This window comes from Chenopodium quinoa, unplaced genomic scaffold (genome assembly GCF_001683475.1).
Source record: "Chenopodium quinoa cultivar QQ74 unplaced genomic scaffold, ASM168347v1, whole genome shotgun sequence".
NCBI classification, from domain to species: domain Eukaryota; kingdom Viridiplantae; phylum Streptophyta; class Magnoliopsida; order Caryophyllales; family Amaranthaceae; genus Chenopodium; species Chenopodium quinoa.
Genome location: NW_018744537.1, coordinates 4,059,467 through 4,179,672, shown reverse-complemented (window position 1 = coordinate 4,179,672; position 120,206 = coordinate 4,059,467). Strand labels below are relative to the sequence as shown.

Sequence of the window (120,206 nt, the reverse complement as noted above, 5' to 3'; positions counted from 1 at the left end):
GCTTCTCTTCTTCTTAGATGTGTACTCATTTCCCACTTCTCTTTTCAAGTTTTCATTCAATAGTTCTGTTCTGTTTGAATTCGTTAATTTGTTGTTCGATCTGTTCGAAATTGGCTAATATGATGACATTGATGTGCTATAATGTTTAAATTGGCGACATTGATGTTTTGTTTGTTCGAATTTGATTTTATTGATTTCCTTTTCTTTATTTATATATATTATGTAACATGTTTATTTTTTTTTATTATTAGATATCGTTGAGCTTGATTGTTTGAAGCTGCCATGTTGAAGAAATGAAGAAGCTGCTGCCTGCCATGTTGATTCTAGCTGCTGTCAATCTACCATATTGATTTTAGTTGATGTTATTATGGTTTTAGCTGCATGTAGACTCATTGTAGACTGTTATTCCATTTTAAGACTTTTATCGTGTTTGTAATTTTATTCTAATGGCTGGACAATTTTTTTTATTATGATTTTCCCTTTATTTGGCAAATTTTTGGCTTAAAGACCAACTATTGTAATTCACCAATTTAGGCCTACAAAAGGGCCAAAACAAACTTCCGATTAAAAGCCCAATTTTAAGGCCCAAATCAACAGCCCAGAAAAATTTGGTTTGGATTGGATCCATTTTTCAAAACCGAATTATTTCGGTTTGGATTGGATTGGATTGAATCCAAATTCGGTTTGGATTCGGTTCCAAGAATCAGAAACCGAAATAATTCGGTTTGGATTCGGTTTGGGGTATAATCCAAACCGAATACCGAACTTTCACCCCTAAAATCAACGCAGCATCCTCATCATCAATTTTAACATCTAAATTACGCAAATCAAGTAAAATAGAGTTAAGTTTTTCTAGATGTTCTCGTAAGGGTGTACCTGACTGCATTCGGAGGCTAAATAACCGCTGCTTCAGCAATAATTTGTTGGTCAACGACTTAGTCATATACAATGACTCCAGCTTCATCCACAATTCAGCCGTCGTTCCCTGATCAGCAACCTCCGTGATGATGTGATCATCAAGGCTAAGTAATATGGTAGAGTGAGCCTTCTCTTCCATAACTTCCAATTGCAAGTCAGACAATCCGTCTCCTGACCCCAAAGCAGTACTCTTTGGAGCCAACGGACGCCAGATCTGCTGTTGTTTTAACAGAGCCTTCATCTTAATTTGCCATAGCCCAAAACTGTTCTTCCCGGTAAACTTCTCAATTCTTATTGTTGAATCTCCGGCCATTGTTTCCCTCAAAGAACTTTCCAAGGTCAAAACCTAAGCTCTGATACCAATTGTTGTGCGACAGCGGAAGCAAAGATTGAAAAATAATAACGAAAACAATAAATAAATTCAATGCAAACAATAAGAACACACACCAAGAATTTACGTGGTTCACTATCAATGTGATAGCTACGTCCACGGGCACCGAAATCAACGTTTCCACTATAAACTGCAAAGATTACAAAGATGATTCTTGTCTCTCAAGAACGACTCTTCTCTCTCCCCTCTTCTATCTCTCTTGTTACCCTAATACTAGTATTGGGAGTTTTTATATTAATCCCTAAAATAAAAGATACTTGGGCAAAAAGATAAATAAAAGATAATTTTTCATCGTAAAAATACGCGCATGGTACTTTCCTTCTCCGCCCGGTCAGACCGTGCAAGGTCTGCCCGACCGGGCGCGAGAAGCAACTTCTCAAACGAAGCTCCTGCACTGCCTTCCCCTCACTGCCCGGTCCGACCGGACAACGACCGCCCGATCGAGCAGTGGGGGTCTCTAGATTACGTACATACTGCCAAGCCAAGCTCCTAACTGCCCGGTCCGACCGGGCAGGGTTCGCTCGATCGGGCAGTAAGGGTCTTCTTGCCTTCATACAAGCTGCCTTCCTATCTTCACCGCCCGGTCCGACCGGGCAAGGGCCGCCCGATAGGGCGGTGAAGAAAACCTTCGATTTCTACGAAATTTGAGTCACTTTCTTCAACACCATACATCTCTAATAGCTCTGCAATCGAACAGGGCATGCCTCATAGTTTCAGGTTCATTCGGGCTCATCGTCAGTCATGTGGCGGAACTTTTTAGGTAATTTCGAATAGCAAGCGTGCCAGTACACGCCCTCCACATGAAGTGACGCACTTTGGGAGTGACATTAAGATTCCAAATGACCACCCAAGCCTTGTGAAATGCATCCAAGTTACAAGATTTCCTTAAGAAAGCAGTTTTGATAGAATACTCACCACTATTCGAAGATGTAATAGGCTCCCTCGTTATTGGTTTTAACGACGATGTTCGTCGTTAAATAATAAAGATGAAATAGCAATCTGTCGTTAACTGCTAACGATGACTAAAGAACTCATTGTTGGTAGATATTCTTTTAACAATGAATTACTTGGCAATTACGACCAAATAATCCCTCGTAAATACAAATCCAATATTAGAAAACTTTTTTTTAATGAGGATATTAACAACCAAATATTTAATCATTAACGGTAAATGATTATAACAAGAACCTCTTAATATTCAACGTAACTATTATATATTCACTTAGATTAAAAAAAATTCACCATAAATGAAATTAAACACAAATCATACGAATGACTGAACGCGGGGAAATTAGGTCGTTGACTAACCTCCTAACAGTTAAATTTTAAATCCTAAAATAAACCCTAAACAAGTCTAGTGGTAAGTTCGGAGTCGAACCACAAGGAACGGTAATGCCAGATTGTTCTTAATCTAATGCTTAAGCTACGCTGAAGTCGATTTATGGATAGAGGACACTACAATTACACTAAAACACATATAAAGAACAAGGTATGATAAAATATACTAGGGGAAAGGATCCACTTTGAACAATTAATAAGTTAATGAGAATCCATTTGATAATCAATCATGCAAAGAAAGAATTAAAATGGGAATTAACTACACTCAAAAGTAATCTCTCAAATTCCTAGCCTAGATCCCTCATTGACTAGGTGCATAGAAGAAATTTACCCAAAATGCAATCAAATATATCAATTCTAATTCACAATCCCTTGTCAAACTAGAACCAATATGCAATTAAGTTTGTTATCATAGGAGATCAATCCAATCTAAAACAAACAGCATTCCAGCATCAATTCAATCAATTTAATCGCACAATTATCATCCAATTTATCTCACATAACTCAATTAATCATTACAAAGCTTCACTCAACACCTAGTAGACGGGAAACTACTCAAACATGATGAAAGCAATTAAATAAATCATAAAGAGAAGAGAGAGTAAGAAATGCTCATTGATATAAAATGGAGATCTTCAAATCATCAAATTCCTCCTTTGATTATCCAAAATCCATGAAAACCATTGTGTTTCTCACTTTCTCTCTCCAAAATTTGAGAGTTTCTCTCTCTAAAAACCTAAAACTATCTTTAAAAAACTACTGAAAAAATGAAAAATCTTCCTCTAAAATGAGCAAAAAATCTATTTATACCCCTTATTAAATTGCCTATGAAGCTCCGTAAAAAGTCGAGCAGCACGTATAAGAGCGGGCGCTCCAAAGTCAGTGCACGGGCGCTCCTAGGTGCAACAGTGATAAGCAGAATCATTCCACAAAGTTTGGAGCGGGCGCTCCTCTTAGACTACGCACCTGCTCCTTCGCGCTGGACAAAACTGCTCAGCTTCAAAAGAACATAACTCTCTCATTTTACATCGGAATTGAGAATATGACCTGTCATTGGAAAGCTCTTGAGATAAGATTTCATATCCAATTTGAATCACTCAGAAATGTTTTGTAGATCAAAAGATATAGGTGTTTGAAAATTGATCTTTGCAAATCAAGTGCACATTTCTTCGTTACTTGTTCTTTTATGTTTTATATTTCTTCAATTTTGAGCAATGAACTTATCCAAGTGTTCCTAAAGATAAGAATAAACCAATAAAGTTTAATCTAATGCAAGAAGCAACCAAAGATATGCAAGAAAAGCCAAAATTGACCAACAATGACATTTCACATGCAAACACGACAAATGAAATAAAACCTTATTAAAACCAAGTAAAAAGAAATCAAAACAATGAAAATCTAACAAGAAACTGCTAAAAAAATAGTGACATAAATGACACTTATCAATAACAAACTTTGAATTAATAATTTCCAAGTTTGGTGAGTGATATAAATGAAATTGACTTTATCATACTACTATATGAAACCTTATATACAATATATCATCAATGACCTCACTTCTTAACAAAAGATCTATGAAATTTTATGTAAATATAAATCCACTAGTTTCTTCTTTTGCTTCAAAGACTCATCCAACTCAATACTTTTGTCAAATCATGCCGTTTCCTTTTCTTGTACCAGGCTCCTCTTTCTTCGCTGGAAAAAAAATAGAAAGTAGTCTCATATCTTGTTATTCACTTATTATTTGTATTGCTTGTAGAGCCTTACCTTCTCTACTTATAAAGGAAATGATATCTTGTTAAGAACAAAAATCAAGAAACAATGACTAAAAAGTAACAACTATGTAATTAAGTAATTGAACTACCAAGTTCATCCGCCACCCAAGCATCACCCCAAATATTAATGCTTTCACCATCTCCTACCTTCCAGAAAAGTCCATCCCTAAGAATAGACTTAGAAGACCAGATGCTGGACCAAGAATAGCTCCCAACCTGACTAAGGTAAGAGCCCAAAAAATCAAAATTGGGATGATACTTTTGCGCCATGACCCTAGCAAATAGCGACGTTGGGTGCTTAAACACTACTAGAAAACAGGCAAATTCCGACGGACTGGTTCCGATGGACACAAAATTCCGTCGGAAAAAGCAAAATTTCCGACGGATTTATGTTCCGTCGGATATTTCCGACGAATTCAACATATATGTCTGAAAATTCCGACGGAATTTTACTTCATCAGAATATATGTGCTTTCCGACGGAAAATATTCCGGCGGAATTTACAATTTCCGACAGATTTATAGTCCGTCGAAATATAATTAAAAAAAATTCTTTTAAAACCCTAAAATCCGGACCCTTATATTTCTCCCCAGCTCTTCTCTTTCCCTCTCCGCCTCTTCCCTTCCCTGTCTCTCTCCTTTTTTTCCCTTCTCTTTCTCTCTCCTCTTCTCTTTCCCTCTCCGCCTCTTCTCACTTTCTCAGTTACCGGATTTTTCTTTTTTTCCCTTTCTCTTTCTCTCTCCTCTTCTCTTTCCCCTCTCTCTTCTTCTCTTCTCTTTTTGGATCACCACCATCATTGCTTCACCTCCAGCCATGCGTCACACCTCCAACAACCAGTCGCCGCTCAACAACAACATCAACAACCAGCCGATGCGTCACCTCCAGCCAACAACAACATTAACACGGTTTTAAATAATTCTTAGATTGTAGATCTAGCTTTTTTTTCCTTTTTAATTCTGATTTTAGTTAACTATTGATGTCATTGTAATGTTAATGTATAGATTTTGTTATATAATTGTATATTTATATATTTCTTTGAATTGTTTTGGGTAATTTTCGTTGTTTTTTATAATGATTTTCGTCTTTTTTTTTGGAAATTTTTTTCTTTTTGGTTAAATTCTGGTGGTGGTTTCGGTTTGGTGTGGGTGGGGTTTTGGTTGGGGTGGTTTCGGTTTGGTGTTGGTGGGGTTTTAGTTGGGGTGGTTTCGGTTTGGTGAGAGTGGGGTTTTGGTCGGGGGTGGTTTTGGTTTGGTATGGGTGGGGTTTTGGTTGGGGTGGTGGGTGAATTGCGGTGTTGGTGGTGTTTCGGTGATAAGGGTTGGGATTTGGTTTAGGTGGTTGGTGAGGTGGGTTACGGTTGGTGGGGTTTGGTGGGTTAGGGTTAGGTGGGTTAAGGTGGTGGGTCTGTTGGGTTAAGGGTTAGGTGGGTTACGGTGGTGGGTCTGGTGGGTTAGGGTAGGTGGGTTAGGTGGTGGGTTAAGGTGGTAGGTTACGATAGTGGGTCTGGTGGGTTAGGGTGAGGTGGTTCTTTTTTTAATTTTTTTTCAGCATTTTCCGACGGACTTTTCCGGTGCCGGAAAACCTCTTGCGACGACTAAATTCCGTCGAAAAAGTGTTTCCGACAGAATTTCCGTCGGAAAGGGTCGTTTTTCCTACAAAACGTTTTCCGACAACCAGTTTTGACGGAAAACAGGGTGTTTTCAACGGAATTTTTTCGTCGAAAATGAGCTATTTTCTAGTAGTGAAATAATCTCCTAGCTCGCTTCCTGAGAGGGCCAAATTAAAAACCCCCATGTCTCGAAACCCCATACCACCCAAACACTTCAGAGAACACAAAGCATCCCAGTTGATCTAGTGCACACACCGATTTCTATCAAAACTACCCCACCAAAATTTCGCCATCATGAAATGAATGTCTTGAATCACCGAGGTTGGTAATTTATAGACACCCATAAGATATGAAAGGATAGCTTGGATGACCGATTTAATAAAAAATTACCTCCTTGCCGGCTCTCGAAAGAAGTTTCTCCTTCCACCCTTTTAGCTTTTTCCAAAGCTTGTCTTTTAGAGCATTGAACACTACCTGTTTCGACCTCCCAAGGATAGTAGGAACCCTCAATATTTCGCATGCATATCTACTTTCTTCATACCAAGAATATCAATCAAATCCATTTTCTACGACTTACACACGCCTTTGCTAAAAGAAACCTCCAATTTCTCATAATTAATTTTCTGTCCGGAAGCTGCTTCGTATGTGTTGAGAATTTCAACAATCTTTGAGCATTCTTGTCGATTGGCTCTTGCAAAAAGAAAAATGTCATCCACAAAGAGGAGATGAGAGATTATTGGCCCATTCCGGCTAGCCTTGGCCCTATGAAGCTCATTATTAGCCACCGTTCTCCAAATAAGCCCAGAAAAAGCGTCAGCTACAAGGATGAACAAATAAGGTGACAGTGGGTCACCCTGTGACGAGGGTTAAATCGGTCGCTACAATATAACTCTCAATCAAACAATACTTATACGAACACCCTATAACCAAGTACAATGGCAAATAAAGGTTCGGTCCACGAGGAACAAGAGTAATTGCAAATCAATCTTAAACCTAATCTAGTTCGAAATCAATGGAAAATGGTGTTCTAAAATACTACTAATAAGATGGAATAAACCAGATAAACTAAGACACTAGGGAAGACGAGAATTCACCAAACCATTGGTAACTACGCAACAAGGAATCACAGAGACAAACGGGATATGCAAAGACTATATGTCTGATCAATATCATGAGGTAGGAAGACAACGGGCAATATTAAGCTTGGATTTCTCATGCACTTAACATTACTCGATACATAATCAAACCACATTCAACAATGAAATACTCAATTCACAATCTCTTGTTCAAATCAAGGATATCATGCAATCAAATTCAAGATTATAGGTTAGCTACTCCTATTATAATGAATTAACATGAAATCGCATGTAATCAATTTAATCACAATCCGTTTATCAAAATCAATCCTCAATTACATAGGTTACCTAGGCCGGGTTTCATCCCGAAACCCTAGCTAGGAGACTACTCACACATATTCATAATCAAAGCAATAATGAATTCCAAAAGCATAATAGATATAAACATGAATTCTGATTAAGGAATAATAAAGCTTGATTAATAAACAAGAATGAATAATACCAATTGTATTGATGCGAATCAATGGAAAAGTTCAGAACTTTGATATCCGTCGTCAATGAATAATACAAAGAATCTTCACAAATCTTGCTTCAAATCAATCCAAGAAAACTAAAATCGCTAGAATAATCTCTAAGAAAACTAATGAATCTCTAATACTAAGAACGTTCTCCAATAACTCTCTACAAAGGCTCTCAAAAACTATCTCTAAAATTGTCTCTAAATCTCCCTCTTAACCCTCACAATAGGGTTATATATATATATGTTTTAATTTAGAAAGCAATTGCGCAGGCTGCCCTTCGTAAATCAGCACGGCCGTGCTAGAAGTGGCACGGCCGTGCAAGCATGGCAGTAGCTGATCCGCAATATATTCAATTTTGGCACGGCCGTGCTAATGCCTGGCACGACCGTGCTAATGCCTGGCACGGCCGTGCTAATGCCTGGCACGGCCGTGCTGAATCTGGAAAATGGCACGGCCGTGCTGAATTTGGCACGGCCGTGCTAATGCCTGGCACGGCCGTGCAAGCATAGGCAGGAAGGTTGCAGGAACTTTGGTCTTCTTAAAATAGTCACAACTTCTTATATAGAGCTCCGTTTGAGGCGTGAAATATATCTTTGGAAAGATCTTCAAGTCTACTTTCCAATGCAATTGGATCACTCCAATATCATTTGTATACCGAAAGTTATGAGCAAAATAGTGAACAGGTGTCATATTTGTGAACTGTTCTGCCTTGCCTGCTACTTAACTTGCCTTTCAAGGCCTTGAGAACCGCAGCAAAGTCTTAGCTTGGTGGACTAGGATCGATAATAGCCTGATTACGCACCAATGGTTCGGGACTTGACATAACTTGGTCAACTATACCTGTTAACACACCAAAAACAGACCGAAACCCGTGAAGCACGTAATATGAAGGAAACGAGTGTAACAAGGCAATAAACGACCAAAACGGGCCTAAATACATCCAAAATCACCCATTTATATGCCTTAAAGCGCGCCCTAATGTGCGCTTGTCAAAATCCCCCAAGCTATACTTTTGCTAGTCCTCGAGCAAAACTAAGGGATACACACACACACACAGGATCAAATAAACTATTGCCATTACATATAAATCCAATTTAGCATGGAATGAAGTCAATGGATCCTACTTAGAACAACCATGCACGGAATGAAAACTCACTCAAACAAGCAACGAGACACACAATCCAAGGTATCGTTGATCAAAATGCAAACAAAACCTAAACCAAGCATAGAGAACAAATAAGTCATGCTTCCCTCTAAACCCAACCAAACCGGCCACGTCCTCCCCTTTTGCTTCAAATCACCACCCTAATTGGCCCCTCGTGATCCCTCGAAGGAACCAGAAAAAGTGATATTTTGAGGAAATAACAAAGGTATCCCGACATCTCGATTACGCATAATCTTTCCATAGGGTTGAAAGGTATCTCCCTCCACCGTTTTAAAACCGAACACCTCTAAAGTCTAAGGGTCTTACAAGGTTGTAATGTATTGGCAATGGGTAAGGTGGTGAAAACAATTCAAAAAGTGGAGTTAAATCCTAAATGAAGCGCAAGAATCACGATTCTCAAAAACAAAGCTCAAGAGATGCAATTCACATTCCACAATAAACATTGATCACACTTTTACACATCCCAAACTCTCTATGTTATACACACTCAAATCACCTTTTTCAAACTTCAAAGCTTTTATTCATATGTCTTCGCCTTTTTCACAATTCGGACAGCTTTTCTCCTTTTTTTTATTTTGATTTTCTTTTCTTTTTTTTCTTTTTTTTTTTTAAAAAAATAAATTTTCATATTACATCTTTACAATTAAGCTCACTTTCAAACTTGCTCAAACCAACTATCGATCATTATTCTTGATTTATACACAATAAGCTCAAACAAACCTTGCGAGGTAAACGCTTCACAACTAAGGGTTGGTAAAACATCGGCCATCAGGTTTGTAACATGGGTAACCAAGAATGGAATTAAAGGCTCAACATGGTTAGCAAGTAAGATGATGTAAAAAGAAAATTAATTTGTAACAAAACAAAAGGAACAAGAATAAGAAAAATGAAAAAGGTGCCCTCTTCCTCCCTTAAAAGTGTCAAGTCGGTCTTGGGAGCTACAAGTCAACACAAAGATCGAAACATGCGTAATCAAGGATCCTAATATGCCACTCAAGAAGAATGATGAAGGCTAGAACAATAAAACCTCACGGGATTCAAAAACAAAGCAACTACCAATTAAAGGGATCAAATCCACAAATGGGAAGAGACTCCATCTTACCACAGCCCAAAGGCATAGAGTTTCACATGACAAAAGTGTTCTAACCAACTACCTTCGCCTAGACTCGTCTACGTTGATCAACAATAGACTCAAACTGTGTATTCATCACTGGCTTAAGTAGAAATAGATATTCCACACACATTCATTCACGTTTCGAATCCAAATATGAGCATTATTCCAAAAGTTTATGCAATTAGACAAGTTTATCACGATCCAAAAATATAGGAAAAGACTATGAGGCAAATCATATAAACTAGACTACACATTCTCATAACTGAAGCTTTTCCTATATTGCACACATATATAAACAACTAAGTAATCTAAACAAGCTAAATGGCTCATAAAGAGGCATGAAAATCACATAATAATCCCAATCGACAAACAAGAGATCAATTGATATCAACATCAATGATCCCAGGTTCTTTAGAACCGATCAAACATCCTCGAACCATTCAAATTCTTCCTAAACTAAACTATCCTAAGCACACAAAAACAAAAAAAAACTAAAGGAAAAAGGGAAAGATTTCACAAAATGCTTCTTGAAAACACACTAAGACAACATGAGATGCGTCGAAGCTCCTAATTCTACCTCCATGAGTCTTCATATCTGCACAGGTTAGATAGAAACAAACCAAAACGAAACCAAAAGAAACTCGTTTTTTTATTTTTTTTATAGGAATATGAAGAAAAACAAGGAAAAATCAACAAGGAAAAATCAACAAGGAAACCATTCACCCCCCCCAAGCTAGTATAGACATTGTCCTCAATGTCAGGCATCGAGAGACTACCTAGAAGGCAAAAAGGGAAAGAGAAAAGTACCTCATTGACTGGGTCTCGGGTTGCCTCCCGGAAGCGCTTCTTTAACGTCATTAGCTTGACACAACACATGGATTACAGGTTACCCATAATCAATACTTGCCATTGCAGTGGAGATAAGCTCACCATTCTTATTCTTGACAATAGTCACCGCCCCTTTCTTAGGTACTACAAACACAGGGGAAACCCTTCCTTGATGTGTTGGAAGGGGTTTAAGATTTACCTTTGGTGCTTCATTAGCCTCCTTTGCAGTGGCCACATCTAATGCATCTAGAAATTGCTCCTCCATGTCCCTGTTTTCCTTGTTCTTATTCAACTCAAAATCATGATTAGTATAGAATAATTCGTTACGCATATCAGAGACAATGGAATCAACAGTGTCAACCATCATGCAATTATCAGAATTAGAACAAGGATATTTCATAGTTTTATTTAAATCAAAATCTAAAACCTCCTTTCCTACTTTCAATGAAATCTTGGCACCCTTTACATCAATAAGGGCCCCCGAAGTAGCTAGGAAAGGACGTCCTAGAATTATAGGTATATGAACATCCTCATCCATATCTAGGACCACAAAGTCAACAGGTATGACAAACTTCCCCACCCTTAGGGGAACATCTTCCACTTTACCCTTTGGAAATTTGATCGATCGATCGGCTAATTGAAGGGATATGTTAGTGGGAAGAAGTTCTCCTATATTTAATCGTTGATAAACAGAATATGGCATGAGACTAACACTAGCTCCAAGATCACACAAAGCATTATCAATATTCATTTTGTTTATAGCACAAGGGATTGAAAAGCTACCCGGATCTCCTAACTTAGGAGGCATTTTGTTCATTATTATAGCACTACAGTGTTCAGTGAGGTTAACAGTTTCTACCCCTTCACAGTTTCTTCTACCACTCAATATATCTTTTAAAAACCTAGCATAGTTAGGCATTCGCTTGATAGCATCAGTGAATGGTATAGAAAGGTGGACTTCTCTTAAGGTCTCTAAAAACTTCCCGAATTGGGCATCTAGCTTATGTCTCACATATTTTTGGGGGTAGGGGAGTCTATGTAATAGGTCGGGTTCATTGGTTTGTGCTCCCACCTGTTCCTTTAGGCCCTCATTAATTTTATCTTTTTCTCTGGTCCTCTCATCCTCACTTCCTACAACATTATCAGTGATAGGTGGAGTCACAGGTTGACTCCTAGGGGGTACTACTTCATCGCTCCCCCTCAATGTCTTTCCACTCCTAGTGGTGATAGCATTTACAGAGTTTTTAGGGTCAATACCCTTGAGGCGGTAGTTTTGAAACTCCAACCCCATCTTTTATAGCACTAGCCAACTGAGAAATCTGGGTTTTAAGCATCTTATTATGTGTCATCACTTCACTAAACTTTTTATCAGTGGTGGACATAAAAGTGTTGAACATTTTGGCCTGGGACTCCATCATTTCCTCCAAGCTAGATCTCTGTGGTGGTCCTTGAGCATAATAATTATCATTTGTAGCTCGGGAACCACGCACATTAGATTGTTGGGGATTTTGATTAGAGAACCCCTTATTATTATTCCAGATTCCCCTATTATTAATGTCGTTTCCCCCTTGATTGAATTGCCCTTGGGAATTATGATTCATTTGATTACCCTGTTGGTATTGGTTTTGATTTCCAAAACCACCATGTTGATTATAGGGTCCTTGGGAATTTTGGTCCCTTTGGCCCCTATTTCCCCACTGGTTTTGATAATCAAAATCATTACCTCCCTGATTATAATTGTTCCCTCTTTGATTAGGTGGCAGATATCTATTATTGTCATTCCTAGGTCCGTTATCATAAGACATAGCATTGACCTATTCATTATTATATCTATTACCATCATTATTATTAGGATCATATGAGGGATCAAAATTACAAGCATTAGTATAATGATCATAAGACCCACAGTTTTCACAGAAAATACATCCTACAGGCATATTAGAAACGGAAGGATTAGGATTCATACCTCTCCCCTTAGATTGGGAGGGAAGATCTTGCAATGGCACGGAATCGAGCTTGGCTTTAATCACTGACATCTCCTTCCCGAGGTTCGTAATTTGTGATGTCAGGTTGCTAATGGCATTGAGGTGGTCCACTGAATAGACCGCTCCTCCACCCTTGTTCACGGCATCTCGCTCGCCGTCTTGCCAATCCATGTGGTGTCGTACCACATCTTCGATAATATGTATGACTTGCTCTTCAGTTTTGTTCATTATTGGGCCACCTGCTCCCGCATCCAAACTGGTTTTCCCTTGAGGACTTAATCCTCCATAGAATATCTGTAGCACCTGGTATGTTGGAATTCCGTGATGCGGACACTCTCTCTGGTACTCCTTGTACCTTTCCCATGCTTCATAGATCGACTCCCCACTCCATTGCCGAAACCCTTGAATCAAGGCTCTAGCATCGGCCGTCTTCTTTTGAGAATAGAATCTTCCCAAAAATGCTGTCGTGACATCATCCCAAGTGTGTAGAGTATTTGGTTTTACCTCCTTCTCTAACCATTCAAGGGATCTCCCGATGAGTGAAAATGGGAAAAGATTTAATCTCACGAACTCCTGAGTCACCCCATTGACTTTAATAGTGTTGCAGTACTTCTCATACTCGTTCAGATGAGCCAAAGGGCTCTCATTCTTGGCACCGCTAAACTGTCTTCGTTCGATAAGGGTGATCATGGCCGGCCGGATCTCAAAGTCATTGGCTTGAGTGGTGGGTGGAGCAATCCCACTTGAAGCTCTATACGCCCCAGGAGTTCCCAACTCCTTAAGGGGTCATGGTGCTGGCCGATTAGGTTGGCGCGGTATGTCTGTCATTGGAACCTGTTGTGTGTTGTGTTCCTTTCCTTGAGAGTTTGATGACGTCAATCGAGATTTACGATTGCTCTTCAAAGTTCTTTCGATTTCTGGATCGAAGGGTATTAATTCTCTCTGTTTAGACCTGCGCATACACACTAACCAAACCAATTAAATAGCAGGGCTACAAGTGTAGCCAAAAGGGAAAAATCTTTTTGTGCTTTTTTTTTTATGATGAACTAGACTCAAGAAATCAAAAAGAAATTAACAAACACCGCTCCCCGGCAACAGCGCCATTTTGACGAGGGTTAAATCGGTCGCTACAATCTAACTCTCAATCAAACAATACTTATACGAACACCCTATAACCAAGTACAATGGCAAATAAAGGTTCGGTCCACGAGGAACGAGAGTAATTACAAATCAATCTTAAACCTAAGCTAGTTCGAAATCAATGGAAAATGGTGTTCTAAAATACTACTAATAAGATGGAATAAACCAGATAAACTAAGACACTAGGGAAGACGGGAATTCACCAAACCATTGGTAACTACGCAACAAGGAATCACAGAGACAAACGGGATATGCAAAGACTATATGTCTGATCAATATCATGAGGTAGGAAGACAACTGGCAATATTAAGCTTGGATTTCTCATGCACTTAACATTACTCGATACATAATCAAACCACATTCAACAATGAAATACTCAATTCACAATCTCTCGTTCAAATCAAGGATATCATGCAATCAAATTCAAGATTATAGGTTAGCTACTCCTATTATAATGAATTAACATGCAATCGCATGTAATCAATTTAATCACAATCCGTTTATCAAAATCAATCCTCAATTACATAGGTTACCTAGGCCGGGTTTCATCCCGAAACCCTAGCTAGGAGACTACTCACACATATTCATAATCAAAGCAATAATGAATTCCAAAAGCATAATAGATATAAACATGAATTCTGATTAAGGAATAATAAAGCTTGATTAATAAACAAGAATGAATAATACCAATTGTATTGATGCGAATCAATGGAAAAGTTCAGAACTTTGATATCCATCGTCAATGAATAATACAAAGAATCTTCACAAATCTTGCTTCAAATCAATCCAAGAAAACTAAAGTCGCTAGAATAATCTCTAAGAAAACTAATGAATCTCTAATACTAAGAACGTTCTCCAATAACTCTCTACAAAGGCTCTCAAAAACTATCTCTAAAATTGTCTCTAAATCTCCCTCTTAACCCTCACAATAGGGTTATATATATATATATATGTTTTAATTTAGAAAGCAATTGCGCAGGCTGCCCTTCGTAAATCAGCACGGCCGTGCTAGAAGTGGCACGGCCGTGCAAGCATGGCAGTAGCTGATCTGCAATATATTCAATTTTGGCACGGCCGTGCTGAATTTGGCACGGACGTGCTAATGCCTGGCACGGCCGTGCTAATTCCTGGCACGGCCGTGCTGAATTTGGCACGGCCGTGCTAATGCCTGGCACGGCCGTGCTAATTCCTGGCACGGCCGTGCAAGCATAGGCAGGAAGGTTGCAGGCACTTTGGTCTTCTTAAAATAGTCACAACTTCTTATCTAGAGCTCCGTTTGAGGCGTGCAATATATCGTTGGAAAGCTCTTCAAGTCTACTTTCTAATGCAATTGGATTCACTCCAATATCATTTGTATACCGAAAGTTATGAGCAAAATAGTGAACAGGTGTCATATTTGTGAACTGTTCTGCCTTGCCTGCTACTTAACTTGCCTTTCAAGGCCTTGAGAACCGCAGCAAAGTCTTAGCTTGGTGGACTAGGATCGATAATAGCCTGATTACGCACCAATGGTTTGGGACTTGACATAACTTGGTCAACTATACCTGTTAACACACCAAAAACAGACCGAAACCCGTGAAGCACGTAATATGAAGGAAACGAGTGTAACAAGGCAATAAACGACCAAAACGGGCCTAAATACATCCAAAATCACCCATTTATATGCCTTAAGGCGCGCCCTAATGTGCGCTTGTCACCCTGCCTAAGACCACAAGTTGGAACAACATTACCACAAGGGAAGCCGTTAATAATGAATGAGTATGAGATGGTTGACACACACCCCATAACCAACCGAATCCAACTGTTAGCAAACCCAAGTCTGGCAAGAAGGTCCCTCAAGAAAGACCACTCAACTCTGTCATACGCCTTGCTCATATCTAACTTGAGCCCGATAGTGTCTACTTCCTACCCTTGCTTCTCTTTTTCAGCATATGGAATAACTCTAAAGCTATTAAAGCGTTGTCAGTAATAAGTCTGCCCAGAACAAAAGCACTCTGGTTCTCATAAACAATTCCAGGGAGAACACTTTTCAGACGCATAACAATAGCCTTCAAAGCAGTCTTATATAACACATTACACAAAGAGATAGGCAGAATTTCTGAAATTAGCTCAGGGTCCTTGACTTTCGGAATTAAAGTCATATTGGAACGATTGATGCTATTCGAAGAAATGGAACCATGTAAAATGTCACAAACGTACCGGGAAATATCACCACCAATAATATGCCAAAACCTCTGATAGAAGATATCATGCATCACATCTGGACCCGGTGCTTTGCAAGGTTGCATCTGATAAAGAGCAGCTAAAATCTCATCCTTAGAATATTGCCGAGTGATCTCCTCATTAATCTCGTCAGTAATGGTTGGCTTAATGGAACTCAAAACAATCGCTTTGTCCGATTCATGAGGGGATGCGAAAGTGAAATGGTTGTTGTAGAAGTCCACCACAATACTCTCAATAATATCATCATCATCCTGCCAAGTTCCACTATCATCTTTTATCTTGTTAATGGAATTCTTTGCCTTCCTTTGAGAAGCCTTGTGATAGAATTATTTGGTGTTCCTATCCCCGTCTTTCACCCTCGAACGAATAAACCAATAAACCTCTTGATGATCATGGAGTTCATCCAATTCCTTCTCGATACTCATACATTCCTTCACCAAGAATTCCGTAACCCCTTCAACCTGAGCTGATTTCAAACGTTTCTCTGCATCTAAAATTTTATTCTCGAGATCGTCGAACTTTCCCCTACCCCAGCTCGACAAAGAGGCGGTCGTGGAGCCAAGTATGGCGGTAACTCCTTCACTGGTTGTCAGCTGCCAAGTCTCTCGGACCACCTTTTCATACTCAGAGTCTAGAAACCATCTGGATTCAAATCGAAACTCCCTTTTCTTTTTCTTGCGTTATTTCTTGCGCTGCTTTCTGAAATCAAGAAGGATTGGATTATGGTCGGACTTATATCTCAATAAATGTTGAACAAGAAATTGAGGAAAAACATCAAACCACGCAGAGTTCCCAATAAATCGATCAAGCCTTTCTCGGACTCGAATCTCAACAGACACACCTCTCTCCCACGTGTACCATTGGCCAACATAGCCAAGATCGTGAAGATTATAATCTTGCAGAAGGTCACAAAAACATCCCATAGCAGGTCTACCACAATCAGAAGAGCTAATAACATCCCCACAAATGTGGTTATTCAAGTAAGATAGAATCGAGAAAGATGTGCTAGCCTTACTCCAAAAAATACACAACCCACTTGAACGACTTGTACTACTCACACTAAAAGAATTTGTAAAACCCAATCTCCTCTTCAAATTTTCCGCCACCACCTTATTCACTTTAGTTTCCGACACAAAAACAACCTCCGAGGCAAAAGAGACACATAATCTCTTCAAGAGTTGCCCATCCCTTGGCAGTTCCAGCAAAGAGTACTCATTGGGAAGGGCAAGGTTGGGTCTCATCAACCTCCGCCAAAGAAGAAAATTCAGAATCAGCCTTAGGGAAAATTTTCACACGTTTACCCAAAAGACACTTCATCCTATTCTGAGGATTCACTGAGATCGGAAGCCTGTCTTTTTAAAGACCCATTATTCACACACTGAGCAAGATTAACACACATGGGATCCCTGGTCAATTTCTTCCATTTTTTAGCAGTACGAGGGGGGTCCACAAGTTGGTTATTTATCAATACAACAAACATATCAGAACTAGGATTATCAAAGTCAATAAAGGTGTCATCATATTCCATCTCAATAGTCACCAGAGGCAGGGAAGTGCATGTGACACCATTACCCGACACTTCATTGCAATTATTAAGCACAACTTTTTCAGAATCATCATTAATCAATAAAGGGGAAGCTAACATACCCTTCAGATGGGGGCATTAGGGTGGTTACAATCCTCCTTCGGGGGAACATTAGCTTTCTAGCAACACCAGGGGGGCCAACCAAACAACATCAAGATCACTGTATGACGGTCTCCAAGACATATTTTTGAATGCCAGGTTATCCTTCCACCTTAGGGTCTTCTCCTTCTCATCCAACGACATCTTAGGTCTTTTCCGAGGTGAGGCTCTCGAGAAAGGACCGTACTGATAAACTATCGTACTACCTTCATTATCTTTCGTTGCAATGCGTTGATAGTCACAGTCAGTGTGACCACGACATCCACAAAAGAAGCAAAAATCTCCAAGCCTTTCATACTTATATCGAGCCATTTAGTATTGTTTTTATTCAAAGCAATGGTACAACCTCTCCTCAATGGCTTACCAATGTCAAGATCAATTTAAATCCTCATAGAAGCATCCCACCCTAAAGGATCAGAATCATCATATTCAAGAAAACCACCAAGATTTTCACCTATCTCATATGCGAAAGAACGATTTCTCCTGCTAAAGGGAACATCCAAGAGGTGAATCCAGAAAGGACAGCGATCAAATTCAACTTCAGAGGATTGTTTGTCTCCTTCCATGTGTTTCAAGAGTAAGATTTGATTGTCAAAGGTCAACTGCCGCCTTTCCAACACACGTTCCTTATCCTCTTCATAATAAAGTTGGAAAACAAAAAGGTTTATTTCCACAACCCTAACAGCCATACCATCCTTCAATCGCCAAATCGACCTCAAAGTTCTCTTCAGACCTTCAAGATTGAATGGTCTACTAGTCAAAATCCTACCAATCAGAGACAAAGAGATCTTAGCTTGTGCATTATCATCACGCACATCCTCAAAATCGCCTGATGAATTATATATATGTACGATTTATAAGCACATTTATGCTAGTTTTATAGTTGTTTTTTAGGACTTTTTGTCGCTTCTTAGGTCGTAATTGTATAAGTTAACCGTTTTGTGCTCTATTACGCTTCGTTTGTGTTTTTCTTAGGTTTTAGGTGATTTTATAGTCATTTGGACGCTTTCGAAGTGTTTAGAATTTATTCGGATGATTTTTGGATGGAAGTTGATGAATTGAGTTTATTAATCGAAGACCCATGATCATGGATGTTGATTTTGATTATATTATGGATGGAAAATGAACATAGCATTCACAAGGGTCACTATGTGCCTTTCCGAATTGAATTTGAATTGAAAACGAAGTTAAACGATGATGAACGATATGTCAAAACTGACCTTTGTTCACTCTTTTGATCATAACTTGAGTTCTAAGAATCGGATTGAAGTGATTCAAGTTGAACTGGAAGCTAGACTTGAAGATATTTCCAACGGTATGTCACACGCCTATATACAACTTATGAATCAGAAGTTACAAGCCTGTGACGTTGACGCTACGCCCATGCCAGCAGCGAGTGAGCGAGAGCTCGCGAGCTAGCTCGCATATGTCGAAAGCAACAGCAGCCCTGAGCAAGAGCACACTCGCCAGCGAGCTATAGCTCGCCCCTGCACTCCTTCATGCAAGCACCGAGCGATAGCTCATATATGCAGCAATGCCTTATTGAAGTCCAATGTGCCAACATATCACCATCATATGGTTGCTCGTTAAGGCTTGGTTCTTAGGTCGGTTGGCCGTCTTCATCGAGCATCTTCGTGCCACATCATCTTTTATCGTCCAATCATTTGACAACTTGTATAATTTATATTTTCTTATTTCTTTTCTTTATTTATTTTTAGATTAGAATTTGAGAGAATTATAAATACTCAAGGAGATTTATTTTCTTCTTATGCTTTTTATTATTGTTTTACATACGTTCGTTTTAGTTTTCTCCCTAGACATAGTTTCTCTTGGGCAATTCCATGGATTCCTCCATGGATTGCTCTTGAGTTTGTTACATTAATTCATTAAGGTATTTTATTTCTTTCATTTACTTATGCTTTCTTTATTATTAGATTTAGTTTTAATTATTTATTTCATGTTTAAGTAGTTTATTTCTAGGGTTTGAGAATCCATGTTTATACTATGAATCTTGATTGATGTTATTGATATTTTGATTATTGATTTCTCTAATTGATAGCGTTTTATTGTTAATGTTGCAACCTGATCAATTGTTTGACTAATTATTGTTAATAAGAGTTTGAATCGAAAGATCTTACTTTTAGAGGCTTACCTACAATTGGCAATTCTAATTATTTTAGCTACCGAACTACATATGTTGAATTGAGAGCGTTAAGACCCGACCGTAGGCTTAGCAATGGCTCTAGATACTTGATTGATTGAATTGTTATTAATATTTTGATAGATTTAGAACTATAAGTATGGTGAACCATAACCCTAGGTTTTTTTTATTGATTTTTATTCATATTTTCATTAGTTTAGACTTTCTATCCCAATTTCGTGACATAATTTAATTTCTCCAAATTCTTAGAGGTTAGATTAAATAGTCTTCTCTCTGTGGATTCGACCCTCCTTACCCTACTACATTGTTAGTTGGTTTTGTTAGAAATTTATCTTTGACATGTGTACGACAACCTATTATCGCCTCCAAGCACTGTAGTTTCCTCTTCAGTGAGCAAGAGTTTCCTCCACTCTTCAATCAGGCCTTCCTCCATACAAGGCAGAAGGATTAAAGCAATGGAAATCAAGGGGAAAGAAGATTGAGGTACACGACAAAAGAACTAACGAACTTTACAAACCCTAGCTTAAGGACTCGCACAAACCCTAAGCAAGGGACTTATTGGACGTAATTTGTTAAGAAAGTGGTAAAATACAAATTCTTTTTGTTTGAATGGTAAAAAAAAAAAAAACAATTCGAGTTATTTTTCAGGTTGCAAAAAATAAAAATTCCTAAATATTATAACTTGTGTCATTGTTAAATGTAAGGATTTCTTCCTAAAAAAATAAGTGAGCATTTCGCACGGCGGCTTTTAGTTTCTTACTAGGTTAGGTCTCATGCCATACATGGTAATAACATGAACGTGCAAAATACAACTATAACACACTTTGTATTTATTTTCTTTTTATTTTGTGTATATTTTTAAATTAAACATGTATGTAATGAAATAGTTGATTAGACTATAAGTATAGTATAATATAACTATATATTAGACCATATTAGTGTTTAAAAAATTCAATGATAAATGATTTGTGTTAATATTTTGTGTATAAAATTATAGTAACTGACATTGAATAAAAAAAAAGAAAAAAAGAAGAAGAAGAAGAAGAAGAAGAAGAAGAAGATACAGGGTAGTTTTAGGGAGAATTGAAAAAACAGCACCATGAATTGACATGTGTCATTCCTGGTGCCTATTTTAGTATATACTAGGTTAGAACCCGTGCGATGTACGTTTATATAAAATTTATTTTTATAATTTGTACATTTTTAAAAAATGGATAAGTATAAATAAGAATTATGCACCTTGTACAAAAATATCTGTACTTTTAAAATTTTATTTTCATCAAAATTATGATATAATACTTGTTCAACGTCACCTAATACATATTTCAATGTAGGAGTCTATTTATTAGTGTGCTACTTTTTTTTTTAGAAAGCATTAGTGTGCTACTTAAAGTTATGTCATTTTTTTAAGGATAAATATAGGTTGTACTTGTAATGTAAAGCTTCTAATATTCAAATTTCAAAATTATTAAATATGATAGCTCCAATAAAAAAAAATGACATCATCCTTCCATTTAGGAGGGAAATTTTTTTTTTTATGAGAGTAACATGTGGACAGTGATTACGTCAGCAACGTTTTGTTTTAGTAATAGTTAATAGATATTAATTTTTCACGAGATCTTTACCCTGAAATCAGAAATAGATTGAGTGACCTTTTCCCCTAAAAAAGAAAAACAAATATATATATATATATATAAATATATATATATATATGTGTGTGTGTGTGTATATATGAACGGTACGGCTAATTCCAAAAAATACCTTAGTTGATATGAGTACTTAAGGGGTTTTTAATGCATAACTAGTGTTTAGCCCGGACGATATTTCGAGTCATACATTAAATATTATTGTATTATAGTTTTCATGTATTTTATTTTAGGAAATTTTCATTTTTACCACCTTCAAATAATGACTTTGTCGAATTTACCACCTCCAAAAAAAAAAACATTTACTTTACCACCTCATAAAAAAATTAAACATCAGTTTTACCACCTCATCTGAGCTCAGGTGACGGAAAACGCTTGTGGGGCCCAGCATAACGGCTAGTTTTTTATTTTTTCCCAAATTTCTCTCGATTTCCCTTTTATTTAAACCTAGTTCTTCATTTGTACACCAAATTCTTGCAGATTGGAGATTAATTTTTGCGATTTTCTTCACAAATCAGTATTTTTGGGCAACCTTAACAATCCCAAACCCTCTAATTATCAAACAATCAATTGAACTCCTCGACAACAAGCATCAAAAAGGTAAGCCATTGTCGTTAATTCTCTAGCAATTTTCGTGATTTCTGTTGTAATTTTTTGGCAATTCGTTGCGTGATTATGTTGCATTTGCTAAGAGTAATTGAAATTGGGCGTTTTGTGAGGTCAATTAAACCCCAATTTCAATTAAAATACTTAGGTTTCATGTAAGATTAAATTAGATTGGGGTTTTTGTTATGTGAATTGGCTACTGAAATTAGGGTTATATTATGGTGATTGTGTTCAAATACAATTAATTTCATTCTTGTTCTTACTGAATTTCAGAAGGGAATGTCTTCAGTTAGCATGTCACCCTCAAAGGAGAAAAAATGCCAATGTGGAGTTCCAATGTCTAGGCTGACTGCTTGGACTAGGGAGAACCCAGGACGCAAGTTTAGGACCTGCAAATTCTATGATCCTGTGACTGAGTCAAGGGGGTGTAAAGCTTTTGAGTGGGTGGATCAACCAGATGGAACACCTTGGCAAACAGAGGTGATTAACAACTTGCTGCTGGACAAGAAACTAATGAAGGGAGAGCTGAATGACATGAAGAGGGAAGTTGATGATGTTAGTGGACAAAGGAGGTGCTTGCTCAATGAGATTGACAGCTTGAAGATGAAATGCAAAGCTCTTAGCTCAGACAGGAAGAAGATGATCAAGGAAGTGCATGGCAGCAATGCAACAACAAAGAAAATGCTCACAGTACATGTTATTGTTGTGTTTTGTTGTTTTGGTTTGGTACTGGCTATGTATTTTAGATCTTAGGTTCATTTAGGAATGCTTAGAAACAAAAAAAATCCCCAACTTATGTTGTGTTTTGTTGAATTATTATGTGTGGATGTTGGGATGACATTTGTTGTACTACTTTTAACAAAATCAATGAGAAATGGAACTTTTTGGTAGAAACATATCACATTTCGTATTAGTACTTGCAACACAATGTTTTTAATTGTTTTACATTGGCTGAGACAAAAGTTAAGGCACCTTTGTGCAAAATCATTGTTCAACTACCAAATAAACTTGGTTGTCTATTACAAAATACTAATGAGTAGACCTAGGGTCACAGTTGATTGAGATCCTTGTCCTTCTTGCTTGTCATTACATGAAGCTTGGACCTGGTCTGTATTTTGACTTTGGGAGGAGTAGTTGTTGGCACTCTTGTGGGCTGACTGAGGCTCCTGTTGCTCCTGGTAACAGGCTGAGTTGGCAAAGGCTCTGTTCTTGTTGCAGGCTGGCTTGACACAGCAGTTGCAGGTGCAGCATTACTTGACCCAGCCTGTGCTGTTGTTGGAGGCTGATATTGTGGCAACTTCAGTGCAGCCTGCAATCACAGTATGACAAGACTCAGAAACAAAGCCACTAAATACACTCAAGTCACAAAATACACAAAATACCTGTCTTGCTGCTTTCTCTTCACTTTTCTTTCTCTGTTCCTTAGGCCAAGGAGTCTGCATCTGTGGCCTCCCACCCTTTGGATTTGTTGCAGGTGGGTTAGGCTGTTCTGGTGCTGCTTCAGCCTTGCATGTTTTGGCAAAGTGGCCAAACCCACCACAGTTCTTGCATTGTTTCTTCACCTTTGGCTTCTTGCCCTCAGGTGCTGCAGAAGTGCCCTCCCCTGGTTCAAGCTTTCTCTTTTTTGTCTTAGGTCTTCCTGGCTGCACTTTCAGCATAGGTGGAAAAGGCTGTCTGAGCTTGACCTTTTCCCAATTCTTAGGGCCAGGCATTGGCTGTATTGGGTTCTCATATGCAGCCAAGTATGTCACCCTATAGTAATGTGGGTGCACATACAACTCAGGATCATCCCTTTTGTCCATTATGCAAGCAAATGCATGGACACAAGGTATTCCTGTCAACTCCCATCTATAACAAGTGCATTTTCTCTCTTGCAGATCCACAATGCACTGATCATCCTTGTATTTCACCTCATAAATTTCATCCCTTGAAGCTGTAACCTCACATGTCATGGCATACTTCTCCAACCCATCAAAGACTTTGTTGACAAATGGGGTTAGTAAACCTTCCCAAGACTTTGCTGCCTCCCATTTGTCATTACTCCTCTTCATCATATATCTTCTAAGCCATTCCATTTGAGTTAGAATAGGCTTGTCTCTGGCATCTCTAATCACTGCATTAAATGTCTCACACATGTTGTTTAACAACATGTTAGACTTGCAGTTTGTAGAGAAAGCATGCCTTGACCAGTGCTGGGGGTCAATGTTTGACAACCACTAGTATGCTTCTTCATCCAAAAAATTGATACTTTCCATAGCAACTTCAAACTCAAACTGATACAACCACACACATGACAACCATTCAATACAACATAGACACATGGCATACAGTTTTCACAAAATAGAAAGACATGCAAATATGTGCAAAACTAAATGTTCCTAGCATACATTATAGTTCACCATAAAACTGACATAAAAGAACCTAAATAGAAGCTTACCAGAGTGCTTGCCGTAGCAGCAGCCCAGAACAATTCCTTGAAAGTTGCACCATGAAATTTCAGTTTGAAATTTGACCAAATATGCCTCACACAAAATCTGAGCTCAGCTTTGGGGGCCACATCTGCAAATGCTTCTATGAGACTCTACACACAAGGCAAAACTAACAAGTTAGTGTACAGAAAATTCAAATAAAGCAAAGTAATTTAAACACAAACACAACCCACTTACTTTCTGTCTGTCAGACATAAAAGTCAAGCCATCTCCTTGGTCATACACACAAAGTGCCTTGAGCAAGCTCTCCAGAAACCAGCACCAGCTGTCCTTGTTCTCAATCTCTGCAGTTGCCCAAGCAATTGGGAAGATGGAATTATTGCCATCTTTTCCAACTGCAACCAAGATCTGCCCAGGGTATGCCCCTTTTAGATGGCACCCATCCACCCCAATTACTGGTCTGCAACCAGAAATGAATCCATCCCTAAGTGCAGCTAAGCACACAAACATCCTCATAAAAATTGGTCTTTCAATTTGATTAATATCATCCACCACCACATTACACTCACTCCCTGGGTTCCATTTCAGCAGTGCCTTCCCATAGTCCCAAACCTTTGAGTATTGCTCTGATGAAGAGCCATATATTATAAGCTTTGCCCTGCTTCTAGCCAACCAAGCCTTGGAGTATGTAATTTTGATCCCCAAGTCATTCAAGGCTCTGTCCTGAATCTGTTTAATCTTCCATCTGGGGTTGCCCCTGAACTCCTCCAAGTACCTGTCAGCAAGGAACTCTGCTGTCACCTTGTTGTTCATTTTACTCCTAACACACCTATGCTTCAGCCTTAGTGTCTTAATTTGCCAAGCCTCTGATTTCACAAGCCTTGTTGCATAAAACTTGAACCTACACCTAACACCCTTACTACATGTACACTTCACTATCCTACAACTGTTCTTGTTATACACACACTTGCATTTCCTTTTGCAATATGCTGTTAGCCTCTTTGAATCATTGTGAATAAGGTAATACTCATACCTATTTTCAATTGCATGTTGTTTCAAAGCTTTTCTCATTGTTTTCACATCACTGAACCTTTGACCAACTACAAATTTGATAGCCCTTTCAAAGTCTGTCTCAGGGTTAAACCAAGTAACACTACCCTGATCATCATCTGAATCACCTTCCACACTCTTTAGCTCATCAGAATCACAAGTTGCCTCCTCTTCAACCCTCACTTCAATTTTCTGTAGATTTCTTTCTATGTCAAACCCTGTGTCCTCATCATCACTTTGATCCCCTCCTTCAGTAACTCCCCTCAAACTGCCTTTCACCTCACTGTTAATATGGTCTAAATTTTTCTTCAACCACTGTTCATCTTCATCAGAGTATAAGTCCTCCTCTCCCTCATCAACTTCTAACTCAAAATCACTCAACTCAGAATCAGAAGGCTCTGTATCACCATCCTCATCACTAAACACATCACTGTCATCCCTTAAGCTCCTCACTCTTTCTTTTATTTTTCTCACTAAATTAGCAAAATTTCCAGTCTAATCCCCAACCTTAGCCTTACCCTTATCTGCAGCAGTGAGTTTACCCTTCCCTTTATGTGTATTAGCATTCACTTTCTCTGCCCTAGGAAGCCTCTCCTCAGCCTCTCTGTCATGTATAACAATGTCTTTTAACCTAGGGCTTCTCCTAAATGGCTCTTCTTCAGTGGGCTTACTAAGTTCTGGGTTGGGTTTATATACTTTAGGCCCACCAAACCTCTTTTTCAGTTCCTTCCTTTGTGCAGGGGTTAGCTCATTCCCAGCTATACATTTGAAGGGTGTTTTGTTAGTCCCTTCAATTGGCTCATGACTGGTAACATACATCTCACATGCCCCCTCTTTGTTCACAGACTCTAGGAAATCATTCACCTCACCATCAACAAGCTCCCTTTTACCATTCACCCAAGACTTGCCCTTTTGTTTATACCAGCAACTAAACCCCCTAGGAACCTTCACATTCACATACACAAACCCATGTATAGCTGCTTGCCTCAAAAACTGTACATCTATCTTATTTTTTTCCACTTTTCTCATCCAATAAACCCACCCACCATCCCAAGTTAACACCCTTCTATTTTTACCAGCTAAAGAAGGTATAAAGGCACCCCCTACTATAATTTTTAAGTCCACTGTGTCCTATCTGTAACAACACCAACAAAAGCACACACAACAATAACCAATTTCAGTAATTACAGTAAACAACAACAACCAATTCACCAATTACAGCAAGTAAAAGCAATTCACATTGACTATGCACTAAATTAACAGTAAACAAGTAAATCTAATTAACTAATTATTTAACAAATGCACACTCTAATTCAGTCAAAGATTCGCATAATTAGGGTTTATAATACTTTAATTCACAGATTCCCAAAAAAGGCATACTTTACCCCAATTGACAACCATAAATCCAACGAAATGTACTAATAAAGGGTTTAAAGTACCTCTTGTAGTCAGGAATCTCGATTTCTGTCAGCAAATTACCAAGCTTTTGGTCCCCTCATACTGTGGAAGATGACAAGAGAAGCTGATGTGTTGCAATTTTGTGGTTCCAGCTCGATTTCAACCACCCAAATTGATCTAGGGTTTCAGTTTTTACAGAGAGAAAGAGAAAAATCAAAGGAGAGAGAAGCAGTTACAGTGAGAATCAAGAAAAATCAAAGGAGAGAGAGACGAAAATTGATGAGGAAGTGAGAAATTTGGTGAGACATTGATTATGGAAGGTGGAAGGTGAGAAAAGGAGGAGACAGAGGGAAATCGATTTTAAAAGAATTAAATTGGAGGGAAGTGACAGTTAACTGGGCCCCACAAGCGTTTTCCGTCACCTGAGCTCAGATGAGGTGGTAAAACTGATGTTTAATTTTTTTATGAGGTGGTAAAGTAAATGTTTTTTTTTTTGAGGTGGTAAATTCGACAAAGTCATTATTTGAAGGTGGTAAAAATGAAAATACCCTTTATTTTATGTAGATGAATTTGACTTTTACATTTTTTTTTTTTTAATGTACATAATAATCTTAAATACTTTTATTTTAGATTTAGTCTAAGAAAATAATATGTCTTCTAGTCAATATCTAGTATAGAGTATTACTTAAATAATAGCAAATGTAAAAGTACAAAGAAAAACACTCTCATACAATGGTCTACCATTTTACATTAACTATATTTAAGAAGAATAAATATGCTAAATTATTATATAGCAAAGATGGTATGACTTCTTATTTATTTTCTAATGAACTCAAGTTCAATTCTAACCTATACATTTTTTAATTGATGTGGTCAGCTCATTGTCTAATATTGACGTGTTTAGTTCATTGTCTAATTGATCTGAGTAACGTGGCATCCCCTTGGTTTAAGAGATGGGTGACACGTGGCATCCTCTTAGTGGAAGAGATGGGTGACACGTGACGTATATCCTTGATTATGACGCTAAATGCATGGTGTATTATGCAAATCCTTCTTATCATCATAGCTATTTTTATCACTTGTTTTAAACACATTATAATTGGATAGGATCAACTATGAGAGAAACAATTTTCTTCTTTATTAGCTCGGGCGATCCATGACCGTCTCCATGTTGGTACGCGCATTGAGCTGTACGAGCAAGATTCATGGCTGCTTCTATGAAATCAACCGAAAATGGAGTCTCATTCAATACTTGAATTTCATTTAGGTTTTTCCAGCTTTCGTCGATCAACTTGCTTAAGTGTTTACGTGCATCTTTCATAGTTACACCTTCTTCCTTAGCGTAACATGATATTGCATTTGCTGTTTCTCCTCTTTCTATTTCAGCCTACGTACACCAAAGATAAGCAAACATGCAAAAAAGTTAGACAAAAACTTCTGTATATATCCGATATACAGTAATATATTACTGTATATCGAGGTAACTTTTATTGAATTTAGGGTAACTTTTAAACTTTTTTGGGTACTTTTATCAATAAAGCATAAAAAAACTTTTATTTATATCAGTGTAACTTATATACGAAGTATAATGAGCAACTTTCATTCATTACAAGGTAACATTTGATCATTTTAAGGTAATAACTTTATAGCGCATGTAAAATATTTATTATACATCCGATTTTTTAAATGTTTAAATGTTGAAATGTTAGAGTCTTAGGTGAGACGGACTTAAAATATATACTAGCTAAGAAGCTGATTTTGATTTATTTTGTATGTCAAAATTACATATATATCATTTATCTAATTTTTAAAATTCATTTATTAATTTTAAAATAATTTTTTGAATTTTTTTAATAATTTTCCTAATTACTTTACAAAATTCAGTTTTTATTATTACAAAAATAAAAAAATAATTTATAAATTTTTTTTTTTTGAAACATTCATAAATTAATTATGAACATATTAAAAAATGAATAAATAAATTTTAAAAATAAGAAAAAACATTTATAATTAATTTTGACATAAAAATAAATCAAAAACCAGCCAATAAAAAATTTAGTATACTGATAGTCATTTTAAGGAAGACTACCATAGAACTTTCATAAACTATTATGTACGTACCTCAGAAGTGGCAAGGTCATTGGAAAGTCGAAAGACCATGGAAGGTAAACGTAAAATGTCATGGTTGTTTCTTAAGCAATGAAGCGCCTCAGGAGTAATTTCTGGACTCACGAAGAAAAATACATGGGTTAATGCTACAACTCCTGAGACTGAAACCCATCCATTGTTGAGATATTCTTCAAATGTTGGAATTTGGTTATTTTGGAGCCATTTTGCTTCCACCAAAAATGCCTTTATCATATCTTCCCACTGCATATCAAGAGTACGTACGTAATTTACTTTAATTTAGTCCACACCAACCATTTATATGTTTAGTTGATTAATCTGATCCGACTAATTTTAATTTGACTTTATTTATACACTAATCGTTAAGAAAAAATTCTCAAATGAAATGTCGTTAGATTAATATAAATAAACACAAAATATAAGATATGATCTGATATAGTATGGTTTGATTTAATCTTGATCAAATCTGAAATAAACAAATATTTGTTTAAATTAGCTTAACTTAATTAAACATGTCCCATATTATTATGGAGCGTGATATCGAATAATAAGTAATTTAAAAGTAAAGAAATACTACTGCGTAGTATACGAGTAATGTATTTGCACATTATAAGTTGATAAAAATTGTTTACTAATTAATTTTTTTTTTTGAAGAAAAAGAAGAAAGTTTACTAATTAATTTAGGCTATTGAATTCAAGAGATTTACTTGTCATATGATGCAAAATACTTACTGTTTTTTTAAGGTAAGGGATGCAATTAAAACCCTTTTGCTTGAGAATTTCATATCCGATCTCATTAACAGTGTTGTACAAAGCTAGGAAGGTTAGTTTCATGTAGTCTGGTAACTCGTCGATAGCGTTAATATTCCACCTACATCATACACAAATCACATATAAACAAGCAATAACAATAAATAACTTTAAAATTTAGTAAATAGTTTAGGAAGCTTTAAAATTTTACTTATGTGCGTGCATATAGATCTAGTACAGTATAATCGCAAACCTCTCAATGGCATTGGTAAAGAGCTCAAGTTCATCAATGGTCCCATAAACATCATAGATGTCATCTATAATAGTGATGAATTTAAAGACTTTAGTTAAAGCCTTTCGACCGGAGCTAAGTTCAGGCTTAGGTAATGTGCCTATGCCCCAAAAAAAGCACTCCATTAGTCTATCCCTCGCAAAGCTCAACTTCTCGGATAGCTCAAGATCCTTCCACCACCTAAAAAAAATAATCCACACAGTAATTAAGTAGGAAGTCCCAATTTATCACATTTATCAAATGGCAAAATCGTAAATTAATTAACAAATATGCTCAGTCAACATGACATTTTGGTAATTATACATTATGTTAGGGCCCATTTATAATAAAAAGTTTTTTTTATTTATTTACAATTTTGCCACTCAAAATCTATTTATCAAGGTGATAAACTTGTATTTTCTCGTAATTAGGTAGTTGTGTAATGATTTAGGGTATCATCCTAATAAAATTGTGAAGAGCTTACCTAGCCAACTCTTGGAGGTCTTGTTGATGCGTCAATTGTGCCATGTTGTAGTCGAGCATGGCAAGTTCGAGCAAGGCCGTTTCATCATCGTTAGGATGAGTCTCGATGTAGTGTCTAGCTTCAAGTTTTGGCATTCTACATCGCAGTGGAAGCCCTAATGTGTGATTCACATCATCATCATCATCAATAGTTTGTTTATCCTCAAGTTTGTAACGATTAGTTAAGTGCTCTTTGGTGAAAGCTTTGGCCTCATCTGATAGATGTTCCCCTTCAAATCCAAGGTGTGAGGCTTCATACAAGCTTTTCATTCCTTCGTTGTCGTTGCATAAAGAGGGCTTAAAGTTGCCGTTTTCGTCCATGAATTGCTTAAATACGTCTGTTTCTCATACCAAATAAATCCAAGAAAATCATATTAATTACAAGGGAAAATAGGCACATTAATTGGTTAATTTGTATATTCAACAACAATAATAGGCTGAGAAGAGAAAATAACTAATACAAACGCGGTAAATTATAGCGTATGTAGTTCCATTAATACTAGGAAATTGGAGATAACAATTTTCAAACTTCGGTTTAGTCTAGTCCAAAACCCTTTATAAATCAATATTAGGTAGTACAAATATATGCATAAAATCCTCTCTAGTACGATTAATTTTCTCTTTTCAATATGTCGGGTAGATCTTTATTCTATGATCTCTATCATCTCTTATATATTAAGTTTTGATTTCCAATCTGACCTAGTTTATTTTGTTCTTGGCCTAATAAACAACACGTTGTAAGTATGTATACAAATAGTTGATTATGGTGACAACACAATTGGACACTTTATGATAACCGATGTTTTTAAATATCAACAAAGAAAGTAATATCAACACTTGTTTTTATTTTATTTTTACGGAACATGCACTTATTCGTACTTAAAACTGAATAAAATTGAAATTTGCACTTATTTAAAAGGAAACATACCTTGAGACATAAAAATTCCATTTTGCCTGAGAAGTCTGAACCCAAGAGCAGTAGCATGAAGATCAAGTTTTAAATCACCAAATTTGCATGTCAATCTACGTAGTGCACTCTCTATATCTTCGCCAAAATGATTTCCAAGACCTAGTCTTTGAATTTCATCGATTATCTTGAAAACCATTAATGGTTTCAATTCTTCATTAACCATCAAATTCTTCACCTCACATTTTAGCCTCTTTACAACGTTTTCATAATCATCCTAGATTAGTTAAGCATATAACAAATAATTAGCCTAAATTGGTAATACAATATCACATAATAAACACGTATTGTATATACTAGTATAAATGCACATACTATACAATTGTATAGACGTATAGTATATGATGGCAATTAAGATAGCGATTAATTTGATATAATGCACTTATGATAAAAGAAATGAAACCCGCATATATCTACTACTTGGACCATGAAAATAGAAATGACTATTACACAAGTATAATTGAGAATTATCAATTAGTTTAGGATAGAAACTAATCTCGCAATACTTGTGTGATAAAATTTATTATTATTTACATGCGAGGTTTATATCTATAATATATATTATAAGAATTAAAAATTGAAGATGAAGTATAGTAAACTGAATTATAACCAACATGTATGGCCTATTGATATACTTGTATAATTTTGTACCAATATGGCGAATTTTCCCACATACTAGATCTACTGACGTATTCACCCCTTGATCGATGACATGACAATTATGTTAATCTATACCTTACCACTAGGCATACCACATCAAGCAATCTTCACTATTTTTACCACAAAAATCACAAAAATTACCTGTTGATCGGCAGAATAATCTCTTTTCAAAGACTTAAGAAAATCAAGATTCCAAATATTAGGTTTATATCCTGCTGAACGTCTATCTGTTGTTGTTGAAGAGCTCATGGTTTTTGATTTAATGGTTGTACAACTAATGGACAATAACTAGAACTTCTTTGCGTAAACACGTATGAGTTCATTGAACAAAAATGTTGTTTGTGCTTTCCCTTAATTTATAGCTTCCTTCTTTTTTCTTTTGTTTTTTATTTTTTAGTGAACTATATAATTTAATTTATTGCTTTTCTAGCTGTATTTTACAACATTAATTTATTAATGACAGAAGTTAATATGATGATATGTTCCATCTTTGTCATTAAAATAACAAATAAATGTTTCTTATGTTTTCCTAGCTATTTCAAACACATTAATTATTGAAATTGAAAATTATTATTAAAAACCTACAGAAACTTGTGGATTAAAATTTCTGTGTGAGTCCGATTATCACTTTCTTACAAACAATTTTTACAAGTATACATGAATTTGATGACGACTAACAAAATGCAAAAAATTTCATATCTTAATTATAATTGCCTAGCCACCTAGGTACTAAATATCTATTGTTAATAAAAAATGATGGTTTTAATATGACTGATAAATTACTAAAGATGTTGATTGATAACGATTACGGAGTATAGATGGATATAAATAAAATCATACAACTAATCAAATCAAGAATTATTTAGTATTTCTTTTGTATAAATTGATATCAATCTCTAAAATAAAATAGAAACTGAAATTTAAGGCAAAGCAAACTTACCATTATATAAATATTGATCATTATTAATTTAAATTTGTACAACTGTTTTTTCATTATTGATAAGTTATTTTTGTTGTAAGAAAAAATGATTAAAAAAAATATATAGCGTTCACCTTCTTAATCAACATAACTCTCAGTCCCTTCAACTCCCTTAAATCATGGGTAAAATTATAAACAGATAGTTATATTGTATACTTCATACTTTGTATGTTTCTTAAAGGCTTTCCCACTTTTAGTTTTGAGCGTCGTTCCTCTTTTTTATTTTTTTTATTTTTTTTTTTCGATTTTGATTTATTTAATTTCTTGTTATATGTTTTTTCACATTAATTTTTAGATACCCTCTATTGCACCTATTACTTGTTAGACCTACTATCACACAGTCACATTTTCTCTCCTATCGAAGAAGAATGAAAAAAAAAAAAAAAAAAAACCACTTTCGCGCTATATATTATCCGTATTTCCTTGGACCGCGCATCTACATTAATTGAGCAAAATATACTACGTATGAAACTACGGTATATGGTAACATGTCTTAGATACTCTGGTGTCAAAAAAAAAAAAACTACATGTCTAAGATAGTCTAGCTAGGAATCATTAGTTAATGCACATACAACATGGTCTTAAGTCCATCTAAGGCCCAACGACCATCTCCCTTAATCTAATTTATCATTTTAGTAAACTTGTAAACTCTAATTAAGCTAGCCAAATATTCTAAAAACCTACTCCGTAGCTCTTCGCTCTCCTCTCTCTGTATGGTTTTAATTTTCTTGGCCATTTAGGTTAAAAATAGTCTAATTTTTTCGGAAATTAGACTATTTTTGACCCTTTTTCTTTGATTTAATTCGCTTATTTGTTATTTGATTTGTTTTGTTTTGTTTTCTTCATTTGTGAGAGTCTGTCTCAATTTTTTTTGGGTTTTTTCCAATTTTCTGGGATTTTGATTCTCATCTATGGATGAGAATTTTAGTTTTAGGGTTTTAATAATGATTGAGAAGGTGATTTGGATTCATAAGGGTTTAAGGTTCGGCATCAACTTTACGATCAAAACATCAGCGTAGATTGCGAAAGTCTCTACTTGAAAAGATGCAAAGACATCGAAAATCACTGCTCGCGTCAAGTTTGAAGCGGTGGAGTGTCAGCTATGCCTGATATGCAAAATAGTTATGATTTTGATTGTAAAAGTTATGTTATTATTGCAAATGTCGTATGGCAATTTATTAATGATAATATTCTTCTTCCTGTCAAAAAAAAATAAGCTAGCCAAATAAGATAATGACAAATTTTAAAAAAGGTCGGTGTATAATATATTACTGTATGGCGCGACCCATTTGAGGATTTATGACCCTCTTTACACATGTTTGGTTTGGATTTTTTTTCTCCATTTTTATTTTTTTTTTCTCTCCCCTCCTTTAACTCCTGATTTTTTCTCTCTCCTTTCTTTTCTCTGTCTATACTAGTAAGGTCTTTTTTCTTTCAATTTATCTATTCTCTCTCCTCTTTGTCAAATCTCATCTCCCCTCTTCATTTTTTTTCCTCTATCTCATTCTGAAGCTAGTGAGGTTTGTGTTCATCTTGATTTTATAATATCTTTGATCTAATATAAATGTTAAATTACTACATTTTTCTTCTTTCATTTTTTTAGTAGAATTAACTCAGGTGGTGGTTGTGAAAGCTTCGAGGAAGAAAAAAGTTGAATCGAAATTGTGTGCAATTGAAAATTATACGGATTTTTTACATTGTGAAATTGAATTTTGGTGTTCTGATTTTAAGAGTAACTTTTGTGTGTATAAAGGTAACTTTTGCGTGTTTAAGGGTAATTTTTTCAAAAATATGTGTAGCTTTTGTAAAAAAAATGGGTCACTTTTGAGAAAATATGGGTAATTTTTGAAAAAAAAAAAGACTACCAGGTAAAATTATTGTTCACACGTGCAAAATGCTCGATGTATTACTGTAAATCGGGGGCATGCAAAAGTTTTCCTAAGATAATTAATTTGATTTCGTACTTTGGGTGTGGCCTAACAGATTTAGTCTAGAGTATGTTGTAAGCCTAGTCTTTTTTTTGTTTTTTTTTTTTTTGGAAGAACATTGTAAGCCTCTGGTCTTATTATTGATCAAAATCGACATTCATCAACTAGACATTCATCATCAAAGGGACCTTCTAACGGGGCCATTTGGGGCTTGGCCCTTCGTAAATTATTATCATTAATTAGTTAATGAATTAAAATAACCTATATTTTACTTATAAAATATTATAACATAGTCATAGTGATTAGTTTTGAGCAAGAGGTTAAATATTTAAATTCTGGCCCCTCTAATATTTTCGGCTAAGATCCGCTGTCATCATCATTGGATCTTTTGATATTCTTCGTTAATTCATTTGAAACAAGTATTTGATTTATGCCCATTAATTGGCTGATAGAAACTTCTTCTTTGGCTTTAGCCAACAAATGGATGTTAGAATTGTAGGTTTTTGAATGTTTTAAAAAAAAAATGTTTATTTTGGAGTGCAAAGGCTGGTAGGAGTTAATATCAAAATTACGCATAATTAGCTACACTAGGTATCAGTGGCGAATCCACGAAGGCACAAGAGGTAGCAAGAAAAAAAATAAAGAAAAAAAAAAGTTCAAAGAGACCTGTTATCTTAAATAACCGGTCTCTTTGAGGCTGCTATAACAAATGTCAACAAATTCGCTGCTTTGAGTGCTTTTGATGTTAAAAAAAAATAGACATGTTACATATAAAACAGGTCTCTTAGGTTCTAATTTTATTTTTTATTGAAACAAATTGCTTTTACTTATATTTGTACAGAATTAATTTTTTTTTTTTTAAAAGACTCTCATTTAAGTTATAAGAAATTATAAGTAGTAGAATTTATCTACCAAAATGAATTTTTAAAATTTAAAGGCTAATTATTAAACGATAATACTAGTATATAATAATATAGAACTTTTTTCTAATTTTTGTTTTTTTTTTCTTATTATTCTATGCTACCCCTAGTTAGAATTCCTGGATCCGCCACTGCTTGGTATGCAATAATTGAGGTTCGAATAAAGAGTGATATTTTTTTTTGTTAATTATATTTCATCTATTTGCACTCCTTTTAAAATAAAATCATATCATGATTTTTCTCAACTCTCAATAACATTACATAAATGTTCCAATAAAATTCCTTTTTAATTAGGTCATATTGTGATAGTTCATGGGGCGGATAGATCTGTCAATCTAGGTCAACGAGTCGGGTTTGGGTCATATTTCATTTCGTTTAGGTTGTTTGGTTTTAGTGGCTTGGATCATTTGGGTCATTATAAAATATGATAAATGGGTCAAATCGGATCGCTTGGGTTGGGTTTGGCTTCTCTCTTAGTAACTCAAGTTTGGAATCGGGTCGGGTTAGGAATTCACAAGTCAGGCGTAGTGCATTTTCACACTCCCCCTTTACATGGACCCATTCAATTTGGCCCAAAATACATTACAACCATTAAAGATCCCTACCATGGGCTCAGTATCGATTTATATACTTTATAATGCCCCCTTACATGAGAGTCCGTTGAGCTTAAAGGGATGCAGCTTAGACCCATCTCATACCTAGTGCCAAATAAATTCCACTTGAAAGGAAATGAGGTTTGAACCCGTGAACTCTTTCACCAGAGATCTTGATATAATTTTAAAAAACCAATTTAACCAAAAACTAAGTTGATGGTTAAAGCCTAACATCAGTTTATATTATATCACGCCTCCTAACATGAGAGCTCGTTGGGCTTGAAATGTAGATGCAACGTGGGTCATCTTCATACCCAACACTTAATATTCCAATTTGAATGACGAGGTGGATGAGATTCACATGAGCTTTGTGCATGTCGTACATGAGATGTGATATATATGGTTTATTATTAATGTTATTCTTTTACCTATTTTTTTTTAAAAAAAAAAAATACAAAAGAAACCGCTCTATATTGAGATTATTCAACAAGTATCCATGTGATTATGTTGCGGAATAACCGAATAAATCTTATATATAAAGCATAATCACTTTTCAAAGCGCTGTACTAATTAATAGTGCAAAAGTCTAGAGCATTATTTTGGAACAGAAGGCGTTATAAAGCGAACTAAATATTATAGCTGGAAAAGGCTGACATGACACAACACATTTAATTAAACAAGTTGGGTTAGTGTTTAGATTTCCAACACGAATCAAACCGCTTAAGAAAAATAGACTATAATTTATGGATTTTATGATAAATATCTTGAATAAGACTGACATTTTTATTTATAACATGACAACACGATACGAACCAGACACGAAATAAAATGAAAGTGTCAAAGGTTTCCGACACAATTAATTAAACTGGTCAACATAATACAACACATTCATCAAATGGGTTGAAAAATGGGTTGGGGTAGTGCTAAGATCCTTAATCATTATTTTTCTGAATTGCTATTTGACGAAATAAAAATACTCAAGCCGACAATATTAATTACCTTCATACCCTTACTTTCAAATGTTATTACATCATCACCCATACTTACCTTCAAACCACAAATTCGTACCACCACACCACAACACCTACACTACCACCACCACTAATACCCCGGCCACCGTCACCACCACTGCACCACCACCACAACCAACACACCGCCACATTAATGAACGCATAATCATGCAAAATTAAACCAAATTAAGGACGACACATATTAGATGCAAAATTATTAATTTTGACTAATTATGAAAAATCGAATTAGATGCAACATTAATTTTGAATAATTAACTGATTAATTTCAAAATATTTTTTTTAAAAAAAAACGATCAATTTTTTTTTAAAAAAAAATATATCGGTGGAGGACATCTCCGACAAATGTCTCCACCGTGGAAGGGGCATCTCCGACAGGTGTCTCCACCACGTTGAGACATCTCCGACAGACGTTCGTAACCAACAAAAAAAATAAAAAATAAACTTACCGGTGGCTGACGTTTTACCCCGTAGTTGCTTCTCTTGACGAGGCATGACTGTGGTGGCGGCTATCTTGCGCTTGCCCTGGTCGACGGAGTCTCGCCGGTGTTGCGTGGTGGGCTACTACCGTCGTGAAAAGGTTGTTGTCGTTTAGGCCCTGGTTGACGGAGCTCGGCCGGTGTTGCGTGGTGGGCTGCTGCCGTCGTGAAGAGGTTGTTGTCGTTTAGGTTGGTGTTGTGGGGGTGGTGGCTTGGTGAGCAGTGTGAAGGAGATGGTGATGTATGAGGTAGATTGAATTAGGGGGAAGGGATTATTTATAAGGGTATATAGGTCATTTATAATGTTACCCTTAGTTGGCCGAGTATTTTTATAGTGGGTGTAACAGAATAATACGGTGCACCTTAGTACACCCCATCAATGCTTCTTCAAGCATTGAGTTCCAGTGTCTAACCCTAGCGTCACTACTCACCCCCATTTTTCCTCTCTTTCTCTCTCCTCTGCTCGCTCTCTCCATCACTCCGCCGCCCATCGCCGCCCATCGCCGCCGAATTCCCTCGACACTCGCACCGCCGCAGATTCCTCTATTTGTAAGGTCCTTTATATATGAACTTTTCTTCTTTATTCCGCTTCTCATTTTTATGTGATTTTTACTCGCTTGTTTTAATTAGCTATTTTTATAAACTGAGATCCATTTTTTGAATTTTTATTTGGGATTTTATTGATAATTTTTGCCCGTTTATTGAATTGTTTAGGATAGTTGGGAGATTCGATGTTAAAACTTGCGCTAGTTTAATTATTTGTAATTTTCTGCTTGATTTTTTGTAATATATTTTGTGGGGTTTGATGGCTGATAGGAGTTTTTATTGAAATTTAATTAAAGTGACATAAAATTGAAATTATTCGTGAAATTTTGGGGGTTTTGTGGGTGTTTGTTATTACAATTTCATTGTTAGTGTTGCTGAGAATTGGGTGAATTTTTATTATTTTCAAAATTAAATTAACCTACTTTGTTCTTTATGCGATTCGATTGGTTATTAAAAAAAAATTTGAAAATATAATAAGTATGCTTGTAGTTAATATAGTTTTGATGTCATCTTGTTCTTTTGGTTCTTTGATTATGATATTTACCGTACCATCTATCCATTGTTTATATGAGATTCTGATGGATTGTTTTCTGAATTCATATTCAAGTTTTGTTTATCACCCATTGCCTCACCCTTTTAATCTACTGACTTTCGTGTGGTGGTTGGAAATAAAGCATGCACACATTACACTATTTTGCAGCGCCGCGCATTAATGATATAGTGAATTGGTACTTTGTAATAGGGAAAGTCTAATTATTAAGTTGTTATGTATGGCAAGAAAGATATATAAAAAAATTTTCGTCCCCCCTTCAATTGAATATGGAGTAGTTAAATGTTTGCTATTGAGATTCTGAATCCAGTCAACTTGAAAGGTCGTCTCAGAATCTAATGTGAAACTTATTAATTTTCTTTTCTAATTTGTATTGAATATAATGTGTGGATGTTATTAATTTTTTTTTTATTTTTTTTGTTTGTAAGATCATGATTTTATTACTTCAATTAATAATTTATTTGAACTAAAATAGATGGTTAAAATTTTAACAAACGTATGAATTAGAGTGGGCTGAAGAAAGATAAAAACAATTCACCCACTCCCACTCCAATTCCGACCTGCTCAAAACTTAGGTTAGCTAGCTACAGAGTATTGCACTAAGTTAATTTGTTCTATGGTTGTTTAAACATAGAACAAATTAATTCTCCTGAGGTTAGCTAGCTACAGAGTATTGCACTAAGTTATCAAAGCTTAGGTTATACTTGGTATATATGTGGTTGGTTCATGGCCTTATTACTGAAATATGTGAAGGATGGACTTTGAATTGTTTGTGCTGGTATATATATCTTGGGTCTAAGCATTCCATGGGTTGCTAATAGTTTTAGCTTAAAGTTTGGTGCTGGACTAGATTTAGTTTCTCTAGTGTGCTTTTCTTAATTCGCTGATATAATTAAGTAGTTGATAAGTTGATTACATCTCAAGGATTTGGTATATGGTTATGGCTTATGTTTGATGAAGGAAACATTGACATTCTCCGGTTTTTGAAGTTTATTACTAAAATGTTATGGTGATGTGAGTTTGGGGTTTAAAGGTTGAAATTAGGAATTTGTTATCACTAACAAAATTCCCTTCCCTTTGCTTAGTTTGTGATGGGAATAAGCTGAAAATTTATAGCTAGCTTACCAAAATTTCATTTTACCACCCTTCTCCCTATTACCAATTTACCACCCTCCTCCTTAGTAATTAAATCTTGGGAATAAGGCTTTTTGATTCCCAACCCCCCCCCCCCCCGCTCTTTCTCTCTCCTCTGCTCGCTCTCTCCATCACTCCGCCGCCCATCGCCGCCCATCGCCGCCGAATTCCCTCGACACTCGCACCGCCGCAGATTCCTCTATTTGTAAGGTCCTTTATATATGAACTTTTCTTCTTTATTCCGCTTCTCATTTTTATGTGATTTTTACTCGCTTGTTTTAATTAGCTATTTTTATAAACTGAGATCCATTTTTTGAATTTTTATTTGGGATTTTATTGATAATTTTTGCCTGTTTATTGAATTGTTTAGGATAGTTGGGAGATTCGATGTTAAAACTTGCGCTAGTTTAATTATTTGTAATTTTCTGCTTGATTTTTTGTAATATATTTTGTGGGGTTTGATGGCTGATAGGAGTTTTTATTGAAATTTAATTAAAGTGACATAAAATTGAAATTATTCGTGAAATTTTGGGGGTTTTGTGGGTGTTTGTTATTACAATTTCATTGTTAGTGTTGCTGAGAATTGGGTGAATTTTTATTATTTTCAAAATTAAATTAACCTACTTTGTTCTTTATGCGATTCGATTGGTTATTAAAAAAAAATTTGAAAATATAATAAGTATGCTTGTAGTTAATATAGTTTTGATGTCATCTTGTTCTTTTGGTTCTTTGATTATGATATTTACCGTACCATCTATCCATTGTTTATATGAGATTCTGATGGATTGTTTTCTGAATTCATATTCAAGTTTTGTTTATCACCCATTGCCTCACCCTTTTAATCTACTGACTTTCGTGTGGTGGTTGGAAATAAAGCATGCACACATTACACTATTTTGCAGCGCCGCGCATTAATGATATAGTGAATTGGTACTTTGTAATAGGGAAAGTCTAATTATTAAGTTGTTATGTATGGCAAGAAAGATATATAAAAAAATTTTCGTCCCCCCTTCAATTGAATATGGAGTAGTTAAATGTTTGCTATTGAGATTCTGAATCCAGTCAACTTGAAAAGGTCGTCTCAGAATCTAATGTGAAACTTATTAATTTTCTTTTCTAATTTGTATTGAATATAATGTGTGGATGTTATTAATTTTTTTTTTATTTTTTTTGTTTGTAAGATCATGATTTTATTACTTCAATTAATAATTTATTTGAACTAAAATAGATGGTTAAAATTTTAACAAACGTATGAATTAGAGTGGGCTGAAGAAAGATAAAAACAATTCACCCACTCCCACTCCAATTCCGACCTGCTCAAAACTTAGGTTAGCTAGCTACAGAGTATTGCACTAAGTTAATTTGTTCTATGGTTGTTTAAACATAGAACAAATTAATTCTCCTGAGGTTAGCTAGCTACAGAGTATTGCACTAAGTTATCAAAGCTTAGGTTATACTTGGTATATATGTGGTTGGTTCATGGCCTTATTACTGAAATATGTGAAGGATGGACTTTGAATTGTTTGTGCTGGTATATATATCTTGGGTCTAAGCATTCCATGGGTTGCTAATAGTTTTAGCTTAAAGTTTGGTGCTGGACTAGATTTAGTTTCTCTAGTGTGCTTTTCTTAATTCGCTGATATAATTAAGTAGTTGATAAGTTGATTACATCTCAAGGATTTGGTATATGGTTATGGCTTATGTTTGATGAAGGAAACATTGACATTCTCCGGTTTTTGAAGTTTATTACTAAAATGTTATGGTGATGTGAGTTTGGGGTTTAAAGGTTGAAATTAGGAATTTGTTATCACTAACAAAATTCCCTTCCCTTTGCTTAGTTTGTGATGGAAATAAGCTGAAAATTTATAGCTAGCTTACCAAAATTTCATTTTACCACCCTTCTCCCTATTACCAATTTACCACCCTCCTCCTTAGTAATTAAATCTTGGGAATAAGGCTTTTTGATTCCCAACCCCCCCCCCCCCCCCCCCGCCCGCCAGCCCGTAAATTTCCTTTTTTTTCATCCAATCATGTCAATTCTGATTCTTATTCATCTAATCCTATTCGCTATCCTGTGATTGCTTGTAACATACAGTCATACACCCTTGTTTTATTGTGGTGTTCGAAAGCTACATTGGATCTTGTGTGTCCAACACCCTATGGGTTCACATGGTGCTTACATATCCCTCTTCAATGGGTTCTTCTTCATTAGTGCATCATATGTGGGCCTATTTAAACCCTAAAATATGCAACATTATTAGTTGAGTTATTCAGTTCAATAGATATGTTCTGTAGGGGGTGTTTCTTGTGGATGGATCAATTGATGGGTATTATATGACTAGTTTTAAAGGGATAAGGTTAGACTAGTTTTTTTAATGTTATGCCTTTTGTAGTCTCAAGTTTCTTGAGCAGTCTTTGTCTTGTTCATGCAGTGATATTTGACTCCTTTCTTGAATATCTTTTCAGCAGTCTTTGCCCCCTTGTTGGTAGCTCTTTTATCTCCAATGGGTGATGATAATCAGCCTTCTAAGAAAAGAGCTGCTGGTAGAGAATTATCTCGAGACAATCCTGGTCTTGATGATGAGGAAGAATACGAAGAACCAGCAGGAACTTTCAAGAAAGCAGCTGAGGATGTATTGGCCACAAGAAGAATAGTGAAAGTTCGTCGTCAGCAAACTTCTACAGCACCCTCTGCTCCCTCATCAAATCCTTTCGCCGGAATTCGATTGGTCCCCCCGGCTCCTGCTACTGCAGAAGCACAGACTGCTGAAGACAAAACAGGTGCAGATACCAAAGATGATGCTAACTCAGAATCAGAAACTCAAGTGAAACAAGTAGAACCAAAAGAGACACCTAATGAGGCTACAACAGAATCTAATGCAGATAAGGAGAAAGAAGCACCCACAGAGCAAATAAATGTTGTCAGTCAACCTGATCAAGCTGCTGATGTTACTGCTGCTGAGCCCAAGCCAAGTGATGAGAGAGAAGCTGATGACAGTGCTGTAAAAACAAGTGAAGCTGGTGAAATACAAGCTGATTGTACCAAAGGTGAGAATGATGGCACAAATGACAATGAAAAACCTGATGCAAGTGGGAATGGTGGTGCTGCTTTGAGTTCATTTCAACAACTTTCAAACAGCCAAAATGCATTCACTGGCCTTATGGGCACTGGATTTTCAACCTCTACTTTCTCTTTTGGCTCTCTTCAAAAAGATGGGTCTCCTTCACAGGCATCTCTTCCTACCTTCAGTTTTGGCGCCCCGACTAATGGTAGTACCCCCCTTTTTGGTTCAGTGATGACAGGGACATCCATTGGGACCAAGACTGAAAGTTCCACATTTCGTTCTATGCCAGAGGTACCGACAGAAACAGGGGAAGAGAACGAAGAAACAGTTTTTAATGCTGATTCTGCTCTTTTCGAGTTTCTTGATGGTGGATGGAAAGAACGTGGTAAAGGAGAGGTTAAATTGAACGTCCTAAAAGGGGAAACTCAGAAAGCTCGGTTGGTGATGCGAGCTAAAGGGAATTTGAGATTGATTCTGAATGCAAGTCTTTTTCCTGATATGAAGCTCACAAAGATGGACAAAAAAGGCATCACTTTTGCTTGTGTGAATATCGCTACAGAAGGCAAGGATGGGCTGTCAACATTTGCTCTGAAGTTCAAAGATGGCTCGATTATGGAAGAATTTTTTTCAGCAGTTTCAGCTCACAAGGATAAACCTGCTACGACTGCACTGAAGACTCCAGATAACTCTCCAAAGGCCTCAGATGATTAAAAAGTATATTTGCAAATATCTGCTGGTGTTATTGCATGAGAAGCTGTAACCCTGTAAAACTGATGCTGTTGTCACCAGATACAGGGAAGTGAGGAGGTTGTTCAAGATTTTTGTATGCCAAAGCCCTTTTCTGGGGCGAAAGTGATAAGAAGACAATTACCGCCCCATTTTGTTGTGCGCCTGCACTGTAACATGTCATCAATGAGGTATTTGTCAACTTAGTAACTACTTGTAATCCGGGATGTTGAATAATATGTTAGCATGTTTGTTACTGAATTTGGATCTGGGATATATGGAGCTATGTTATTGCGAATTACATCAGTTATTACTCCTTATTAGGTTTTACTTTGCTGCTTTATTCCATTGATCATCTATGGTTGTTGCTTTGTGTCTGAAGACTGTAGGACTTGACCTAGATTTTTCTTATCTCTTGTCACAATCACAGTGTTTCCACTTTTTAGTTGTTAGTTTTTAAAATTATCATGATTTAATAAGTTTGACTAATTTTTAATGCATCTCATGGACATATATCATATGATTTTGGAAAAGAAAAAAAAAAAACCAGAAAACCACATTGGCACCAATTGAACGATTCCCTATATCCTTTTGTTTCTTTTTTGTTTTTAAAATAAACTTGATTAGGCTAGGTATTAATTGTTGTATTAAAAGTCTGTAGAAACAAATCTCTCAAAAAAAAAGGACTACCCCCCCCCCCCCCCTTTTTAGGTTAAATTTAATCAATGGAACATAATTAGTAGTTCAACTAATGACCTATCAAGTAATGGGTTTCATTACAAATAAATGGATTTGACCCAATTTTGTTGTTTGGGGATAGAAAACATTTGGAAGTGAATTTACTCAATACTATACACTTGTGCAAAATACTCGTAGCCCATAACTTGGATTTGGAAATGCATCATAAAGTATCCTTAATTTCAATTCCATCACCTTGTATTTTCTAGGGTAAATTAAATTATTAAGGAAAAATCATACGACATTTACAAGAGAAATTAAAACAGTAAATACAATTTTATAACAATAAGTGAATAGTATGGGATCAAGGAAGTAATTTTGTATTAACTTAGTTTAGTCTAATCCATTCATTTCACTTAAATTCATATTAATTTCAACTCTATAAAAACCTTTATTATTATTCGTCCCAAAATAGAAGCAATGCTTTCAGTGAATTGGCATAGAATTTTAGGCACTTTAAATGACTTTTTATTTTATTGGGTGAGAGACCGAGAGTTGGATATTGGAGTATATTTTGTAGTATAGTTAGAGCAACTCCAATGGCAAGCTAATTGTCAAATTAGTTTGTTATGCCACACACAAGCTTTCTAGCTAGTTTGAGCCCAGTGGCTAGCTATTAGCTTACTACTTAAATTATTAAATTACTAGATGGAAGCCCGTGCAATGCACAGTTTTTTAATCTTAAGATTTTTAATTATTTGATTTATTGTATTTAATAATTTCAGACAAAATTACAAAAGTTTAATATTTTTTTTTACTATAATTTATAATGAATTTATTAAATATAAATAAATTGTAAATATGATATTTTTTTCCGTTATATAAAATCTTTAATGTGAAATGATAAATTTTTAATAATTTAAATCCTAAATCATTATTCATTGTTTTACCATATCTTTTATTTCAATAGCATCACCAACCTCGTCCACAACCAACCTACTACATCAATGGATAAATTGAACCGTGAAATGTTAGCCAAATTAAACTGAAATTGATATAAATTAAATCTTTACATTTATATAAAATAAATCAATATATTTACCAATAAATTAAAAATTATTGCGATATATAAAAACAAATCTATGCATTGGAATTTTTTCATCATCTCCAAAAATAACCAAAGCCATCCATATATTAAGTATACAACATCTAACCGAATGCCATTACATAAACAAATAATCGTTAAGTATCCTAAATAAATACAATGTAACTAATAATAACAAATATAAATTTAAACATAAGATTTTAAAAATTACCCGGACATTGATGAAATAAAGCTAACACAAAATTACTAACACGAAATTCGCTTGATGGGGTTTTGTATTGATACGAAATTTTATTTGTGTCGTATGATGTGTTAGATCTGCATGTAAAAAAACATTTAGTAAATAAAACATAAACACATAATCGTTGAGTATCCCAAATTAATACAATGCAAATAATAATTAGTAATACTAATTTAAACATAGGAATTTAAAAATTAAACTAAAAATTACCCGGCCACTGATGACCAAAAATTAACACAAAATTACTAACCCAAAATTCGCTTGATGGGGTTTTTTATTGATACGAAATTTTGTTTGTTTCGTATGATGTGTCAATTTATAATGGTAGGTATAACAAAGTTTAATTTAATTATAATTAACGAATAATTTGTATTTCTTATCATAAATACTATCAAAAGTTTTCTTATAATGATAGGTATCAAACTTTATTATAAGCGTTTATCATTTATATATTTTTTAGTATATTTTTTTTGGTTTCTTATACTCGTAGTATTGAATTAATATATTTATCTTTTCCTATATTTTTACTTTATTTTTTTTCATTAAAATAATTTAATTCGTGGATTATAATCTATGTGGCATTAAAATTTTAGATATATCAAATCTAATTCGTTACAATAATCTAGGTGGCGACATAATTTTTTATTTTAAAACTAAAATACAAATCTTTCTTCTTATTGGTCGAAATAAGTATATTTCTTACGTGGCGCTCCGAATGCTCTCCAAAAATGCCTACTTTTTTATTTATATATATATATATTAGATTATTTTCATATTAATTACTAATTTACATTTAGCATTTTCTTTTTGGCAAGTTATTTTCAAGCAAAGGCTAATTTGAATATTTGAGCTTCAATAGTCAAGCTAGTAGTTAGAAACTATTTAAAACTGTAATCAACTCCCTAGCTACAACTAATGGACTGATTTCTTTTTAAGAATTTTAGTTTAAAAGTGTGTCATTACTTTTTAAGAAAGTGAGTGATTTTAGGCAAGTAATGACACACTTTTAAACTATTTAAAATTGCAAGCAAGTCCCCATCTACAAACATTGACAAAGAATTTTAGGCACTTAAAAGTGTGCCATTGCTTTTTAGGAAAAATTACCCGTAATAATCCCACCTTTGCCTCATTCGCCCAAAATAATCCCACCTTTTGATTATTTTTAAATAATCCGACCTTTGATGTCAATTTGCTGAAAATGGTCCCAACCGGTCATGTAACTTATTATAACAAGTTATGTGACACGTGGCGGCTTGTGATTGGTCAAAAAAATAAAAATTTAATAAAATAAAATAATTTTTTTAAATAAAAGTTAAATTTTTTAAGAAAAAATAAATTCAAAATCCACCAGCCCAAACCACCCTCCCCGCTGCTTGACTCCCCTATCCCGCGACTCCAGAGCCGGCGCTTGCGCTGCGGCCGACCCCCTCCCCTCCCTCCCTCACAGAAAACCACGAAAATCATCCCCCACCCTCAAAAACCCCTTCTCCATCCCGATTTCGGCCCCTCTCCCCTTCCCCCATCCCGATTCCGACCTCCCTCCCCTTCCCCCACCTCGAGTTCGGCCTACCTCACCTTCCCGTGCCCCGATTTTGGCCTCTCTTTTCAGAGCAACCACCCACAATAGCGACAACATTGCGGTGGCTGGGGCTGCAATTCGTCAGTGGTGTCTGGGGCTTCAAATCGACAGTGGCTAGGGCTTCAAATCGGTAGTGTCTGGGGCTTCAAATTGGCGGTGGCTGGCTGCAATTCGGCGACGGTGGCTGAGGCTTCAAATCGGTAGGGCCTGGGTCTGGGAGAGGGTGGTTGGGGCTGCTTGGTTTTTTTTTTATTTTTTTATTTTTAAATTCATTTTTTTTAATTTAAAAATTTAGACAAATCGTGTGGTGACACGTATGCTTTAAACCAAAAATAAATAAATTACCTATTTAACAGGTAACCGGTCACTTAGGACCATTTTCAGCGAATTGACATTAAAGGTCGGATTATTAAAAAATAATCGAAAGTAGGGCTGAGCAAAACCGGGTACCCAGTTAAAAAACTAAGGACCCGGTCCCGGAACCGGTTACTACCGGGTCTAAGATTTTGGAACCGGACCCGGAACTGGTAACAACCGGGTCCGACCATTTGAGATCTGGAACCAAAACCGCTGGGAACCGGTTCCATAACCTGGTACCCGATTTTTGAAATTAAATTTTCTGAACCTAAGGAGCAATCACATAGCAGTAGCAGCAGATATTGAAGGGGTAATGAAACGACAAAAATCACAGATTCACATTTCATAACATTGTTCAGCAATCACAGATTCTGAGCATTGTGAAACGAAAATGGAACGAAAACCGCATTACCCTAAATGAAAACCCCAACAAAATTTGTACTTAAAATTTAAAAAAATAAAATAAAATAAAAGCAGAATTGAAGTGTAACAAAAAAGAAGAACCAAAAAGTGAGAAAAATGGCTTAGATAGTCGGATCTAGAAAGAGAAAGAACAATGGCGAGGCGGTGAAGAAGAAGATAAATCAACCAGCGATGAAGCTTCTGCTTCAGTGCCATTCTAGTATTCCCTCTCATCTTCAAGATGGATCTTCTTTTGCTTCAGATTTCCAGTATTCTAAATCTTCTGACGAATGGTGATGTGGTGAAAAAATAAGATTAAGAAATGCTTGAGAACGAAACAGAGAAGAGAACGAGACCGAGATACTCTTTGAATTGCTGATGAATGGTGAAGGACTGAAGGTGGAGGCCGGCAATGATTCAAAAAAAAAAAACCCTAAATAAAGTGAAGTGTAGTGAAGACTGAAGAGCTAAAGACTGAAGAATGAAGATGAAGAACCGTGAAAACTGAAAACATAAAATTGGACTTTGGGCCTTATTTCATATGGGTAATGGACTAATGTCTAACGGGTATTGGGTCTTAAAAAAACTTAAAATTTATAACCGAACCGAGTACCCAGTGGGTACTGGGTCCGAAAATTCAGGACCCGGTCCCGGAACCGGTGAGACCAGTTCCGGATTCGGACCCGGCGGGTCCTAACCGGTTCCGGGTCCGGTACCGAATACCCTGAGTCTTTGCTCACCCCTAATCGAAAGATAGGATTATTTTGGGCAAATGAGGCAAAGGTCAGATTATTGTGGACAATTTTTCCTACTTTTTAGAAATGTGGGTGATTTCTTTTAAGTTTCTACAGTATATAAAATAATAAGTAAAGTGGTCCCAAAAGTAAGAGAAATATGGAGTAATAAAGAAGTTAGGAGCAACTCTAATGGTTAGCTAATTGTCAAAATTAGCTTGCCACACCACATAAGTTTTTAAACTAATTGTTATTTCAGCTAATTTGAGCTCCAATGGCTAGCTATTAGCTTACTAAAAAAAATGAACCCCACCTTCTTCATTAACTTTTTATATTTCATTTTATTTATCTATTTTGGCAAGTTTCATTTTAATTATCTATTAACTTTGCTTGGCCAAGCTAGTTGCATTTTCTAGCTCCAATGGTCAAGCTAGTAGCTAGGAATTATTTAAAATTGTAAGTAAGAGCCTAGGTACAGTTCTATGACCATTGAAGGTAGCTACTAGCTAGGGACTTGCTTGTAATTTAGAAAATTTTCTAGCTACTAGCTTGACCATTAGATCTAAAAAATAAGATTAGCAGCCAAGCTAATTTGCTTGAGAAAAAAACTTGTCAAAAAAAGGCGTTGATATTTTAATAAAAAAATTTAAAAAGCTAATTAAAAAATTAAGTGTCATTTAAATCACAAGCTAGTATCACAAAACTAGCTACAAAAGAAATTAGCTTATATTAAAATCTTATGTGGCATAACAAGTTAATTTGCTAATTAATTTATCATTAGAGTGGCTCTTAATGGATCATGCCTTTTACATAGGTGTTGCAACTATTTGGGATAATTTTATGAAGAAAAAGACGAGCATAATTCAAAATTGAGGGATTATATCATCGTTTTATGAAGACAAAATCAAATCACTTATTTTTGTGAAAAAAAATTATGTTTCATTTAGAAACTTTATTATTTTATTCATCCCTCCGCCCCAAATTATTATAATGACCTTGCATTTCATCTTTTTTTCTTAATTTGTTATCTCCTTAGTCATTATTGTTTGTTCATGTTATTTTATAATCACTTTTTGCAAACACATATACAAGAAACAAAAAAATTAATCAAAGGGTTTAATTTTTCAAAACCACTACACCCAAATTCATCAATTATCTTCAAGAGGAGTCTAGTACATCTCTCAAAATGTACCAAATCTCACATTAACTCATTAAGGGCGTTTGGTTCATAAAGTAGTATGAGTTTGAAATTAGGAATAAAATAGGGTGGTATGAGGTTAGAACTTGATTTTTATTACCTTGCATTTGGTTGTTGTTAATTTTTTTTCTTTCTATATACCTAGAGGTAAAGGAAGCACCCATTAATCAATTAGGTTGAAATTAGCCACTTTTTTTTCTGTAATTTTATTTTATTTATTTATTTTTTTTTAAAAAAAAAAAATGGGAAGAGAAGTTGATGAATTGACAAACTACGCAATTTATTAGATGAAATATCATAGTACCATTTTGTATATCAGACTTATAAACTTGAATTTTCTCTATAGAGGTATGATATGAACCATATCTACCAACTTTACTCTGAGTATCTAAACGACTAAACCTCATACCCCGAGGTAAGGGTTTAGAAATTAAAATTTCTTTAACAAACATTAGGTTTGGTTTTTGCTCATTCCGAACTCATATCTCATACCTAAAACCTATAAACGCAACGTTCTTTAGGTATAATTTCACTCTTTTGTATACTCAACCTATAAGTTCGAAAGAAAAAGTTTACGAGAGTGATATGCATATATCGAGGATAATCGGACTTGCCGACAAAGCCCTTGTAGAAGAATTAAGATAAACCCGGTGCTCTTCATCTCCCTCTCCTTTAAAAAAAAAAGGCTTTTAAAACCAATCAAAAACCTTCTCAAAACTTCCACTCTCTCTCTCCTGTTGTCACGCAGGAAGAAGACCCAAATTTCTTTTACCCGATTTATAAAGTCTTCTCTTTATTTTCTCAATTATTTGCTGACGAAATTTTCCTTATTAATCTTCCTAATTCTTCGTTAATGTTCTCTCTCCTACGAATGAAAATCTAGGGTTTCGATTTCGGGAGAAATTCATCACAAATTCCATCGATTTGGTCCGAAAAGAGGGGGAAATTATTAGGGTTTTAGAATGGAGAAGATGGCGGGAGAAGGAGAAGAAGAGATTGAGTACGAGAGTGATCCAGAGGAAGCGAAGATGTCGTTGAAGATGCGAAGGAGAGAAGCGAGCGATGATGAGGAGGAAGAAGATGAGGAAGAGGAGGAGGAGGAGAGAGAGAGGGAGGTTGAGAGGCGGAGGAGAGAGGCGGCGTTGCCGAGGTCGGGGATCGTTGATTCCGAGGGTGAATCTGATGGGCAAGGTGCTGCGGCGGACTACGATGATGATGAGGAGGAGGAGGATGAGGAGGAGGATGGAGAGGAGTATTATGATGAGCAGGAGTATGAAGTGGAGGGAGTTGTTGTTTTTGATGCGTATGATGGGGGAGAAGTTGGTGGGCAGGGTGTGGGTGTGGGAGGTGAGGTTTCGGAGGCGGGGAAGGCGGTGGGGGAAGCCGATGAGAGTGGGAAGACGGGCGAGGGCGGTGAGGGGGAAGGTGAGGGTGAGGGTGAGGGTGGGCAAGGTGAAGGGGAGAAGAAGGAGAATGAGCCATTTGCTGTACCTACTACCGGGGCGTTTTATATGCATGATGATCGGTTTAAGGATAATGCTGGTGGTCGTCACAGGTATTGCTTTTAAGTTATGCCCGGTATTTTCGAATTTTGTATTGTATATTATTTGTATCTATTTCGTTTACTGATTACAATTGGGTTTATTGTTGTTATATTCATAATTTTATGTGGGAAATAGAGAGAGGACAATTGGAATAATCTTGTGTTTCTGAGTGGTAGTGTAAAGAATTTATGGATAATAAAGTTGAGGGTATATAGTGTGGAATCTAAATGATTGATGATTGATGTCGATACTTGGGATTAAAGAGATACTGAGATGGATAAGGCAGGATCTCTAGAAAATAAATAAAGGTTGTAATAGTGATGTATAGAATTTGAGGGAGTTGCATAGCATTTGGATGTCGAGTAAAGAGGATTGTAGCCCTTTTATTTGACATGTATTGCTATGAATTGGATACTTCCTTTTGCCTTTATTCGTGTGAATAATACATGAATGTAATGTTATGTTTGGAGAACCTCCTCCTTGTACCTGGATACAGCCAGGTGTACCCAAAGGTATATTTACTGCTCATTGGAAATTTGGGGCTGTGTTTCGCTCATCGAATCAAACAAATGAGTAACAAATTAACCTTGGGTACACCTAGATAAGAATTTTTACTGTGTTTGAAACTATCTCAAGGAAAAGCTCCATTCGTCTTAGTTCATCATTTCAACAGAAAAAAGTGTCATGTATGTTACTCTCCCTGTGTTCGTATCTAAAAGAAATAAAAGGCAATCAAATATGAAACATGTTTTCAGTGTCTGCATCAGCTTATTGGTTACTTTTTTGTAACTTCTCATGAACTGGATAATGTTATTGAGCACTGTTTCTTTTGAATAATATATACAGTTAAGGAGATGGGAGTTATTGTATACTATAACTTAAGAACATAATTAGTGTGGTATGAAGAACATGTTTGCAGGATTATTTTAAGCATCCAGTAGGATACCTGTTCCCAAAGCAAGACTTTCAATTTTCTGTGACAAATAACTTTCTGAGTGTATGTTATTAGGCAAGAACAACACTAACATTACCCTTAAACCTTTTTTCTTCAAAAATTGGGGTTGGTTGCATGTTGCAAGAAATTGCTTAATTAGAATTTTTTTTTTTTTTTTTTTATCAGACAATGTCATCTATGGTTTTCGCCATTTTGGAGATGTAATTGTGTTAATTGTTGTTTCCTCTTTTCTTCATTTTTCTTCATTTACTTTTAAGGTGTCTAAATGTCCCTTTCGGCACATTATATATGTTGTGTGTGTAAAATGTTTTGCTGCCAGAATAGTGTCATACTCTTTTGTAACACTTCTTTGGTCACTTTGACTGAGTTGACTCGCATCATAAACTAGAGGAATGGAAGTTTTAACTTAGGGGACCCGTTCGACATCACTGTAGTTTTCAGGTTTTTGGTTTTGTATTTTTGAAAGAATTAGAAATGAGGTTATTCGCAAGAAAGTAGGTGTGACAGGCATTGCTGACAAACTAAGGGAAAATCGCCTTTGTTGGTTTGGGCATGTAAGACGGAGACTTGAGGGTGCACCGGTACGAAGAATGGAAGAGTGGGACCATGGAGGGGTTAAACGAGAGAGAGAGAGAGAGAGATCGAAAATGACTTGGTTGGAAGGAGTTAGGAAGGATATGAAGTATATGGATTTACATGAGGATGAGGCATTGGATCGTAAGGGATGGAGAAGGAAGATTTTGGTCGATGATTACACGGAATAATCAAATTTGGTTCAGGTAGCCGACCTCACTTATGGGATTAAGGCTTTGATTAATTGTTTGATATATTATATGTGTTATATAAATACTAAAACATTACTCAAACCTATTGAAATCATGATTGTTTAGAAAACTAACTACTAGAAACTGGAAACCACTTTTCCTGTTTTTTTTTTTTTTTTTTTTTTTTTTTTTTTTTTTTTTTGGTTTTTTGTTTTAAAAATAACAGAATACTAAAAAAAGAAACCATTACGAACAAGCCCTTAGTTCTTTTGTTTCTATTGCTAGTATCATATATATATTTCTCTCAGTAGGTGTTTGGCTGTTTGCTATGTAATTGTTATTGCTCATTAGTGCAATTGTAATGAAAGCTTGATATATAACTAGGAAAGAAGGCCTGATTTTTCCTCGTGGTGGTGTTCTGTTTCCTTTTACTTTCTCAAGGGAGGTGGAAAGGATACCATGCCTTTTGAATTATGGAGAAAAAGTTTCTATACAGTGTAATTTGTTAAAATTTTGCTCAGTTTTCTTAGGGAGGAGAAGTTTATTATGCCTTGTTTATATTTGCTTAGGATTTCTCTTAGTTCTGTCTAGTTTTCTGTGCTGACTTTGATACCGGTTATGTGAGGCCTTGTAGCCCATACTCAGATTTTTACTTATAACAAGAAAAAATTCAGAGGTCTTGTGTCAGGCTGTGTACAGTTGTCTTTCCCTTAATTCTTTATTGTCGACGGCTTTGCATTGCTGATTTAGTGCTCTTATCTCTGTTTTAAATAAATTTATTCAACTTCTGCTCTTATTAGGCGAACCTTTGGTGGTAGAAAGTTGTGGGAATCCAAAGATGAGAGGAAATGGGGGCATGATAAATTTGAGGAAATGAACACGTCAGACAGGCATTTTGAGGAGGTAAATGTTCTTTGTTGCTATTTTTCTTGTGCTTTTTTTTATCGTCATTTGCAAAATTGTACTGGCTCATGCACAGCTACATCATTATTTTTATGTAGCTCAATGGAAGTCTATCGATTTTGATGAATTTGCTTCTACATATTTTTTGTTATTCATTATATTTGATTATTATCAGGGAAGAAGGTCTTCTAGAGGATCTTCTCGAGGCCGTGGGAAAGCTAGAGGTCCAGATCGTGGGTTTGCTCGCGGGAGCAGAATGAGAGGATATGATGGTAACAACAATCAAAGTGCTCCCCCGAGGGATGTGAGAGGAAGAGGACCTAGAAGATATCAACCCTCGATGAAGAATAGGAGTGAAACATTCCAACCACATAACAAACAGTGAGGACTCTGAAATTTCTACTCCATGGTTGTGCATTTTTTTCTTTTTTTCTTTCTATTTTTTAAAAAATATTTATTACTTCTCAGATTGGCCAAGTCGCTGGACAAAAAATCGCATGCTGGTTCTGGCAGAGCAGCTGCTTCAACAGCTAGCCTTGATATGGAGCATGAATCAGTTCCGGCTAAGAAAGTCGCATCCAATTTAAACTCTGCTTCCCCTCCTTTTTATCCGTCAGCCACATCCAATAAAGATGTTGCATTGCCTCAAAAAAAAGAAGCTCAAGCTGGAAATCATAGCAGGAATATTCGCCCTTCTGCTGTAGACCATAATTTTTCTGTGCCACATTCAACTTCAATGTTGCGAGGGAAGAATGTAATTGATTCTATGGGTATGGACAAGCTGCACATTAATGATCCAGTTCCTCCAGCCAAGCCATTGAATAATGTGCATATGCAATCTTCTGCTTCTCCATCAGTTGGTGCTGCTCAGATGACTCCGTCTAGAGCACAGGGAAGGGGAGTATCGCCATCTGGACCCTCCATATTTCAACCTCAAACCAATAACCAATTTAAGAAAGTTTCACCACCAGCACCTCAAGTTTCCCAGCAGACTCCTGTGCAAAGCCGAGGTCAGACTTCTCAGCAGACTTCAGGTCAGCAACTTGTCCAACGCCCTCCTGGTGGCTCTCAAAGTTCTCCTCCAAAAACAGGTTTGTCGAAAAATACATTTGAACCTGGAAACTTTGATTCCCCATTAGAATCTGGTAAATCTAAGATTGTTGTGGCTGGAAAAGGAAAAGGAAATGCCCAGGGAACTGGTAGGGGTGCGCTTGTGTATGGTGGTGGTGGACCAGGTGGTAACATGGGTTCTGGTGATCCAAACCTTCCAGCTTTCTTCCCAGCTAACTGTAAGTTTTCTTTTCTTGCTGGATATATATTTTTTGTTTGCGTGTTTGACCTTCTGAAAATTGATTACTTTGAATTCAGTGGACTAACTTTGGTTAACTGAATTTAGGCTTCTGCTTTGGTGAAACCGGAGTTAGTGCACCAAAGTAGAAGTCACCTGGTGGTTGTAGTTCTTTTTATTTTTTAATGTTTTTCTACTTGAATCAACACATATTGTTAAACTAAAATGTTTTTGTTCCAGATTAAGCCTGTTGGTTTTATGGGCTGCTTGACCCAATCCTGAGAATTCTCCTATGATCTGGTTTAATCAATAGTACATTGGCTAATTTATGTAATATAACTAATGGATTTATCTCGGAATCCATATAAATGTTGAATTGTCAATTAAACAACAGTTTTATGTACAAGTCAGTTTTGGTCGAAAGTTTAATTATTTAGATAGTAAGAAAGTGCGCATAATTGAATGTTCATTATCTAACTAACCTTTTCAAAAATTATATCTGCTATTTGGTATACTTCGTCCGTTTTTTTCTTTTTTTTAGTTGCATCACTTTGCAAATTGTAGAATCCTAGGCAATTTTTGGAGATGAGACATGAGAGATAGAGAGAATAACAAAATGGACCCATGTGATAGGAGAGAGATAGGGAGTGTTTATTAAATAAAAAGGAAAGTGGTGCAACTAAAAAAACGGAGGAAGTATGAGAAATGAGAATCATCAGATACCATCTTTTTTTGTTTCATTGATTTTTTTAATAAAATATTCTTTCCCTCTTATATCACAAGGCTTACTGCAGAATGTATTTGTTTTCCTTTTTACCCCCTTGTTTGTGAGAAATATGTTATAACATTACTTGTTGGGCTTTATGCAGTTATGCAATTTGGGGGCCAGCATCCTGGAGGTATTGGAGTTCCTGCCGTTGGAATGGCATTTCCTGGATATGTTGCTCAGCCAAATGGTCTTGGAAATTCTGAAATGACATGGTATGTACACTTGTTTGTTGCTGTTTCCTTCCAGAAAGATGCTCGGTCAGAAATAGGCAATGCCAATTTGCTATTCTGTATACTTGACATTTTTAGAATAACAGTGCTATTTTAGAATTTGTGCATTAGCTTAAATAAAAGACGGTCATTAAAGTGATTTTACAATGGAGAGTAAGCCATGAAGATTAAAGGATTGAACTGGTGCATTTTGGCTGTAGAATGCTTTAATTATAATGTTTTACGGAGTATATGTTTTTTGATCAACCATATTCAGTGTGTGCTAATGTGTATAATTCGGAACCACAATTTTATTTTTACTTACTCCAGTCAAGTCACCTGATTGAGCAATGTGTCTTTGTATGTATTGCTCCAGTTCTACCTCTTGTTCTATATGTTGCAGTTAAAAATCTTTGGAATTCATCTTTGGTTTTTGTCTTTGTGGTGTTTAATTTGTTGTTAAAGTTCTGTCTTTGATTCATGGCTACTCAGTCTTGATTGGTCTTTTCAATCTGTTGGATTTCAGTTGTCTTCCTGTTATCATGTGCAGAATCAAAGATTTGTGGAGTTGCGTCATAGACTCATTGTTTTGATTGTTTTCGCTTATTCATTTGGTTTACTTTTGGCCCAATCCACTTTCATGTGTACACAGAAATACATAATAACAGATACATGAGCCTTTTTTTTTATTTGAAGTATTACAGGTCTTTGAGAATTTAAGAAAACTTTATTTTCCTGGAAGCCTAATAATGTGTTAACTTGATAGAGATTTATGATTAGAATTACCTTTAAATTTGAATGTATTTATGCTCTTGTTACTCCACCATTGATTCTCTGCATGTTGAGCTCTATATGTTTGGACTTTGGAGTATCACTTGTTTTCAATATCTTTGTTGCGTGAAGTCTGATTCACCTTGTAATTCATTATATGACTTTATACTTAATAGTGTTGCTTTTTGGATGTGTTCAGGTTACCTGTTCTAGCAAGTGCAGCAGGTGCTCTGGGAGCCTCATATTGTAACCCTTATATGGCTGTTGATGGTTCTTACAATCCTCGACCAACAGGGCAACCATCAGCCTTGCCTGCTTCTAGGTCCGTACTATACTCGAAACTTTGTTGTGTATTAATAAAACTGTTACAGTGTACCTTATTTAACTCTTGAATATAGCATGTATAGATATCATTCAAGTTGTCTGCACTTTGATATAGTTGAACCTATTCAAATAAGCAGTCAGAGGAAGATGTTCAATTTTTTACATCCCTTCTTTGTTGTTTACCGTTGTGAACAATTCTTAATTGCTTCGAAGACTGTAGGTAGATAAGGCTTGCAATCTTTTTTATATGTGCTCCTTTTTGATAACATTGATGCCTTATCGCTGCCTTGTGTGGTGTTATTATTATTATTGTTATTATTTTTTTTGTTGTGCCAACTGAGCTAAAGAAACAGATTATGGTTTGTACTAAAATGTGTGTTACGTCATGATTCGTGAAATTTGTGTCAAAGGATGTTTGGTCAGATTTTATTCTGTCATTTGTATCTCTTCTGAATCCTTTGATCATTAGAAATGCACACTCACAGAATGTTCTGTGTATCCAACTCATCCCCCTTAAACTATATACGTGTAATGATCGTACTATGACTGGTGTTTGTAATTAGAATCATTGAAAGGGCAAGGTATGCTTTGATTTTAAGCCTATGCTTCTTTCCGCTTTCAGCTCATTGCCTGTTATATTTGCGTTTGCTGGCCACCTTAACTCTAAAGCTCAAATATTGTGTTGGCAATATGTTTCCCTTTGGCCTTTGTCTCAGAGCTTAACAATCTTCTTTCTTTTGCAGCAAGGAGAATAATAATCTTAGCAAACCTAGCAGTGAATTAAAACTTCCACAAATATCTGGTAAATATACAAATATTATAGCTTTTAAATGGTACTGTCTGTCACTGTTATCTTTTTATTAATCTGATTCTGTTTGGTTGCAGATGTGGCTAATGATGAGTTTAGTCAGAGACAAAATAAGCCTCGCAGGTGGATAGAACTCAGAGATGTCCTTATATAAACGTTGCTTTTGTCCTCTTTTCTTACTGATTAGTTGTTCCCTTTTCCATTTTACAGATACTCAGAGATGAATTTTAGCCAGTGAAGTACATATTGAAGTTTCTGCCTGTTCAAATAAGATTTTGGAAGTTGTTTCCTTGAAATTGAAAATAGGTCGTTGTGGTTGGCTTAAGAACTCCGGTTTATTCTCATCATAAGGCTCTCTTTCTGACTCCCATTTGTGTTCTTGCGCCCTTGCGCTAGACCACATTGGGCTTTCTGTGTCTCAGAGATAGGTAAGGAATTTTCCCAATGATTGGCGTGAAATTCTTGAAAGTTCCATTTATGCACATTACTGTTACTTTCAAGTGGCGGCATTGGAAATGTAATTGATTGCAACAATTTTCTAGGATTCACAGTTATATTTTATAACTTTCAGCTGTGCTTATGGGTATTTATGAGGCTATCTTTTTCTTTGTATGGCTTGCAGTTAATATGGTATGCGTCTGCTCAAGCTGTTCTCAGTTTAGGAAGATTGTTGCCGTGAAATGGGTTGGTTTGTAGCTTGCTGTTTGATATGCGGTATGGATCATGGACCAAATTATTCTTTTCATTGATTCATTGATTGGGTTTGTTGCCTTGGCTGATAGCAATATAAGTGTGTTGGTGTTCCGTGCTTCTATGGTTTTAGGTTTTCTGGTGGCTTGGTTTTCATGAAGGCTCGTTCAGTACACATGGCTTTTTTGAGGAAGTGTTTGCAGAAGATGTTCGAAAAGCCAGACTTAATGTGCTATATACATATCTAGCTATTTTTTTTTTCTTGTTGATGTCGTGAATGGGCTTTTTAGCTTGTGCTGTTTACCTTTCTATTCTATTCTATTCCTGTTTATGAGTTAATGTTGGCCGCATTGTTTATTATTTCTTTGTTATTTTTCGTTTGGGGGTTAAACCTGCTTATTATCAATGTTTTTTTTTTGGACTGCTTTGATTATTGAGTGTTTTCATCACTAGATTTTTGCTTGGATGAACGAACATTTGCTAAATTAGATTAAGCTTTTGTTTTGTGAGGAGTAACGACTTGTTTGATAGGTGGTGATAATTGATGCTATGGGAATATGAACTCTACTTATTCTTTCTTTTTTAATGGCTAGTTTGGTCTCTCACCTTGTAAGGTTTTTGCGTATTGCTAGTATTTGTGATCCTGATTATTTTATTCAACTTGGCCTTAGAAGGTTTTATCGGAGCAACCAAGCCAAGGTCATAAATATGTTTGTATTTTGCATAATACTCCCTTCGTTTTTAATTACTTGTTCCACTTTTCATTTTCGGCCGTTTTTAATTACTTCCTCTATTTTCTTATTTAGAAAGCTTTTATAATATTTAATTCATTTATCTCAACTAGTGGTTCTAACATAAATTATATTTTATTAATTTTATATTTTCTCTCCTCCAATTCTCTCAACTATTTTTGCTTTTTACAATTTTTATTCTTTCACCAACCTCACTACCTCTATATTTTATTACTTCTCTAATTTCTTCTAAAACTCCACGCATGGAAAAATGGAGCAAGTAATTAAAAGCGAAGTGAGTACTCTTATGAAATACTCATTTTTTACGGGTTAACCATTATTGCTTACGAAGTATTATTATCCTTCCCATCCCTATCGTAAAAACATTGTTACCCCTGTTCCTGATTTCCCTTAGTTACCCCTCCTCAATTCCCGATTTGTAAAATTGTAACTGAGGTTCCATTATTTTTTTTTTCGATTGAGTAACTGTTATTGCTCATTTATGCTTCACTGAATCAAATTAACCATGAAGTTCAACTCTATCTATTATTTGGTCAAGGACAACAGTATTTTTTTCAAGGGTCACCAACTTGTACTTGAAAATACAAGGAACTTGTAATTTTGTGTGGCAAACTTAATCTTGAAGGTATATTTGAATGCGTGATGCAGAATAATTAATTTTTTTTATGTTTAATTCAGTTTATTTATTGCAAATTGTCAGATTTGATGATCAAGTTGGGTTATTTAGAAATCAGTGTTACTCCATAAACAATGATATAATTTGTAATGGTATATCTTTAGTACAAGTTTGCACCATGTATAATTTCACTATACATTTTTTTTTATGTGATGTTCAAGTTTCGTGTAAATATAATAAAAAACAATCGATACAATAATCTTAAGAGTTAGCAATCCTCACATTGTGATTGACATCCATGAAAGATATTAAAGAGTCAGCGCAGCGGTCTTCACATTGTGATATAATAAATTAAAAGTTAGCGATTTTCATATTGTGATATAAGTAAGAAATTAAAAGTTTGTGATCCTCACATTGTGATTGACCAATGTAATCTAAGAAACTATTATAACCTGCAATCCTCTTTGGCTTCATTAATGAATCTCCACTTAATCACAAACTACCTAAAAGTTGATACGAGTAAAACTAAAAAGAATTTTGCTAACAAACGCCTCGAGGTATTGGATAACCCTTTAAAATATTTAATAATATGAGAATATATGCCAAAATTACGTGTCGATCGATGGAATTAATATTTATTACAAGGATCGACTGTTCGTTAGCTTTTGTCAACTAAAAAACCACAGTTTTTAATTTCTGGTCTGAAAGAGAAAGAAAATGAAAAACGTGCTATGTCAAAGTGTCAAACTCCCAAAACCCAAAAAAAAAAAAAAAAAAAAAATCATTATTTGAGACACTTTCTCTCTCCTCCGACAGTGGGATCTCCCACTCGTCAATCATCATTTGACTTAATTCTTCCTTCTCTCTTGAAATTTCTTCTTCACTGTAAAAATAATAATAAAAATAATAATGAATATAAAAAAAATACAGCTGAAAATTGAGCTGATTTTGCTGCTGCTACTACATCTTACTCAGCTTCAACAGCTTCTCTGAATCTTTGAACATTCGATAGAAAATTCCCAGAAAGGAAAGCTATTGGTGCATTCAATGGTATTGATTTTGTCACTTTCTTTTTTGTTTGTGAATTTTATTTTTAAATAAAAATGAAGGAGATTAGTTTATTTCTGGGTTTTTTTTTCTATTGAGGGAAATTATTCGTAGTTCTGCTTTTATGGGTTTTCTTTCCTTTTATATCTTGCTTATTCTATTTCCATTATTTTTCATAGAGTTTACTGTTATTTATGATATACTTCGCATTATATTTTGTTTGTGTAAAATACCCATTATTTTTTTTCTTTTTTTTTTCTTTTTTGAATGAGTGGAATCAATGTTGGATTATGTAGGTTTTGCTAGATTGTATTGCATTGTGTAATTGTCTTGTTTCTTGAATTTGCATTGCTATGAATTGCTTTTAGTAATGTTATTTAAGCAACTTTTTTGGATTGATATATTTTGGGGTGTTAATTATCTATACGAACAGCAGATTTTGATGTTTTGAGTAGGAAGATGTGGTAATCAATTGTTTAGGAGAATGTGTATGAATTCAGTAGATTAATTTCTGTTACCTTGAAAATTGTAATTTGCAGAATCTGATATTAAGAAGCTGTTAAAGGATTTGTTTGTAAAGCATTTTGAATCTTTTACCCATTTCGAGGGGCCTTCTTTATTTTCGATTATATGGGTTGTGCTACTTGATACGATTTCCTCATTTTGTGAGATAATAACATTACACTGGACTATTCTTTATTTTCGATTAGTTTGAGTAGGGAGTTGTAAATGGAGGACAATCATAACGACGAGGATTTGCTGGGAAATGTGATTAGGCCATCGGCATTGAGGACCTTAAAGCCTACATTGTCCGGAAGATCGACCCCTAGGTCTTCTCCCACGTTTCGAAGGCTTCCTTCTACTCGAACACCTAGGCGAGATGGTAGATCTGGTGGGGGTAGGTTTCAGTGGTTTAAGAATAGTCCGGTGGTGTACTGGCTACTTTTGATTACTCTGTGGACTTATGGTGGATTCTACATCCAGTCTAGGTGGGCTCATGGGGATAATGAAGGTAACCAAGTTGGGTTTGGGAGTAATTCCAGGAATGAGTATGTTAATTCAGGGCAGAATCAGCATCGTGAATTGAAATCAGATGATGAAATTTTTAATGTGAAGAATCGGTCTAGTCGTAGTCTTGTAGGAAATGGGATCAAATTTAATAGTAGCATAGATTTATCTTTGACTGAAGAAGATGTTATTTTACCTCCTAGAATTCGACCTTCCCGGACTGTACCTTCTAAAAAGAGGAGTAAGAAAGGAAGGCGTGGCTCACAAAGTAAATCACGTGGTAGACGAAAGATTGGGGAAGATTTTAGAACAAGAGATGCGGATGATGTGCTGGAAGAGCAGATTCCAATGAGTAATTCTACCTATCGGTTGCTAGTTGGTCCATTTGCCTCTACTGAGGATAGAATTCTGGAATGGAGTCCTGAGAAACGAACAGGAACATGTGATAGGAATGAACTCTTTGCACGTCTAGTTTGGTCTAGAAACTTTGTCTTGATATTTCATGAACTGTCAATGACTGGAGCTCCCCTTTCCATGCTGGAGCTAGCAACTGAGCTACTAAGTTGTGGGGCAACAGTTCATGCTGTAGTCCTAAGCAGACGAGGTGGTTTAATGTCAGAGCTCACAAAGAGAAGGATCAAGATCATTGATGACAAGGCAGAACACAGCTTCAAAGCTGCCATGAAAGCTGATCTTGTCATTGCTGGATCAGCAGTCTGTGCACAGTGGATAGGTATGACATCACTCTTTGAAATGATACTAACAATTTACACTTCAGATGTTATTTTCTCAGCTTGCCCTAGATGCCTTAACAATGACTAAAGTTTTCCTTTTGTTGGTTTAAGTGAAGAAATAGCATCATGTATTCAGAAAGAGAAATATAATCTAGCCTATATATAGATGTAGTTCCCTAATTCAACTATCCAGTAAGAGCTTCTAATGTTTTAACACTGTTGAAAGGAATAAATTTTTAAATGATTGGCATCTATATTATTGAAATGCATATAGTGTGTCAGTGCTCTCCAGTAGGAAGAGGGTATCAACTTATCCATATGATTCTGGATCCTTGGAGGCTTGATGGTGCTATGTGCTACTTCCTTCATCTGTTTTTAGTTGATACATTTTGACTTTGGCACTATTCACACATTCTCCTTTGACCGTGTTTTGTGATTTATACGTGATTATAATTATATTCATGTGGGCTCTTCATAGATTCGTCTCTATTTATAATTTCAAAAAATCAACTTTTTATAATTTTTTCTTAGTGACAACTAAAGATATTAATCATTGAATTTGTGCATTGGCAAGTGTGAATAAAGAAACGTGTCAACTAAAAACAAACGGAGGAAATATTACAAGATAAAATCACAAGTATTTTGTCCATCTAGAAATTCTTGTTAGATGATTTTGGATTAATATAAAATGGATACTACATACTACTATGGAAGAAAATTAATATTATATTGGACATATAATGAGGTGCTTTCTAATTATACGAGTATCTAATTGTTCTGATTACTATGTAATATCATGTCTTTATATGAAGTATCCACAATTGATAGTTTGTATTCCGTAATTTCTTGCACTTTTCAGATCATAAGGCAATAATTTTAGGAAGATGGAAAGTTAAAGACTTCCTATTAGTTCATGGACACATTGTTGCTTTTCAAGTGGTGTAAATCTTTGACTCCGGAAAGTTCTTAACTTCTTATACTGCTATAAAGGTGTCTCGCTTGCAGCATTAGTTTTATAAGTTCTATGAGCCACATCCTCCCATCTTTTATTGATACTTCATACCTCAAGCCTTGCTCACCATTTGAATGACATATAAATGTCTGTTGGGCATATAAATTTCAACATTTACTAAAAATGGAAAATGAAAATGTCTTTACATGGGTGTTTCGTCAATCCCATTGAATTTTCTATTTCTGTTGTATAAGTGTCTGTTGGGCATGTTTTCAAAAAAAAAAAAAAAAATCTGTTGGGCATTTTAATTTTGATTTGTAATTATTTCAGATTATTGTTTTTAGAATACACGAAGCAATCTGTATGATGCTCTGTTGTTTCCTCTGCAGAGCAATATCTTGCTTATTTCAATGCCGGCTCTAATCAAATTGCTTGGTGGATCATGGAGAATCGCCGTGAGTACTTTGACCGGTCAAAAGTCTTGCTCAATCGAGTTAAAATGCTTGTATTCCTCTCCGAATTACAGTCTAAGCAGTGGCTTGACTGGTGTAAGGAGGACAACATTACATTGACTACCCAAACAACATTGATTCCCCTTTCTGTCAATGATGAATTGGCCTTCGTAGCTGGCATCCCCTGCTCACTTAATACTCCTTTGACAAACCCAGAGAGAATGTCACAGAAGCGTCAGATGCTACGACAAGCTGTAAGGCAGGAGATGGGGTTGGAAGATCATGATATGCTAGTCATTTCTCTAGGCAGCATAAATTACCCCAAGGGTCAACTCCTTCTTGTTGAATCAGCATACTTGGTAATTGAAGAACAACCTTCTCAAAGTGAAGTTAAATCAATGACTTCACCAGAGACGGAGAAAAAAGCATCCAAATTGGCTAAGAAGTTTCATTTAAGAGGTATCGCGTTGAAGCCAAATAGCACTAGTGGGTCTTCCCAAATCAGCATGTCTGACAGCTTGCCTGGCACAGATCCCACAAGATCTGAAATTGCTCAAAAAATTCCAAGAATCCGTGAAGTTACTGATCGAAAACTTAAGATTCTAATCGGTTCAGTTGGATCCAAGAGCAACAAGGTGATGTATGTGAAAGAAATTCTTGAATTTTCATCAAAACATTCAAATTTGTCAAAGTCCATCCTGTGGACTCCAACAACAACACGTGTTGCTTCACTGTATTCTGCAGCAGATGTTTATGTCACCAATTCCCAGGTAAAGATTTATGTTAAAATTCAGGTACCTGATTTTGCATCTACACTGAACGTGCACTGTAATTTGGCTGACATGTCTAATTTGATTTATATGAATTCATATTATCATCAATATGACACCTTATGTCAAGAATCTCTGAAACCTTTCTGATACATCTACTATGGTTTCCACTTTAAATATTTATCTTATTCTGATGAATTGTTTTTTTCATTACTTGCTTCATCAGATTTAATCTATATTCTGAGCAGTGATCTGTAGTTAATGTAGAGGGTTTGGTTTGGCAGAGTTAAACTGTAACTGAGACATGTAGCATCAGTTTAAGTGATCTCAATCTATTAATAATAATATGCGAACGAGACATGTTGCATCTGTTTAAGTGGCCTCATTCCATTATTTTTAATGTGTTACGATGCTGAGGGGAAACTCATAGCTTCATAGCCTGTTAATGGGTTGAGTCATCAATCTACATGCAATCATGCTTAAAAGAATATCTTTTTTTTTCGGTGACAACATGAGTTATTAGATCTGAACATGGAAAATTGTTTTTCTGAGATAAACTGTTCTTGGAGTATACTTTTGTTTCTGATCTGTATATTGCACTAGGGGCTCGGAGAGACATTTGGAAGAGTGACAATTGAGGCAATGGCATTTGGTCTGCCGGTAAGTCTTGACTTAGCTTGCATCTTCTTGTTTATGGGTTACATATCCTTTATTTCTCTTTTCCTCCTTTACAGGGTATTAGATGATTTAACGCATTGTCATCCTGTAATCCTGTGATATTCTCTAGTCTGCTGTATTCCCCCTTACCCCCAAAAGCACAATGATTTTTTCTTGTTGCAATAAGGCTAAAGCTGGAAAAAATGTTTTAAGAAGTGTACTGTCATGAGCTTATATGATGAGACTTGGTCTCGTGAAAGTAAAAACGGCCCTTTCGGTAGTCTGATAAATAACATAGATGATATAAATGACATAGATGATATTGAGTAAATTTTTAAATTTCTAAGGTATCATGCCTATATGGCTAGTCCAATTATTTTTGTGTGTATGTGTGTCAGTGTGTGTGTGTGTGTTCTCTTAATATTTCACTGCTATCATTGCATTTTTAAAGGAGCTAGCTAGTGAGTGGTACTGTACATATTTGAGAAGCATGTGTTTGGGAATGGGGTTGCATTATGTTAACATTTAGTTGGAACATATCATTTTAAATTAGGGATAAATCATTATGTCAAAAACTAATCTGACTGACCCAACCCGACTTGAAAAAAAAAAAAAAAAATCAAATTCAGATTTCGACTTGTATGGACACAATAATTTAGCATGATTCAAATTTAAAATTGACCAAACCCAACTTCACCGAACCCGACCCACACACCCGAATTGACACCATATGTTACCATCTATCAAATGAACCGTAAGGTCAGCCCTTTGTTCTTAATTGATGTACATGGAATGGAGTATGATAAGCTATGCTTTAATGTATGGGCAGGTGCTTGGAACAGATGCTGGTGGTACGAAAGAAATAGTTGAGCAAAATATTACAGGCCTCCTCCATCCCGTGGGACATCCAGGGACTAAAGTACTAGCTGAAAATCTCAGGTATTTGTTGAAAAACCCATCAATTAGGCAGCAAATGGGACTAAGAGGTAGGGAAAAGGTAGAGAGAATGTACTTGAAGCGGCATATGTACAAGTTATTCTTCGAGGTCTTGTTCAAGTGCATGCGAATCAAATAGAATTTTTATCTTAGATGAATTTTCCATTTATTTTTGATCTGGTAACAGAGTTTTTACTACTAGTATCAGAAAGCATCATGCCACTAAATTAAAGGATATCGTAACATTTCTTATTCAGGGAAGAATACTATTCTTGTATTCTTCCAAAGATCTTCCTGGTATAATACATTAGATGATTTGAATCTTCTTGCCATCCACCATAACTTAATTGTGTGCTTGCTTCTTCGCCATGTCTAGCCATTTAGTACACTTGCACTAAACTGTTCCTGCTACATGATTGTCACATGTAACAGCAGACGCGTCTGTAGGAATTTTAAAGGGCAGCCAGCGGACAAGATACATTAGAGCAGAGAATTCTTGCAGGATATACTGCTGATATAGAAATCTAGGCAAGATATAAAATCATATCAACATATATCTGATTTACATCTACTCCTTCCGTCTCTAAAAGAACAACCCTTTTGGGAAGTTTCACAGGTATTAAGAAACTTAAATGAGAAATGCAAGTGTATGGGAAAGCTAATAAAAAGTACATTGAAAGGGTAAATTTACATGAGATTTGCAAAAAAGTAGAGAGAAAGTAATAAAGTACATGGAAAAGGCAAAATTTACATTGGAAAGCTAATCTTGCACAAATACTATTGTAAATGGGATGAACATTTTTAGGACTAAAATTTGGCCTAAAGGGTCATTTTTTTAGAGACAAAAGGAGTACTTTTTAACTGTCTTGGGAACGATATATCTGTGTTTCATACAACATCAAAGCCTTAATTTGCTGAAGGATTTGGAGGGATTTAGGGTGGCTAACATGAACCGTCATTTGAAACTGCCCTACCTCCTACGTAAAGGAAATTGTTTCTGTTCCGTAGTACAGTATATGTATATCCCTAAGAGGCTAGGCATGCCAATGACCTCTGCTAGCTTCTCCAAGAACTTATTCCTGTTATAATTGACCATCGTCTAATATACATGCACGCTCCAATAATTAAAGCAACCTTTATTTCTAACTTCACGTATGTCAGTCAGTGAAATAATTCCAAAATTTGTTCTTTTGAAGGGTTCTATACACGCAATTAATGTTATATTGAACATAGTGACCCTAATTTTTATATAGTAACCTTATTTTTAATATAGTAACATTTATTAAAACTTGTGTGACCTTTAATGTTATTGTGAACCTAAATTACGAGTTATGTCAACATAGTGACCCTAATTTTAACATAGTGACCTTCATTATTCATATTAACCGATATATTAAAAATTTCATTAAAAAAAAAATTAATCCTCATATAACTTTTATAATGTAACAATGACTTTTATTTCAACATAGTAACCTTTATTTTAATATAGTGATTTTTTTTATTGATAAAACAATCGTAGTGTCCCTAATGTTAGTGGTTCACAATAAATTATTGTGAACCAGGTCTATTTAAGAATTGTACCAAAAAAGAAGTATTACTACCTCTGTTAATTTTAATTGCAACAAAAAAATTCTTTATATCTCATAAATAATCGCCCATTGTTGTAACTAAAAATTAATGGTTTAATGGACGTAGTAGTAGTAATATTAGGATTAACTTGTTTATCTTTATGGCTTTGCTCTAGATAAGATGTATTTCCCAAAAAATGCATGTGTGATGTAGGGGCAACTTGTTTGATGTGAAATTGTGAATTATAACTGTGTTCCTTCATGTCATGATAAGTTGATAACTGTTGAACCAAACTTAAATAGAGGCAAATATCCAACTTTAATATTGTCAATTTACACTCAATCCTACATTATTAATCATGCATGGTACACTGCACACAGTTTTAACAAGTTAAATTACATGCAATTTGGCTCAAATTGTTTGCTCCATAGCTAACACTGACAAGAAAGAAAAAAAAAAAAAAAAAAAACATCTCAGGTATGGTCTTTGATTACTTTTTTCTAGATTTCAGGTTACATTACTCTTAGGGTGCGTTCTATTCATCTAATATTCACTTATTATAATTTAGTAGAACTTATTTTAGTTGTAAATTGAATTGGATAACCATAATTAACCCTTATCAAAACTTATATGACATTATTTTACCTCTCATTATCAAATAAAAAATAAAGTGAATAAAAATAGGTCCTATTTTGTCCAACTCTAATTTATTTTTCGGTGAATCTTTAACGGGTCAAGCATAAACCCAGGCCTTAGAGAGTCAGACCAAGATTCCCCCAGTACACCAATTAGTTATCGGAGGAGTTATTTTCTCAAACATTTTTTCTTTTATAATGTGGAGGCCTTTAACGTTCATCTTTCCGATGTCCGCGCTAAAGAGTAAGATGTGAGGTGTAATTTGCACCCGTCAGTAAGAACAAATTTTGGAAAATGGACAATGGCTAACTCATTACGAAAATAAATGTCTAAAACATTCTCCGTAGTACAAAGATTGTCAGACAATTCTGATAATGCACTACTAGTCTAGCATGAGATAGGCCAAATTAAGGCCCCTTTTTTTTTTTTTTTTTTTTTTTTTTTTGAAATTTTAACCTAACAATTCCTTACTTGACTAGTTCCACAAGGCAAATGCCACTTTTTTTGGGTTAGGATTAGGACTAGTCAAGTGTGAGTGTGTATGTGACTTATCTTCTGGTAGACTTTTAGCTCAATAAATTGTCCTTTTTTGCCTGATTCTATAATAATTTTCTCCCTTTCAATTGTGATCATCTATATACTCACTCCTGATTTTACTCCAATTTGATTTGTCATAATAAATATTCTAAAATAATCAAATTATTGTTATTATCTAATTATCAGATGATGAAAGATGTGGATTAATTTTGTTTTAAATATATTTTTATTTTTTAAAGGGTGCAATAAATTTGTGAAACAGGTGTATAATAATCACCGGTGAATTAATAAGCCTAACATGTTCTTTCAAAAAAAAAAAAAAAAAAAAAAAAAAAAGCCTAACATGTATTTAAATAGTAAGTACAATTGTGTTATGCAGTAGTTAATGAGTAGTGTTTTATGGATGATTTACCACTAACAAATGCAATCTAGGTAAGATTCTCCACAATTTTTATACTCTATACCAACCTAAATTCATTAAACAATGAGTATGATAGTATATCATACTAGTAACAAATTAGACATTCTATCTATTTCAAAAAAAAAAAAAAAAATGATTGTAATGGAAGTACCCTTAAAATAATATAATGAGTCAAATTTAAGAAGACTTATAAAAAAAACAAAATCGTTAGCCCAAGAAACATGATAGAATATAACAAAAACTAGTGGAATTTTTTTTTATGTAAATCAGTATAATATATGATGTAAATCATACCCAAAATTTCATAATTATATGATGTAAATCGGTATAATATATTATCACTTGAAGTATACACAAGCTTCTCCGGAGATTTAGCTACATATTTAGTTATATACATACACTAACCCTACTTAAACTTGTAACAGATACAAGTAGCAAATACTACAACCTTAAAGTTCTAAAATAAAACCACATTGAACATGCCCTGAAAACTTTGTAGGCATATCAAGCTTAGTCCATTTATAGTTCTTCAAATCCAACATATAACCACTATGTGGTTCACCGAATTTAGAAGACCCAATCACTACCAACTTATCCCCACAAGAACCCAACCATTGGGAGCTTCGCACGTCAGCAGGAACCTCCGTGACTACCTGCCACTTGTCACCCTGGTAGACCGCCACATCACTACTTCGCCTTCCTATGCACGAGTACAAGCGCCCGTCAGGACCAGCCACGCACAACCCGGGGCTCGAACCTTCTTCTAGAAACTCCTCGATCACCGGGCCCCACTGCCAAGTGGACCAATCGAACACCTCGGCCGACCTCTCAAAACACCCTTGCATATCCGTTGGGTAACCACTGATGACATGGAACCTGCCACGGAGGAAAACAACTTTACACTCATCACGTGGTCGGCACATGTCAGGCAAAGAGACCCACTTATCTTCTTCCACGTAATACAACATCGCGGAACTCAAGGCGTTTTTGTCCTCGTCATGTCCCCCAGCAACCAAAACCGTCCGACCATCGTCTGACGCGGCGCATCCAAAAAAGGACCGCCGTACACCTGGTATATCCGCACCCTTCCGCCACCCACCATATAAAAAACTATACATAAACACAGCATTCGAGGCCTTCCACGTCACAGGGTCCCACCCTCCAACGATAACAAGATCCGAACCGGACCCAATTAACCCACAAAACATGGGCAATCCCTCGGGATGCCCAGGAATTGGGGGTAATTGGGCCCACATCCCGGCTTCCGGTTCTGATACCGTAAGGCGGTATGTTGGCCTAGATGGATGCTCCTTCACAGCAGGGGCCGATTCAGAATTTTGAATCGGACCTTCATACTGAGCTTGAGCTAACACAATAATCGACCGGACTACTCCGGCCGCCTTTCGATGCCGGATAAACTCCGGCACACTAATTTCATACTTCCAGTTTCTACAAACTGAAGTTGCTGTTGGAAGTTCATAAAAGGGTACCCGAATCAAACACTCTCTACCCAAATCATCAATCAAACCCGGAATAATCGAATCCATATTTTTCAAAACTCAAAGAAATTGAAGTTTAAATAAACTGTAATAGAAGTTGCTATTATTCACTCAGAAAAAGTGGCTATTTTTTAGTAAGACAATGTTTTAGAATGAAGATCAGAATAATACTATGATTTTTTTTTTTTTTTTTTGTGGGAATTTGTATTTATAGACAAAAAAAAGATTCTAGAGAAAAGATGATAAGAACAGGGGAGAAGAGGCTAAGGTTTCTAGAAGCAAACAAAGATGATGAAAAAAAGGCGGTGTAAACAAATTAATTTATACTCTAAGAATTATGTAGTGTGACCATAGGATAAAAATTATTAAATTATGGCTAGTTTTGTCAGATTTTGATGGGTTTAGAATTACTGCTTTACAGTGATATTTTTATTTAAAAAAAAAGGGGGGGGGGGGGGGCAATAATTGAAGTTTGTTAAAGATAAATAATTTTCAGCCATCAATGTGAATAAATAAATGATTTTTGGTTGATAATTTCATGTCCCTTTTAGGCCCATATATGTCACTGTCACACTAACAAATTTCTGTTCTATTTGAATAAGTTTCTAGGAGTATTTCCTTTTCTTTTAACTTAATTTAGTTAAAATAAGTTTTGAAAGAAAATTAAGATTACACAAGACATACAAAAAAATTAATAAAAACTAAGAGTAGGAAAATAATTTTTGATCATGAGATTTTTTATTAGAAATAAATAAATTCAAAGTTCACAAAATATTATATGCACGTCGTATATTCCGTATGAACTATATACAGAAGCTAGACTTTATTTACCTTTTATCTTGGAAAAATATATTCAACTCAAAAAGTTTTTTTTAAGAAAATATCGTATTAAATAAAATAAATACTCAATAAAGGTCATCTCATTTTAATTACAACTAAAATAAGCTCAACTTCATTATCAAGCGACTAAAACACCCTTTTGTTTTAATTAATGTCATGCAGTATTATGTTTCCAACAACTAGACAATTGTTTTTTTTTTCTTTTTTCTTTTTTACAAGTTATTAAGTTTAGATAGACTATATACAAATAATTTTAGAAAATAGTCTCATATTTTGTATAAATTATTGCAATAGGATTTCCTTCTAGGTTTTCTCCTTGGGAGGATTTTTTTGGTTCCCCCTAGAGTTTCTCCCTCAAGAGGATTTTCCTAGCCTCCATTGCTAGGTTTTTTCAATTTTTTTTAAGGTTTTCCTTCTCTCTTCTTCCTTTTCTCTCCATCTCTTTTCCTCTTGGTCTTAATTGTAAATCTTTGTAAGAGCTTCCACTGATTTTCTTACCGGTGGTAAGCCCCAAAAACATTTTAATTGCTTTCAATAAATAGATCTCATTTTCAGATGATGATTTTTCTCTTGAGTTTATTTTCTTTTTATGTTTGTATGGCGAGAATTGAAAATCTAGGGTTTCATAATCTCTACATGAATCTGGAGGACCACATGAGTATTTTCACTCAAACGACTACGCATCAGTGGATCGGATTTCAAGCCGAATAAGTGCGAACTCATAGATTGTATTGATTGCTTCAGATGAAGTTTTTTACGATGTATTTAGTTTTAAAGTGTTATGTAATTGTGTTGGAATTCTTGATTTCTTAGGAATTATATGTAAGTGCCGTTTGACTAATTTTATTAATGAAATCCCTTTTATTTAAAAAAAATGTTTTTTTTTCTTTTCTTTTCCAAAGTAGGACACTAATTGATATGTTGAGATAAGGAAATATTAACATTGGCGGATCTTGGCAAAAAATATTAAAGGAGCCAAAATTTGAATCTCTAATCTCTCACTTAAACGTTATAATTAACCACTATACTGCAACATTTTATAAATAAAATAAGATAATTTTAGTTTAATCACTAATTAATTTAAACAATTTACAGGGGTCGGCCCCGATTAGCCCCAGTGAAAGGTCCCCCCTGAATATTGATGAGCTTAATTGGGAAGATTGCAAAATTAGAGTTTGACCGTTTGCATTGCGTTATGTAATTCAAGTTTTCTAGTGGATTTAAGTAAAGATGATCCATCCACGTAGAAACAACAAAGATGCAACTTGCTTAGTTCATTTTGGAATAAAATAGGAATCCAAGTTTCCTATTGTATGAAGGAAACAATTGGTTTGGCAGTTATATGATAAAGATGGAGGAATACCCAAGCAAGAGGACTTCTTAGTTAGTCATCATGATATAATTAGTTAATAATTTAATATTGTTGTTAGTGCCTTGTACAAGACTTAGTTAGCTAACATGAGTATAGGTTTTTAATTAACTTGTAAATAACTAGGGATTTCATCGCGTGCGGTACGGCTAATCTTTTGAGAAGAATTATTACTAATAGCTTTTATACCCTCTATGCATGTTTGTGTAATGTTTTATTCAAATTATTTGCATGTAGTCAATAAATGTGTTGGATGTTGTGTAGTTGTGCAATGTTCAAAACTTTAATTGAGCTACTTTGATTTAGTGACTTGACGGTAAAAAGATATTGAGTTCGATCTAGAAATATAAAAGTCTAATAAATTTTAAAAAATTAAAATAAAAGGAAATGGGAATAGTAAAAGATGGCTTTAAATATTGAAATAAACATAACCTTTTACTACCCCCATTTCATATTTTTTGCAACTTTAGGGTATTATTTGTGAGATATAAAATATTTCAAAATTGCAAAATATATAAAACCGAGGTAGTAAATCAATTTAGGGAATTTAAGAGACAGTTTTAAGACTTTTAAAATCAAATGGGGGCAAATATGTAAGTGAATTTTTTTTAGGGATATAAATATCCATACACTATTCATAAGAGTTTTGTTAAACTTTTTATAAGGTAGAGAAGTTACGATCATACAAATTGTAAAAAGACATAAACCATTTGAAATTCTTGTGCAATCAAGAGAGCAAAATCTTATTTGAATTAGTAAGATGGACACTATTATTATTGTACAATTAAAGTAATACAACTTATAATAAGTTCATGTAAGGCCTAGTATTGGTTTTTATTAATAAAATCTTTTTATTAATAAAAACTTCTTATTAATGCCAATATATATATTTGTGCCCGGATGATGTCCAGATTGTTGATAAAATTTTAGGATAAATTTTTTGGCTTGAATATTTATTAATATTTTCATGTAATCCCTTTTGATAATGCAGGATATTTAGACATACGATATCCTATCGCTTATTTAATATGTAAAATAGCGTACTTAAATAGCGTTTATAATATGTAAAATAGCGTACTTTTTTGTAATTTTGTTTGTAAATAGATATATATGTTATTATTGACTTGAATTATTGTTATTGAACTTAAATTATTTTTACTGAATTGAAAGTATTTTTACCAAACCAAAATTATTTTTACGGGTTAAAACTTATTTTTTTTTATTCTCTATTATTTTTTTTACTAAATTATATATATTATAAATGGATCTTATTTTAAAGAAATTTTTGAAACAAATTTTATGATGGAAATAAAACCGAGTTATAGGATATTCATTAAAAGTTATGATTAATTTTGTATATATGAAACATTAGAAGCATAGTGATAATAAAACTCTATACAACATTTTTATCTTAAAAAATCTATCCAAAAATCACTTACTTAGCGTCATATGTGTCACAATAATACGTATTTGTCGCCTATGTGGCGCGAGGCGAAAAATTGAAATGCCAAGTGTCGCTGTCTCGTGGTCTGACTGCGAGACCGGGTATTTTTGTGATTTTAAAAATTAGAAAAGAATAATATGTATATACAACTCGTAAATAATGATAAGCTTAAAAATAATAGAATTATTAAGCATTATCAATCACTAACTACAATTTAGCATCGATGGACACATAATTTTAGATTGCAATTCTAAATTAAGATCCTGACCTGAGGGTTTTATTTATTTATTTATTTTATATGTATATGTATATATATAAATCACCTTCTTATTTGGAATAATAAAAAAATAAATAAATAAAAATAAAATAACAAACCTCACTTATGATCCCTAATTTTTTTTACAGTAAGTCTTGTATAAGACACTTACGTTAATTTTATTGTAAAACGGTCAATTTTAAGGGTAATTTAAACAATTTTTTATTGTAAGTTTAACCCCACTAAGGGTAACTTTTAATTCGTATAAGTTTGATTGTATTTTAATGTGTAATTTATAATAAATACATATTTTGAACACTAATATGATTAATCTAATACATTATAAATATTTTTTAAGGGTAAATATTTTGTTATAAGAAAACTTTAATTTTGTAGTTTAAAAAAGGTAATTTTAACCTGTCTTATAATAACTCAATGAAAGTCCACCTTAATAAAAAATTTAATTACGTGTTCTTTTTATTGAAAGCATTTACCCTTAAATTTGAAATTTTAACGAACTTGACTTTTATTACCCGAAAGCCTTAATTTCTACACTTTCCTTTTCCCCTTATCCACACACTTTATTTTCCACTCTTATATTACAACTGCATAACAATTCCGATATATTTTTTTTTACAACGGTCAGAAAAGGGACTAATCCTCAGAGTTCCTGCAAAAACAACAACAAATACAATAAAAATGCGGAAAGAGAGCTCTGATTCTCTTCAAGATGTTTCGGTGTTCCGCTCTTTCGACCATCTTTTCGCTGATGACTTGTGTCAGCATAAGGCTTGGGACTTACTTTAATTTGAATATGAAGGAGACCTTTCTTCCTAGCCACAAGGAGACCACCGTAGATACCTTCAAGAATGTTGTAGCTCCTGTCCATACCATTACCAACAATATGCCCCCTATCCCAACAGGTGTCGCCATCTCTCAGCTCCCATCTGACTCCATTCCGATCTTGGCTCTTTCAAGGAGGTCTGATGCTAATGGCGCTTTGTCTGCACTCCGAGTTACCACTGATAAGGTGTTCCTATTGTAGGTTGAAATATTGTAAAATCAGAAAATAAAGATTGGAATATGGGCTGAACTTCTTAATGTATGTATAACGACGTGACGTGTTAGAAACACTGTCTTAGAAGCAAAATTTGCCCCGACTATGGTGCAATCGGAGATGGCGTTGCCCCCGAAGGTTTAACACAACGATCTCCCTTAATGTGCACTCAAAAGGAGAGATTAGGAACTCACAATATGCTCGGAAAACTGAAAATAATAGAGGAAGAAGAAGAAAGAGTTTCCGTGTATTTCAAAAGCCACGAAAAGATCAGTTTATAAGGTTGAAGAGAACGTAACTGTTGGAGAGAATCAAGCCACGAAATAATAGTGGAGAAAAATCAGCGACAGTTACAAACGTTTAAAAAAACCGAGTCAAACGCTGTTGTGGGCTTCGTAACTGAACAATCTCATAAAAGCTGGAACATCAGTTACGACTTAGCCCAAAAAGGTAAACACACACACACACCGCGCATGTGCCATGAACACGAACCGGCCGGACGGCGGTGGCGGCGCGCGCGTGGGGATGCCCCCTTCTAGCCCGCAACAATAGGGACAACACTTCAAACATCAAAGTATAAACACACATATTTAAACCAAGTAAAATTTACTTCACCCACCAATGTGGGACAAAACCCCTTTTCTTCCAATATATAAATCAAGTAAAGCCTTCCTTATCCCACCAATGTGGGACAAAGAGTTTTCCTACAAAACAAATAAAAACTTCCTTAGCATTATTTCCAACAATCCCCCACATATGCGAAGGAAAAAGATTTTAAGACAAATGAAAGCACCTGTTCTGAGCATTTCAATAGGTTTGATACTTAAGTCCTGGTATCTTTCGATTGAACCAATACATAGTGAAGATTAGGCAACTCCTTTGTTAAGTGAGTGAACGAATCTGGAACTCACTCAACTCAGAAGTTAATTCCTAATAACACATATCTTACCTTAAAACATTGTGAGTTCCGCGATAAAAATCAACCACCAAGATTGGCAATCAAACTTGGGATGCTCATGAGTGCCTTAGAAAGACTGCTTATGTCTTTCATAGAAGGTGGCCAAACCTTCACACCCACGTAGATGATTTCATCAAGTCTATCACATAGACCACCCAGACCTTGGGATATGAAATCATTAAGAGCCTTTGCTCAACCTCACATTATCAAAGCGGTGAATTCATCAAGTCCGTCTCATTAGGACCACCCAAATTCTGGGCTATGAATTCATTAAAAGCTAAAAGCTTAACCTCACCAAATGTACAATTCATAGGAATGGGAAGTGTACAATTATGAGTCTTTCCAATGGCTTCGTTAGTCCACATGAATCCTTGTGTGAACAAGGTATCCACCATGAATTCCTTAACTAACGGGCTTAAGCCCCTTCCCCTTGACTAGGGATGTCAATGGGGCGGGGCGGATTTCGGCCTTCCCATCCCCATCCCCATCTAAAATTTTCATACCCATCCCCATCCCCATCCCCGCGGCGGGTCTAAAATTCATCCCCATCCCCGCCCCGGCGGGTACAATTCCAAATCATCCTTGCCCCAACCCCCACTTGGATATCCACCCCCACCTAATCCCCACCTAAGACCCGCCTGATCCCCGCCTCTCAAATGCACAATCCTTCACAATTAATAAAAATTGCAAAAAGAAAAAAATCATTGTTAATAAAACACATTTTTTTTGTTTATAATATAAGTGTATTACAAAGTATTATAATATACTATTTTATTTTACATAATTTTTTTTTATAAAATAGTATAAAAGTATATAATTTTGTTTTTAAAAATACATGGATGTGGGGATGGGGCGGGTACAAAGTGGGGTGGATGGGGATGGGGCGGGTACGAAGTGGGGCGGGTGGGGGTGGGGCGGGTACGAAGTGGGGCGGGTGGGGCGGGGCGGGGATGGGGCGGGTATAACCTAAAATCCACCCCCGCCCCATCACCCATGGCGGGTATGGTTTTTATCCCCATCCCCGCCCCATCACCCGCCAAACCAAGACCCATCCCCACCTCGTTGGGGCGGGGATGGGGCGGGTCTCCTATTTGACCCGCCCCATTGACATCCCTATCCTTGACGTATCAAGGACAAGTCTCCTATTTAGTCCTTTGGTCAATGGATCTGCTAGATTCCTCTCAGATCTTACATATTCCATAGTGATAACACCACTTACTATCAAAGTCCTCACATACTCATGTCTCACATGAATGTGCCTTTTTTTGCCATTGCAAGCACTTTTTTTGGCAACACAAATAGTAGCTTGTGAATCACAATGTAAAGAAATAGGTGGAGCAGGTCGCCCCCACAATGGGATATCTGCTAATAAGTTCCTTAACCACTCCACCTCTTGCCCGACCAAGTCCAAAGCAATGAATTCAGACTCCATAGTTGACTGGGCAATACAAGTCTGTTTTAAAGACTTCCAAGACACAACTGCTCCACATAAAGTGAAAATATATCCACTAGTGGAGCTTACCTTATCATTATCAGACACCCAGTTTGCATCACAATATCCTTATAACACAACAGGAAAACCAACATAATACAAACCCCAATCCATAGTGCATCGAAGATACCTTAATAGGAGTCTAAGGGCATTCCAATGTTCTCTATTAGGGTTATGGGTATACCGACTAAGTCTACTAACTGCATAAGCTATGTCAGGTCGAGTGTAGTTCATAAGAAATATTAAACTCCAAATTATTTTAGCATACTCAGTTTGTGACACACTATTGCCATTGTTCTTTTTCAAGTGAATGCTAGCATCATAAGGAGTTTTAACTGGCACAACATCATAGCTGTTAAATTTCCTTAACACTTTTTCCACATAATGATATTGAGACAAAGAGAAACCATTACTAGTTTTGGTAACTTTAATACCCAAAATAACATCAGTTTCACCTAAGTCTTTCATCTCAAACTGAGAGGAAAGAAATTCTTTTGTTTCATTAATAACATCAATATGTGTACCAAAAATCAACATATCATCTACATATAAGCAGACAATTACACAATCAGATCCAAACATTTTTTAGTACACACAAGTATCAACACGGTTTGCTACAAACCCAAAACTAAGTATTGTTTTATGAAACTTTTCATACCACTGTTTTGGAGCTTGTTTTAACCCATACAAGGATTTCTTTAACTTACACACTTTTTGTTCCTGTCCGGGAACCACAAAACCTGGAGGTTGAACCATATAAATTTCCTCATCCAAGTCGCCATTTAAAAAAGCAGTTTTTATATCCATTTGATGCACAGATTATAGCTAGAAGCTAATGCAAGTAAAGTACGTATAGTGGCGATCTTAGTCACTAGTGAGTAAGTGTAAAAGAAATCAACACCAAATTTTTGTGTGAACTCTTTAATCACTAGTCTTACCTTATACCTTTCTACAGTACCATCAATTCTAAGTTTTCTTATAAAAAATCCATTTACAACCAATGGCTTTACTACCTTTAGGCAAATCAACTAGTTCCCACGTATGATTAGACATGATGGACTCTATTTCACTATTAACAACTTCCTTCCAAAAACTAGCATCAATTGAACTCATGGCCTCTTCAAATGTTTTAGGCTCATCATCAAACAAATGATAACATACAACAAGTTCATCTATTTCATCAACATCATTGAGTTCAGTTAAGAAAGTAGTCAAAAAGTCAGTTGCAAAGCTAGTCTCGGTTCTACGTCTCTTACTTTTCCTAGGTTGAACAACATCATCATTTTGAACAACAGGAGAAGGAACAGGTATAGATGAGGATGAAAGAGCAGATAAAGTCATCATGTAATTCATTACTTTTCTTCAAAGGGAAAACATGCTCAAAGAATTCAGAATCTCTAGATTCGCACATAGATTTATCATTTAAGCACATGAACCTATAGGCTGCACTATTTGCAGCATAACCAACAAATATAGCATCAAAGGTTTTTTAGATCCAATATTTTCCCTTTTAAAGGAAGGTAAAGCAACTTTAGCAAGACACCCCCACACTTTCAAATATTTAAGGTTAGGCACATAGCCTTTCCACAATTCATAGGGAGTTTTATCGAGTTTTTTATGAGGTACTTTGTTCAACACATAAGTAGCTTAAAGGATTGCCCCCCCTCCTTCCACATATTATCAGGAAAACCAGAACTAATCAACATGGCATTCATCATTTCTTTAAGGTTCTATTTTTCCTTTCAGCAATGCCATTTTGTTCGGGAGTATAATTCCATTTTAGAAAGTTCATGGATAATTCCATTTTTCTCACAAAGTCCTTTTAAAAAAATGGTTCCATACTCTCCCCTCCTATCTGACCTAAGTCTTCTAATCTGACGGTCCAATTAAAAACATGTTTTTTTCCTCATCTTTGGTTCTTAACAGATACACTTTGGTATATCTAGAATGTTCACCAACAAAGGTAATATAATACCGTTTGCCGCCTCTGCTTACAGTATTCTTAAAGTCAGCTAAGTCCGTATGAACCAATTCAAGCAATTCAATTTGTCTACTAATAACAGGTTTGAATGGTTTCTTGGAATGTTTAGCTTCAACACAGATTCCACATTTATGACCATTATAGAGTAAACTAGGAATTAAAGACATGATTTACAAGCGTTTCATGGAACCATAATTTACATGTCCTAATCTAGCATGCGAAAGATCAAAAGTCTCAACAATATAAGCAGAAGTAGAAGCTTTATTAATAAAATCAGCAACAAATACAACTTTTAAAATAAATAGCCCACCCGACAGATATCCCTTCCCCACAAATTCCCCATTACGAGATAACACTAACTTATCACCTTCAAAAACAAGTTTCACACCAGCCTTGTTTACAAGTGCACCAAAAATTAAAATTCTACAAAGGGAAGAGACATACAACACATTTTGCAAGGACAAAGATTTTCCAGAATTCAATTTAAGGAGAATTTTTCCTTTACCGAGAACTTCGGAACTGCTAGAATTGCCCATGAACACCTAATCAGCTTTGGCAAACTCATGGAACTCGATAAAAAGGTCTTTGTCCGAACAGAAATGCTTGGTGGCTCCGGTGTCAACGACCCATTTTGCTTTCTTGTCGACGAGGTTGATTTCAGAAACTACGGCAGCAATGACATCATCAGATTCTTCAGCAATATGGGCTTGATTCTTGTTCTGGTCTGATTTCTGCCCATTGTTAGATGCATCTTTGCGGGTGTGGCATTGCCATGCCTTGTGGCCTTGCTTTCCACAGACATAGCAGCCACCATTACTCTCGGATTTGTGGTTTTTCTTGAAGTTATTGCTCCTTTTGTTTTGATCCAAGCGGTTTCTAATTTTGGTTGTTTTTGGAATTTGCAGCAGCTTTGTTTTGTTTGTTAAACCTGTCATGGAACAAAAAATTCCACAATGTTAGCTTTAACAGAAAGTTCATAAAGGGAAGAATCCTTATCCTTAAGGCGGTTGGCTTCTTCAATCTTCATATGACCGACTAGCTCCTCAAGTGACATATCCTTCTTCTTGTGTTTGAGATGGTTGCAGTAGTTGGACCACGAATCAGGGAGGTTCTCGATCAGAATGTTGGCTTGCATCACCTTGCACATCTTTATACCCTCGGCCAAAACGTCAGCTACCAGGTTCTCGTACTCATGAACTTGTTCCATGATCGGCTTGTCATCAATCATTTGGAATTTCAGCCACTTTCCCGTTGTATACTTCTTCTTTCCTGCATCATCATTCCCATATTTCTTCTCAAGAGTCTCCTAAACAGATTTGGCAGATTTGTTGTTGATGAATAGATCGAACAGTGGGTTGGACATGTGACTCAGAAGCTGACCTCAAACGAACTTGTTATGCTTCTCATATATAGAGATCTATTCGTCTATGGCAGAAGATGAAGCAATAGAGGTATCTCTGGCTTGAGGGCGAACTGGACAATCACGAATAAGAACATAATCGACCTCCAATTGTTCGAAGAAGATTAACTGTTTTTGAGACCAACGTTTGTAGTTAGTCCCATCAAGGGGTTTAAGTTTAGAGAGATCGGGTAGGGTTTTTGTGATTGAAAAATCCATGATATGAAATTACAGTAGAAATTCTGCTTCTAAATTGTAGGTTGAAATAGTGTAAAATCAGAAAATAAAGATTGGAATGTGGGCCGAATTTCTTAATGTATGTATAACGCTGTGATGTGTTAAAAACACTGTCTTAGAAGCAAAATTCGCCCCAACTAAGGTGCAATCGGAGATGGCGTTGCCCCCAACACAGCGATCTCCCTTAATGTGCACTCAAAAAGAGAGATTAGGAACTCACAATATGCTCAGAACAACTTAGCCCAAAAAGGTAGACAAACACCACGCACATGCCATGAACACGAACCAAACCGGACGGCAGCGGCGACACGGTCGTGGGGATGCCCCCTTCTAGCCCACAACAATAGGGACAACACTTCAAACATCAAAGTATAAACACATATATTTAAACCAAGTAAAATTTACTTCTCCCACCAATGTGGGACAAAACCCCTTTTCTTCCAATATATAAATCAAGTAAAGCCTTCCTTATCCCACCAATGTGGGGCAAAGAGTTTTCCTCCAAAACAAATAAAAACTTCCTTAGCATTATTTCCAACACCTATTTATCGCACTATTCCCTGAACATGTTTTCAAAGCTTGGGGGTCCCCTTTCATCTTGCCAGTCCTTTTCTCTAGTCATTGCCGCTGCGTAATCCGTGTTTGTAAACTTGAGAATCCCCTGTGGAGTTGCTCGTGTGCCCCAGAAAACAGCTTCATTTCTTCCAATCCAAATGGCCCATGAAGTGGCAATGAAGTAGGGCAGAAATTGTCGTCCCCTACCCTACGCAGTTTGACGATCTATTTGTCCACCCAGGTCTTGATATCACTATATATCCTATTGGTGTTTAGTGACAATCCCTAATCTTCCCCTATGCCATACCCGACTCACAACCTCGTAGTCTCTTAGCAGGTGGGCGAGTGTTTCCTCCATGTTCTCTTCCCTACACAGGTTACAAGAAGTGGGGAATGGAAGGTTTCTTCTCCTGATCTCATATCCAACCGGGAGGGCCCTACTCCTAATCTTCCATAGGAACACCTTCCATTTGTTGCTGACATCGAATTTCCAAATCCTCTAATCCTCTCGATCTGTGAATTGACTATAACTGGTAGGGTGATCCTCCCTGCTATTGGCAATGAAGTCATATCCACTTCCTACTAAATAGTCATTGTTTTTGCTATGCCTCTAAATGATGTCATCCTCGTTACATTCGATCGGGGAAAAGGCATAGGCCTCTCAGCGCTACGCAAGACTGTGGTGATAGAATAGTATAGCTGCTTTCTCCTCATCCCAAGTTGTTTCATTCGTGATGATATCACAAACTCTGAGGTCTACGGCATGCAATTGGGTTTCTTCCCATGCAGCCATGGGTGGTGGAGCTTAGCTTTCCTTCCATCCCTTATGTGCCATGCACTACCTTTTCTCACAATGTGAAGACCCCACTTTATAGTCTTCCAGCCCCAAGTTCTCCCATTTCCTTTCATCCATCCATCATCAGAAAACGAGTCTTCCTTAATCTTGTATTTCTCTCCCAACTCTTTTGACAGGATATAATCTTCCTTATCTCACAATCCCGATAATTGAATTAATATGTAAATGTTGATTATACATCAACATCTTGAGCTAAAAATTATTTCTTGACTACTAATCAATCAGGTTTCCCTTCTTTGTTGATTGGTGGAGATTGGGAAAGAGTTGTTAACTTTAGAGGTATGGGCTAAATTTATTTCATCAAATATCGATTAATAACTTTTTTCATTCTTTCTATGTTCAGTGAAATAAAAGACTCTTACTTTATCGGAAACCTCTAATAAATATACCAACCCACCACCGTACCATTGGGAATTGGGGGAATTGATCGAAGTAGGGAAGGAGAGCCATCAACAAAATCCCTACCAACTACACCAAGTACTGATTGATCAGAGTAAAATAAATGTAAGATACGTACATACTTCTTAACTAATGGTAGTGTTTTGATCTGAATTCTTGATTTTGAAATTACATTACTTGACCTTATCTAAGCTTATCAGTCACATACTCGTTTATTATTGGACTTAAAATACTTAAATAAACCTTATATGTAACCATTATACATGAATTTACTTAAGAACTGAACTTATTTTATCGAATAATTGCTATAAGTGAAAATAAGGTGGAAAAAATAAAACTTTGAACACAACTTATAAGTTCCCGGTTCATATGATTTGAACTTATTAATCCTAAACTTATCTATCTTATTACTTTATTAGAACTTATTTGTCCGTATTTGTTTTATTTGAAATCAGCAAACTTAAAATAAGTGGATATAAGGTGAAAAGATATAAAAGAAGAAGGGCAAGCCTAAGATCTCTTATACCTTTAAAACCGCGGTTGTATGCAATATGATTTATCCATATTTTAATTAATACATCGTTTTGACTTTTACAGTGTTTAATTATGCACTTGCTAGCATTAAAGGACCCAAGTGATGAGCTAGTCGAGGCTATATAAATAATAGAACAACATCTTTATCTTCTGGACACGTGGTACTAGTCAACATTTCGAGTGATGTTTGTTAGTTTGTAGAATGCAGTTAATAGGTTGAAATTAATTAAGAGATACGCATTATATTGGACACATGAACTCATGAATTATACGTAAGGATCAATGATTCACTGTATTTATTACTGTATCAATTTATGATTAGCACATAAAATTTGTGTACGTGGATATGGTCCTAAAGATAAGGCTTCATCACATGGCTAGGATTCTTGGATCTTTCTTCTTACTTATATAGCCTTCATGTCGTTTTCGACTAACTGTTTCAGATTTTTTGTTCTATTTATTCTTCCTCTATCTCTATCTGTTAATGACTTTGACTCTCTATGTACCAACTTTAATGTGATCTTTGGTACTTATCGTCTTATACTAGTACATAACAATAAAGCTGATATCGGATTAGATTAGTTTCATTATAGCCTAGTTTGATTAGGGAGTTTCCTTATCCCTCTCTTTCACAACTCTTAAAACGTTTAGTCTCTAATTCAGACATGATTGATATTAAAAATAATAGAGAATTCACGATATAGATTATAGACAGTTAAAGACAAATAGTCAAACTAATGGATTTATATATTGTACCTATAGTTAGTTGTTCCTCCCATTTAGACGTGGCCACAAATAGAGTGGTTTTCAAACAATTTGAATATTGTTTGGTTAAAAGTTTGGCTATACATGATTCGTTTATTAATAAACCAAGTTTAATTTGAGCTCAATGTAATAAAAAAATTTAACTGAATTTGTTTCCTAAACTCACAAACTTAAGAATACTTCTAGCTCAACTCTATATGAACCAAACTCAATCTATAGTTTTACATAGCCAAGCTAGTTGATCTAGCTATACAGATCAAGTCAAGATCGAAACTAAGTTCAAATATAGTGAAGTAAAGTTAAAGTGAATTTAGAATAGACTTGCTTATGTTCACCCTATCCCTTATCTCATTCACAAGCTTATCTTAGGTTTGATCATGCTAGCTCACAAAAAGATGTAGGGAGATGGAAGTTGAAGGTTAACCTTGGGAGTGAATTTCGAAAGAGGACATTCCAAGGCCGGATTAATTCAATATAAATAAAAAATACATTGCTCAATTGTAATTTAATTAATTTTTACCTTTCATACGTATGGCCAATGATTTTTCAATTACATTATTCGAAATGTAAAAGAAAAATTAGAATGGATTGAAAATAGTATACAGATAATAATTTTGAATGCAATAATTGAGTATTAATCACGTTGGTCAAACGGAGTGGAAAAAAGTTCCATAATTTTTTGGATAAGATGTAAAAATTGATAGCGCTATTTTGATCGATCGATTGTGATCCCTTTTTACCATATTTCTATCGGTGGGACAGAAATGAATTGAAGGCAAGAAAGTGAGGATGAAAATGATATTTGATTGATTTAATTGTTTTGATAACGTTAACAAGGAAAATTCATTTAAAATATATGGTTGTGAAGAAATATATAATTATGTTTTGATTGTTGATTATTCGTAAGATGTTATATACTTCTCCGTTCCAATAATATTGCAACAAGGATGAAATTACGCGTCTCAAAGCACATTTTATATGTTAAATATCTATTATTGTATAAGAGTAAAAATTATAAAAAGTTGACATTGTGAAAGTATTTTATGAAATGAATCTAATAAGATCCCACATTTTATATTTTACTTAACGTATAAATAATATTATATGGTAAAAAATGAGTGATAAATAGTGCAAAAAAGTCCATTATTGCAATATTATTGGAACGGAGAAAATATCAAATATAGTTGACCACGACTCCACGAGTATTACTCATTTTTTTCAGATAAATTATTTGACCCACATCTAGTTAGTAGTCTTATTGTTAGAACAAACTATTGATGTTTAGATTTAAAAAAATTTGTGATCCGTGAAAAACTACCTTATACTTAGATTTTGTGAAAACTAGCTTATACGTACAACGTAAAAAAAATTGTTATAAGATTCTACTTTATAAAACACTAAATGTTGTAAGAAACTACCCTATGTTGAATTCTAGCATTGGCTAAGAAACGTTTAATGACCCATTTTCCACCCTTTTTTTCTCTTATCTCGCTAGCTAGTTTCCCATAGTCCCCTTACAATCCCCAGTTTCCCTTCCCTTTCATCGTTATATTAGGCACGGGGGGTAGTAGCTTACAACATATACGAAGTAGTGGTTATCTAAGGTAGCTTCATACATCATTTTTTTGTAAGGTTGTTTTTCAAAAAATCTAAAATGTATAAGGTAGTTTTTCTCAAAAAAAATCCTTACTTTTGCCGAAATTGCAAGTTTCAAATCTTCTATAACTATTACTAAAATAACAACCGCTGACATCATTTCTTTTTCTAATTGTACACATGTCAAACCGTGGTAGAAAATTTTCCCGTCTAAAATATATGTGATGTCGTCACTTTGTTTTTTATTTTTTAGTTAAAACTAGTTTAGTCCCGTGCGTTGCACGGATTAAATAGCTATTATTTGTTTAAATGGTTATCAATATTCTTTATTTGAAAAAAGTGTATTCATAATCTCATTAATTAATTTTGAAAAAAGTACTATATTTATTTGGAAAAAATTAACAGGAATAATCCCAACTTTGCTTGATTCGTCCAAAATAATAATCTCAACTTTCGATTATTTTTTAATAATCCGAACTTTAATATGAATTTGCTTTTAATGGTCCCAACCAGTTATAAAACTTTTTACAACAAGTCACCTAACACGTGTCACAATGTGATTGGTAAAAAAAAAATTAAAATTAAATTAAAATAATTAATTAAAAAGTAAAAAAAATTAATAAAGTAAAAAACTTTTAAAAAAAAATTAAAAGAAGCCTCTACCAGCCCAGCCACCGTCGCCCAGCGCCTGACCCCTACCTCGGCTGCCGGCGCCTAGCTGGCCCACTCCCCGGCTAGCGGATCCCACCAGCACATTTCCCCCCTCCCCCGCCGACTCATTTCCTCCCTCCCTCGCCGGCGAATCCCATCTCACCCTTTTCCCCTTCCCACGAACAACCTTAATAATAATAAGAATAATAAGGTTTCCGGTGCGTAGGGGGTGTTTCCGGCGTGCAGTTGGACGTTTGGTCGTTCCCGACGATCCAGACCTGTTTTACAAGCGGTGCAGTCGGCCAGTTGGTTCTTGCAGTAGGCATTTCAGCGTCGTTAATCCAGTGTAGGGTTTTCAACGTCGTGTTTAGCCATCTCTTTTGCGAGCGTGGTTTAGCAGTGGGTTTGGGCGTGGTTCAACAGTCGGCGAAGCCCGCTGCTTCTCCGTCCCCAAATCCCCCCACCGCGACGCGCCACCGCATTAACGTCCCTCCCTCCCCGAAACGACCCCCTCCCCTATTCGCCGTCCCCCAAAACCATAAACACGACCCCAAAACAACCTAAACACCAAACGGAGAGGGGAGAGTAGTGGGGTGGGCTTCGCCGGCGGGGGATCGAGGGAGGAAATGAGCCGGCGGGATGGGGGATAGGCGGTGGTTGGGGTCAGGCTGGGCTGAGGGATGCGGTGGTTGGATTGGTGGTTTTATTTTTTTATAATATTTTTTAAGTTAATTAATTAAATAGTTAAACCAATAATATAAATTAAAATTATTTTTAACTAATCACGTGATGACACGTGTATATTAATTTATTTTTTAAAAAAAAATTTACTTATTCAACAGGTTACTGGTCACCTAGGACCATTGCAAGCAAATTTATATTAAAGTTCGGATTATTAAAAAATAATCAAAAGTTGGGATTATTTTGGACGAATTGAGCAAAGTTGGGATTGTTTCTGTCAAATTTTCCTATTTATTTAGTCTGATCTTGAAACTTAGGGGGAAATATAGAGAAAAATAAGGATAATGTCAAAAATAATTTAGGCGGGAAAAAATTTCATAAGAAGTTAATATGTGTCCCTTAATGATGTCAGCATGTTTTGTTTAAGTAATAGTTAGTAGATTTTTGGTCATCTATTTCACTATTCATTTTTTTTATATAATTTGAAAACTTATTTTATTAATTACTATCCAAATTTAGTCCAATAATTTTGTAATTGTGATAATACGAGTATAACAAATTTATTTGTTAAAATCGTGCATCCACAAGACTAATTTAGTAATGAATTGTATGTATTGATTGACAAGACGTTTTACCGGATTTCTTTCCATCATACTTCCCCTGTTTGCATATTACGGTTTTTGGTACACTATAATTAACAATAAAGAATCTCATAGAAATATGTGTTTTTTTTTTTTTTTTTTTTTGAATGATAAGGAGAATGGACTTTTACTACTTGAGAGTACGGGCCGGGGAAAACATGCGGGCCGGGATCCCCACAGTATACCTCAAAGAACATTCACTTGACAAAGTGAGTTAATCCTGACTTGACAAAGTGAGTCAACCCTGACTTGACAATATTTTCGTTCTAATTGACAAACCCAGCCAGCCACGATTTGCTAAACATGCCACTACTCTAAAATACAACATTACATCTCTATTACAATTATCGTACAATGCTATATTTACGGGTTCCTAAGACCCTAAATGAATCGAAAGACCCTAAATGAATCGAGGTAGGTTATTTACATTGTATCCATGCATCATTGCAACCAAAACATTGTACTTTGAAGAGGTGACAATCGAGGTAGGTTATTGTACATTGTATCCATGCATTTGGTCAATTTATAATACGTTACTTCATTGTCGTTAGGACAATTAGCTAACATTATAATATAATGATAAACGTGCTTTTAGTTCTAGAATATGCTTCCCCTGTTTAATTTTCTGGCCTATATTTATGCACTTGTAACTTTCTAAAGGTAACATAAACTAATTTGTCGAAATTTAGGACGCCAGATAAGGGACAAAATAAACGACAATGTGGGAAGTTACATGGGCATATCATAACTAATGTGTGGCATGCGTTTGATGCATATGTACTGTAGCATGCATGCATGAATCATGAGCGAAGAGCATATAACATCTTTTTTTAGCTAAGTAATAAGTTAAATTAATTAAGGAAACTTCGTCAACCTTTCATATTTGAAAATTTAAGTTGAGACACATTTTTTAACTATTATTGAAACAAAACATTGCTGGCGTCATCACTGTCTAAATGTCACTTATATAATAAAAATTTTCCCGCCTAAATGCAAGGATGATGTCATTTTTTTTTTCTTTTTTCTGGTGGAGCTACCATATTTAATAATTTTTAAATTTGAATATTGGGACCTTCTACATTACAACTACAACCTATCAATTTATCATTAAAAAATGAAACAATTGTAATAGCACACTAATAAATGGACTCCTACATTGAAATATGTATTAGGCGACGTTAAATAGGTATTATATCATAATTTTGATGAAAATCTAAAACTATAAAATTACAAATATTTTTGTACAAGGTGCATAATTCTTATTTATATTTATCCAATTTTTTTAAAAATGTACAAATTATAAAAATAGATTTTATATAAACAATGCATCGCACGGATTCTAACCTAATTTAATAATATTTTGCACCACACATAATATTTGTTGTTATATGTATGAAAGACAAAATTTAATACTTCACAAATAATGAAACAATTAGATCAAAAATTACTTGGGACCTAAAAATTCTAGAATATGATCGATCAAGGGATTGAATGTAAAAATAACTCGGAACAACTAATATAGTAACTTGACCGATATGGTAATGCCATAATAATTACTTAGTATAAATCTGATCAAGTGCACGGTCGTGTGGTCCAAAGTGGCATAATCCTTAGCTCTTGTATGTATTGGATTCGTAGTTTCACCATAATCATTTAGTAGACTCGCAATATGTTGTTCCTCACCACAGTATACTACTGAACACAAAAGATGACAATCTAATATATATAAATAAAGTAGGCATTTTTTTAATGAAAAAAATAAAGTAAAAATATAGGAAAAGATAAATTTATTAATTCAATACTACGGGTATAAAAAATCCAAAAAAAAAAATATACTAAGAAATATTTAAATGATAAACGCTTATAATAAAGTTTGATACCTATCATTATAAGATAAATTTTGATAGTATTTATGATAAGAAATACAAATTATTCGTTTTAATTAAATTAAAATTTGTGATACCTACCATTATAAATTGACACATCATACGACACAAACAAAATTTCGTATCAATAAAAAAAAAACCCCATCAAGCGAATTTTGTGTTAGTAATTTTGTGTTAGTTTTTGGTCATCAATGGCCGGGTAATTTTTAGCTTAATTTTTAAAATCCTATGTTTTAATTAGTATTATTAATTATTACTTACATTGTATTAATTTGGGATACTCAACGATTATATGTTTATGTTTTATTTACTAAATGTTTTTTTACATGCAGATCTAACACAACATACGACACAAATAAAATTTCGTATCAATACAAAACCCCATCAAGCGAATTTTGTGTTAGTAATTTTGTGTTAATTTTAGGTCATCAATGTCCGGGTAATTTTTAAAATCTTATGTTTAAATTTATATTTGTAATTATTAGTTACATTGTATTTATTTAGGATACTTAACGATTATTTGTTTATGTAATGGCATTCGGTTAGATGTTGTATACTTAATATATGGATGGCTTTGGTTATTTTTGGAGATGATGAAAAAATTCCAATGCATAGATTTGTTTTTATATATCGCAATAATTTTTAATTTATTGGTAAATATATTGATTTATTTTATATAAATGTAAAGATTTAATTTATATCAATTTCAGTTTAATTTGGCTAACATTTCACGGTTCAATTTATCCATTGATGTAGTAGGTTGGTTGTGGACGAGGTTGGTGATGCTATTGAAATAAAAGATATGGTAAAACAATGAATAATGATTTAGGATTTAAATTATTAAAAATTTATCATTTCACATTAAAGATTTTATATAACGGAAAAAATATCATATTTACAATTTATTTATATTTAATAAATTCATTATAAATTATAGTAAAAAAAAATATTAAACTTTTGTAATTTTGTCAGAAATTGTTAAATACAATAAATCAAATAATTAAAATCTTAGATGAAAAAACTGTGCATCGCACAGGGTTTCATCTAGTTATGTATATATAGAGTGTGTTTAGTAGTTTTTGAATAGATTTGGGTATTTTCAAGTAGTTAAGACTATAAATTACTGAATCTAATTAAGAGTCTATTCTGTTCACCTTATTTTCACTTAGTTCTGGTTTAATAAGTTCAAATAAGTTTAGATAAGTTTAGTTCAAGAAAAATAAGTTCTGATAAGTGTTATCTTAGTTCTAATTATAATAAAATATAAGTTCAAATAAATTCAGATAGATTCCATTAAGTTCAGATAAGTGAAAATAAGGTGAATAAACCACACCCTAAGGGGTCGTTTGGTAGGATCATTTGGAATGGGTTGGAATGAAGTTAGAATCCATTGCATCTAGTTTTTTGTTTGGTTGAGGTTTTTAGTAATGGAATCTCATACCCAAGGGATTCTAACTCCCCCCCATACCCATGGAATCCCATACTCACCCCTCCCTCTAAGATTCACAATTCATTCTATTAATGAAGGATAATATCTATTCCAACAATAAACCAAACAACTTTGGACTAGTATGGGTTTTAGAATCCATACCTCTCTAGTATGAGATTCCATACCAATCCATTCCAATTTGATGAACCAAACACACCCTAAAAGTGTTCGACAAAATATGTAGCATGTGGTAGATGATAGTCATGATACTATAAGGAATTCCATACTATAATAATAGCTTTGTTGTGGCTTTAAAACTTAACATGTCTTACAACCAAGCGGGCTAAGTAAAAAAATTCTCTCGCCTCTCCTCTTTTCTTCTCTCTTCCTTTCTCCTAGTGTTTCTCCAATCTTGGTCGTTTAGGCCGGAAATAGTCTAATCTCTTTGGAAATTAGACTATTTTCAACCTTTTCACTTAATTTTCTTTACTTTTGCAATTTAGATTTCAATAAATCTACACGAGTAGTGTAGATATTCGTCCATCTCCCTGCAGTGGAGTGTTTCCCTGTGGTGAAGTCATTAGTTTTTGTTAGTTTAGTTGTTGTTTATGTTTAGGATTTGTTTGTATGTTAGGGTTTATTAAAAAGGTAATCATCTTTTGCCCTATTGTCAGTTCGTTGATAAAGATTTGTTCAAGATCACAACGGTTGCCAAGTTTCAAATGCGTTCAAGCGAATCAGATGAAAATTATCCTTACAGTTACAACAAATTGTTAGACCATCTCTCCGAAAAGGCTGTATATTCCAGCGATGTGTGCGAGAGATGTACCACAGTGCAAGATCTTTTCAACGATCGTAGCTTCAATGAAGGAAACCCTAATTTGATTCAATTTTATGTATTTGTTAATTTAGATTTCATTTGTATATGACTGATGGCTTTTTATTAATGAATTGATCTATATTAATAAAAATAATAATAATAATAACCTAACATGTCTTACAAAATCTATTATATTTATAGCTTGTAGAGCTAGTCTTGGCAAAGTACAATTTTTATTAGATGCCGTTATTCAATATTTACAATTTTTTATATATTTATTTATTTATTTATTTATTTTTTTTTTTTTTTTTGGAAACAACCCACCAAGGGGAATTCAATATCTACAATTTCAAATTTTCAATTAATAGTTTTGTTCAAAATATTTATATTTTTATTAATAATTTTCAACTAATTTGACTAATACCTATAGCCAACTTTATAATCCACATCTAACAATTGCTCCAACAACTAATAATTAATCTCACAACTTACAATATCTATTTTTCTCGAATTGAACACATACCAATTTTTGAGCTTGCACCCTAACAATTCTGAAAAATTATAAGAGCAACATTAGCACAGTCTTGTCTTAAGAATTAAATCTATTGCCACATCAGCTATTAACTTAGATTTAATTATTTTTTTAATTTAAAATTATGTTAAGAATCCTTAAAACTCAACCAGATTTATCTCTTCATCCCTAAGACTCATTCTAGATTTCTTTAAAAAATTTATTATTTTTTTCCCTTTTAACATATTATATTTTAATATAAAAATTCACATTATAAAATATAGATGATGCATAAAAATATATTATAATGGAATTACATGAAATTAAAAGATTTTTAAATCCATGAAATTTTTTTAAAAAAAAAATACATATTGCATTAAAATAGTTGTAATGTAAAATAAAATTGACTAATGTAAAATTGATCTGAATCAAATATCACTTCCTCCAAAATGATTCCACAAATGTTCAACTAAATCATGTTGCATTTGATGATGTCTTCTTCGATAGTTCTCAAAGAATTGTTCACGATTAGCATCTAAACAACGTAAGATTAGATTTTTTTTGTTTAAAATTTTGAAATTAAAAATCTAATTAAGATTAATATCGTAAAATGTTAAGAGCACATATACTATGATAGATACATAATTAAGATAATATCACTTGTTTCATTGGTTATCCATTTAAGTTGCTTACTTGACTTTTTAAAACTAATTTTTTTTTATATTATTAAAACTGTTTATATGTAATAACATGTTTTATGCTATTATTGAAAATGGATACAGTAAAATGAAGGTCCACAAGCCAAGGATGGGTATGGATGTGCTTCAAGTTTTTCTAGTGAGTCTTGTTGTAGCTGGATGCATATATACACTTTGTTTCAAAAAAAAAAAAAAAAAATACAATGTATATTCACAAAAAAAAAATTATATAAATCAAATAATTAATGTTTTTAAAAAATGAAAAAGTTAATTAATTTTTTTTTTAATCAAAAGACTGTGTTTTGATGTGTATATAGGTAAAAACACAGTGTAGAAGTGTTAAGTTGAGTCTTGAATTTTCAAGGCTCCACTTGAGATTTTGTTAAGATCAAGCCACACATATGTATAAAAAAAATAAAGTCTTGTCTCAATACCACAAAATAAAAAATTGATGATATCACCTAGAGTCTTAAGACCTAGGGCTAATCATACAAGAGTTGCTTTTTAAAATTGTATAATTACTCTAGAAGATAAGTTGCTTATAGTTTAATCTCATAATAATTAAATTCTTGATGCATTTCCTCCAATAAAAAAGAGCTAGTTGACTTCAGTTAGTACTGTAGAGTATAGGTTAATCAAGGTTATACAAGTATAATATGTTTATAAAATTGTATGATGATTATAGCAGATGTAGATAGCTTAAAGGCCTTAAACATACATTTGGTTTTATATACATGTATAATTTTTTCATGCATAATCTTTTAGGAGGAATGTTTCTAGATACGTGTCATACGTGATATTCTTATACGGAGTACCATTTATCTAGCTAGTTAATTGATTTCTAAGTTATACGGAGTACTGTAAAATTTACGTAACGTGCATCAAATTAGAAACGATATTGTAAATACTGTACTACCTCTGTTTCCAGATAATAATACTTTAACTTTTAGAATTACTCACAAATTTAATTTGACTATTTTGACTATTGTTTACATCTTATAGATAAGGAAAATGTAAATCTTGTTAGATTCGTTTCGATATATGCCTATAAAATATCAGTTTTTTTAAGAACATATTTTTACCGATATATAATCTGAAATATTAATGTTCTGTTATGAAATATTTGTGGATATCCATTATTATCCTTGTATCATTCCGAAATATTTTAGATCTAGGGTTTATATTCTTATCCAACCAAACCCTAATTATACTATACCCCATCCTATGGAATAAAGATATACCGATTAGTTCTCTCTCCATCTCTCATATTTTCTCCTTATTTCACAACACGTTATCAGCACCATCTCTAACTAAAACCAAGACCAAGGTTTAACCCTACACGACGATCATTGTTAAAGATCTTGAAAGGTACGCCTACACTGTTATCCCATCAGATTATTGTAGATAAATAAATTTACATATTTCTATTATTCCATCAAATTATTGTAGGTAAATAAGTTTACATATAAGAATATGTATATGTATTAGTCAAAAAGAGTAATTCAATCGCAATCACACCAAACACAAATTTTAAAGTAATATACTATTATGTATTATGTGCATAATGATTGTTTGATATAAGGCACCATTTATGATAGAGTAGAATTGTACAGAGTAGATTTAGTTCTTGTTCCCCATTAATAGTGTGTGCCAGTACAGCTTTCCTTTTCAATTATATAAGATACTCTAAGTGATTTGGTAAAATTTGTTAATTTGTGCTTTGTATAAAAGATTTAAGTCTATAAATTTTTGGAATTATTATTTTATTCTATATTATCTTTCTTTCACGTATCTAATACTATTGATGTATCCGATATTGCTAAATATTGATATATATATATATATATATATATATATACGGGGAGGTTCCGCTAAAAACAGAGCTTATGGTGAAAACTAAAAACAAGCAATGTTAGCCATTCATTACTAGCACAAAAGATCAGACGGTTCTAAAGCCCTAAGATCATTCCAACCTTACATATAATCAATTCAACCGTTTTAAAGGTTTTTTTTTTTTTTTTGACAAACGCAACGTTTTAAAGGTCACTACATGCTAAAATAAAGTAACTTTATCTAAATTGACGATATTTACATAGAGTCACTATATATAAAAATAACGTAACTATATACAAAAATAGGGTAGCTATTTCAATTTTTACAATATTTACATTAAGGTCACTATATACAAAAATAGGGTAACTATTTCAATTTTAACCATATTTACATAGAGGTCACTATATACAAAAATAGGGTAACTATAACAATTTTTACAACATTTACATTAAGGTCACTATATACAAAAATAAAGTAACTATATCGTCTGAGTTTTTGACACCATTTACATAAAGGTCACTATATACAAAAATAAAGGTCACTATATATAAAAATAAGGTGACTGAAACAAAATTTACAACATTTCCATAATTCTAAGGTCATTATATCGAAAATAAGGTAACTATATATTAACTTCGGGTAATTATATCAATTTGACACCATTTACCTAGAGGTCGATAAATATAAAAATAAGTATTAAAAAAGTCTATGTAGGATTCGAACCTACATCCCGTGATTACACGGTGCTCGACCAATTGAGCTAATAGGCTTTCAACATACCAAAAACGTAGAGGCTTAAGACCAACACAGATTTTAGATTCATAAACATATTCACCGAAGTCAAGTACCTTTACAAATAAACTCCTCCCAGGTTCTCATGACACAGGCCCTAAGATTATAGGAGCTCCGGAGAAATATTGTCATCATGTATACTCAGATTACCTATGGCAGCCTTGAAACTCAACGAAGAAGGAAACACCTAAGCAGAACAACTTCAGATTAGCTAAACTAAATTTCAAAAGAACGAAAGCAACATACACAACATAATTAAATATCAAAGTAAGAGGTAAGATCAGGTGAAGCTCAACAACAGTAAGAAGATTATCTTGCGACAAAGTGGTGAGCTTAGTTTTATCCTCCATCAAAAGAACTATTTGTACACATGCCATATTCAAGACCAAGCTCAAAATTACTCTAAACTACCCCCTTCTTAAAAGACCTTTGGCAAACAGACAGTGCAACAGAAGTTGATGGATCAACACCGTTGTTGATGAGTGTCTATTGATTTACTGTCACTGCCAGTTTCATATCTTGCTTCTTCAACATTTGATACCACACATAAAATCCATAACAACAGTAATTGTAGGCCTAGCGACAGAAAATGATATGGTGCTAAAGTAGTTCCAGGCTCACCTATCTAAATTCTACACAGTTGGTGCCTCAATATCAGTTAAATTGATGCTAAGAATAAAGATGTGAAACTTGCAGATAAACTCCATTTATGTGTTAGAAGCATTTCTAATGTTATCAAAGATAAAAGGAAGGTATTATTAGTATTAGCACCTCAGATCAAACTCAGATTCACGTCCAGGGGTGGTTTTCTCAATTACAAGTCTGTCTAATACTCCTCCCTTAGAAGATCCAGTAGCTGACACAGCCATAAGGAATCCCGGTGGTGGCACAATCCTTTACAAAAATAATGTTTATCCCCTGGGCATAAATCCAGAAAGATCATTCCAGTAATAACATAACATATTCTTTTAACAAACCACAGTCAACTGCTCCAATGAGTGAAGATAAACCAATCAAACATCCAAATAAATCAAACAATGAGGATTAAAAGGGGAAAAGGACATCCAAAGTTTGCATCACTAAAGCAACCAAGCGAAAAAAATCATAATTTTTATCTTCCAATTGGAATCAATGAACAAAAAGATTAAAGAGCATAAGTTCAGCAATAAGCATGTAACATGACTAACATCAGTATATTGCTTAATATTTTACCATATACTCCTAAAACACCATATGAAGCAGTATATCGCTTTCTGCATAAAACTCCTTAAACCAATTTCATTTGTGAAGGCATCAAAATGCATCCCATGGTGAAGCTCCTTGTATCCTGCAACGCAGTCTTTATGCAGTTGTCTGCAATCACAAATGAAAACGGAAAAGGTCATTGTTAGCAAAATATTGATAAGGAAAATTTAGAACATGAAATTGAACAAAAATCACAAATGAAAACGAACAAAAACCAAGCAAAATCAAACAGGAAATCGAACAAAATTGAACAAAATCGAACAGGAAATCGTAAAATTAAACAAAATCGAACAAAATAGATAAAAAAAAAAAGTCGAAAAAATTGATGACCTAAGTCGCAAACTCGCAGTGGAAATCGAACAAAATTGATTAACAAAACACACAAAATCGCAGAAAAAAAAATTGATAAAATTGCCAAATGATATCGAAAATTAAACATCTGAAATCTAATCAAATTATGAAAAAAGAATATTCAAATTTGATGAGAAAAAGTCGAAAAATCGCACTAGAAATCAAACAAAATTGATGAACAAAACACGCAAATCGCACAAGAAATCGAACAAACTCGCAGGAAAAAAATTTGATAAAATTGCCAAATAAAATTGAAAATTAAAAATCTGAAAATCGCATAAATCAAATCTCAAAAATCGCAAAAATTAAAATCGGAAAAATCAAATTGAAAAATCGCAAAATCTAGTTGAACATCATGCGTTTTTCATGAAAATTTGAACAAAATCGGAAAAAAAAAACGTACCTGATTTGAGCAATTTAGGTTGTTTATGCGAAATTTGAACAAAAATTCTTCAATTTCCAGCAATTTGTGTTCAATTTTGGGATTTGAGGAGAGAGAAAGACAAGAGGTTTGCAAGTTTGAGGAGAGAGAAAGACAAGAGGTTTGCAAGTTTGAGGAGAGAGAAAATTTTGGACGGTGGGTTGGGGGTTTTTGGGAGGATATGTGTTTTAATCTCAGCCGTGAGATTTGATGGGTCATAATCTACGGTCTTGATTGTCCGTTTCCATGTTTTTAGCTATAGGTTTGTTTTCACATGATCCACACTCTATACATATATATATATATATATATATATATATATATATATATATATATATATATATATATATATATATATATATATATATATATATATTTATATATATATATAATTCACATTATAATTGCAAAATCTCAATTGTTGTTAGACGATTTTGTACAACTAATCAGGAAATTATTCTACACGATGTACTTCACCAATATGATCTGATATTTGTGTATAAATTGATTATGTTCATTTGTTGCCTTTATTTCTCGGTCGGTAGAACTTAGCATACAGTAGAGTCTACTCCAATTGATAAATTATACTCTGTAATCCTATATCGTTCTGTGATTAATGTGCTAAGCTAGTATTAAGATTGCATGCTATTTCTATATTTGAAACATATTAAAGCTTATTCTGAATTGCATATTGATAAGGATGTTATTTGTGTATTCTCTATTATATATATCATCATATATATAACCTATTTTTCTTTCCAATTTAATAATTTATATATATATACTAGTATATGACAAGTGTTCTACATGAAATTATAATTGTGGATGCATTTATCAAACGTTTCAATAAATCACTGGGCAAATATTGCAAATACATGATGTCTTATTTTAAGAAAGAATATTTAACTATTAAAAGATCCACATGCAAATCCGTAGGAGTAATCCACAGAAAAGTATGATAATCAAAGGATTCTTTTCTAGTTGCTTGTACTTTATGGGTAAGATTACTTTTTTTTTTATTGACGACATAATTTTATTAACATGATAAATATTTGTTTAAAATATTTGACGTAATAATCAAGAGCTAAAATTTATGGTATAATTTAGTTCTTTATTTAATGATATATATCATTTGTTACTTTATTACTCTTGAGTGAGATTGCTAATACATGCAGAATGTCATATATTTAACTGACTATATAGATGATTTCTACGTCTTCAAATTATGCTTATCACAATTCATCTTGTTTATCACCAATAATGTAGATATTAGTTTTAAAATGAATTTGAGGACAATCATTTATTTTGTTAATTAGATGGGAAACGATAATTAATGAATTCTTGTTTGTAACGACTAGCTATTAGATGAGATACACATGATCGAAATGGTCAAGACAAGTAGTGTGACACTAGAACTTGCAAGCTAATATTTTATAAATGCATACTCCTCTCCATGTTTGAGACTTGAAGTTCTAAAAAAATTTGTTTTTGTTAATACTTTGAAGTTTGAACCATCTCATATACATACAATATTCTTAACATTAACCATGATCATGTTGCTAGTAACCTTATAAGTGGATACAATTATTACATATACTGACACTATTTCAACATTATTATTGAGTGAATATGATTGTATTCAATTATACATGATATTATATGCCTACATTAAGTTGGATTATAGGAATGATGAATAATTTAACATTAAATACTCATACATACGGACGGAAAGTTCCTTAATTTATGAAGGGTTAAAAGCCCTCAATATGAACCTATGTGTAAGACTTAGAAAATTTTAATAGTTTCTAAATTATGTTGTTAACATAATCCACGCACCGTTCACAATACTAATGTGAATGAGAATTTGTATGATTGAAAAGATAGCAAACACGTTTGCATGATGTTTATTGATCATATATAATGGAAAAGTTCATTAGAATTGCAAACATGATAATATATTATCTATTTGAGCAAGAAATAGTGTTACGAGTTCAAGAATTTAAAGATGACACTTTGAGCAACTTACTCGAAATATGTATTATGTATGCCGTAAGAATTTATGACATAAAGATTAATATAATTGAGATAAAGGAACAAGTAAGAGTTTTATATAAGAATAATTTTACTTTGCTTGATACATGTTAATACCAAAAGAATTTATGACTTAAAGATGCAAGGGATTTTAAAAGTTGTTGGATTAATTATCTCATACCCCATATGCAAGGATTAGGGGGAGATAGTAATTATTTCATTATTTTATGTAATCCTTGCACATGAATAATAAGATACATTGATGGTTAGCTTGGTACATATATTAGCTTTAGTATCAACGAGTTATTTAATAAGGGTGACCACAAAATTATTTAAGATTCAAATCAAAGATAGATTGAATAGATTTCATTAGCTATATGCCTATATACCAACTTTAAATGCTCCAATTAATATTAATGTTCCAAAAGACAACATTAGTTATTAATGAACCTAAAGCACGCCTGAAGCGTGGTAGTCAAACCCAATAGGTACCAAAAACATGAATCTTCAAACAGCAAATAGGCAATTATTTACAATAGCAAATTTAAGGAAGTGATACATTCTCATAGCTCTCTATAAGAGATTATCTTTAGTAAAATGGATATGTACCACGATTATATATATAGAATACTCCATGAGAGTATAGAATGTTCAACAACCTTAAGCATGTATCAAGATTATAATCAAAAGCACTCCAACAGAGTATGAGTTAATATTAGATCAAATATTAGTCAATTGTCTTGTCAATTGTATAAAGAAACACATGTTGGTGTTCTAATATCACATCATACTCATGGCCATGCATAAAGTAAGTTTAATAAAGTGATCACTAGTGTCGGAAAATTGAGTAGAGTTCAATTTCAGAGATGTAATTGGATGTGATAATTAAATTAGGCCATCCGGGTTCAATAAATACCCGTTATGGAAACCTGAAGTTTCATTTGATAATGTGCTAACACTATCTCAATGTTAGATATATGAAATGAATTGAATGACAAGACATAACATTGAGATTGAGCTATAATAATTTGTGTTGATGAAAATTTCAAGAGTTAATAGGTTTTGATTTTCATATATACAAAAGAGCAATAGGTGACCAGAGTTCACCAGAATAACTTATATATTATTGTCAAGTATTAGGTGACCAGAACCTCACCAAATACACCATTTAAGTCTTCAAAGATCTAGAAGATCACCATTTAGTAGAATTACAAGCAAGTGATTTACGCTTGTATACCAATTCTTTTGATTGGGGCTATTATATGTCAGCACATAAGAAATAGGAGAAGAAAGAAAAACGTACAACTGCACAACACATGTCTCCTCGTTGACATTGATCTCCAGAAGAGAAAATATTATGGAAAATGTTATAATAAATACACATGATATGTAAAGTTAATGAATAAATGATTCTTCATTGAAATTGTTCTCCAGAAGAGATAAATCTTGTTTAATACAAATCTTCTGAGAGATAAATTTTGATTGTGATCCTCCCAATGAAATGAATTTTAATGCAAATTTATATACTAAGTTGGTATAGTATTAGACATCTCTATAAAAGAGATATTTTACCAACTTAGGGGGAGGAGAAACAGCAAAAGTTGGAAAAATCGAAAAAAAAATAAAATTTGATGATCCCTATAATGGTAGTTTGAAATATTATATGCCAACTTTTGTCTATATACTATCAAGATATGTTGCACATTTATGATTTGATTTGTATTCATTTATGACTCTTGTTGCATAGCATTGAAGATACATTTTGGTCATATTAAATTATGTGTATACATTGAGATAAAATCTTGCCAATTATACATGAATCACTACACCTGAAGTGTGGGTTGTATGATCGGTTCCAAACTATAGATATGATATGTGGCAAGATAGTGCAGTTAACACTTTTAATTGTGTAATAGTATATAACTACCATTTGTGATGCACGAACACGCCATATAACAGAGGTGTCCGACACCGACACGGGTGGGACACGGTACGATACGTGTCAGACACACTAAAATCCGTGTCCAATTTTTTTAAAAAAAAAAAACGTTGCATGGACACGGACCGTGTCCCCCATAGACACGGCCCGTTTGGGGGTGGACACGCCAATTTCGTATTTCCCTCAAACCATACTACTCAATTGCTCAAACCCTACTGCTCAATTTCTCTCGTCTCTCAAACACCAACAACTGCAATCCTCAGCCTCACTGCAACCCAGATCGTCGCCGACTGCCGCCGCTCGCCACCGGCTGGCCGCCGCTCGTCACCACTCACACCGGTCTCGCAGGTATCATTCTCCGTCCTCTCTTTCTCGAATTTAACGGAAACCCCCTTTAATCCTCTCCCGTCGCTCGTCGCCACCAGCCACCGTCGCTCGTCACCCTCGCTCGTCACCCCGACGTCTCAGGTAATCCTCTCATTCTCGTTTTCATTTAAATTCATCCCTTAATTCGCTCGTCACCCTCCCTTAATTCTCGGTTTTTCCTTAAATTGGATTGTGTTGTTTGATTGTTTCAGTTGTTTGCTGCCGTGCTGGGTGGGCCTCTGACCGTCGTCGCCGTCGCTCGTCACCTGCCTTTGCTGGTCATTGCCGTTGCACTCAGGTATGTACCTCTCGTCCTCTCAGGCTCTCACCGTAGGTACTGTCATTTTGTTTTGACAAGAAATTTGGAGCATCGCAATTCTAGTGGTAGGTACTGTCATTTTAGCACTTGAGCGGCTGAAATTAACATTTTTGCAATAAAAACACAAACCTTTTTCTTTGAATTGGTTGCTGTAAACGTTGAAAAATAAAATTACAGGTGTTATAAAAAAATATATAATTTAGAAAAAAAAATTGTTTGCAGAGGAAATTATATTGTGGATTATGAAATATTGCAGAGTAGCTGAAACCACTACAAGATGTTAAGTATAACTCTTAAGGAATTTGATTGTGTTGTTTGAGCTGAACTGGAAATGTTTGATTTGCTGAAAATGTGTTGTATAACTATTAGTACTTATGTTTATTTTATTTATGATTTGTAAAACTATTATTAAGACATGTATTTGGTTTGATGTTTCTTCCTATGTATGCGACTATGTTCGTACACTTTATTTATTTACTTTGTTTAAACAGATTTGTGTGTTCTGAGGCTAAATTTTTAGTGTTTTATTGAACAAGTTGTCAAATTCTCGTTTTTTGGATATATTATATGCCTTGTTATACGCCGTACCCATGTCCCCTATTTCAGGATTGCCGTTTTCCCGTGTCCGTATCGTGTCCGTGTTCGTGTCTGTATCCGTATCCGTGCAACATAGACTACCATAGTGTATAAATACCCCAAAAGTAGTATAGATGTCTGAATTATTACAATAGATGGCCTATGATGTAAGAAAAATTATGATGATACCAATGAAAAATGCATTCAGATAAAATTGTCAAAATAGCATGCAAATTAAAATTGTACAGTGTCTTGCATTATTTTGAGTCCTATGTATGTTCATATGCATGTGTGAGCCTAGGTTAATGTATTATTCATTGCGTATATCGAAAGTTGTTAGATGCATTACTCATTGTATATTTTGTTTTCTATATCTCATATTGCTGCATTAGTTTCTATATAATAATTGTGGTATATGTGAATATTCGTTCAAAAATATAGTAAGGCGTATTTGTAACTTTGATGGAAAATTACAAAGAAATATATATATTCCAATGGGCTTATAGTTGTGATGAAATTATTGATGACGTCGAGTTTATAGCATGTTATGAATCATGTAAGAAGAGTTCCGGAAGAACTTATGTACGACGTATTTATATATCTAGCCCTACAAATTTTATATTTTGAATATTTTAATTATATCAAACTTTTGGTCTGTGTGACTATATTATTGACATCTCAACCTGAAGTTTGAGCATATGAGAATTAGTGAGATCGAGAATTACTATTTGTATTTGCATGAGAATTATCGTGTCATTTATGAAACTTCTGATATAAAGAATATCAACGGGATACTTATGCGTGAGACTGTTTTCTTATGGTCCAGAAGAACCATGATCAATGTATATAATTACATGTGTTATATTATTGTTTCATACAAGATTTAGAAACAACATTAATAATATCATGTGTTGCCATATAATTATTAAAGAATGTTTGATCAAATAATGATCATCAATTTCTATTATTCACGGCCTCCAGAAGAAGGTATAAGTTTAATGGTTAAGGCAACTTTGAACAGAGATTTCGAATGAAATGTGGACAAACACATGTATTATTGTTATAGGTATGGTGATATGAAGACTTACTTGTTCGCATAAAGATTTGAAGATTTGGGAGGATCGAAAATCAAGGAATGATACTATTCTGCATCATGTGAGAAGACACTCAACTATATTGGATTCATTGCATTAGAAGGCCTCAAGTTATGTATTCATCAGGGGGAGAAATTACGTGTTGCACTCTTTTTCCTTTAATCATGGTTTTGTCCCACATTGGGTTTTCCTGGTAAGGTTTTTCACGAGGCAGCATTTCGAGCGTATTACGAAGAATGTTGTACCCTTTTTCCTTCATTAGGTTTTTATCCCAAAGGGATTTTCCTAATAAGGTTTTAACGAGGCACAATCTTCGATAATGGACATCCAAGGGGGAGTGTTATGAAATATTTGTGGATATCCATTATTCTCCTAGTATCATTCCGGAACATTCTAAAAATAGGGTTTATATTTTTATCCAACCAAACCCTAATTATATTGTATGTATAAATATATATACCCCATCCTATGGAATAAAGATATACAGATTAATTCTCTCTCTATCTCTCATATTTTCTCCTTATTTCACAACATGTTCTAAATTTTACATACACAAACATTAAAAAAATAAATAAATAAATAATTTTAAAAAAATAAATTAATTAAAAAGGTACTAATTTATTGTTACAGTAAAATTTAATAGAAATGAAGGTAGTATATAATATGATTTGATTTAGTAGTAATAAAAATAACGACAACATCAATAAAATACAAATTACTTTCTGCTTATCAAAAAAAAAAAAAACTTTCTGAGTACAATATTCATCCTGTTATAAATCTTACGGAGTACAATATATGAGTGAACACAAGATGAAAACATAGGAAATATTTGTCATCTTTATGAGAAAATTTGTCTTTTTAATAATTAAAATGAGAAATATCATTAGTCAATCATATTATTTTACACAGTACAATAGTTAGTTATAGAATTAGATATATCCAAGACTATTTCAAATAATATTCGAGCAACCTTACACGTAAACAAAAGAATTTTATTAATAACCTATTGAACCAATTAATAATTTATGAAATGGTTGTACATTTGTAAAGAGTAATATATATAATAATACTTTCGTGTTATTAATTAGGCGTATAGTATAATCTTTATTATATTGTCGATGTTTGTCAACTTAGTAGCATCAATTCGTTAAGTCATTAACTAATTAATATTTAATTAAGGATTCCTAGATGATTAGCGCCACTCTTCTAGAAGTTTAGCTAAGGCAAGCAGTATTACGTCATAATGTTAAGATAGCCACAGACATTTTGGCTCTTGCTGCTCCACATAGGGGTGTCACCGGTCCAAAACCGGACCGGACCTGGACCGGATCTGTTTGGACCGGGGACCTGAATTGGGTAATTATGAGGACCGGGGACCGGACCTGAATTAACAGGTCCGGTTCCGGGCCAGACCTGAAAAATCAGGTCCGGTCCGGGTTTGGACCTGAATGGACCTGTTTTGTGTCTTTTTCGTTTTTTTTTTTTTTAATACAAAACCTGTTGGACCTGCATATGGACCTGCATATGGACCTGTTTTGTGATTTTTAGACCTGTTGCATAATTTAATAATTACATACAAACCAAAATTATCAATTACAAAACTACATAAAGTCTATAAAGTCCCGATTCTCAAACACCAAAAATACAAATGAGTCCACCGAAAATACAAATAAGTCCACGAAAACTCATAAAATTACATAAATTCTCTTAAGTCTCAACTCTCAAGTACTAGGAATACATAAATTCTCCAACGAGTTGTTTTCCCTTTGATCGCGTGATTCACACTAATGAATCCACGAAAACAACTTCATCGTCTACATCGTTAGATTCACCACGTTGCACCTCTAAATAAAATACAATATAGAATATATTAATGATTGATAACAATGAAATAATAAATTTGGTGTAACAAAATTTCAAATACATAAAATTATTACTACCTTTCTCTATTTCCTCTAACTCTTTCAAATTTTCTTCCACATCAACAATTGGCACTTCCTTAGCTCTAAGCCAATCTTGTGTGCAAAGTAACGCTTGAACTATCTTCAATACAAAAATATTACACAAATATGTATAAACAAAGTCATATTAAGATATAAACAAACTTGATTTTATAAAATAAAAAGATAACGATGCATTACCTTAGGAGTTAAAGAACTCCGAAATGGATCTAGAGTACGACCTCCCGTACTAAAAGCAGATTCCGATGCAACGGTCGACAATGGGATGGCTAGTATGTCACGTGCCATGCGATTAAGAATCACATAACGCTGACCATTCTTACCCCACCATGTCAATGCATCTTGTTCTTCCTCCTCCGGCCCTAATTGATCATTTAAGTACCTATCCAACTCACTTATCGCATACCCACTTGTCCCCTTCAATCGTTTTGCTCTTTCTTTTAGTTTCCTCACATAATCGGAACCCACTCCTTTACTATTATCAATATCCATTGACATATTATCTCCACAATCTGGAATATTAGAAGTAGCATACATTTTTCTATATTCCTCAAATAAAGAGTAAGCGAACTCCTTCACATCATTAGCAAGTTTTGTACCCTTTTCCGGTCCATGCATATCCGTTAGTGTCAATTCAACAATGACCATCTTAGAGTGAGGGTCGAGAAGAAGAGCAACATAAATGAACTTATTCATCTTATCCACATCCCCCCAATACTTATCAAACTTTTTTTTCATTGCAATGGCCATGGCTTGAAAATTCAAGTCCTCACTTTGTTCCCAATTATTCAACATATCATACATAGAAGCAATTTCTCCTAAACCTTTATTAGCTGTCACATAATGGGAACCAGAAATTCGTTTAGTTAACAGATAAAACCCCCCTAGAAACAAAACCAACCTCTCCACTTTTTCCCAATCTTCGGGTTCGGGAGGCCTTTCATTGTCATTCAAATCCTCTCCATCAGGAAGAGATAACCCACTAAAAACACGTCGAAACTTCAAAGCCGTTTCCAACATTATGTATGTGGAGTTCCAACGAGTGGGGACATCAAAGGATAAAGAAGATTTTGAATCTATGTTTGCTTTTTGCACAAGATCTTTGAATCTAAGTATTCTTGCAGGGGAATTCTTAACATATTTCACAGCATTTCTAACTCTATCAATGCACACACCATGTTCTCTAATACCATCCCACACAATTAAATTAATGATATGAGCAATGCATCTAACATGAAGATTTTTTCCATCATTTATACATCCTGTTCTTCTAACCATTCTACTCAAGTGTGCACAAGCAACATCATTTGAAGAAGAATTATCAACAGTGACAGTAAAAAGTTTATCATCAATACCCCAATACTCTAAACATGCCTCAACTGCTTTTCCAATAGCCTCTCCTTTATGACTAGAAATTGGACAAAAATTTATGATCTTTTTATTCAATTTCCAGTCATTATCAATGAAATGAGCTGTAAGACACATATAATTAATTCTTTGTATTGAAGTCCAAGTATCAGTGGTCACAGAAATTCTTTGACATGTCTTAAACATTTCTCTCAATTTCTCTTTTTCACTATAATACAACTTTAAACAATCACGAGCAATGGTAACGCGAGATGGAATGTGAAATTGTGGACATGCAACTTGCACAAAGTGCCTAAAACCGGGTTTTTCCACATGCTTAAATGGTAACTCATCAACAATAATCATGTGAATCAATGCCTCTCTAACATCATTCAAGTTAATAATCCTACTCCCACACTTTAATTCACTACTCTCATGTTCTTGATCAAAATACAATTTAGTTTGCTTTTCTTTGCCCTTTTCTTTTTCTATATTAATAGGATTACCGAGACATGATTCTGCATGGTTTTTAACATTTTTTGAACCATTAAGATTACCATCAGCAGCAAAAGTTTTAGGACAGAACTTACATTCAGCTCGTAGTTTTCCATTCTCGACGTACTCTAAGTAATATTTCCAATACTCAGCTTTCCTCTTACTTTTTCTGTTCCATATATATTCCCGCCCCGCTTTTAGCTTCTTATCAGGAGGCAAAGTAGATTGCAATTCTTCCATATCCTTTTCAGAAAGTGGTTGTGACGTTTGTTCAGAAAAAGAAGCAGACCGTTTGGATTGAGAGCTCTCCATCTACAATATAATTATATACAATATAAGTAATTTTAAAGTAACAATTATATACACATACCATTTTATAAAAAAATTTAAGAGCAACTTACATTGCAAGAATAAGAATCCGTGGTTCCTTGACTTCCTTCACTCCCTGCAAGAATAAAAACAAAAATAAGAATTTGATCACCTAAATAGGAAGAATTTTCAAATTGGAGGATATTATTGTTTGGTTTCTGCAACCTTAAGTTGAATATAATTTTGTCTTTGTATCAAGTCTCTCTCTAACATACATCCTTTTCATTTCAGCTACCTTGTAGCTTCTTTGCTTTTATTCTCAAGCCAATCTCTATTTCAGTCTTTGCAAATTTCAACGACTGCATTTAAAACAAGAAAAAACATACTACTATATTCAAATTTAGATACATTATTCATGGAAAAAGATGTTGCAGTAGAAAATTAATGGAGGAATTATACATACAGTATGTTTGTTCAAGTCATAAATCCACACTATTCAAGACAAGGAATTATACATACGTGCTTTAGTCATATGTTAATTTGTGTAGCTTAACTTAATCCTACACGAATAAAATTTCACCTAAAACAGAACATCAGATTAATAGGGTTGATTATCGATATACTTGTCTAATTAATCACAATAAAAATTAAACTAGTACAGTACAGCAGTACTCACAACTCGTACATCTTTATGATAACGTTTTTACTATGGTAGATAACTCAAACTGCAACTTTCACTCAAATAAAAGAGAGGTCTGCATTTGAAAAAGGAATATTACAATTTCGAGTCTTGTACATAATATTCATAAGCTATTACAGCATATCAGCAGTACGCTCAAGCAAACATCAGAAGGGAAATCTGGCTAATTTTGCAAATTTGTACTTAGCAACATGATATGGCCTATTATTTCAGGTAAACATAATTCTCTGCCATTTGATCACGAGTTGATTATCACTCAACAATGCATGTATGGTAAGTTGTAGAAACCTCCGGGATTTCTGTAACATGTTGCAGATATCTTGGAATTGGAGGATTAGCCACTTGTGTGACTCCTTCCAAAATTTGTACGACATTTACCATGGACAGCCTATCTTCCTCATTTTCTTGGATACACCAGCCTGCAACTCTGCAAGTCCTGATTAATTCTTCAACCACTCCAAAACCCCCTCCAATCCAAAACACCACCCAGCCACCCCGAAAACCCATCTCCACTCTCGGTGACCCTACCAGCCACCACGAAAACCCCATCTCCACTCCCGACAACCCCATCAACATTCACAATTTTCCATCCAGCCATCCCAAAAACCCCAGCTCACCACCCCAACCCACCCCACCCCACCCCACTGCCACCCCTTAACCCTTAACCCCCACACACCAGAACCGTACCACCGTAACCCCACCATAACCCCACCCCAACCCACCCTACCACACAAATTTTCGCACTAAATTAATCTTAATAATCATAATAAACACAAAATTTCGAACTAAATTTCGCACTTGAACCCTAAACCCTAAACTTCTTAATTCTTATGAACCCTAAACTCAAAAAAACCAAAAAAAAAAAAAAACAGAAATTCGAAAGAGATGAACTAAAAATAAGAAATTCAACATGCAAACATCAAACAATCATTAAAAGCAATTGAAAATTTGAAACAAGAATAAACATATAAATTCTCACACTTAATTTATTATTTCGAATTAAAAATACCAAAATTATAAGCAAATACTTACCAGATATTATCGGTGTGCATCGCCTGAGAGAATGAGGGAGGTGTCGGCAGTGGGCGGTGGCCGGAGCGAGTTGGGACAGCCGGACAGCCGCGTTGAGAAGTTGAGATTGAGGGAGGCTGAGAGTTTGGGCTTAGGGAGTTAGGGTTAGAACTTAAACATTTGAAAGAGATTGAGGGAGGCTGAGAGTTTGGGCTTAGGGAGTTAGGGTTAGAACTTAAACATTTGAAAGAGATTGAGGGAGGCTGAGACTCTGAGAGAATCAGTTTTTTTTTTTTTTTTTTTTAATTACGATTTCCCGGGTTTCAGGTCCGGACCTGAAAACCCCGGGTTTGGACCGGGTCCGGACCGGGACCGGGAACCTGGATTTTTAAGAACCGGGACCGGACCTGAATCAACAGGTCCGGGTCAGGTCCGGTCCGGTTCAGGTCGGTTCAGGTCCGGGCCAATTTTTGTACACCCCTAGCTCCACATATATATTGCTCTTTTAATAATTAGGAATTAGAGTATTATTACAATTATAAGTAATCCGTATACTTAATACGGATAAAATATTGTCGTGTATATCGTATTAATTAAATATTATTCGTAAGTGATTTATATATTTTCTTTGTCTCGTAATGTTTCTACATACTCATGCAGTGATGCTGGTGTAGTAATTTATATATAATGATTTTTTTATTAAAGAATTTAAAATTTTGGATATCGTATAGTATAGGGTGAAAAAGGAGTAAAGGAAAAAATGATTCATGTGATGAAGTTAAAAAGAGAACGAATAAGGGTAAAACTGTAATAAAAATGTATTTTTTACGAAAATGAAGAGACGAAGTTAAAAGGGGACGAGGGGAATTGTTATTTATCTATGTTGTAATAAAAATCTATTTTTCACAAGAATGAAGAGACAAAGTTAAAAGGGGATGATCAATGATGGGATTAAATTAGTTATTTACCCCAATAATAATATGTTGATAAACATTATTGTTGAGCGACGACTATATTAAGTCGTGAAGAGTCACATACAAGAATATGTACGTTATCATCATTTTAAGATCGACAATGACATGAATAACAATTCTATACACTTGGATACTAAATGGATAATTTAGTAGAAGCAACATGCTTTATTTCCCTTTCAAAGTATACACATAGTTAAGCAAAGTTCCAAAAAAAAAAAAAAAAACAAAAATTAAAACTCACATAGATTAAAAGATGGTGCACAATCTCCTAATAAAGAATGAATGATTTCGTAATTCTTAAGAGGCATGCAAAAAGACAATTAAACGAAAAGAGAGGATGAAGACATGAACTTTTTTTTTTCTGTTTTGGCGTGATGGGTATAACCTTAAAATATGGTATATTAGGCATCACCAATTTTGATATTAGGCTAATCATATGTATGGATAAGAAAAACAAGGAAAGTGATCCCGATCAAATCCTAAAAAAAAATACCCATATACGGAGTATTAGTTTAAATTATAATGGTAAATCTTGTTCATATATGTCGGCATGTCGTTTTACAATTAAGGCAATAAAAACCTTTACAACAAGGAACTATAAATATGTTCACCAAACCTTTAGGTCTCTAAAAGGAGTTATGGTTTACGAAGCTAGAAATTATTTTTCAATACTCCGTATAAAGGCACACAACACACTAGGCAGTAATATATTTGCCAATACCTTTTATTAATTTTGTTTTGGAAAAATTACTTTAAATAATTCAGCCTTTGCTCCATTCTCCCAAAATAATCCCACCTTTAGATAATTCCATAATAATCCAACCTTTTACTCTCATCTTCCAATATCAAACCCAACAGGTTACCTTGCTTATGATTCATGTTCATGTTTTTATTGGTTTGGTTTAGATTTTAATTTACATAACCAAAACCCTAGCCCCCGAAACAACCCATAACCAAAAATCTAGCCCCCGAAACCACCTTCTCCACTCTCGAAACCGCCACCAATAACCCGAAACAACCCACAACCAAAACTCTAACCCCCAAAACCACCTTCTCCACCCCCGAAACCGCTACCCATAACCTGAAACAACCCATAACCAAAACCCTAGCCCCCGAAATCACCTCCTCCACCCTCGAGACCATCCCAAACCCAACCTCCTCACTTTCTCTTTCGTCAAGAAACACAAATTAAAGGGATAAATTTTTTTTTTTTTTTTTTTTTTGGGTGGGTAGGAGTAAGCCGGTTTGGAAGTGGAGGAGGAAGGGGGTAGGCCGTTTTTGAAGCCGGCAAGTTTCTAAGGGAAGGGGGCGGCAAGTTTGTCGGCGAGAAGGGGCCAGAGTGGTTGGGGGAGGAGGAAGAAAGAAGGTGGTCGAACTTTGGGTGGTGGGAATGGAGGAAGATGGTTTAGGGAGGAGAGAAAAAAGGATGACCAGTTATTTTGGTAACCGGGCATCTGGGTTCACTATGGGAAGATAGGTGTGAAAGGTTGAATTATTATGGAATAATCCAAAGGTGAGATTATTTTGGGAGAATGGAGCAAAGGTTGGATTATTTAAAGTAATTTTTCCTTTTGTTTTTTATGATGTTAAGAGGGCAGAGAATATAGCAGTCCATACTATAATAGGCAGATATAATACTCTAGGTGAATTGGAACTTGATCTGATAATATTATCCTGGCCTAACTTTCCCTCAAAAAATATACTCCCTCCGTTTATTTTGAATTGCAACTTTGATTGGAATTGCGGTTCACAAGACAAAAGTTAAGGAGTATGTAGTAGTGGGATTAATTAAAGGTGATTAAAGTTTATAGAGAGAGAAAGTTTGGCCCACCACTTGCTAAAGTAGTGGGATTGTTGGCTGAATTTTCCCCCCAAAAATATCCCAAAAATTTCTTTTGGCTGAAATTTTGGGAATTTTCGTTTCCCTCCAAATTTAAAAAAACAAAACAGCAAACATTCAAACGTTAGAGCTTATAAATAGTCATTGCAATACATATTTATGAGGCATTTAAATACAGCCTCCATCAGAAGCATTGAATGTTGTTTTCATGTTCACAAAATGTTAAACATTCTTCCTTCAAAAGATAATCCACCATATTAATTACAGAGTGTTAGCCCAATATTTACCAAAAAATTTCCCTAATCTGAAATTAAAACTGCCCAACTAAGACCCTAAACCCTTCCAAGGCAGCTGCTTCTTCTTCGTCCTTCATCTTCTTCCCAAAAACAGAGCAACCACCATTACATCAACCAGCTGAAGCTAAGCAAACAAAACACGTTAGGCATCCATGGCAGACTCATTTGAAGGTATGTACTTCGATGTTGATCAGATTCTGACAGAAGAAGAAGTGGCAGAACTGTACTACGATTATGCAGAACATTTGCAAGATCTAGGTATGGATTACTACGACTCTGAAGATGAAATTATGCAACAAACAGAAGGAGAAGACCAAGGGCAGCACAACACAGATGAAACACAAGCTGGGGATGGGGGCCAAGAAATGGAACAACCCATTCACCATGGGACTCAACACATACATAGAAAAAACCTGACAATGCAACAAAGAAGGGAAGTTGTGGACTCAATGTTGGTAAACATGCATCAAGGGAACTTACCAAGAGGTTACTTAAAGCAATTATCAGTTAATTTCAATGTGCATAAATCAACTATCACAAGAATGTTTTCAGACGTAAAGAAACAGATGGCACAGGGCAATATGATTGATGTCAGGACCAAGAAGTTGGGCAGAGTTGGCAGAAAGGCAAAGGAATTTTCTGATGCATTCCTACAATCAGTGCCTTTGCATTTAAGGCAGACAGAAGACATTGAGGTAGATGCAGACTGAGGGACTTATCACATCAAAGTAGAAACACATGGACTGCCACACATAACCACTTACAATTGGTATGGTTATTTTTTGTTTTCATGTTCTCTTTTTTAGGTGGTTATGTGTATTTTGTTGAATACAATGATCAAACATGATAGGCAGTTTAATGTAAAGTATTTTTGTAACCACATGGTCAATGGAATATAAATGATTATTTGTCTGATGTTATGTGGCCCTTCAATCCATCAGAAGCTTTTTTTTTCCATACTTCAATAACACACCAACCCACACGGTTACCTCAACAATAAGAGCATAAAGCACATAATTGGAGCAACACCCATGTGGGTTGGGAAGGTCAACAGAGTCCCTTCCTCATTTGGACTTAGACAGAGTACAAAACACAGACAAATAGGGGACTGAATAGAAGTCATGCTACCACATAAGGGACCGTCATGTGTTCTCTACTACATTGATCATTGAGAACAATTGAAGGTATGAACATGGGGCCTTTTTAAAATGTATTCACACAGTAGCCTCATCATTCATCAATCAAACACCCATATGCACCAAATGCCATATACCAACAACCAAACAGTACTTACAATATTCTCCAACACATGCATACATGTTATATAGTCCAAAACAGCAGACATAGCCAACCAAGTCAGGAAAAGCATACATGACAGAAGAGCAGGATATCACAAGTAAGCAACTAACCAAGCCAACATTAATCCACAACACCAACTACAACAGAGCAAGCTACACCAACTAAGCAACCAAGCCAATATTAATCCACAACACCAACTACAACATAGCAGGATACACCAACTAAGCAATAAACCCAAATGCAATTCCACAACACCAACTAAGCAACCAACCCAAAGGCAAATCCACAACACCAACTACAACAGAGCAGGCTACACCAACTAAGCAACCAAGCCAACATTAATCCACAACAGCAACTACAACAGAGCAGGATACCCCAACTAAGCAACCAACCTAAAGGCAATCCAGATCAGCGAATACAACAGGGCAGGATACAACAACTAAGCAACCAACCCAAAGGCAATCCAGATCAGCGAATTCAACAGGGTAGGAGGTCACAAATAAGCAACCAAGCCAACATTAATCCGAAACAGCGCATACAACAGGCCAGGATATCACAAATAATCAAGCAAGCCTACATGCATCCTCATCAAAGCATACAACAGAGCAGGAGATGACAAATAACCAAGCAAGACAACATGCATCCAGATCGAGTCACAAAATCCAACAACACCAACAAATACCATGGGAAATCAACAGGATATCGACAAAATTAAATAAACGGGACTCTTTTTTTTCAAAAAAATTTAAGATAGGTAGGGTTAGAGTCGTTACGCAAGGGTCACATGGAGGGTTGAACCCTAGGGTTCATCCGCCTCGCAGAGGGCTTCTTCACAGGAGGGCCGACCACTTGAACGTCGTCACCCTTCTCACCCTCCTCATCAGAAGAGAGCACAACCACCTCCTGGATAGGAAACCCCCGCCAACGCCGCCTAGCCACCAACGCCGCCTTCCTTTTTGTCCTAATCTTCACCGGCGGCCTGGAAGGGTTAGATCTGGGGTTAGAGGTCGTCACAGCACTTCCCTCACCATTTTCGCACTCCTGATCTACACAAACAGGACTGAAATCGAGGTTTTTTTTCCCACGGGACTCACCACTTCCCTCACCCTCACCCTTTTTTTTCTCTTCGTCATCCATCCTTTGAAGAACTTCGCCCAACGCCTTGAATGTACTCGGCAAACAGCAGCTCCTCCCATCTTTATGATGGTACAATCGACGAGGAAAAGAATCTCCCCTTTGGATATCCAGAATAAGGGACTTGATGAAAATTCCCTCGTTGTTGTCATTGGTTGCTATATAGGCGTCGATTAGTGGATCTACGTCAACCATTGTAGTGGGGGACTCAGATTATCAAAGTTTTGAGGAGTGAAGGTCGGAAAGGAGGAGGTAGAATGGAGAAAGTTACAGACGCGAAGGAGAGAGGAAGAGGAAGAGGAAGACGAAGAACCAGATCTAGGGTTCTTCAGAGAATTCTAGAAGTGGAGTAGATATTCCCAAACTACTCCAATTAAATGTGGGTAGTTGGGAGTTTGGGAGATTGGTGTTGGTTGGGGGAAATAATTGGAGGGAGTAATTAGAGTAGTATAATTTTGATGTTTTGAGTATAATGGGGGATTATGGTTAATAAGGGGTAAAATTAAAAAATTTAGAAATTTTAAGTAAGGGTAAAATAGTAATTTACTAGGTTTTTGTTTACCCAAAATAGAAATAAAATAGAAAGTTGCAATTAAATTTAAGCGGACTAAAATAGCAAAAGTTGCAATTAAAGATAAACGGAGGGAGTACTTCGTATAACACAATCGCAATCCTTTTCACGTCCTTGTAAGCATAAGAGTTTTGTGTCAATTGCTCACTAGTGAAAGTGATTTAGAATGAAGAATGTCATTGAAATCTTTTCCTTTTCCTTTTCCTTTTCGTTCAATTTCTATATATATCTTTCGTTCTTTCTTAAATACTTGTAAAATCACTACTTATATTTAAATTATATTAAGATATTCTTCTTTTTCTCAAAAAATAATATAAAATATAAAAAAAAAAAATCAAATATTCTAGGAAAAAAATAATCCCAACTTTTGTCCGTTTACTTAAAATAATCCCAACTTTGGATTATTTTTAAATAATCCGAACTTTAGGGGTTATTCGCTCAAAATGATCCCAAGTGACCGGTAACCTGTTAAAGAGGTAAAAAAAAAAAATTAGGTGACACGTGTCACCGTGTGAATGGTTGAAAATAAATAAAAAAAAATTTAAAAAAAACTAAAAAAAAAATATGAATTCCCATCCCCAACCCACGACAAACCCACCACCACCCACGTCCGACGTCCCTCTTTCCGCCGGCCTAATCCAAGTCCCCGACCACACCGCCGACACCGCCCAGACCCCCTCCCCCACCACCAGAATCGCCCTTTCCCCCAAAACCACCAATCCCGTAGCCTTCAAACCCCCCCGAAATCCCTAAATTTCCTTAACCATCGCATAAAAACCCCCAACCGCCCCTTCCTCACCATTGGAACCTAGCGCTAGGGTTCTGATGGTAGGAGAGGAGCGTTTGTGGGTTTTTATACAGTGGTTAATTAAGGAAATAGGCGGCGATGGTGGTTGTTTGCTGAAGATGTGGGCTGCGATGTTGGGTGCATGTATGGAGTTTTGGTGGTTTGGGAGGTAGGAGAAGGGCGTCGCCGGGATGGGAGGTGTTTCTGGGCACCGGCGGAACGGCCTGTGGTTGGTGGTGGGGAGGTTGGTCGTGGATGGGGCTGGGTTTGTTTTTTATTTTTTTTTCTTCAACCAATTATGGGGTGACACGTATCACCTTAACCTGTTATAATAGGTTGGGTGATCGGTTGGGACCATTTTGAGCGAGTGACCCTTAATTCAAATTATTTAAAAATAATCCAAAGTTGGGATTATTTTGAGCAGACAGGCAAAAATTGAGATTATTTTCACCAATTTTTCCCATATTCTATTTCCATTTTTTTAATGCGGGACAATTAAAGGCTCAAGGGTCAATAATTGACCCATGGCTTGGTGGGCCAAATTTAAACTTTGTCCATTTTTTTTAGCCTAACAAATTATTAGCTTAATTTTGTATGTTTTTGGATGAACAATGAAAACATAAGTAACTTGAGCCTAATTTAATGCACAAAACTGTTTGGACTAAAAACCTAAGTGGATACACAGTATGAGAGATTGTAGTCGATCCCATATTATGTATCACTTCAACACTTATATAAACAAATTATACATTTTTAATAGAAATAGCCCAAGGCCTTAGCTTTTGTTGATAGCTAAACAAAATTGACGGTATTTAGTGGCAGTTTCAGTACCATACTGGATCCAGAATATCTTATCAGTTTAATTTTATTTTATTTTTTTAAAAAAAAAATACTACTTATATGCATAACTATACGTTATATTGTAGTTCTATTCCCTGCAGCCTAGTGGTTGTTGCTTGGTATCTTTTAGCTATGGTCGTGGGTTCGAAACCCCCTGCACCCTTTACTTTATTTTTTTTAAATCTGCTTTAGTAACTTGACGGTTGATAAGGTGATTATCCCAATACCCAAAATTATTTTCTTCCTTCGAACATTAAAATATGAAGACTCGATGTGCTCATTTGTAATTAAAATTGTTTTTTTCTTTTGTTAAATTAACATGTGCACACCCAAATTGTTAATTTTAACTTGTATTTTACATTATGTTACTTAATTTCATTATATGTGTTTGGACTTCGAACCCATAAGGAAAA

The 120,206-nt window shown here is 34.8% G+C and overlaps 9 protein-coding genes across 19 annotated transcripts; 5 read left to right on the top strand and 4 right to left on the bottom strand.

The window, feature by feature from the left end:
• Window positions 1–22,459: 22,459 nt before the first annotated feature.
• LOC110698838 lies at window positions 22,460–22,933 on the top strand. The gene has a single exon (XM_021876357.1). It carries the CDS (start codon window positions 22,460–22,462, stop codon window positions 22,931–22,933), a length of 474 nt encoding a protein of 157 aa, XP_021732049.1.
• Window positions 22,934–23,047: 114 nt separating this feature from the next.
• LOC110698748 lies at window positions 23,048–27,570 on the bottom strand. Of its 2 annotated transcripts, none has more exons than XM_021876268.1 (2): window positions 23,563–24,404; window positions 23,048–23,489 (listed from the first exon to the last, which is right to left on the bottom strand). In XM_021876268.1, exons 1-2 carry the CDS (start codon window positions 24,328–24,330, stop codon window positions 23,229–23,231), a joined length of 1,029 nt encoding a protein of 342 aa, XP_021731960.1. In that variant the 5' UTR covers window positions 24,331–24,404; the 3' UTR covers window positions 23,048–23,228. The 2 variants fall into 2 exon arrangements, 1 of the variants encoding a protein (XP_021731960.1); XR_002506787.1 differs by lacking the exon at window positions 23,563–24,404 and adding an exon at window positions 27,099–27,570 and having other exon boundaries at window positions 23,431–23,489.
• Window positions 27,571–27,617: 47 nt separating this feature from the next.
• Window positions 27,618–32,817, bottom strand: LOC110698900 (tricyclene synthase EBOS, chloroplastic-like). Its single transcript, XM_021876405.1, has 7 exons — window positions 32,496–32,817; window positions 31,656–31,911; window positions 30,690–31,065; window positions 30,188–30,406; window positions 29,917–30,055; window positions 29,179–29,427; window positions 27,618–28,444 (listed from the first exon to the last, which is right to left on the bottom strand). Exons 1-7 carry the CDS (start codon window positions 32,601–32,603, stop codon window positions 28,151–28,153), a joined length of 1,641 nt encoding a protein of 546 aa, XP_021732097.1. The 5' UTR covers window positions 32,604–32,817; the 3' UTR covers window positions 27,618–28,150.
• Window positions 32,818–38,630: 5,813 nt separating this feature from the next.
• Window positions 38,631–44,622, top strand: LOC110698746 (nuclear pore complex protein NUP50A-like). Of its 7 annotated transcripts, none has more exons than XM_021876266.1 (2): window positions 38,631–38,830; window positions 42,978–44,622. In XM_021876266.1, the coding sequence occupies exon 2, from the start codon at window positions 43,016–43,018 to the stop codon at window positions 44,285–44,287; it is 1,272 nt and encodes a 423-aa protein (XP_021731958.1). In that variant the 5' UTR covers window positions 38,631–38,830; window positions 42,978–43,015; the 3' UTR covers window positions 44,288–44,622. The 7 variants fall into 7 exon arrangements, with proteins under 7 accessions (XP_021731958.1, XP_021731957.1, XP_021731959.1 ...); XM_021876265.1 differs by having other exon boundaries at window positions 38,631–38,835; window positions 42,981–44,622; XM_021876267.1 differs by having other exon boundaries at window positions 38,631–38,835.
• A 6,615-nt stretch (window positions 44,623–51,237) lies between these two features.
• On the top strand, window positions 51,238–60,073 carry LOC110698745 (protein MLN51 homolog). 2 transcript variants are annotated; one of them, XM_021876260.1, is made up of 12 exons: window positions 51,239–52,151; window positions 54,660–54,762; window positions 54,938–55,143; window positions 55,231–55,853; window positions 55,938–56,051; window positions 56,920–57,031; window positions 57,999–58,121; window positions 58,867–58,925; window positions 59,009–59,054; window positions 59,142–59,359; window positions 59,554–59,645; window positions 59,755–60,073. In XM_021876260.1, the coding sequence occupies exons 1-10, from the start codon at window positions 51,559–51,561 to the stop codon at window positions 59,167–59,169; spliced, it is 2,007 nt and encodes a 668-aa protein (XP_021731952.1). In that variant the 5' UTR covers window positions 51,239–51,558; the 3' UTR covers window positions 59,170–59,359; window positions 59,554–59,645; window positions 59,755–60,073. The 2 variants fall into 2 exon arrangements, with proteins under 2 accessions (XP_021731951.1, XP_021731952.1); XM_021876259.1 differs by having other exon boundaries at window positions 51,238–52,151; window positions 55,231–56,051.
• Window positions 60,074–61,740: 1,667 nt separating this feature from the next.
• LOC110698743 lies at window positions 61,741–67,868 on the top strand. Of its 2 annotated transcripts, none has more exons than XM_021876258.1 (5): window positions 61,741–62,039; window positions 62,747–63,777; window positions 65,120–65,952; window positions 66,556–66,612; window positions 67,439–67,868. In XM_021876258.1, the coding sequence occupies exons 2-5, from the start codon at window positions 62,766–62,768 to the stop codon at window positions 67,682–67,684; spliced, it is 2,148 nt and encodes a 715-aa protein (XP_021731950.1). In that variant the 5' UTR covers window positions 61,741–62,039; window positions 62,747–62,765; the 3' UTR covers window positions 67,685–67,868. The 2 variants fall into 2 exon arrangements, with proteins under 2 accessions (XP_021731950.1, XP_021731949.1); XM_021876257.1 differs by having other exon boundaries at window positions 62,576–63,777.
• A 3,119-nt stretch (window positions 67,869–70,987) lies between these two features.
• On the bottom strand, window positions 70,988–72,587 carry LOC110698742 (F-box/kelch-repeat protein At1g80440-like). The gene has a single exon (XM_021876256.1). It carries the CDS (start codon window positions 72,253–72,255, stop codon window positions 71,158–71,160), a length of 1,098 nt encoding a protein of 365 aa, XP_021731948.1. The 5' UTR covers window positions 72,256–72,587; the 3' UTR covers window positions 70,988–71,157.
• A 31,334-nt stretch (window positions 72,588–103,921) lies between these two features.
• LOC110698741 lies at window positions 103,922–106,748 on the top strand. 2 transcript variants are annotated; one of them, XR_002506786.1, is made up of 3 exons: window positions 103,922–104,342; window positions 104,453–104,538; window positions 104,816–105,985. XR_002506786.1 is itself a non-coding variant. In XM_021876255.1 (3 exons), exons 1-3 carry the CDS (start codon window positions 103,989–103,991, stop codon window positions 106,233–106,235), a joined length of 474 nt encoding a protein of 157 aa, XP_021731947.1. In that variant the 5' UTR covers window positions 103,922–103,988; the 3' UTR covers window positions 106,236–106,748. The 2 variants fall into 2 exon arrangements, 1 of the variants encoding a protein (XP_021731947.1); XM_021876255.1 differs by lacking the exon at window positions 104,816–105,985 and adding an exon at window positions 106,202–106,748.
• A 2,271-nt stretch (window positions 106,749–109,019) lies between these two features.
• Window positions 109,020–111,611, bottom strand: LOC110698837 (zinc finger BED domain-containing protein RICESLEEPER 2-like). Its single transcript, XM_021876356.1, has 6 exons — window positions 111,330–111,611; window positions 110,637–110,700; window positions 110,434–110,477; window positions 110,095–110,344; window positions 109,092–109,977; window positions 109,020–109,023 (listed from the first exon to the last, which is right to left on the bottom strand). Exons 1-6 carry the CDS (start codon window positions 111,609–111,611, stop codon window positions 109,020–109,022), a joined length of 1,530 nt encoding a protein of 509 aa, XP_021732048.1.
• Window positions 111,612–120,206: the final 8,595 nt, after the last annotated feature.

Excerpts from the sequence above, each read along its gene's own strand:
- LOC110698838 (XM_021876357.1), top strand. The coding sequence starts at position 22,460 with ATGTCTTCAGTTAGCATGTCACCCTCAAAGGAGAAAAAATGCCAATGT.
- LOC110698748 (XM_021876268.1), bottom strand. The coding sequence starts at position 24,330 with ATGTTGTTAAACAACATGTGTGAGACATTTAATGCAGTGATTAGAGAT. Across the intron at positions 23,490-23,562 it reads AAGAGAAAGCAGCAAGACAG|GCTGCACTGAAGTTGCCACA; the intron begins GTATTTTGTGTA and ends CTGTGATTGCAG.
- LOC110698900 (XM_021876405.1), bottom strand. The coding sequence starts at position 32,603 with ATGAGCTCTTCAACAACAACAGATAGACGTTCAGCAGGATATAAACCT. Across the intron at positions 31,912-32,495 it reads ATTATTCTGCCGATCAACAG|GATGATTATGAAAACGTTGT; the intron begins GTAATTTTTGTG and ends TAACTAATCTAG. Across the intron at positions 31,066-31,655 it reads TGGAATTTTTATGTCTCAAG|ACGTATTTAAGCAATTCATG; the intron begins GTATGTTTCCTT and ends TATGAGAAACAG.
- LOC110698746 (XM_021876266.1), top strand. The coding sequence starts at position 43,016 with ATGGGTGATGATAATCAGCCTTCTAAGAAAAGAGCTGCTGGTAGAGAA.
- LOC110698745 (XM_021876259.1), top strand. The coding sequence starts at position 51,559 with ATGGAGAAGATGGCGGGAGAAGGAGAAGAAGAGATTGAGTACGAGAGT. Across the intron at positions 57,032-57,998 it reads GGAAATTCTGAAATGACATG|GTTACCTGTTCTAGCAAGTG; the intron begins GTATGTACACTT and ends GGATGTGTTCAG. Across the intron at positions 58,926-59,008 it reads AAAACTTCCACAAATATCTG|ATGTGGCTAATGATGAGTTT; the intron begins GTAAATATACAA and ends GTTTGGTTGCAG.
- LOC110698743 (XM_021876258.1), top strand. The coding sequence starts at position 62,766 with ATGGAGGACAATCATAACGACGAGGATTTGCTGGGAAATGTGATTAGG. Across the intron at positions 63,778-65,119 it reads AGTCTGTGCACAGTGGATAG|AGCAATATCTTGCTTATTTC; the intron begins GTATGACATCAC and ends TTTCCTCTGCAG. Across the intron at positions 65,953-66,555 it reads TTTATGTCACCAATTCCCAG|GGGCTCGGAGAGACATTTGG; the intron begins GTAAAGATTTAT and ends ATATTGCACTAG.
- LOC110698742 (XM_021876256.1), bottom strand. The coding sequence starts at position 72,255 with ATGGATTCGATTATTCCGGGTTTGATTGATGATTTGGGTAGAGAGTGT.
- LOC110698741 (XM_021876255.1), top strand. The coding sequence starts at position 103,989 with ATGGACACGGACCGTGTCCCCCATAGACACGGCCCGTTTGGGGGTGGA. Across the intron at positions 104,343-104,452 it reads TCGTCACCCCGACGTCTCAG|TTGTTTGCTGCCGTGCTGGG; the intron begins GTAATCCTCTCA and ends TGATTGTTTCAG. Across the intron at positions 104,539-106,201 it reads GTCATTGCCGTTGCACTCAG|GTATGGTGATATGAAGACTT; the intron begins GTATGTACCTCT and ends TTATTGTTATAG.
- LOC110698837 (XM_021876356.1), bottom strand. The coding sequence starts at position 111,611 with ATGGGGTTGTCGGGAGTGGAGATGGGGTTTTCGTGGTGGCTGGTAGGG. Across the intron at positions 110,701-111,329 it reads ATGTTACAGAAATCCCGGAG|TCGTTGAAATTTGCAAAGAC; the intron begins GTTTCTACAACT and ends TTTTAAATGCAG. Across the intron at positions 110,345-110,433 it reads CGGATTCTTATTCTTGCAAT|ATGGAGAGCTCTCAATCCAA; the intron begins GTAAGTTGCTCT and ends ATTATATTGTAG.